At 33.4% G+C, this 131,606-nt stretch overlaps 4 protein-coding genes across 8 annotated transcripts; 3 read left to right on the forward strand and 1 right to left on the reverse strand.

The window, feature by feature from the left end:
• Positions 1-2,960: 2,960 nt before the first annotated feature.
• On the forward strand, positions 2,961-67,107 carry LOC132729113 (phospholipid-transporting ATPase ABCA3-like). 5 transcript variants are annotated; one of them, XM_060714853.1, is made up of 25 exons: positions 2,970-3,072; positions 10,340-10,440; positions 20,074-20,435; positions 23,561-23,806; positions 24,290-24,537; positions 25,376-25,613; positions 26,013-26,186; positions 29,208-29,389; positions 30,117-30,143; positions 35,701-35,835; positions 37,374-37,418; positions 43,217-43,334; positions 44,141-44,295; positions 44,694-44,849; positions 45,651-45,861; positions 46,594-46,843; positions 47,725-48,011; positions 48,224-48,626; positions 48,951-49,552; positions 54,398-54,640; positions 55,506-55,813; positions 59,156-59,356; positions 61,029-61,216; positions 61,467-61,637; positions 62,311-67,107. In XM_060714853.1, the coding sequence occupies exons 3-25, from the start codon at positions 20,132-20,134 to the stop codon at positions 62,747-62,749; spliced, it is 5,331 nt and encodes a 1,776-aa protein (XP_060570836.1). In that variant the 5' UTR covers positions 2,970-3,072; positions 10,340-10,440; positions 20,074-20,131; the 3' UTR covers positions 62,750-67,107. The 5 variants fall into 5 exon arrangements, 4 of the variants coding, with proteins under 4 accessions (XP_060570837.1, XP_060570836.1, XP_060570839.1 ...); XR_009625570.1 differs by lacking the exon at positions 2,970-3,072 and having other exon boundaries at positions 10,223-10,440; positions 62,311-64,910; positions 65,108-67,107; XM_060714854.1 differs by lacking the exon at positions 10,340-10,440 and having other exon boundaries at positions 2,961-3,072.
• Positions 67,108-71,042: 3,935 nt separating this feature from the next.
• LOC132729112 (protein CLN8-like) lies at positions 71,043-75,337 on the forward strand. The gene is made up of 2 exons (XM_060714852.1): positions 71,043-71,205; positions 74,003-75,337. The coding sequence occupies exon 2, from the start codon at positions 74,027-74,029 to the stop codon at positions 74,858-74,860; it is 834 nt and encodes a 277-aa protein (XP_060570835.1). The 5' UTR covers positions 71,043-71,205; positions 74,003-74,026; the 3' UTR covers positions 74,861-75,337.
• Positions 75,338-82,013: 6,676 nt separating this feature from the next.
• LOC132729111 (V-type proton ATPase subunit S1-like) lies at positions 82,014-91,399 on the reverse strand. The gene is made up of 9 exons (XM_060714851.1): positions 91,240-91,399; positions 90,385-90,511; positions 89,919-89,996; positions 88,766-88,985; positions 88,516-88,601; positions 87,430-87,659; positions 85,678-85,722; positions 84,887-85,118; positions 82,014-82,313 (listed from the first exon to the last, which is right to left on the reverse strand). Exons 1-9 carry the CDS (start codon positions 91,323-91,325, stop codon positions 82,089-82,091), a joined length of 1,329 nt encoding a protein of 442 aa, XP_060570834.1. The 5' UTR covers positions 91,326-91,399; the 3' UTR covers positions 82,014-82,088.
• Positions 91,400-96,746: 5,347 nt separating this feature from the next.
• On the forward strand, positions 96,747-113,461 carry LOC132729110 (histone-lysine N-methyltransferase SUV39H2-like). The gene is made up of 7 exons (XM_060714850.1): positions 96,747-96,813; positions 99,324-99,416; positions 104,286-104,365; positions 105,054-105,929; positions 107,838-107,990; positions 112,568-112,706; positions 113,010-113,461. Exons 1-7 carry the CDS (start codon positions 96,747-96,749, stop codon positions 113,321-113,323), a joined length of 1,722 nt encoding a protein of 573 aa, XP_060570833.1. The 3' UTR covers positions 113,324-113,461.
• The last annotated feature ends 18,145 nt before the right edge of the window (positions 113,462-131,606 follow it).

Raw genomic sequence — 131,606 nt, forward strand, 5'->3', positions numbered from 1 at the left:
TTTTGACGGACCTTTACGTCATCGTTTTCTGCGTAAATTTTTCTTGACCATTCAGTGTTTTTTTCAAGAAGAACAGGTGTTATTAAAAATTAGCATAACTAGCCCCAATGTACATAAGAACTCCTGACTGGCTGCTAGTAGTCGCCACCTGCGGATGAAAATCACAATAAATAATGTTTAGATGCAAAGTGAGATAATAACATGATTAGCGAATTGGTACGTGTTTTCCTCTTTAATTACTGTGTAAATGTCGGGATGGTTGTACCATAGACTGTATGATTGCTGTCCCTCAAAGTCCGTGGACAATCGTATAATGTTCATTGCAAAGTTTGTCAGAAAGCTAAGTAACAAAGATATGTTAGGCTACATGGGTTGCTCTTGACTTTGTGCACATTCACAATTAGGGCTATTAAAATTAAATAATAATAAACTTGGCTGTTAAATTTAATATAAAATGTGTTTTCTTTTTTCTCATGACATTTAGTGAACGTAAAGTTATGATTAGCTCGTGTTTTTCAAAACCCCACACAATTTATTGTCATGAACTTCATGTGATGTAATTAATTTATTCGTGATTGTAATTAATTTATTCGTGTTTTTTTTTTAAGTATTATTGTTATTTCTAACGAATTGAATGTGCATACATTATGTATTAAAGTTAAAGGGTCGGATGTAACCCTTTTTTTGCACAGAACAGTATCCCGCATCGGATCAGCAACCTACCCTTTTTAAAGGCACATGTTGACTCGGAAACGAATAAATTTTTACTCCTTTAAAAGGACAAACATCAGTGAAAATAACATTTAAATAATGGTTTAGAGTATGAAAGATGTTCGTTACCCGAAAAAAGAAGCCCTACTTGTGATATTATATTAAAGCGAAAAAAGTATTTTGACTTTCATACAAAATAGTAATTCACAATATATGTACATGTACTAACTGGGAAAAATGATTATTCGGATAATTTGCCAATGAGTAACTTTTAGAAACCTTTAAAACTCATTAAATTAAAAGTACACACAAAATAAACTATTGTGAAAACAAAAGCATTTTGTAGCATAGTGGGCCTTTACAAAAACAAACCAAACAGATTTATTCTCTATATATTTTATATGTATAAGGTCTTCCGTTTTATTTTTAGAAATTCAGATTAAGTTGTATTATTATTTGTTTTAGTATGCTAATATTAAACAACAACAACAAAAACAATTAATGGTTGTCTCCTTAAAGAGTACATAATTTACTTACATTTTAGGTTCCATCCATTTATTTAAAGTTTACTTATCCGAAAGCATAATTAATTTATAAAGCAAGTCAAAAGGACATCTGAATATAACAAAGTAAAACGACTTCGGAAGTTGGACAATTAAATTTCAAGTGTTTTTTTTTTTAAGGCGGAACAATCAGCCATGATTGTTTCTTTCTCTTTGACAAATGAGCATCGTGCAAAAAGTTCACTACTAGCTTGAGTTTTTTCAGTACCTGGCATCTCATGAACATTTGTATTTCTATTTTTTATTTATTTCATAGGCTACTCAGTTATTCAGGTTATTCAGTTATATGAAGAAAGAAGAGATGTATAAATGCGAGGTTCTTGAAAAAAAATCTGTCTTTGAGCTCTGATTTTTAATCAATTATCTCTATTGCAGACATTTAAACTTAAATTAATGGACTTAAATTTTTTCCAGGAAGTATTTTCTTAAAATAAGGAAGGGAAAAAAAGAAATGAAAAAAATCACAGGGTCATAATTATGTCAGCTAAAGGAAGTTCATCTCCGTCACATGTGTAAGAAGAGGCGTTTTCGGAGTGAATAAGGTGGTTATGAATCTAATCATCCTAAATTTGCCCGGAAAATCTCGATTTAAATGTATAAATGTGTACATGTATTTCATTTTCTTCAAATAATGACTGTTTTTGTAGAATTTCCCGATGACTTTATTACCACATTGACAAGCCAATTGAACAAATGAACCACTAGAATTTTATATGCACGCTTGATCCCCTCTAAAACTGTAAGTGTAAGGTAACATGTGATTCCGGTTCTTTTTTTTTTTCGAGAATCCGATTTTACAAAATTTATTAGGTATGGCTTAAAGTTTCATAATGATTAAATCAAATAAAACAACATCAAAAATAACAAAATATTTGCAGAAATATCAAAATCATTAATAACTTTTCAAATAATATTGATATTCGAATTCTGTTAACGCTAATGATGACGACGCAAGTACATCTTTCATGACCATGTTCAATAAAACCTAATCTCGAACACTTTCATTTAAGCTGTATAAAATTCATGAATACGGACATAATTCCGCAAGTAGCGGTTTAATTGTATATTTTTTTATAGTAATTTATTATGTTTATATTGGACTGAAACTGGAACGTTATACCAGTCATGAACAAGGTCTCGCACTTTTATTTCATGTATTTTACTGGGGGCAGCACGAAATACCCAAATATACCCAAATACACCCAATTATACCCAAATATTGCCTAAATATACCCAAATATTGCCCAATTATACTAAAAATAAATGTTTTATCCTAAAAAAGTGCTGTTTTTTTATCATGTATACAATATACACTTTCACTAAGATATAATGAACCATACCCAAATTTCCCTATCATTGTGTTTTGAACCAAAATACAGTCTATATGTACACCATTAAAGCTTTTTTTTAAATAACATAGACACTTGTATATGATATTGCGATCTTTCAATTATGAAAACACATATATGTTTATCAAATGTTATCTTATGTCCCACAAAATATGTGAAAAATGATGGAAGCAAAATATGTACCCAAGACTGTCTGATAAAGATATGGTTCCAAAATCTTCTACGCAGTGCCAGATGTTATTTCGGTATGGGTAGCAAAACAAAATCTGGCACTGCTGGAACTTAAAATTAGTAGTGTTCAACCAAAACTATTCAAAGGACAGATAACTCTGGCTGGGTCGACTATTCGGAATAACTCGACAGTTACGAGCTAGGACAGACGCATTTTGTAAACAAATGCCAGTGCAAAGGATAGTCTTACAGAGAAGTAATAAAAATAAGAGTTTACGGTATGCATTCTTATTCGTTTTAATGAATTATTATGTTTTTTAAAATCTACCATAATCTAGTAGCCATAAGCCTTCCCACCTACATTAAAACTCCATCTAGGCAATTTCCTGCCTATAACACTTGCGAGAGGGGTTGGCAGTACTCAGAGATAGATAGATAGATAGATAGATTAAATTGTGTGTTTTCTTGAAATAACTTTATAATGCAAACTAGTCAAATCGACCCCAAGTCAGATCGGCCCCAAAATTAGTCAATTCGGCCTCAAAATTAGTCAAATCGGCCACAGAACAATTTTAAAAAGTCAAATCGGCCCCAAAACTAGTCAAATCGGCCCCAAAACTAGTCAATTAGGCCTCACAACTAGTCAAATCGGCCCTAAAGTTATTTTTATGAAAAATCCTATTTTTGTTAAAATAATGTTATTCGCCAAAAATTACAAGGTTATTAACTGAGAATTGTACTTTAACATAAATGTACCAATTAAAAATAATTCATTACAAAATTGAGACAGTTTTGATGCTAGTGATAATTGTTATTAATGTAATTATGCAGGTGTGCTATGGTTGTTGATTGATTTCTACATTAAATTGCAATTAAATATCTGAACATTTAAAGGTCGGTCTACGTTTTGAAGATAAATAATTATGTGAAAAACAAACAATTATCACATGTCTTTAATTAATTCAGTTATTGTCTCAAATAATCATGCGTTGAATTCAGCTTTTTTAACAAACAATTTTGCGTGAAGTGAATTTAATCAGTTATGTATAAAAAGGTTGATTTTTTTAGCAACAGTCAAAAATGTATTTTACTAATTTTCTAAATGCATTTTTTTAAAAGAGTAGTTTTTAATTTAAATTATAGTTTATTGATAATAATAAATAGAGATGCAATGCTACTGGATTAACGAATGATTGATGCAATTAAAGATAAGAAAACGAATAATGAATTAAGAAAAAAAATGGGGCCGATCTGACTTGAGGCCGATTTCACTTGGGGCCGATTTGACAATTTTGGGGCCGATCTGACTTTGGGGCCGATTTGACTGTAATTCCTTTATAATAAATGCTGCTAGGTAAGAAAGTGAAATTTGAATCAAATTGGTCAGACACTTGTTTGGAAAATTATGTTTCTACATCGGCGCACTCACACTTGATTATAACAGGACAAAAGAAAGAGATATATACACAAAGTCTGGCCAGCTACATTTCGCTTCTTCAACCCAAACCTCTCCGGTTACCATGCCCGCCGCCGGCACAGCCTTGGATATCACTAGTGGGTATTTGTAGCTGGGCCCCTTATGGCGGATTAGAATGTGAGGGATGATAACCCCTGCTTGAAGGATACCAAGTCAGGGGCCTCTGCAATGGAGGCAGGTAGGCTGTGGCTGAACGATGGAAGAAGGAGTTCTTGTAGTATGATGTGGATGGTAGATAAAACTTCTTGGAGTGGTCACTTCTAGTGCGACTCGGGGCAGGGGTGAGGTAATGGCTGACTGGTATGTCCACAAGGTCATTGGTGATCTTGAACATCATGGCCAGCTGGGCTTTGGTCGGTTGTGACTCTAATGTCTCCCAACCCAAGTGTTAGTTCATGGAGTATACGCTGCTGGTGTTGTGGTAACGATTCGTCACATATCTTGCAGCTCTCCTCTGGACCATCTCGTGCTTGCTTGTAAGGTCCTTGGTATAAGGGTTCCAGACGGTGGAGCAATATTCAAGGCCTGGTCGCACGAGTGACATGTAAGCTGTGCTCTTGACCTGTTCATTGCTGATGTGCAGGTTGCGTCGAAGGAAGCCGAGTGTACTATTGCACAATCTTCACTATCTTGTCAACGTGTTGGTTCCAGGAGAGGTGTTCAGACATATGGACTCCGAGGTACTTGGTTGTTGAGTTTATCTCGAGTGTGTGGCCCTTCAAGGAGTATGGGTATATGATGGGGTTTCTCTTCCTGTGGACCCTGATTATGCTGCACTTCTCTGGGTGGAAAATCATGCCCCAGCATTTCTCCCACAATGCCAGCTTCTTCAGGTCATCCTGTAAAATGTGTTTGCCAGTTCAAAGGTGCTAGTTGTATTGATATCTTAAATTGACAGATTGAAATCGGGATCAACAAGATGAAATTGTAATGCGATTCTCCTAGGCTAATTAATTCAGCATGAACAGTTTGAGAAAGCCATGTTTTGACCCATAATTCCACCGACTGTTTTATGCCCCCTTCCACTCACAGGGCCACAGGTAGAATCTACTTGAAACAAACTATATTTTTAATGTTCTATATGGGCTTTATATTATAATAAAACTTATTTATTATAGTATAGCATAGCCAATAATATAGAACATTAAAAATAGTTTGTTACTTATTATAGTGGCGGCAATCTCAAATTTGGTACAATGTACTTTGCATAGGAACTTGAGAACGGGACGGCAGATTGCGACGCATATTTTCGATCGTGTAACGGTTTTTAAAAACGTTTCTGCTATATCTAAATATTTCTTAGTATTATCTGAGTATATGGCATCAAAAAATATATTATGAATTGAACCCAATCTGTCTCTTTTAAATTTGGTCAAATTTTAAGGTATTATAAAAAAGACAAGGAGTGACATCTGCCATTCTCCGCAACGTTTTCGGCATGAGTTTTCCCCCTTTGGCTACATTTGATTACTATTTTTTCAGAATTTTGTTCCCATTATTTTTGTCAACTATCAGGTATCATCCGGGTATAACGATCACGGTTTATTGTTTACACGTGTTGACATGTATAGGCAGCATTATAATGGGGGTATTCATGTTTTGATTTATTAACATGGAGAAAACAGACACTCTAGTAATATGGTCCAACTGATTTGCCTGACTAAAAAAAAGAGGAATATTAATACATGATCCATAGATAAATATTTTAGGCACTCATCTGGTATTCATTACTAGGAAATGTGAAAGTTTCCCATGTATTGAGTGACATAAAGAGAGTACTAGAAAAATTAAAACAAAAATCAAGCATATCTTACGCCGAACATTGCAGTAAATGGCGGATGTCACTCCTTTTCCTTTCAATATACCATAAATTAGATTGATTTCTAAATATATAAGCAGATTATATTAAGTTGAGATCAGATAATTAAAGACCACCCACTCGCATAATATGAAAAGATATTCAAAGGTTGGACAAACAATATGTAAAGCCAGTACAGATTCTGATTTATGTGCCGCAATATGCGGTCCTGTTCTAGAGTTCCTATGGGTACTTAGGTTTCATGTTTGATAGAGAATGAAAATTTCTAATACCTTTTCTTTTTTGTTTGATTAAACCTTTACTGCTTTACTTGTAGAAACTTTTCAAACACAGATTAGCTCACTTCAATATGTTAGGTTTTTACTGGTACTATTAATTATAAACAAAGCATAATAGTATCATGCAGTATTGAAAATTTTTATTACCCAGATATGCCCAGTATTTCCCAGAAAAACCCGGGTTTTCCCAGTATTACCCGCTGGACAATCCTCATAAAACCTGGGGTTTTGCCAACCTTGCTGAGGGTCTATGATATCATATGGCACTTAACGTTTATTGGAAAATATTCAAATATTAATATCATACATGAATGAGATTTTTCTTCTATTTAATAAGTGATCCTTTTCCCAAACTGTTTGTCAAAAATTTATTTCTGAAGATCCAATTTAAATATCATTTTTTAAACTATTTTTAATGTCTGCCATTTTGGGTAATTTCAGAGATGGTTACTATGGTATCACTGTAATCCCCAAAAATGTAAGTATGGACAGATAAATGGGTCAAAATCTTCAAGTTAAGTTGTTTAACTCTCACAATGTTCAGCTAGCTTGCTATAAAATTCAAACTAAATGAAGAGAGGATATGTCAGTATATGTGATTATGATATATTTTAATTGACTGTGTAAAAACAATTAAGGAAAATAGCAGTCAATTATAACAATTTTATAAAATAGTTTTCTTGCCACAAATACATTCATTAATATTTACATAACTAGTGTACCAGTCTTAAAAATATTAGCACCATTGTGTGTTGCTTTTACTAGCAGTTGCAGAATACCATAATATCATAGATTACCTGTGTTTGCCAAAGTTATTTTCAAATGTTTAACTTAACACATGTTGTCTGTGTCACTTTTTGTTTACACTCTATGATTAAGTCTTCATTTGGCAGGAGGTAGTACTTGTTAAGTCACCACAACCATGTATCATACAAGTACCTAATCTCACGCACAACCTATTTTCAAACCATTCATTCATGAACTGTTTATTTTTTAAAAGGACCCGGTGTTTATTGGCTTGTAAAACTATCACAAAGCAACATTGGCTACCTGGAATAGACCTTCGGGTCTAGATCAGGTATATATATGTATATACTTACTTACCTTCTGATGCTAAGTAATCCTTGCAATGTTAACTTAACGGTTAAAAAACCCCAGTGAATTTGATATTTTACAGTGTTTGTGCTATAAATGAAACAAGGAAAATGATTGCAGCTAACTTAAGGTCTCACTTAACTAGGCTAACAAATTGAGCCTGCCAGCAGTCAAAGAGACATCTGAATAATTATTGGACCTAGGCTAATTAATTGTCTTTACCTAAGTTCAACCACTAACTTCATTTTTATGTACCAAGGATGCCTTGGTTTTTGGGAGCCCTCCTACTTGTTGCCGCATGGCTCCATGATGGCTCCTAGTAGTGAAGTGAGCAAAAATAGATATATGTGTACAAATTCTCAAAATACTATTTGCAAATTGAAGATCAAAAGACACGAATAATTTTATTTTAATCATTTTGCTATGGTAATGACCTTTCAGTTAGCCATGGTTTATTATCATATGTAAGCATAACATGGTATCTCCTCCCTTGCTTTATTTGCCAGTCTCATATGGTCCTTGACTGTCCCAGGAGACTTGAGAATAGTAGCTATGACTATCTTGCTGCTCTGCCGTTCCTGATTTCAAAACAGAAAAACATTTCTGTTGATTTTGTAACAATTCAATTTTGTAGGCTTGAAAGACAGGCACAGATAGGACTTGCAACATTATTTTATTATCAGTTTTCACAGAATTGATTATTTTATAACAGTTCCACCAAATACAAAATGTGGTTGATAGAGGTTGATAAATAAACTGTATAAATTTAGATCAATGATACTCAAAATATGCTGACCCTTGAATATTTTGGTTTGATCCTTAAATTTTTTTTTAATTTTGTGTGGCAGATCATTGACCCTTAAGTTTCAGGGTCTACTGAACATCCTGATTTTTAAGAGTTATTTCCCTTTATAAATTTTGAAATAAGTAAAATATTTTAGCTTTAATGTTATTTCAAGAATTTTCATTTGAAGAATTAGTTAGAATAAGTATCATATTTTAGATTTATTGTTATTCCTTTTAAATTTAAAATTAGAAAATGTAAGTAAAGTATTCTATCTTTATGGTTATTTCAAGAATTATTTCCCTTTTGATTTAAAATAAGTGAAATATTTTAGGTTAATTGTTATGTCAAGAATTATTTCCCTTTTAAATTTAAAATAAGTATCATATTTTATCTTTATTGGTATATTTCAAGAATTATTTACCTTTTAATTTAACCCATTACTTCATGAGCATTTTGTGAAAAATGGCTGTTTTCATTGAAAAGTCTCCCGTTACAAGTTCAAATTGCTATAATACTATAAAAACTGCTTCAACACTTATCAAACTTGGCACAAATGTTGACTGGACCATTGCCCTTGCAACAACATGCTCAGGCTTAAATTTTCTGTTACCATGGCAACGAGGGGACATCTCAAAATTGCCAAAAATCACTATTTTGCGTTGATTTTTTCCATCTAAATTGATTTCAAATTGCTGCAACTTCTCAATGGATTGAGATACAGTCAAATGCTTTTTACCGTTGGTTACACGTTACCTTATGATCAATCTGGGGTCATTTATAGCCTCTCACAAGTCCAAATTTTTCTTGGCGATGAGGGGGACTCCGCCCCCCTTCAAACCCCCAAACAGAAGGGGGCCATCCCCCTTCTGGCAACCCCCTGATGTATCTTTTGGTTGGGGGGCTGCGCCGAAAAAGAGGTCACTTTTTTGAACAACATTTCTCAAACAAAAACAAGTGTTGGGGGCCTAAATAAGGCATTTTTTCACCATTTGAGACAACAAAAAGGGAGGGGGTGAAAAAGGCATTAAAAGGCGTGTATATGACGTAATGGGTTAAAATAAGTGCAGTGTTTTTTCTCACATTATTGTGAAGAGGCCTTAGCCTCTTGGTTTTGGAAAAAATTATTGCTAAAATTGCTGATTTGGGAAGTAAAAAAGCTGGTTTAAGTTCAAATTTTTGGGAAAACTGCATGATTTCAAAGAAAATTTCAATTGGGAAGAGGCCTTTTTTCGGAGTCTGTTATATAAGTAGTAAAGTCACTGAAGTGAAATATTTTAGCTCAATTGTTTGTATTACTTTTCACTCAAACTATAATTATTGTTCTTTATCATCACAGTGATATGCAATATTTGGACATGAAGAATTGTTAAATTACAAAACATTTTTATTGTAATCATACGGGTTTATAAAATTATTGTAGGACACTTTCACCTTTTAGATCCATTAAGTGTATTAAAATTATATAATGGTATGTACAATGTCATATGTATGTAGATGTATGTTATGTAAGTTTGTATTTGAAGCTACATACATGTTCTGTATTTCTATGCCCTATTAAGGTTCAATGAGGCTGTGTCTTTGTACCCCTTTAATTTAGATATTTTTTAACCTCATGTAGACATGTGAGGGCTTATATAAGCTAAAACAACAAGGCTAAACATTTCCTTATTAGGTAACTGGTAATTTCCAACTTGCATTGAATGCAGTCTTATAATGGCTTTAAAAGTAAATGAATACTATTTTAATAAAATTGAACTGATCATATTAAATGGTCTTATAAAATAGTTAAGAAAATAGCATTTTTCTACATTACATGATTAGAAATATTAAATCTGTCTTATTCTTTGCTCCATAATAAATGTTTGGCCTTATGTTTATCTATTTATAGATTGACCTCAATTGAATGGTACCCAGCTCAAGCTATCTACTTACTTAAAGCCATTTATGGGTAGAAAACTTAATAGAACAGGTGATCAGTACAGGTGAACTAATGATAATTCTCGTGATCTGAAACGTGACTAAAACCAATACCGGTGTAGCTATAGATGTATTAAACAGTAAGTTAAAAACTGTGCCGCTGATATTGCAGGGTATTGACAGAATGTTTTATTGAAGATTCCATGTTGTATCTTACTGGGAAATTTTTGAAAAAGGTGTGGCAGTATAAAGTGTTTAGGCACTACAGTTAAGGTAAGTTTCTCATTATTTGGAAACATACAGTGTTTTGTGTTTGTTTAAATAAGGAAGGTTGAAGATTCAGCATCAGATATTGGCAGTAATTAGGAAGTCATATTTTAGCACAGGTGAAGGGTTTTGGGTTGTAGAGGGGGAACAGGGGTATAGTGTAAGTCATGGCCATGCGACGTTCACCAGTGATTTTATCATAATAGGATTCATTGATCAGCTTATTTAAAGCTGAAATCCTCCAGATTAGTCCAAATACATTTCAAGAAAATCAAAGTGAACAAGAGTTTACCTAATTCATTTTACACAAGAACTGCTGTAAAAAAATCTAGGATTAGTGTACACTCGGACTGATCCAGAATAGTGACCCAAGGTCTCAGCTGGTCTTCATATTTAGCATTTCCAGGGGGCAGGGGGGGGGGGGGTGTATGTACAAAGATTTAATCCAGGGTCACTGTACACATAAGAACATTTATTTGGTCAATATACTTCAGAGTTTACAGTTCAGTTACATTTACAAATGTTATACAAAATGAGGATTCCATAGAATGCACCTGTACTGTGTCATATAATAACAAATCAAGATTAATGTCCTAAACCATTGTTTTCTTCTAACGTTCTTTTTATATTATCTCATCAATTTCAAAATTTATACTATAAATGTAATGTGAACATATTATGCCTCCTTTTTAATGATTTTCTGTATGATGTGTATTTGCACAGTTATGTACGATTGTATGATTTAGATTTACTAACAAATGGGGTTCCACATTTGTGGACCTGAAGCTGAAAAAAAAAGAAAAAAAAAGATTAAGGTCCAGTGTTCACTTCAGTTTAAATTAAAAGATTCCAAGAATAGCCATAAATTCTGTTTTAATTAACGTTCTATTATAAATTTTGAAGAGCCAGTTCTTAATATCTTTAAACTGACTTTCTGTTGGCTTATTATTAATAGAGCCACTGTGAAGAATTTAGATTATATTCTGTATTGAGCTACCTTTAATATTCATTTAAAAAAACTACATATAAATGGTACTTGAAATCTACATTATAAAAGGAAAATAAAGTTGAGAATAAATTAACCAATTGTTTCATACAGGTATTTTAAAATTGATTGCAACTGAACTGCACTTTAAAAGTACATAAATATAAAACTAGGACACTAAGTTACGTAAACATTCATTTTTTTTTTTATCAATGTTTTGTAATGTTAAACATGATAGCGTTATCTTTAAGCTTGATACTTATTCTGTTAACTTAAAGCTGCAAATTACTATTTAAAGTTTTTCATTGGCCAAGGAATAAATCAAGATTTATAGCTAGTCAGGGTAGTAAAGTTTATGATATGTTATAAAGATTAAACGTTTCAATGATCACCTTCCTGTAAATGTGACCATTGTTTGACTCACTTCTCCTTCCCTTTCATATGATTAAGGCCAAGTATTATATCTATGTTTCAACAGGTATAAGTGTTGGACAATTGTTCTCCACCACTGGTGTTTGTTGTCCTTTATGGTTAGCCAATAACCGCTGGATTTTCTTAAATGAACTTGTCATCCATTTATGGAACTCAGTGTCATTTAGTCCTTTAGCAATTTACATGTAGAACATGTCAAGATAAATCAAAGTGCTGAATGCACTGAATGCGACGGACAATTGCAAGGCTTTTTCAGAAGAAAAAAACACAAAAGATGTAACAGAGACAATTTGTTCCATACAAGTACGAGATTTGTAGAGCAATCTATTTTAGGTGTCCCAATCTGATATCATTCAAATTTTTAACCAGGTTTTCCGAAGGAAAAAACTGGTTATTAGATTGAGGTATGTCGGCGGGCGGGCGGACGGGCGGGCGGGCAGGCGTAAACAATTTCTTCTGTGCAAAACTCCTCCTACATTTCTCAACGGATTTTGACCAAACTTTCACAGAAGCTTTGTCATCAAGTGCCCTGGAGCATATTGTCGGGGTTTTGCGATTAGATAATATTTGACCTAATTATGGCCCTTTGTTTTTTTTCCTTATATAAAATATATAGTGAACAATTTCTTCTGTGCGCAACTCCTCCTACATTTCTCAACGGATTTTGACCAAACTTTCTCAGAAGCTTTGTCATCAAGTGCCCTGTCACATATTGCCAGGGTTTTGCAATTGGTATATATTTGACCTAATTATGGCCCTTTGTTTTTTTTCCTTATGTAGAATATATAGTGAACAATTTCTTCTGTGCGCAACTCCTCCTACATTTCTCAACGGATTTTGACCAAACTTTCTTAGAAGCTTTGTTATCAAGTGCCTGGCACATATTGTCGGGGTTTTGTGATGGGATAATAATTTGACCGAATTATGGCCCTTTGTATATTTTTTCCTTATACAGAATATATAGAGAACAATTTCTTCTGTGCTCAACTCCTCCTACATTTCTCAACGGATTTTGACCAAACTTTCTTAGAAGCTTTGTTATCAAGTGCCTGGCACATATTGTCGGGGTTTTGTGATTGGATAATATTTGACCGAATTATGGCCCTTTGTATATTTTTTCCTTATACAGAATATATAGTGAACAATTTCTACAGTGCGCAACTTCTCCTACATTTCTCAATGGATTTTGACCAAACTTTCACAGAAGCTTTGTCATCAAGTGCCCTGGCGCTCACTAAATTCCCATGTTTCTTCCAAGACATCATTCAAGTATTTTTTTAAAATTATGAACATACTTTTCTTGATATCGCACAAAACACCACACGCCAATATTGTTGACAAAAGAAAATGACAAGAGACGCAAAAATTAAGCAAAAATGAAGTACTGTTTACCTTTCTAAAATATTTGGGAAAAAAAGGCGAATAGACAACATAAAATTTCTCAATCATTTTTGTTTGAGGAATATTAAAAAAGCCATAATTCCTCCTAAAAGTTCAATTAAAAACAAATGCCCCTTCATGACAAAGCTTCTGTGAAATATTTTGCTGAAAACCTGGTTGCATCGCATTGCGATGTTCCTTGTCTACTTTTAAGCAGAACATGTCCAAATTTTTAAATTCAGAATGAAATTTATGCCTCAAAATTCTAGTCAAACTTGTAAATCAGTGTAAAAAGAAAAAACTGTCAACAAAATATTTCTAAAATAAAACCATGCAAATAAACTTCAAGCATGCGAGAATGTTAATTAGAATTGCTTCGTGTTATATCATAGTTGGCATATAGACAATAAAATATAAGTCATTAGTATTTTAATTTTCATTTCTCTTGGATATGTCTCATTAAAAATATTTTTGGTTAAAAACATCAGCAATTAAAGGTGTATTTTTTAGATGTTTTTTTATTCATTTACAAGGTAAAGATGTAGAGGCCAGAGCACAGTCATCGTTTTAATTTTAATTTAAATGTCACTTTAGCACTACAGTGTTTAGTTGTCCCTTTCAATTTCACACTAAATTCCATTTTCAACTTGTTTGCTTCTTACAATTGTATAAAACTTCTTAAAGTATTGCATGTAAACAAAGTAAGTATCCGCTGATTTATTACATGTATAATGTGTACTACCTAATCGCTTGTCCGAAAGTCAGCACAGGTGATGTAGTGGTGATTGGGTAAAATCTATTTTTAGAATAGTGTTATCTATTATAATCTATCACAAATCACATTAGCTGATAGCAGGTTAACTCATATCGTGACCTAGAAAATTATGTAATTAATGCGTGAGATATTCTAGAATTGCTGAGTCATGAAAAACTTTTGATCTGTTAATAAAAATGGTATGTTTAATGGAGAAATATTTATTTCCTACTTATATTTTCTAGGAATTTTTGAGCTTACTCCTTAATTATAGCATAATTTGCTGTCCTACTTTTTCAACAGCGGTAAGTCGTTTCTGCAGTTATTTGCATATTGCGCAATAATACTACGGGGCCACAGCGTTTTTATCAATCAAATACTTTCATATTTTTACTTTAATAACTTAATTTGAAATTAAAAGGATAGATATGATATCCCGACAAAGTATGGGAGTTTCATAGGATCAAATTCATGAACTATTTCTTAGGCTGTTATTCGGTTGAGGACACTTGCACGATTGAAGCCGACAAAATCCCATGTGTAGATGACATAGCTCTGAACGCGCCTGAAGGCGTGTCCATTGCAAAAATTGGATTTGGTCAACCCTGAATCCAAGGTTATAAATATATCTAGGCTCAAACTCCGATCTCAGGAACATGTATTTGATTGGTCAGAAACTGCCACAGAATGTTCACTGACCAATGAAAATCCTGAGATTTGCGACAAAAAATCAGCAAAAAGTTTTATAACTTTGAGGCTTGGTCAGGCAGTGGCAAAGGCTAATCACTTTCATATCTTGCAGGTTAAGTGTTTAAATTGTTGTATTATTTTGAACTATCCAATAATACGATTAGTAGTTTCAATTTAGTAAGGTCCTACTGCATAAATGTAGCTAGTAGCATCCTTTCGCTAGATTTTAAGCTTAATTTGTTAGTTTAAGTAGCAACAATGTTATCATTATTTATTCTGAGCCATTGATTGACTTGAGTCAATTATGTTGATAGTTAAATTGTTCAGTAATCTACCAGGTAGTTATGTTAAGCATACTTTATTATTAGTAACATGTATTAGTTGACTGCATTGCTATAAAATAATTAAACTAGCTTTTAACCGGACTAACATTTAATCATGTATGACCCGATATTTAAATCTTCCCATACAGTATTTACGGGAGGAGTTACCATATTATTAAGTTACATTATTTTAAAGTATTTAGGCTTTATTATCATGGTATTCTTTAGATTTTGTGAAGTATTTACTCGCTTTTAAACATGATAGTAAGGGTGTTGAAAATTGAAATTTAATGTTAGATATAGTCAAAAGTAAATAGTTAAAATATGTGTACTAGGATGTGGTATGACTAAATGTGTTTATTTTTGGCTTGGTGGTAAAAGATATCATGATAACAAGTATTGTATTGCGAAATAATTCTCCTATGTTAAAAGAATACTTCACCTACAGGAAACACAGTCCCAGCTCTTAACTTAGAGATAAGGCGATATTACATGCTTAAGGTGAATCATCAGATTTCTTATTTTCTGGAAATTTTTCATAAAGTACATTTATAAAGTAAATGGATTGTTTAAATTGAACTACTCTTTCTTGTTTATTTCATGCCTGTTTATTTATGTACATGATGTGAATTACTTTAATTGTGTGGAGGACATAACATCAGGGGCAGATTTTATTTATTTCTAGCTCACCTGTCACAAAGTGACAGGGTGAGCTTTTGTGATCGCTTTTCGTCCGGCGTCCGTCCGTCCTCATAAACCACTAAGCCAATTTCATCCAAACTTCACAGGAATGTTCCTTTGGTGGTCACCTTTAAAAATTGTTCAAAGAATTTAATTCCATGCAGAACTCTGGTTGCCATGGCAACCGAAAGAAAAAACTTTAAATATCTTCTTTTAAAAATCATAAGAGCTAGTGCTTAGATTTTTGGCATGAAACATCTTCTAGTGAGTGTCTACCAAGTTTGTTCAAATAAAAGCCCTGGGGTCAAAATTGGCCCCGCCCCGGGGGGTCATTGATTTTCCCTATATGCATATAGTAAAAACTTAAAAAATCTTCTTTTAAAGAACCCAAAAAGCGAGAGCTAAAATATTTAGCATGAAACATGTTCTAATGGGTGTCTACCAAGTTTGTTCAAATAAAAGCCCTGGGGTCAAAATTGGCCCCGCCCCGGGGGGTCATTGATTTTCCCTATCTGCATATAGTAAAAACTTAAAAAATCTTCTTTTAAAGAACTCAAAGAGCTATGGCTAAGATATTGAGCATCAAACATGTTCTAATAGGTGTCTACCAAGTTTGTTCAAATAAAAGCCCTGGGGTCAAAATTGGCCCCGCCCCGGGGGGTCATTGTTTTTCCCTATATGCATATAGTAAAAACTTAAAAAATCTTCTTTTAAAGAACCAAAAGAGTTAGAGCTAAGATATTTAGCATGAAACATGTTCTAATAAGTGTCTACCAAGTTTATTCAAATAAAAGCCCTGGGGTCAAAATTGGCCCCACCCCGGGGGGTCATTGATTTTCCCTATATGCATATAGTAAAAACTTAAAAAATCTTCTTTTAAAGAACTCAAAGAGCTATGGCTAAGATATTTAGCATCAAACATGTTCTAATAGGTGTCTACCAAGTTAGTTCAAATAAAAGCCCTGGGGTCAAAATTGGCACCGCCCCAGGGGTCATTGATTTTCCTTATATATGTATAGCAAAAACTTAAAAAATCTTCTTTGAAAAAACCCAAATAGCTAGAGTTAAGATTTTAAGCATGAAACATCTTTTAGTGAGTGTCTACAAAGTTTGTTCAAATAAAAGACCTGGGGTCAAAATTGGCCCCGCCCCGGGGGTCATTGATTTTCTTTATATATGTAAAGCAAAAACTTAAAATCTTCTTTGAAAAAACCCAAATATCTAGAGTTTAGATATTAAGCATGAAACATGTTCTAGTAAGTGTCTACAAAGTTTGTTCAAATAAAAGCCCTGGGGTCAAAACTGGCCCGGCCCCAGGGGTGTCATTGTTTTTAACTATATGTGTATAGTAAAAACTTAAAAAAAATCTTCTTTTAAAAAGCCCAATGAGCTAGAGCTTAGATGTTTAGCATGAAACATCTTCTTATGGGTGTCTACCAAGTTTGTGCAAATAAAAGCCCTTGGGTTAAATTGACCCTGCAACGTTGGGGGGGGGGGGGTTGGGGGGGCCTATATACAGGTGAGCGACCTCAGGGCCATCATGGCCCTCTTGTTTACAAAAAATCATCACTGTGTACATGTATTCTGAGTGCAGTTAAGAAGGATATGTGACAGAACCAGATAAATGCTCTTTATGATACTGCATGTTTAATATAACATTACTTTTCATTTGATAATCATGATTATCATGTATTAGTCAAAATATATTGTCGTGCCAAAGCTTGATTCTGAGATATTTTCGTTCTGGGGCAGAATCTCGCTTTAACGTAGAGGCGAGATATTGCCCAGACACGAAAATAGCACAATATCGCATCGCACAGTACAATTAGTTGGACTAATCATGTATATACTGCTGAGGCTGTAAATATATAAAGAATTTTTTGTTTATCCTCAAATAAAATAATTATGCTGTATTATAGATTAGTTATAAATTATTGACAGGTTATATGGCTGTGTATGCCTCTACAGTTGTTTGCGATATAACCCAAGCCCATATAACATGTCAGATATCTTTATAATACCAGTTATTGCAAACATTTACTGTTTATATAAGACCATATAAGACCATATAACCAGACATAAATCTCTATAACAAATTTATGATACAGGTCGAAACTTACTTTAAGAGAAAAAAAATGAGATTTCTTCATTAATTGACAGCAGACATGTAGATACAATGTAAAACTATATAAAACGTTATGGTTATCCAACAAAAACGTGCAGTTTTATTAGTAATGATAAAGCTCTATACTGTTTGCTTTCTATTTAACTGTCAATTTTCATCTTGATATCCCAAAAAATGTTAATTGACTGTTCAAAAAGTAGGAGCATTAAAGAAATTTGGCAGGTAATAGTTAGAAATTAACAAGATTTAGATCATTAGATGCAAGGAATGCATTATATAGCCTGAAGCCCTGAAGCTGCGAATACTTTATAGTGATTATATACATGTAGGGGGTAGTTTGTGACAGATAATATTAGGACACTTAAATAGGACAATATTAAAAGCAATTAGATGTACTTATAGAATAAACATTGTACTTTTCAGTATCCATATGTAAAAAGGTATTCTGATAAATATTTTGTCAGTAAAAAAAGATAACCTGATGAAGGATATATATTACCAGGATCCCGTAGTTTAACTGACCTGGTGTTTTTGATGAGTTGTTCCACCCTTAATAACCTTTTAATTTATAGTAAACAAAGGTAGTGTGAAGAAGTTTTCAATAAATTACCAAATATCAGTGACAGTATCATGTGTATACATTTGATTTGTGGTGATATTTGATCAATATCAAATATTTATGATAGTGTTTCCTCCATGGATTATGATTATTGATGATGAGTTCAATACATGTTGTCACTAGTCTACATTGTAAGATGTGTAGAACAATATTTGCATTAAATTAGCCAGCAATTGTACATTTTTGAATTTTGAAATATTCGTTTGTGAGAAGTTGGGCATTTATATCTGTTGGAGTGATTTAGTATTTATTCTAATTTGAATCATACACTTTTACTGGATTTTATCATTTTTGTGTCGCCTTGAAAAGGTGACATATAGGGGTTACTTTTGTCGGCGGTGTCGGCGGCGGCGTCTGTGTCGGCGTCGTTGTTGGCGTCGTCGTCGGCGTCCCCTAAAGCTTGTCCGGAGCATAACTCAGTCACTATAAGTCTGATTGACTTCAAACTTGGTATGCATGCTTCTTTCAATAACCCAAAGTGCAGTGCACAAGGACTGGTACTCTGCAGTTCTTATTTTTTTAGTTATTGCCCTTTGTTAATTTTCATACTTTAATTTTGTCCGGGCCATTTCTCTTCAACTAAAAAAGCTATGGACTTGAAACTTCATAGGATGATAGATCTCATTATTAAGAAGTGCAGTGCACAAGAATCAGTACTCTGCACTTCCTTATTTTTGAGTTATTGCCCTTTGTTAATTTTCATACTTTATTTTTGTCCAGGCCATTTTTCCTAATGTATATAAGCCATGGAGTTGAAACTTCATAGGATGATAGGTCTCATTTAGAAGAAGTGCAGTGCACAAGAACTGGTACTCTGCATTTCTTATTTTTTGAGTTATTGCCCTTTGTTTATTTTCATACTTTAATTTTGTCCGGGCCATTTCTCCTTAAGTATAAAAGCTATGGACTTGAAACTTCATAGGATGATAGATCTCATTATTAAGAGGTGCAGTGCACAAGAATCGGTACTCAGCATTTCTTAATTTTTGAGTTATGGCCCTTTGTTAATTTTCATACTTAATTTTTGTCCAGGACATTTCTCCGAAAGTATAAAAGTTATGGACTTGAAACTTCATAGGATGATAGATCTCATTAAAAAGAAGTGCAGTGCATATTCTAAGAACTGATACTCTGCATTTCTTATTTTTGAGTTATTGCCCTTTGTTTATTTTCTTACTTTATTTTTGTCCTGGTCATTTCTCCTCAAGTATGAAAGCTATGGACTTGAAACATCATAGAATGATAGATCTTATTGATAAGAAGTGCAGTGTACAGAAACTGCTGCTCTGCACTTATTATTTTTTTTAGTTATTGCCCTTTGTTATTTTCATATTTCATTTTTGTCCTGGCCATTTCCCCTAAACTACATTGTTCACAAGGCGACACATCCGACTCGCGGAGTTCTAGTTTAGGTACATATATGGAATTGAATAATAGCTCATACAAATTTGATAAATTTTTTAGTGGTGATCATATATTTATTAAAAAATAATATTGACATAAGATATTGGAAAAGTAAGGGAAATTGAAAAAATTGTCTCAGTTTGGAAATGATTCATTGAATAAATGAATGAGTGAATGAATGAATGAATAAATGAATAACAACAAAATAATTAAATATAATGTCTGATTCTTTTATTTTACTTTCAGATCAATCTTGCAGACACTAAAATAAACAGACAGGATATAGGAAACACCAGTTTCTAACATGTCGTCTGCTGGAGGGCAGTTTTTGCTGCTGCTATGGAAAAACTTTAAATTACAAGGTCGTAAAAAGGTGGTGACAGTGTTTGAGATTCTAGTACCAGTATTCTTTGCCCTTTTGTTGTTGTTGATTCGAAATTTGGCTGATTCAGAATACATTGACAATGACACTAAATGGGACAGTGCGTATCCGGAGTTGGGAGGAAATATTACGGGTAAAACGGTGATCTTCTACACGCCAAACACAACATTTACTGATGAGGTTATCCAGAGTATAATAGATTCCGGAAAAACGGCAGCCACTAATAGTAAGTTATTCCATATTTTCTATTTATCTTTCTAATTCGTTCAATTTCAGATTGAATAGACTGTGTATCGAGATTTTACCCTGTACTGGACTTGGGTAATTTTGCATTTGGAACAATCGCACTATGCTAATCTTTGGGTAAAATGCTTTTATTGCGATTTTTTTTTTTTAAATCTATAGCTCTGACTAAATAATGTCTAATTTGAATATGAGAATGTACAAACTTTGCTTCGGAAGCTGCATTACTTATTACTGGCCAAGTTAATGTTTTTTTCTTGGTAAAAACTGCCAGGTTTTGTTTGTTTAGTATTCATACTGTTATTACATATACTATATTGTGTAGAGTTTTAAAGAAAATCTTTTTTCTTTCCACTAAAATGTTGTTTATCTCACATTTAAATAGAGACTTTATAGCAATTCAAATATCAAATTTGAGCATAATATATCATTTAGAGATTTTAGTATCAAATTCAACTGTCACTTCTGGTTCCAGCACTATATTATAATATTAGTCCCCTTTGTTACTATTTATATATTTGTTACAATTTTAATAATAAAAAACAGTTGCAGGTTTTATCAGTCATACATTTACTTGTTTAAGAGTGCACAAATAAATGTGTTTTATTGGAAGGTACGCCCTTGTTATATTACAAGATAGCATATACTTAACATTTTGGAGCTACATTGTATACTTACTATAGGAGCATTTAAAAGTTTAAGGATATCTGTAGTTTCATAAAAGCACCCCAGGGTTTTGCCATATGCCAGGTGAATGGTCATTGAACATCTAGATCAAATAGATTATCACTTTAGGTATTTTAGGTATTTAGTCAGATTTATTTCCTTTTTTGGGTGATAAAATCTTATTGTGTTACCATCTTCATTATTCATGTATGGTGAATTGCCATTGATGAAAATTAAGTTTAAATAGATTTTAGGTGTTTGGTCATATTTATTTCCTCTTTGTTTGTGGTTCGATTCAATTGTTATACAAGTAGCCTTAACATTAACAATGGGATATAAGTAATATTTTATAAGGCCAAAAAAGATATATCTGTTTCTGGTAACAGAGAGAAGTTAGGTAATGACTTATTTTGTATATACTCGTAATGCTAATATATAAAAAATATAAAAAGTATACATTACACAATGTAATATATATTTTTAGCTTGACTTTTCGCCGAATAATAGAGCTAATGCAGTCACCCATTTGTCAAAGTCGACGTCCCTGTGGTTAAGTTTTTACGTGTAAGCTGGTATCTCCTTAACTACTGAAGGGAATGGATTGAAACTTCACACACTTGTTCTCTGTGATTATCTTACATGATAATGGCACAAGTTCCATTACTCTGATTTGCTTTTTTGCATATTTTTAAACTTAGAAATTCTGGTTAAATTCTTGGTTGAGTTATTGTGTGTCAACTGGTATCTTCATAACTACTAAAGGGTTTGTGCCTTTTTTTTGTGACAATTTTATGCACTCAAAATAATCAAGTAGTGATTTACTTGATAAAACTCAATATCTTTAATACAAATGGTTTGGAAAAAAAGGGGAAAAAAGCACTTTAAGTTTACATGTACTAAGGTCAGCAGTTATAAAAGAGGGTAGGAAGATAGGAGAGAGATAGGAAACAGAACTTTTATCTGACTTCCTATAATCAAGCTAGTTCATGTTGAAGTGATGTCAAAAGAGCTAGAACCTTGGAAGTTTCTAGAATAAGGCATTAGTACACGTGCCAACTTACAAGAGACATGTACTCTCACTAAGTAAGAGGTTTAAGTGAAGACATACTTAGAATGACCAACATGTGTTTGTAAACTTATAAGTTTAATAATTACCAGGAAATTTTGTTTCAATGATAAATTTCCTATGATACCAGTAATTATGAGTATGTACATGGGGTTTGACACAACGGGTATTTAGAGCTTGGCCAAGAGCCAGCATGCGGTTTGAAAGCATAATGTTCTGTAGGAACAAAAATAATGAAATTGTAAAAATGAACATTTAAAAAAAATAGCTTTAGTCATACAAGTATTTCTGTTCGCTATCAGTTTCTCTACTTGTAATAGGGTTTGTAAGGGAACAGCATGGATCCTGATCAGACTGCGCAGATGAGCAGGCTGGTCTGGATCCATGCTGGTGGCAAACCCATTATGTTGGTTTTGTCGTGACGCGGCTCAATTATATTAATGAAACTTGCAGCTCTTCCTGCTGCATCGTCAATATATGTCTGTAAAATGTTATTTGAAAATCGTGCATGTTTTTATTCACATGATAGAACAGCCTTATTGTACCCAAATCACTTATGAATGATTGGAGAATGGTTCTGATACAGCAATTGTTTGCTTGACTGGTTCCCACTTCCCACATTATCTTTTATGAAATGTAAAGTTTAAGATCTAGCACAGCTTGTTTAAAGTGCAAGAGTAATTATTATATTGATTAACTTATACGCAGTACTTGTAATGTTGATTTTAAGGTTTAAAAGTTGAATATGCAGCACATTACAGTTTGTAAAGTCATGAATTATTTACTTGAAATGATCGAATTCACTGTTGTTTTGTAATTTTCTTGTGTAATATCAATAAACATTAATAAAATATTAATATTTCAAAATTTAGCAAAGTTTTCTATATGCATTATGCTTATTTTGCTGCAGGAGTTTAATGATTGCAAAATAATTGCAAAATAATTGCAAAAGATGTATTTATTTTTCGTTGAAAATTTAACCAAAACTTGATCAAAAAAACATTTCTTATTACCTCTCTATATTTACGGTCCTGAGTATTAAATTAGGTACATGTATACCTTTCATTTGTGCTTCAGATTTGTAACATAACACCATAACATTTTTGAGGTACAGGGACTTAGATTATAGAAAAACAAAGCAATAAAAAAAAATGCACACTTGGAAATGGGGTTGTTGTTCCTTTGAAACTAGAAAGTCGTAAAATGCCATCGCAATGCTTGAATTTTCCAAGATTACCTTGAAATTGTTGCAAGATGCCAATTTAATCAAGACTTTGTGGGTTGATTAATATAAGAAGAAACCCATTTGAAACCCATTCGAAAAGGAAAAAAGAAATGTAAACATAATTATCAGAAAATACAATATTTTATTATAGAGACCGGGTTTGCCTCTGAACAAGCCCTTCTTGATGACTGGAACACAAATGATAATACGGAGCTTTGGGCTGCTGTTGTATTTACGTCCGATGTCACCACAAATCCACCAGATACACTTGATTATAAATTGCGTGTTACTCTGCGTAAAGGCCAAGAAGATGAAGATCGTTGGAGGACCGCCAATACTTACCAATTCTTCTCGACCTTCGGTTACCGTAACAATGAAAGTACAGGCGGAGAACCATGTATGTATTTTGCAGAATTACTTTGACCTAATTTATGTCTTCCTATTTCATATTGTTTGATATTTGAATGTTAGTTTCTCTGTATTATTCATTGTGCTTAAAATTTAGAAACGTTTGATGTATCTTAGAGAAGTAATCACAAATCTATATTGTAATGTGTTCATATTCATAAAATCATATTGACAAATTTAACAAGTATTTGTATTGATGTAAAAAGGAAATAAGAATATAATTATCATCAAGATGTTGATATGACCAAATGACTAATGACTTTACAATGTTCCTTGCATCAAAACAGATAAAATTAGCGTAATATGAATCAAAATATTGTCAGCCATTGGGGAAGAAAAAGGCATTGTTTGAAAGATCTTGTTTTGACGTGTCAAAAAAAGAAGAAATAAAGTGCTTATTATATACATGTATACCATGTGGGGTCTTCATCTAAAGACTGCCTTTAACTAAACTTTCATCTTATTTTTACAGACTATTACGAGACTGGGTTCCTAGCTCTACAATACTTCATAGACAAAGCTTTCATCGAGAAACACAGTGCAAATTCAATGGCTAACATTGAAGTTGGTGTGAAAAAGATGCTGTATCCACCTTTCTTACAAGATGTCCTGGCAACGGTTCTACAAACAAACTTACCACTCTTCCTGGTTCTCGGCTTTATTCTTAACGCTCTTCAAATGTCAATGAATATTGCATATGAAAAGGAAAAGAAACTGAAGGTTTGCATTGAGTTTTTAACCTGTACTTTTATGTGGTAAAACTTTAATATGTGTGTAGCATGTATATTATAAAAGACAGTCATGGAAGAACTGGGGACAGGTTATTATTTATATAATAAGTCTTTATTAACTTATAATAAGACTGATTATGAAAGCTTTTTATTGATCATGAATTGGTAAATTGACCAAATATTGTATATAATGCCACTAGTTTCCTCACCTTTGTATTGTTTGGTCAAGTATTGATGATTGTGTGGTCCCTAAATATATATCAGGTGCTTATATCTTGTTAATGAAGCTAATAGTAACTAATGAGAATGTAATAAACAAAATATATTGATTATATACAATGGAAGGATAGGAGTTGAATATACAACCATATAATATTTACATAAGACAGTTTTTTCCATATTTGCGTATTTGTAGGTGGGGATGGGGCCTCTGTGGCTGAGTGGTTAAGGACTGAAGGGGTCTGGCTTCAGTTCTCTTGCCCCTCATTGTTACAGGTTTGAATCATGTCAGGGACTTTGAATTTTGAATTTCTTCATGTGAGGAAGCTATCCAGCTATCTTAAGATACATTGGAGGTTCTACACAGGTTCATGCCCATGCCTTAGTTTGAGTAGAACCTATGACATTTTGTAAGCTAGCTTGAAAACTTTCTAAAATGAAAGAATTCAAAGTCACAGCCATTACTTAATAGACATGTAAATGCAGTACAAAAATGTATTATGCTCAAACCTTGTTTATTTTAAGTACAGTTCATAAGGCTTAATAGACAGTTTTAACGTTTAATTTTACAAAAATGTTTTAGTTATGCTGTTTTGTTTTTATAACAGGAATCTATGAAGATGATGGGGCTGAAAACATCTATATATTGGTTGTCATGGTTTGTGAAGAATCTCATTTACCTTGTATTAGTCTGCATCTTCTATACTATCATCTTCAATATCAAGTCTGGTGAAAAAGGAAAAATTCTCAACTACACACATCCGACGATATTTTTTGTTTTCCTGCTACTATATGTCATTGCAACCATCGCATTTTGTTTCATGATCAGTACTTTCTTCAGTAAAGGTTTGTTTGCTTCTTGTTGTTTTGTGTTACTGACTTTGACTATAAATGAGATATTGCTGGGGGTTTTTTTTGTAAGAAAAAGGTAACTTTAGACTTTTTGACAAAAAATGCAATTTTCTTAAGTAATAAAAGCTATGAATTATTAGTGTAAGTTAATTTTAGATTTAATTTTACTTTTCTTAAGAAAATATAGCTAGGGATTACTAAACAGTGTGATTTTTTGGGGCTAAAAGTTCAATTTTGTTATAAAAAGGTTTCTAGTATTAAGAAACTGTAAATTTATTATTCTAACAGAAGTAATTGCATTTATATTTATAACAGCTATAAAATATGTATGTAATTTTGCAGTACAAGTGTCTACAATTTGAATATTTTGGTTATTTGTTTCTTTAATTTCAGCATTTTCAGCAGCATTTGCTGGAGGTATTCTGTTTTTCCTGACGTATTTTCCGTACTTCTTTTTACGTGACCAGTATGAGACGATGTCACAATCGGAGAAAATGGCCGCTTGCCTTTTACATAATGTTGGCATGGCATTTGGTATAAACACCATGCTTATATATGAAGGAACAGGTATGAATAGGTTGGAATTTTACCCGTTACCTGCTGAATTTCTAAAATAGACTTGCCCTCTAGATTTTGGAACAGTTCATTATAAGGACAAGGGATTTCATTACAAATAGAGACCTACCTTTAGACATTTTGTTGTTCAGTAGAGCCCCGCTTTAAGACCATCCCGATTTTAAGTTAAAGTGATTTGCCCCATCAATCAGTATAATGTCAGGTCAACCTGCACGGTAGTTTAGCCATCCGGTTAGCTCAATAGGTAGAGCATTGGACTGTGAATTGGGCGACACGGGTTCGATTCCTGGACAGTGCAGGTCATGTTCATGAAATCATTTCTAAAGTCATTTGCATTGTACCTCTGCTCTGGCATGTACCGAAATAATCAGTTCCTTGAGAAAATGAAGGCAACTACTACTGGTAAACTGTTTGACAGCATGCCCAGGAAGGATACGGTGGCTGGACTGAGCTCTGTAAATTGAATGTGGCTCACTGCCTTGATTTGGAGTGAAAACTACCAACACCGCCACCATTCGTGCAATCTGACATTATAGCCGCCCTCCTCCAGTTAATTTTCATGAAAATTTTGGAAATGTATTTAAAAGTAAAATGTTGTAAGATAAACAAATAAAGCAATTTACCTATTGCAATCAGCACTTACAATCCAAGAAAATTACCAAAAAGTGGTCAACATATGCAAAACAGCCCTTACTGCGTTAGTAATGCAGTAGAAATATGGTGATAGAATCTTAAACCGCATATGACATGTAAAATATCACTTGGATCTTGAATGTTTTTTACCTTTCTTAATATTTTAGTATATTTTTCTCAATATTGATTTTCTTGGAATATTTTGGCTCATCTGGAGGCGTGCAGCTTTAAACTGGTGTTAAGTTACTGTAAATTCTCATCTTAATATCCCCAAAATTGATAATTGACAATTCCATAAACGGATGTTCATTTCATCAAGTTAAGAGTTAGGTAGATGACACTTTCTCTCTGGATTGTTGAACATTTTTGCACAAGAAATAGTTATATTATTGATAAAATTACCTGGTAAAATATTTAATTGTCAGGTGATAATATATAATTGTCACATCTCAATAAGGGTGATGGAACAAAATGTTCATTCGAGAGAAGTGAATGACATTTTCTTATCAAGATCCTTATTTCATGTATTTGAAGCCAAACTTTATTATGTTTACAGATTATTACCTCTCTGATGTCACAATAATGCTTTGTAATAAATCATATGAGGTGGAATAATAGTCATATTGATCCCAAAGAAATGTGATGATGTTCAATTTTGTCAGAGACTGAATGGTTGCCTTAGTTAATAATTTACTGTCAGTTTGTTGTCTTTAAGTTACACAGAGTGACTTATTGGATATTGGATACTGGAGTGATGTATTTTCACTATAAAAAGTTACCATGGCAACTTTATATATGCCATTATTTCTGCTTATAATAATTTCTAGGCAGAGTTCTGTATTTTAACCTGTCTGCATGTATAGTATTATATAAAAATAATTCAATATTGATCCATATTAACTTCACAGTTTTATATCTCATTCAGATAGATATGTTCAATTTATTAATGTGATGAGATGATGATATGATGAGATGATGATATACATTATATCACAGGGATCAAAACTGTTAATTGCCTAAGCTGTATATATAATTAATATATTTAGTGTCCATCTGTCATTACAAGTCATATAAATTATAAATATAGGTATATCATAGCCACTTGGTACAGGTTTAAAGGGACTCCACTCGGGTATTTAGAAATGATTTTTCGAGATTAATGTTTCATTTGATAACACGGGTGCAAAGTTTCAGTTCATTCGATTAACCTGTTTATTCCAGAATGATTATTCTTTTTGTAAAAAATGATCCAAAATTGAAAAGCATTGCAATGTTTTTCACTCATATCGGGCAAAGATATAGCACAAAAATAAGATTTTCAACTTATTTCTGAGTATATTTTTAATTATATTTACAGAACGTCGATGGTTCTACTCAGGTGCCCTTCCGTGCCTGAAATATGCACGGAAGGGCACCTGAGGTCTTCCTCCACCAGTAAAGCTGGAACGTCGCGATATGACCTATACTGTGTCAATGTGACGTAAAACCCAAAAACAAACAAACATATCTGTCTTTTTTAAGTGTCCCAGATGATCTATGTAAGAAATTCAAGTTTTATGTTTTTGGACCTCAGTGGAGTTCCTTTAAAGTTATTGGCAGTAATTTTTTGATTGGATGTTTGTACATGAATTCTGCAGAAAATAAGAAAACACTTTGCATTTTTGTGTCGCCTCTAGGGAGTAATGGCGACATATAGGGATCACTTCTCCGTCGTCTGTCTGTCCGTCCGTCCGTCTGTCTGTCCGTCCGTCACAAAACTTGTCCGAACTACTCCTCATAATCTACTGGTGCAATTTCATCCAAACTTTACAGGAATGATCAGTACCAAGTCTAGTTGTGCATATTGTCAGCATTTTCCGGTTCAATGATTTTTGTCAGAGTTATGGCCCTTTAATAATTTTTAATTTTAAAGTTTGTCCGGACTACTTCTCTTATACCACTAATGCAGTTTCAATGAAACTTTACAGGATTGATCTGTAGCTCAAGTCCTTGCGCATATTGCACGGGTTTTCCGGTTGAATGATTTTTGGCCGAGTTATGGCCCTTTGATAAAAAGGTGTTTTTTTCTGTGTGTTGCCAGATACACAAAAGCTTGTCCGGACTACTCCTCATAAACTGCTGGTGCAATTTTATCCAAACTTTACAGGAATGATCAGTACCAAGTCTAGTTGTGCACTGTCCGTCTGTCTGTCCGTCTGTCACAAAATTTGTCCCAACATGAAATTGGCCATCATGAGGCGACACATGTGATAACTGATCGCTCTTGTTTAATTCAACATGAATTTGACAAAAAAAAACAACAACTTCAGTTTTGAAGACTGTAGATAAGTACTTGTAATGTTTTGATATTTTTTACATGATTTATGCTAATAATTTAAGGTGATGGCGCACAGTGGAATAACTTTTACGCCCCTGGTACCATTGATGATAATTTCTCTCTGCTGGATGCCATGGTAATGTTACTGGTAGACACAGTGTTATACATGGTGATTGCCTGGTATGTGGACAACGTCAACCCCGGGGATGCAGGTGTCGCTCAGCCTCTCTGGTTTCCATTCCTGGTAGGTAGAGAGAAAATAACACATTTTAAGCTTTAACTTTGGTTAAATGTTAAGTTATTTGTAAGCCGTTAAAATCTGTGTGACAAGTGTGACTCTGCAGTCAGAAATAACTGCTCTTAAATTTTCTCTCTTGTCAATGGCATAAAAGAAATGATATTTTCTTCCAGGCATCCAACTACTCTTAAATTTACACTTCTTTCAGTTGCCAAATAGATGAGCCGCGCCATGACAAGACCAACATAATGGGTTTGCTACCAGCATGGATCCAGACCAGCCTGCCCATTCGCACAGTCTGATCAGGATCCATGCTATTCGCTATCACTTTCTCTATTTGTTATAGGGTTTGTAAGCGAACAGCATGGATCCTGATCAGACTGCGCGGACGCTCTATGTTGGTTTTGTCATGACGCGGCTCATTAATGATGGTTGTTCCTTACTTCAAACTGCTCTTAAATTTAAAGCTGGGTCACCAATTTATGTATGAAAATTTCCAGATTCCTGTGAAACAACATGATTATTTTTCATAAAATAAGGGCATAGCAATCGTAATTTTTAGTATGTGTGAATTATTGATGTTTGCATTTGAATTGTGGTGATTTCCTTAGCAGAAATGATATGTAGCAATGCAAAAATGTAACAGATGTTAAATTGTAAAGGTACATGTCCTATTGTTCATTCAAAGTTGTAGTTTGAGTTATAAACTTTGTGTACTTTACATACATTGTAGGCAACTTACTGGTGTGGCAAAAACAAGGTTACTATTTTACCTCAGCTTTCCTTGTAGATGTGAGCCTTTTACCATAAATTAGTCTGTAAATTAGCCTGTATGAAATAAAAAGCTCTTTGATTCTTCCCTTTTAACCATTGACCTACTGAATTTTGTGAATGGACTTGTCCAACATTCATTTCGGTAACATTCCATTATAGATTTTAGGGAAATCATCAGGAATATTTGTCTATTTTTAGTATAGGGTCTAGCCATGCAGACTTGTCTGGCTCTATACAGGTGGTCTCAATCCATAAAGGTTTGCAGTGTCAGTGTGTTAAAAAAATACTATGTAGCGAGAGATTACTTACATGCTTTACTATACAGGTGGTCTCAATCCAAAAGGTTTGCAGTGTCAGTGTGTTAAAAAAAATATCTATGTAGCGAGAGATTACTTACATGCTTTATATATTGGCCGAGGCTAGTTTGCTGGGTTTTAATTAAGATGTGATTAAAACATTGTAAGTAAATCTTCACAACTTAAAAGTGTTAAGATTTGGACCAATCATTGCTTTCCTTATTTACACTAACTTGCAAGGTCAAATTAATCTTGCAGATGAGTTTGATTATATGATTTTGTCTGTAATACAGACCATTAAATTTCTTTGAGTTAAGTGCAATGTATGTTTGTCAACACAAGAAAAAAAATGTAGAAAAAAAAAGCAACAGAGTCAAAGAAGGTTTGTGAACAATAGTTAAAAAATGTAAAAATAAAACAACACAATCAATGTAGCAGGAAATAAAATGTAAAATAAAACATACAATAAAAGTAGGTTTGTCAACACAAGTAATAAAATCTAAAAACAAAAAAACAACACAATGAAAATAAATTTGTCAACACAAGTAATGTTTTGTTTTAGAAAATCAGAAAGTAGGTTTGTTAACATAAGTAATAATATGCATAAAAACACCTAAAACATGCACACAATCAAAGAAGATTTGTCAACGCAAGGAATAAAATGTAAAAAAGAAACAATGCAATCAAAGTATAAAGTTTTTCAACAAAAGTATCCTGCAGCCCTGTTACAAAGCCCCCCCCCCCCTCATTATAAGGCGATCCTCAGTATAATGCAAATTGCTCAGGCCTTGGCTTAAAAAAAAAATGTATTCTTTGCAGACCATGAATTTTTTTCATGTTTATTGATAATGCACTTTATAGGGCTTGTTCAATGTGAAGGTCAAGTACAATAAACAATTGTGATAAGGACACTCTTGAGTGTGAAAAGCATGCAGAGGTTAGCGTTTATCCACTTTTTGTTCATTTTACATCCAATCAGTCAGGTATCAAAATGTTATAACAATCTCCCTATTGTAGCTGTGACACACATACATCCATGAATTGAGTAAGTCACACAAACCCAAAATCAATTTTAAAAGCATGAACAATCAATATAAGTTTGTCAACAAACTTAGAATTTTTTTTTTTTAAAAATCAGTATCGCATGATTTTTCTTTTAGCTTATATTTATTGAACATTTTATCTTTGTAGATAATACTTATATAATATATTTCTTTAGGACAGGCTGTTTGAAATAGAAAGGTCTGGAAATGCACTATGCAAACCCTTCTCCCTACAATTAAACATGTCTCGGCCAGTCTCCAGACCATTCTATTTGATAGAGCCTGTTTAGCACCAATATAGATTTTGTATTTGAATATTAATTTACGAGTAACATTGCTTAATGAATATTTTTATATGCCCGAAAGAATTTCGGGCATATTATGTTATACCCCCTGGCATCCTTCCGTCCATCTGTCCGAGCAAACATTTTGGGTTTAGGGGCTAAATAACAGTAAAGAGAACAAAAGAGAACTATAGGTTCATTCCGTGATCAAAGGGTTTAGGGGCTAGCAGCCCTTAAGAAAACAAAGAAAATAGCAAAGAAAATAGCCCCTAAAGCCAAAATGTTGGAACGTCAGTCCGTCCGTTAGCAATTTGGTTTCCGGAGCATAACTTAAGTTCCATTTGGCCCACAATATTCAAACTTCATAGGATGATTGTCCATTTTGGGTAGAAGACCCCTATTGATTTTGGGGTCAAAAGGTCAAAGGTCAAGGTCACTATGACTTTATTACTGAAAACAGTTTCCGGAGCATAACTTAAGTTCAATTTGGCCTACAGTGTTCAAACTTCATAGGATGAATGTCCATATTGGGTAAAAGACCCCTATTGATTTTGAGGTCACAAAGTCAAAGGTCAAGGTCACTATTACCTTAAAACTGAAAACAGTTTGGCCCACAGTGTTCAAACTTCATAGGATGATTGTCCATATTGGGTAGAAGACCCCTACTGATTTTGGGGTCACAAGGTGAAAGGTCAAGGCCACTATTACCTTAAAACTAAAAACAGTTTCTGGAGCATAACTTAAGTTTTATTTGGCCGACAGTGTTCAAACTTCATAGGATGATTGTCCATATTAGGTAGAAGACCCCTCTTGACGTTGGTGTCACAAGGTCAAAGGTCAAGGTCACTATTATATTAAAACTGAAAACAGTTTCCGGAGCATCACTAAAGTTCCATTTGGCCCACAGTGTTCAAACTTCATAGGATGATTGTCCATATTGGGTAGAAGACCCCTACTGATTTTGGGGTCACAAGGTGAAAGGTCAAGGCCACTATTACCTTAAAACTAAAAACAGTTTCTGGAGCATAACTTAAGTTCTATTTGGCCCAGTGTTCAAACTTCATAGGATGATTGTCCATTTTAGGTAGAAGACCGCTATTGACGTTGGTGTCACAAGGTCAAAGGTCAAGGTCACTATTATATTAAAACTGAAAACAGTTTTTGGAACATAACTTAAGTTTCATTTGGCCCACTGTGTTTAAACTTCATAGTATGATTTTCCATATTGGGTAGAAGACCCCTTTTGATTTTGGGGTCACAAGGTCAAAGGTCAAGGTCACTATTACCTTAGAATTGAAAACAGTTTCTGGACCACAATATTGAAACTTCAAAGGAGGATTGTTATTTGAAGGAGGTAATACTTTATTACCTTTATTTAATTCCCATGTCTTACAAATGCTTCATCTTTACTAAAAAAAAAAAAAAAAAAATACTTTCGGGCATATAATGCTCCGCCTAGCGGTGCTCTTGTTTACAACTGTTGTTTAATGTAAAAGTAAAAAGTAAGAAAAAATATTTTATTTATTCATTATTCTTTCTTTCTTTTTTTCTTTCTTTTTTATTTATTTATTTATTTCATTCATTCATTCATTCATTCATTTATTCATTCATTTATTCTATTTATTTTTATTTTTCATGAAAACAAGTTTTAAAAAGGATGTTTTTGCTTTCATAAGAATGATAAAGATACTGGTTATCGACCTTATCTTGTAAATTTTTTAAAGTGTACACTACATGTAGACACAGTTTCTGGATAACCGACCATGAAGAGTGCTATGTAGATACATTATTTTCGTATAGAAAAGAATGGTAGAAAGCTCTCTCTTGGTTTCTTTTCCATAGAGGTAGAACTTCACTCTTCCTTGTAACCTTGTGAAAACTACATGCACACCATAAAAAAAGAGTTTCAGTTTTGACATAAACTCCCCATTATTTCTTAAAAATGGAAATATTTTCATTTTTCAAAAGCTTGATTTTATGATGTCCTATTACTTAGAATGTTACTCATTGGCTAGATAGATGAGCTATTTTTAGCTTTTGTGTTAAAGCAATTACTACAGAAATAGGGATTTAATATTTTGTATGAAAATCAAAATGCCACTTTGTTCACATTTTGGTACCTTTATCAGAAATTATGTTACGCTATTTACCTCAAGAAATAAGCACCTAAAATGTTCTAAATTCATAATTATAACATTTCAAAACACATGTTTTCCCTTTCTGTAGAAAGAAAAAAAGTATTAATTTATTTACAAGGCCTAGTTTGTCTTTAATATACAGTCATGTATTTTAGATCTTTACATAACAAATCAACACAGTTAAAAGACTTTCCTACCTGATCTCAAACTTTTCTAAGCAATAAAACCCAATTTAAATCCTGAAATAAAAATTACAAAGTTTTTGGCATTTGATAGACTGGTAGTTTTGATAGTTAGTAGTTGTTGTTCTGAGGGGGTCACATCATTCAACTGATTTTACTGTAGAATATTTATTTAGGATTGATATTGTTTACATGTCATTTACCCTGTGCATGCTGGGAAAATTGTCGTCTGCTAAAACTGTCAGTTGTGAAAATTTATAAATTTTGTCTGAAGTTTAAAAAAATATAAAAAAATGGGGTGACCATCAAACGGCTTGGTGCCTCCTGACAAGGTACTCATGGCCATTATAAAGACAGGTTTTACTGTAGAGTATTAGGTAAAATTCACAGTCTGATACTGTTATGATCCTCTTACATATCATTAACCTTTGACCTGCTAATTGTCTAAAATGGACTTGTCCATCATTCAATCTAGACATAACCATTCATCATTTTTAGGGGAACTTTTCAAAATAAGTGCATGTATTGACCAAGCAAGCGAACAGTGCAGACTGTGGGTACTTGCTGCTAGCAGGCTAAATGGTTAAATACACTTAACTTTTTTCAAAATATAACCCAAGCTGCTTGGTGAGGATTATATTATAAACTGCCGTTTATATATGGTCATATGACTTGTCAACAATCTCTATATTGAATTATAATACAGCAAACTTCTTTCTTTTTTTAGAGGAAAAAGTGAATTTCAAATTTCTTCATAAATTGACAGTAGCCCTGTATATAAATGTCATGATTAGCCAATGAAAAGCAACATTACAAACATGCAGTATTATAATATTTAAAAGACTGTTCCAAAGTCAAAGCAGGACAACTCCATTACATTTTATTAGCGTGTGAAATGGTATTTACTGGTTAGTTATCCAGGATAGCCAGTTAGGTGTATGATTATCGTCTTCCAAGATATGACCAAAAAAAAAGTGTATTGAATTTGGTGGGGGGAAAAAAGAGAAAGATAATCAAATTTTAAGTATGGTAAAAGAAAAGATGCCATTTATCCTTGCAGTGCATTGTTGCTATGTATTCATAAAAAGTTACATGATGAATTATGTATATGACTGAAATCTGCTCAAATAATGATTATTCTTGTTTTATTTATAGGTTATATGATATCATTTTTTTTTTATTCATAGGGTATATGATATCATATATTTTTGTTTATTCATAGGCTATATGATATCATATATTTTTGTTTATTCTTAGGTAATATGATATCATATATTCTTGTTTTATTCATAGGCTATATGATATCATATATTTTTGTTTATTCTTAGGCTATATGATATCATATATTTTTGTTTATTCATAGGTAATATGATATCATATATTCTTGTTTTATTCATAGGCTATATGATATCATATGTTTTTGTTTATTCTTAGGCTATATGATATCATATATTTTTGTTTATTCATAGTCAATATGATATCATATATTTTGTTTTATTCATAGGTAATATGATATCATATATTCTTGTTTTATTCATAGGTTATAAGGTAACACATATTTTTGTTTTATTCATAGGTTATAATTATGATATATTTTCAGCCATCATACTGGTGTGGATCAAAAGTTGAAGATTCAGGATATGAAAACAACGGAGATGGTTCCGTGAACAGTGAACATTTTGAGCGGGATCCCCAAGGCTCTAAAGTTGGCATCAGCATACGTCATCTAAGAAAGGTAATAGTTAACATTAAGATGGTTTTTATCTTGGTTAAAATTTTGCATGAATATTACTTGGATAATTATTCTCATGAATATTTGAATTTTCCTTCAGAATGCAAATTTGTTTTAAATTTAACTGTGTTATCTATATTGTATATGTAGGCCACACTCGGAAAAGTTTATTTGCCACTTTCAACTCATAGCTTTTGTATAGGTTGTTAGGTAGGGAAATTCTATTTTATCTGTAAGTTATTTGATATAATTACAAAATATTACAACTGTTGGAGGAAAAAATATAATCCAATTCTTTTGCATGGAGACATGGAAAGTTTAAGAAAAAAGCAATGTTTATTAACAAAATATTTTTGCAGTTGAATAGTCAGAAGTGGCAAACAAACAATATTTACTGTAGGCCTAGTAATATTTAGTAGATCTATTTCCCTTTTGAAATACTGGTGTTGATTTGAACTGATTAACTTAAGTTGTATTGAAAATTTGATGTTTTGAAAATAAATGTTGTTATGTTCTTGCTACAATTTTGTTAAGTTGATATTTTACTAACAAATAATTGTAATGGTGTTTGATGTTTTTATTTGTGGGTCCCATATTGTTGCTGTTCATATTGTAACCGGTTAAAAACAAGGTCACCAACACAGTATAGGTCATATGGCAATTTTCAAGTCTATACTTGTAGAGGAAGACCTTAGCTGCCCTTCCATGCATTATTTCAGTCACAAAGAAGCAGAAAGTAGAACCACCAACTTTTCATCCTTTTGTGCATAATAAATTTGATTTCAAGCTCCTGACGCCTGAGTAGATCCACTGATATTCCGTAAGCTAGCTCGATAGCTTCCTCACATGAAATAATCCAAAGTCACTGTCAGTATTCAAAGCCACAGCAGTGAAGGGCAAGTGGACAAGGTCAGAAGATGACCAATATTCAATTACATATATTGACGTGTCATCAAGGTTATAGGTCAACATTACAGTGATGTGAAAACGTTCTTTTTACTAAATTCCTGAAGCAAAAATTCCAAAAACTTAACTCACTATTGGCATGTCATTAGATAATTTAATCTCATTTGAAGCCAGGGAGCTCAAGACTTTTCAAATGATTATAACCAAGGAAGTTAGAAGTTGATCGTATTTTTAATGAGATCACAAAAGATGATCTCATTTTGAATATGGTTAGTAGGTGAAAATAATTTCTGTATCAGGCACGGAATTTTGCCATCTCCGAGTCTACATTTCTATTTAAAGACTGTAAGTTGTTATCAGGAGATCATATTTCAAATTAGGTTAGTAGGTCAAAGGTCAAGTTTTTAATTATGGAAGACCCAGTACTTCAAAGGACTATCTCACAACTTTAAGAGCATGAGTGTAGTTACTAGCATGTTTAAAACTCCTGGAACTTTTATCAATTTTAGCCCCGAATGTACATTTTATATACATTTCTTATTTGTCTTTTTTAAAACAGAATATATAACCAAATTGCAATGATTTTTTTGTATGCAAGATGTGCATGAGTTGTAATATTTATTCTGTGTGTTTAGGTTTTTGGAGGAAATCGTATAAAACAATGTTTTAAGAAAGGAAATGTAAGATTCTTGTTTTGCCACTTCTTGATATTGTCTTCATCACTAGATCTAGCAGTATTTTTTCTCAATGTTTTTTTTCCGTTCATCCTATCCTCATGAAATTTTCACGGTTTGGTTTTTAACTTGCATGATATGCAGTGGATTGCAAATCATTTTACCTTCTTTGCTTGAAATTCTTTCTTAATTCCATTCCTTACTTTTTTTAGTTGTACATTGGAAATTTATGTTTGCATAAGGATTTAGAATATTGATACCCATTTGCTAAAATGGTACCACTCAAAGAATGTTTGCTTTAACTTACATATATGTCTTCTATGTTGAGACTATGCAAATATCGCTTATTTCCTATGTTTACTTAACTTTTATGGGTAAAATTGAGACTTTATTTTCAACTTTGCTGAAAGGTCAAAATTTAGCTTATTATTAACAGGGTAGAATTTCAAAAGAGCATAATATATGCCCCAAATAAGATTGGTACTTGAATTGAAATGGAGGCAACATACTTATTTCAAGAGTGACTTACTTTTTATGCCCCCACAATGTGGGAGCATATAGCGTTGCACTTGTCCGTCCGTCCGTCCGTCAGTCCGTCCGTCAGTCCGTCCGTATGTCCCGAAATCTTGTGAACGCAACTCCTCTTAAACCGGATGGCAGATTTTACTTAAACTTACAGGGATGAACAACCTTAATGTGTAGATGGTAGTAAAGGAAGGAATTTTCGCTGCGACCAAATTTAACAGAATTATGGCCCTTTGTTGATTTTTTCACTAGATACTATATAGAAATTTTGTGAACGCAACTCCTCTTTAACCAGTTGGCAGAGATTTTGCTTAAACTTACAGGGATTAACAACCTTAATGTGTAGATGGTAGTAAAGGAAGGATTTTTTGCTGCGACCAAATTTAACAGAATTATGGCCCTTTATTGATTTTTTCACTATATACTATGTAGAAATTTTGTGAACGCAACTCCTCTTAAACCGGATGGCAGATTTTGCTTCAACTTACAGGATGAACAACCTTAAGGTGTAGATGGTAGTAAAGGAAGGAATTTTCGCTGCGACCAAATTTTACAGAATTATGGCCCTTTGTTGATTTTTTCACTATATACTATGTAGAAATTTTTGTGAACGCAACTCCTCTTAAACCGGATGGCAGATTTTGCTTAAACTTATAGGGATGAACAACTTTAAGGTGTAGATGGTAGTAAAGGAAGGAATTTTCGCTGCGACCAAATTTTACAGAATTATGGCCCTTTGTTGATTTTTTCACTATATACTATGTAGAAATTTTGTGAATGCAACTCTTCTTAAACCAGATGGCAGATTTGCTTAAACTTACAGGGATGAACAACCTTAATGTGTAGATGGCAGTAAAGGAAGGATTTTTGCTGCGACCAAATTTAACAGAATTATGGCCCTTTGTTGATTTTTCACTATATACTATATAGAAATTTTGTGAATGCAACTCCTCTTAAACCGGATGGCAGATTTTGCGTTAACTTCCAGGATGAAGAACCTTAAGGTGTAGGTGGCAGTAAAGGAAGGAATTTTTGCTGCGACCAAATTTACAGAATTATGGCCCTTTGTTGATTTTTTCACTAAATACTATGTAGAAATTTGTGAACGCAACTCCTTTTTAAACCGGATGGCAGATATTGCTTAAACTTTCAGGGATGAACAACCGTAATGTGTAGATGGTAGTAAAGAAGGAATTTTTTGCTGCAACCAAATTTAACATAATTATGGCCCTTTGTTGATTTTTTCATTATATACTGTGTAGAAATTTTGTGAACGCAACTCCTCTTAAACCGGATGGCAGAATTTGCTTAAACTTACAGGGATTAACAACCTTAATGTGTAGATGGTAGTAAAGGAAGGAATTTTTGCTGCGACCAAATTTAACAGAATTATTGCCCTTTGTTGATTTTTAGTTTTCAACTTGTGGCACATGTAGTCCAAAAAATATTTGACCTAGAGTCATAAGATTGACAGAACAGTGGCGTGTGGGGGCATCCGTGTCCTATGGACACATTTCTAGTTTAATCAAATTGATTATACAAATAATTACCTGAAACTCCTTAACTTATTAACTTATAGATGAAATAGTTTTAATGAAGTTTTATTATTTGGAGGTCCTTTCTTTTAGCTCAATAGAGAGAGCATGGAGTTATAATAAAATAATAATTCAGGGGTGACTGGTTCGATCCTTAAGCTGAAAGAAATTTGAGCCGCGTCACGACAAAATCAACATAATGGGTTTGCGACCAGCATGGATCAAGATCAGCCTGCGAACAGCATGGATCCTGATCAGACTGCGCGGATGCGCAGGCTGGTCTGGATCCATGCTGGTCGCATACCCATTACGTTGGTTTTGTCGTGACACGGCTCATTTCTCTGTGACAATTGACGTCGGACATTGAGTGTAATGGTCATTTGTAACTGACAGCTCTTTCAGAAATCTTTGGATTAGAGAAATTGGTTAGTTACTGGTTTAAGTTATATGTGACCAAAATTATATATTAAATCTTCATAAGACTTGAGGAAAAAACTAACTATATATACCCGGTAAATTTTTTTGTCTTTGTTACTTAATATTACCAATGAGTTAAACTTCCCTTGTTAACATTACCTAAATTTGTCCATACTAACAATCTTTAATTTCTGTAAGATTGTGCCTTTCTTTCATAACAGTTTGCTGCAGTAATAATATGTTTGAACCAGTGCAGAGGCCAAGTTGCACATTTTTACGACATCCTTTGAAATCTGAAAAATTTGAATTCAAGGGAGGTCACTCTTCCTACACTTATTTTATTCTGTATAGAATTTTCTTGATTTTCATGTATAAATTTACTAAACAATAGTTTTCTGATACTGCAGTCTATTTCTTTTCTATGTAGAAATTTCCTGAAAATCTTTGATTTAGTTTCCTTTTACTGAATGAATGTGAATAGTTTAAATGTGAAGAATTTTAGTATTATATTCTATTATTGCATTTTAGGAATTTTTCTTTGTAATTTGCTGATAAAAGTTTAAAAGTTATATCAGGTGAGAAACCTACATTACCATTTGCAGTATGCATAATATTGATTGCTTTTATGTAATTATTATTATCATGACCAAAAAAAAGATTTCTGCAGGAAATGGTTGCTTTAAGTGGCAAAAGTTACCTACCTTCTTTGTACAAACTTGGAGAGGTTTGAAATTGCTTCAGATTTGCTTGCTTTGTATGATTTCGATAAAAACAACACAATGACCATTTTGTACCATTACTTCAAAATGTATGTTCTTCTTGTTTATTTTTTGTACTTTTTATTTTCCCCATAATATATTGACTTATTTTGTTTTATGTCTCATTTTGCACATTGCATGATGTTTACAGATAATAAGTATATTCTTGCGCACATTTTTCTTGGTCATGTTGCTAAACAGCAGTGCTCTTTAAATGTGTATAAAGTTCAAATTAGTCATGTATCATAATTGCAGTAGTTTAAAGGCACATAAAGTGAATATATATTTTCTTCTTTCATAGAAAGGACAAAATATGTGTTTTATACTGTTTTAATAATGTATTAAAGGCATGCTAGATGCTTATCACCTGAAGAAAGTAGTAATGTTTCCCATTGTTATTTCATTCCAGCTCATAGTTTAGTTTATGCTTTGATAAGTCTAGAACATATTTTTTTTTTATGCATATCTTTTACATTACACGGTTTAAGCGTGTTTTGTACTCGTGTGTAGGTATATTTTTGGTGTTTTACTATTGTTTCTCACTCAAGACAGTATTTGACAGCCGTAGACGAATATTATGTCATGAGAAAATTTGCCAGCACGTGCAAGCTTTTCTACAGCTCAGAGGGAAGCAGTACGTTGTCTCTGAATTAAAGGAGTATTTTGATGACAAATTTAGTTCGCTTCAACATGATTTGAAACATGATGCTGAGTGTACTTTTTCTTCAGCGACAAAGAAGGTAAAAAAGGATTCTTTAATTTCATTCAAGTCTTATCAGAACAGGAAACAGTTTGAGTTCAATAACACTGTTTTAGACTTATTTGACAATATTGACAAGGCGTCTAAAGCTAAGGACTTTCTTGTTAAAGCTAAGGATGCTATTACTCATAGAATTAAATTGATACGTATTGATGACAGTTCTGATCTTGGGTAGTCTACCATAAATGAGTAGGAGTTACTAGAAGTAGCATCCGACTCAGATGATGATTACACATTTTATAGAGTTATAGTTATTCCATCTTCCTGCCCTCCCAGTGTCTTAGAAAGGATGTTATTACGCGGTTTTCATTTTTGTCAAGAACAAAATATTGTTATAAATAGTTATGTTTTCATATATTATTATTAATATATGTCAGTATTTTTCAGGTTTATTGTTGGACGGATATGCATATGGCTTTCTGTATTCAGCTATACAAGATACTATCTACAGGATCCAATGGAACTGTTGTATACCTGAAGAGATTTTATCGCGATGCCAGCTTTATGCATTTATTTGTTGAAAGTTATCAATTACAATGCCTAAATCCTATTTTGTTGTTTTGCTTTCTTTCTAGCAAGATTATAACATTGGATAAGAGACTAATTGTTTTACTCACAATGTAGTGATTAAAATAAATTGTCAGATAGGTAGTAAAATGTATTTACAAAATTTGAATCACTGTATAATTATGTAATATGAGAAAAAACAAAAGATGGATCATTTACGTGGCCGATTAGGAATTTTTGGAGACTGAAACAGGATACCAAAAATAAAACAGTTTTAATAAATGATTAAGACATTGGGTTTGTCAGACCAGGAAGAATTTTTAAGAATATGTTTCTCCTAAAGTTAACATAGTCAATTCAAATTTTGCAAAAGTTAAGTTTAGACTTTCTGAATAACATTTAGAAAGTACAGGTACACAAAATTATTGATATGAAATACCAACTCTCGTTATATATATCAGTATGGGAAAACACCTATATAACCTATTTTGTGAGATTGTTAGAATATCAAAAATGCAATGTTGAGGCCCTGAACTAACAAAATGCTATGTTGTGGCCCTGAAATAACATGCTATGTGAGGCCCTGTAATAATAAAAATGCAATGTTGAGGCCCTAAAATAACAAGAATGCAATGTTACTCCCTAAAATAACAATAATGCAAGGCCCTGAAATAAGAAGAATGCAATGTTGCTCCCTGAAATAATGATCTCATGCTGGTTATTTTCAAAGTTCTATCTGGGCTCATCCACAGGGATAATAAAATGACATGATAAACAACTGAATCTTTACATGTTTGAAAATAAAAGAGGAAAAAACTTTTGTTTTTCATTTGCAATTGAATATATTATTGATAAAGACATTAAAAAAATAGAATTTTATGAGATTAGAAGTGAACTGTTCTTAAATGTAGTGTTTGATCATAAGGCCGAATGCTAGTGCAGAAAAATTATGTATCCATAAAAATTGCTGTTATTTTTCTTTTATAAGTAAATGAAATTGGAAAACAAGAATGATTATCAATATATGTACTTTACTTATTTACTTACATAGGAGAGAGACAAATTGTTTGTACGATAGTTAACATAGACAGATTTGTAAATCACATATCAGTATGGTTTAGCTATGCGAGTAGTACTTTTTTGTACTCGAATGGCAAAAGAATGTTTAATTCTTGCTCTGTAAAATCACATTTTTTGTTTTGTAAAATACCAAATCTCTCGTCCTGCTTACTCACAGAAAACTGTATGTTTTTTTCTTTCATCATTGTTGAGATGTTAAATGTTAAAAATGTGTTTTTACAGAGCTTTAAAGACAAAGTGGCCGTGAATGACACCAACTTGAACATGTTTGAGGGTCAGATAACATCTTTATTAGGACATAACGGAGCTGGCAAAACAACCACCATATCTATGCTGACAGGTTTGTGTAGAAATCATTACTCTTAACATCTATAGAGAGCCTTGTAGTTGTAGAATAATTTGAGCCGTGTCATGACAAAACCAACATAGTGGGTTTGCGACCAGCATGGACCCAGACCAGCCATGCTGGTCGCAAACGCTCTATGTTGGTTTTGTCATGATGTGGCTCAAATTTTCAATTTTCATTAAGAACAGGACATATAAAACATTTTATTTGTGTTTTGTCATTGGTCAGCTTGAGCTTGAGCTTACGGAATTTCTTTATAACCTCAGATCCAGGACACCATTTAATTGTAATAATGATACATGCTATTTTCTGGCGTTTAAGTTTGGCCTGGAAGTACAGGTGGCCTGGCAAATGCTTTAAATCACATTTCGGTTTAAACATGTTTATGGTTAAAATGTATAAAACTATATATTTGCTGTCTGTTGATTGAGAAATTATTATTTATATTGCAATTAAGATGATGAAAGAAATTTGTCAAAAGCATGAAATTATCGCCAAACCTACTAAAAATTGCAGCGGAATATTCTGTTTATGTACAATATTCATGTTATTAAGTTACACAGACATTCTATGTAAGTAAATCTTTCAGTGAACGAGCATATGGTTATCAAAACAACTTGATTTTTTTCTGTTTTTTAAATTTTTATAAAATGTTTCATCACAATTATACACGTATAGCTTTATACACTAGATTTCTTACACGACAAAATTTATTTAAAAGAGGCATTTTTATATAAAAAATATGCTTTAATATTGATATGGCTTTTACAAATTTTCTTAAAATCTTTATTAATAAATAGGTTTTCTGGAGCCTACAAGTGGAACAGCTTTAATTGATGGGAAGGACATACGGACAGACATTAACAGTGTGAGAAAATACCTTGGGTTGTGTCCACAACACAATATTCTGTTTGACCTGCTGACTGTGGAAGAACATCTTATCTTCTTTGCCAAGGTATGTTAATACATTGCAAGGCTCACAAACTTCATATATCCTTCTTTTTACTGCAAAACTATTTTTTTTTAATAGGGCTCTAATTTTGTGGGTTTTTTTTGTGGATTAACATGAGACTAAAAAAAAAATTATCCTGTAAGATTTTATTGTAATGCATGACATTTAATATTAAGAACGTACAAATTTGTCCTTTTGGACAAAACCTTAAAATTTCATTCCAACAAAATTTGAACTCACAGTATTTGACTTGTGAGTTTATTGTTTGGAGAGTCTTCCGATGTTGTTCTAGTTATGGATATATTCTTGAAGATTCATTTATTTTTATAATTCAGGAATTTCTGGGAAGACCCTGTCTTGAAACATAATAAAAGTGATTGATATTTTTTGTTCTATTACAGTTAAAGGGTTGCCCAAGCAAGGATGTTGATAGTGAAGTAAATGAGATGATACAAGTGCTGGGCCTTGAGCAGAAACGATCTGCCCTGTCTCAGACATTGTCTGGTGGTCAGAAGCGTAAACTGTCAGTTGGAATAGCTCTCATTGCTGGATCAAAGGTATTGTAATGAATCTTTGTCCTAGTAAATTTGTGTATTTTGGAACTGTCCATAGTGAGATGTTATAGAATTCATTTAATGATGGAAAGCAAAATAATTTGTCATCTTAGTGCAATAACTGATTACCTGCTATTGAATTTAGAAGAACTTATTCCGTTTTTGCATGAAGGCCACTAAATGTTGGTTTTCACCATCTAATCGTGAGGTACAAACAAACTTTTACTGTTACAGCTTCCCTCGCACTTCCATCTACAATAGAGTGATCAATGCATTGGGGGATATAATTGATATATTTTTTCCAAGTTGTAACTGTAAAAGTTTGTTTGTGCTCTAGGATTAGATTGGGAAAAACCCCACACTTGCTGAATTTCGGAGAACGAGAAAAACTGAGGCTGAATGCATGGATTTATGGCTTCCTTGTTTAATCAGGACTTTCAAAATTCATGAGTAGTTCACACAAATTCTGTTCAATAAGCCTTCTATTTCATACCACCATATATTTCAACTTTACATGTAAAGATATAATGTATGAAATAAATGATAAGAGTCCAAGCAACTTCCTCAGGGAGTAGATTTCACATGTGTAAAAACTGGATTTTGCTTTTGCCAAGTTGTATTTGTCCTTGATAATGTGATAGTAACTATACAGGTATATGATAAAAGGCAATGTATGCTATTTACTATGTTTATTAAACTGTAATTTAGGTTTGAAGCTACTAGAAATTAGTTAAAGGTATGATATACAATTAAAAGTAATCCATTTTTATGTCTATTTAATGATCATGACGTAATATTTGACAGGTTGTTATCTTGGACGAACCAACATCCGGCATGGACCCAGCAGCTAGACGTCAGACCTGGGATATTCTACAACGGTACCGCCAGGGTCGTACTATTATCCTTACGACACATTTCATGGATGAAGCTGATATTTTAGGCGACAGAATTGCTATCATGGCTGATGGGGTTGTCAAGTGTTCTGGAACTTCTATGTTTTTAAAGAAACTTTACGGTACAGTTCACACATCCCTTTTAATTTTATTGATGCATTAAATGCTAGTAAATGATAATTGCAAGTCTGAAACATGAAATATGATTATTTCTAGATAAGATCGGTTTTCTATGATAAAAGTTTTCTTATTTTGTCACCAGTTTCCTAATAGATATACTCCGGCATACAGCAAATGTGGGTTTTTCCAATCTAATTTTGGGAGTACAAACAAAATTTTACAGTAGAAACCTGGTGAATATATCGATTACAAATGCAACACAATGGCCACTCTATTGTGGGGGGGGGGGGGGGGGGGGGTAGTGCGTCATAAAGCAATAATAGTAAATCTTTGTTAGTACCCCAGAATTAAATGGGAACAGTATACATTTGCCACTTCTGAGTAACATCTAGTATAATGTTATATACCATGTACTGATGGGCTGTAAACTAGAGATATAGTCAGATTCTTTAAGCTGTTCACAACAAAATACATTGATTAATACTTTCACTGCTAGAAGTTTAATTACAAAATTACCATGTACGAGATTTGTCCGGGAAAGTTCTATATAAATTTCAGGAATCCATGTTACATTTGGATTCTTGTTTTTCACATTATTTATTTAGAGTAGAATACTTGTACACTTTTATTACTTTAGTTTCATTGACTTATAGATTAGAAAGAAAGAACTGTACAAAACATCTTATTTGATCATGTACATCTCTCATCATCATGTTTTTCTGTATAACAAATAGGTGCTGGTTATCACATGGTAGTTGTGAAAGGCAAGACATGCGATGTTGACCGTCTTACGAAACTCGTGCAGTCGCACATACCCACAGCATTTGTTGAGAGCCAGATCAGTGCAGAGGTCTCCTACTTGCTACCATTCACTGAATCACCAAAATTTGAGAAACTTTTCACTGAAATAGAGGCCCAGATGAGTAACCTTGGAGTAAATAGCTTTGGTGTGTCTGCCACTACTATGGAAGAAGTTTTTCTAAAGTATGTTACTGTTTAATATATATATTATGTTTGTCAAAAAACAATTGATTTATAATTCTCATAGATAAGCAATACACTTTATTTTCATTCTCATTCCTAAAATATATCTAAAAATTAGGCAGTATACCAGACATGTCCTTGTTTCATATAAAATGAAATGAATTCAAAGATATAATTAAACCAGACTGGTCCCTAATTGTTTCATAAAATCTAACATTAGTTTTAGGATATTATCAAACCAGACTGGACTGCGTTTCATATAAACTTTGACTATTTTAAGGATATTTCCAAACCAGACTATACAAACCAAGATTAGTTTAAGAATGTTTACAGTCTTACCAGACTGGTCCCAATTAAAAATAAAAAGATAATGCCGACTGATCTTGGTCTGGTTTGTTTACATGTGTAAATATTGTAGAAACAAACTGTAATGAGATATGTAAAGTATTGTTAACATATTAAGCTTAAAATAAGAATTTCTGGCCTTACATTGAATGAAGTGTGAACATTAAAGCAGCACGCCTCCAGATTCATGCTAATTTTCACGAAAATTTTGAAAATGTATTTGAATATGTAATATCGTGATGTAACCAAAAGGAAGCAATTTACAGATTATTAATGGCACTTTCAAACCATGTAAATTACCAAAAAGTGATCAAAATAAGCATAAATAGACTACTGCGTTAGTAACGCGGTTGAAATATAGTTGTAAATACTGAAAAATCAGTCATTAATCGCACATTATATGTAAAATATTACTTGAAACTTTTTACTTTTCCTTACATCTTAGTACATTTTTCTCAAGTTTGATTTTATTGAAATATTTTGACTTATCTGGAGGCATGTAGCTTTAAAGGTTATAAAATGTGGGGTATTTTTAGGGTTGGCGAGGGAACTGGTGAAGATGAGGCGGAGGAACCGGAAAATATTCAAAATGGTGGAAATACAAACCCAGCCTATGGCAGTACAACCAAACTACCAAGGATTGCTTTTGAAGCAAATTCGACAAAATCTGAAGCACCTTTTGACTCGAAGAAGCTGCCACCTATAGGCAGTCCGGAGAAGCCCCAGGTTGTCAATGATTTAAAGAATGGAGCTACCAATGGTGCTTACTACAATGACGGGTCTGTTGAAACTATTGTTGCCATGGAGAAAAAGAACTATGCTGGTAAGTTTAGTTGTTAAAAGTAAAATTAAAACACAAGGTAGATATCATTTGTCTGATATGATTAACAACTTAAGGTTAAACATGTCTATTATGTTTGTGTTTTTCGTAAATTTAAAAGTGTTTATATTGATCTTCAGGAATGAGTATATTGGGTTCAGATAGCTTATTCCCTATATAAGCAATGCTCATGATTGTAATTTGTATATCTTTAGGTTATAATCAAGGTGTCCACAAAAATACAGGGTTGTCCTTAGCCATGCAGCAGTTTTATGGTATGTTTGTGAAGAAGTTCATTCAAGCAAGACGTAATTTATCAGTAGCTGTGGCCCAGCTTCTTCTTCCTGTTGTCTTTACTGTAATGGCATTAGCGGTAGAAAAAGCAATTCCAAATGTTGGCGATGAGCCAGCGTTAGCACTTAACTTGGGTCCTTTTTCTGACTACACTGTGGCGTTCAGTAACGGTTCAACAGCGACAGCAACCACGGAGAGTCAAGCATCTTTCTATAGCGGGCAGTTCGGTGGAAATACTGTGAAAGTGGATAGATCGAGATACACGGAAATGGATGATTACTTTAAATATGTTCAGGATGATATTGGCACTTCAACCTTTAATAGGTGAGTTAATTTTGTTTCTTGTAGCTTCTTATTAATTGACCAATTGTTAAAAAGTAAATGTTAATTTTTGTTAAGAATCAGCTAAAGCTGGTCAAGATACGATATCTCTTGTTGCTACATCATTTTACTCCTTAGTAGTCGATATTTTTTTTCATTTGGCACCATGAAATGATTCCTTTTTCAAGCAACAACATATTTTGGACAGTCATATTTTAGTCAAACCCATAAATTATCATTTTTAATGTAAAGTAAGATTATGTAAAGGAATAGTGATTTATATGACAGTGGATTGCTTGCTGAATGGGAAATGATTTTGCATTGTAGACGTTACATTGTTGCTGGTGATTTTGAAGATAGTACACCTGACACTGCCACAGCACATTACAACGGTCAACCATACCATAGCATTGCGATTGCCTTACACTACACCATGAATGGACTCTTGAAACAAATTACAGGGGATTCCACGAAAAACATTAAAGTCATCAATCATCCTTTGCCGAAGAAGATTAACGATAATTCACGACGTTTGTTCTTCTCCACCAACGGAACTGGATTCACAATTGCTATATCTGTTCTGTTTGGAATGGCTTTTATGGCTACAAGTTTTATCATATTTTTGATAAAAGAACGATCCGTCGGAGCGAAACATCTCCAGGTGGTTAGTGGCGTGGGTCCATTTGCTTACTGGTCTTCAACATTTGTATGGGACATTATCAATTATACGATTCCTGTGTTGATTATATTGGTCATCTTTGCTGCGTTCCAGACGGATGCGTACGTTTCCGGTAACCGACTCGGGATAGTTTTCTTGATTTTTATGCTGTATGGTTGGGCAGTGTTACCTTTTGTGTACCTGTTGCACTTCCTGTTCATGATACCGTCACGTGGAATGGTCGTCGTCTCCATGATCAATCTTTGTTCTGGTGAGTTTGTTCAAATTTTTTTATTTTTTTTTTTCTAAAGGGGCGGTGGTGGCCGAGTGGTTAAGGTCCTTTACTTCAAACCGCTTGCCCCTCACCGCTATGGATTCTTTCATGTGAGGAAGCTATTCAGCTAGCATACGGAACGTCGGTGGTTCTACTCAGGTGCCCGTTCATGCCTGAAATAATGCATGGAAGGGCACCTAAGGTCTTCCTCCACCAGTAAAGCTGGAACGTCGCGATATGACCTATACTGTGTCGATGTGACGTAAAACCCAAAACAAACAAACAAAAATTTTTTTCTAGATTACTCACTTATATATTGTAAACTGTACATACATGTATATGTAACTGAAGGGAAATAGTTTGGTTTGATCTTTATCACTTTGAAAGTAATCAGTTAGATGATTTACACTGTCTTCTTTAATTGTCTTACTTAAGGTAGACCATGGGTAATGCATTACCTCCACTTTGAAGAGTATTCAAATAGGCTAGAATCGCTTGTAAACTACATTGAAATTGAGGGGCGTGGGTTCAAACCCCAGAAGGGGCAACTATTTTTTTCTTTCTTTTTTTAGCTCACCTGTCACAAAGTGACAGGGTGAGCTTTTGTGATCGCTTTTCGTCCCGCGTCCGTCCGTCGTCCGTCCGTCCGTAAACTTTTGCTTTAAATTACATCTCCTCATAAACCACTGAGCCAATTTCATCCAAACTTCACAGGATTGTTCCTTTGGTGGTCACCTTTAAAAATTGTTCAAAGAATTTAATTCCATGCAGAACTCTGGTTGCCATGGCAACCGAAAGAAAAATCTTTAAATATCTTCTTTTAAACAACCCTAAGAGCTAGAGCTTAGATATTTGGCATGAAACATCTTCTAGTGAGTGTCTACCAAGTTTGTTCAAATAAAAGCCCTGGGGTCAAAATTGGCCCCGCCCCAGGGGGGTCATTGATTTTCCCGATATGCATATAGTAAAAACTTAAAAAATCTTCTTTTAAAGAACCCAAAGAGCTAGAGCTAAGATATTTGGCATGAAACATCTTCTACTGAGTGTCTACCAAGTTTGTTCAAATAAAAGCCCTGGGGTCAAAATCGGCCCCGCCCGGGGGTCATTGATTTTCCCTATATGCATATAGTAAAAACTTTAAAAATCTTCTTTTACAGAACCGTAAGAGCTAGAGCTTAGATATTTAGCATGAAACATCTTCTAGTGAATGTCTACCAAGTTTGTTCAAATAAAAGCCCTGGGGTCAAAATTGGCCCCCCCCCCCAGGGGGTCATTGATTTTCCCTATATGCATATAGTAAAAACTTAAAAAATCTTCTTTTAAAGAACCCAAAGAGCTAGAGCTAAGATATTAAGCATGAAACATCCTCTAGTGAGTGTCTACCAAGTTTGTTCAAATTAAAGCCCTGGGGTCAAAATTGGCCCCGCCCCGGGGGGTCATTGATTTTCCCTATATGCATATAGTAAAAACTTAAAAAATTGTCTTTTAAAGAACCATAAGAGCTAGAGCTTAGATATTTGGCATGAAACGTCTTCTAGTGAAAGTCTACCAAGTTTGTTCAAATAAAAGCCCTGGGGTCAAAATTGACCCCGCCCCAGGGGGTCATAGATTTTTCCTATATGCATATAGTAAAAACTTAAAAAATCTTCTATTAAAGAACCCAAAGAGCTAGAGCTTAGATATTTAGCATGAAACATCTTCTAATGAGTGTCTACCAAGTTTGTTCAAATAAAAGCCTTGAGGTCAAAATTGGCCCCGCCCCAAAAACTTAAAAAATCTTTTAAAGAACTCAAAGAGCTAGAGCTATGATATTTAGCATGAAACATGTTCTAATGGGTGTCTACCAAGTATGTTCAAATAAAAGCCCTGGGGTCAAAACTGGCCCCGCCCGGGGGGGTCATTGATTTTCCTTATATGTGTATAGCAAAAACTTAAAAATCTTCTTTGAAATAAACCGAAATAGCAAGAGTTTAGATATTAAGCATGAAAAATCTTTAAGTAAATATCTACAAAGTTTGTTCAAATAAAAGCTCGGGGGTCAAAACTGGCCTATATACAGGTGAGCGATCTCAGGGCCATCATGGCCCTCTTGTTCTTTTTAACATTTTTTATGTATCTCTCTGATCCCTTATGGAAGAAAAAAGTTTGATTTTAATTATATAATTATTTTAGGTATTTTTTTAGCTCACCTGTCACAAAGTGACAGGGTGAGCTTTTGTGATCGCTTTTCGTCCGGCGTCCGTCCGTCCGTCCGTAAACTTTTACTTTAAATGACATCTACTCATAAACCACTAAGCCAATTTCATCCAAACTTCACAGGAATGTTCCTTTGGTGGTCACCTTTAAAAATTGTTCAAAGAATTTAATTCCATGCAGAACTCTGGTTGCCATGGCAACCGAAAGAAAAAACTTTAAATATCTTCTTGTAAAAAACAATAAGAGCTAGAGCTTAGATATTTGGCATGAAACATCTTCTAGTGAGTGTCTACCAAGTTTGTTCAAATAAAAGCCCTGAGGTCAAAATTGGCCCCGCCCCGGGGGGTCATTGATTTTCCCTATATGCATATAGTAAAAACTTAAAAAATCTTCTTTTAAAGAACCCAAAGAGCTAGAGCTAAGATATTTAGCATGAAACATGTTCTAATGGGTGTCTACCAAGTTTGTTCAAATAAAAGCCCTGGGGTCAAAATTGGCCCCGCCCCGGGGGGTCATTGATTTTCCCTATATGCATATAGTAAAAACTTAAAAAATCTTCTTTTAAAGAAATCAAAGAGCTATGGCTAAGATATTGAGCATCAAACATGTTCTAATAGGTGTCTACCAAGTTTGTTCAAATAAAAGCCCTGGGGTCAAAATTGGCCCCACCCCAGGGGGTCATTGATTTTCCCTATATGCATATAGTAAAAACTTAAAAAATCTTCTTTTAAAGAACCAAAAGAGTTAGAGCTAAGATATTTAGCATGAAACATGTTCTAATAAGTGTCTACCAAGTTTGTTCAAATAAAAGCCCTGGGGTCAAAATTGGCCCCGCCCCAGGGGGTCATTGATTTTCCCTATATGCATATAGTAAAAACTTACAAAATCTTCTTTTAAAGAACTCAAAGAGCTAGAGCTAAGATATTTAGCATGAAACATGTTCTAATGGGTGTCTACCAAGTTTGTTCAAATAAAAGCCCTGGGGTCAAAATTGGCACCGCCCCGGGGGTCATTGATTTTCCTTATATGTGTATAGCAAAAACTTAAAAAATCTTCTTTGAAAAAACCCAAATAGCTAGAGTTAAGATATTAAGCATGAAACATCTTTTAGTGAGTGTCTACAAAGTTTGTTCAAATAAAAGACCTGGGGTCAAAATTGGCCCCGCCCTGGGGGTCATTGATTTTCTTTATATGTGTATAGCAAAAACTTAAAATCTTCTTTTAAAAAGCCCAATGAGCTAGAGCTTAGATGTTTAGCATGAAACATCTTCTTATGGGTGTCTACCAAGTTTGTGCAAATAAAAGCCCTTGGGTTAAATTGGCCCTGCAACGTTGGGGGGGGGGGGGTGGGGTTGGGGGGGGGGCTTATATACAGGTGAGCGACCTCAGGGCCATCATGGCCCTCTTGTTGGTTAAATAATGCCAAAATTTATAACAAATATGATACCAGATATTTTCAAAGTTCGATAAAATAAAAACTACACGGTAAAAGTATTTTATATTTCGCATGATCAATAATATACCTTTGAAAACATTTAGGCAAAGTTTGAAAACAGACCCTCATTTCGATAAATTTTAGGGATATTTTGAATAAGGCATTTTAGATAGGGAAATGGTAAAATTAGTGTTAAAAGTGGGTGGGGTAGGGTTACATTTTTATACATTTTAAGAATATTTTGTTTAGAACCAAACATTTTGGTTGTGTAATGTGTTACTTGAATGTTATTATTGAATGTTATTATTTGTTTCTTAACAATGAGCAATAGAAAAACATTTTTTATAATGATGATATTACAGATTATTTACAGTTTCCTCATTTCTGAAAATAAGCCCTTCAAATGGCAAGGTCTTAGTTCAGAAATATATCCATAACTCATAAACCACACGGTAAATTTTATTTAAATTTTGCATACAGGTGACCTTGAAGACATACAACTGTCCTATGTTGTCAATTTTACAGTTCTTTGTGGTGCCCATTACCCATGGTCTACCTTAATGAAAAATATCATTTGGTTTAAATATGGATTGCTACTGTTTAGAAAAACGCGAACCTCGTAGAGGAACTTCTTGTTCAAAGTGCCAATGTCAGCGACATGGATTAGGACTGCACACCATCTGCAGCATTTCCTTCCAAAGGACATCATCACTGTAGTGTTATAAATATCCCTTTGGTGGAATAACAACTGGTTATTTCACAGTTTTAAACAATGAAATAACCAATTTGATAATTTCACTGTTTTGAATCTAAGCCCGTTACATTGTTTTAGTGAAATACCAGCATGCACAGTACTGGGAACCAGCTTAATGACGTCATAAATGATGTCACGTTGTATTAGTATTTGGCGCGCTTTTGATTTTAGTACTAGGTTAAAAAGTCTTTTTAAACCTTTCTTTGCATGTTATAAAAAGAAAATTTGTTTAGTTTAGTGTAAGATTGAAATATATTTCACCTCGTGAACACCAAAAGTTCATATTTCAATAGTGGCTGCGCCACTTGTGAATTATACCTTTTTGTGCTCACTCGGTGAAATATATTCCGATCTTACACTGAACTAAACAAATATCCTCTATTTAAATGAAGTGTTTTCTTCACTCAGGTCTGGCGTTGTTTTATTTCCCTGTTAATGAAGTTCTTGTTTCACTCAGGTCTGGTATTTTTGCTGGCAACATACACCCTCAGTATACCACAGTTGGGCACACAGGATATTGGTAAAGCTTTAGAAGTAGTGTTTATTATTTTCCTGCCAAACTACGACCTAGGACTGGCCCTAATGGACATGTATACAAATGCAGGGTACAAGGACACTTGTGAAGGATATAACTATAAAACAGTGTGTGCTTATATCAAGGCTTTTGAACCTTACCGCCAGGATCCATGTTGCTTTCCAGGTATGTGAAACATATTTTTATCATATACCCATGCCGCTTTTGCTGGTATTGCATGTTTGTGCATATATTTTGACGTGACATCATTTTCATTATATAATGTAGTGTTAAGACATGTTAAATATTAGCGTTTACTATAGACGTGCCAATGAAAAATTTATTTTTTTTCACTTCAAAAGATTTCTGTTATATGATAAATAGAATATTAAATTTGTGTAAGTTCATTACTAAATTTATTGAACTTGTTGAATAAAATAATGTTATTCTCACCAGACGCTCGCATAATATAATTTTATTCAACTCGTTCAATATATTCAGTATTAAACTTACACTCGTTCTATATCCTCTGTATAGGCCTATTAAGCCCCTAACAAATGCTATCACTTTTATTTCACAAAATGTGTTTTGTTGTTGTCTTGTAACAATTTGCAAAATGTTAATCATTGGCCATAAAGATTAACCATCTTTTGTCTCCAAGGCTCGATTGCAATAAGTATAGTTATAGTGACTTAGTTTTTAACCTTTAATTTTTAGTTTCTACCTTTAATTGACAAATTTATAAACAAAACCAAAGACACAGTGAATAGGATTTTATGTTAACTAAAGATAAGTAATGATCACAGAAATTTAATGTTATTCACAAAAATAATGATTTCCCCTTTTTAAATTGTCTATTTAGGAGAAGAATTCTATAAGACTCGTCTTTTGTTGCAGCTAGTAGGCATAAGATTGTTTTGACGAATAAATGTTTATAACTCTGATTTTCCCGACAAAAATGTATAATTATCCATCTCCGTAACCGTAATGATGATGCATATCTATCAGAGTTTCAATGACTACATGTCAACTGACTAATTTCTTCTTTCAGATCACTGTCCATCAAATTTCTGCTTTGAATTCTTTGATAATTTCCTGGCCTGGGAGAAACCTGGCATTGGTCGGGAATGCTTGTTTATGTTATTACAAGGCGTGGTATACTTTATTATTGTTCTTCTAATTGAATTTGGCGTTTTCACCCGGCTCTCCAACATGCTTAGAAACCGGCAACCAGTTGCTGTCGGGTCACAGGTTGATATTAGAGGTCAGCAGGAAGATGGTGACGTTGCTGAGGAAAAACGTCGTATTAACGATACGCCTGTTGATCAGCTAATGAAGACAGATTCACTCATTTTGAAAGTAAGTCGGCAAACATAAATGAGCCGTGCCATGACAAAACCAACATAATGGGTTTGCGACCAGCATGGATCCAGACCTGCCTGCACATCTGCGCAGTCTGATCAGGATCCATGCTGTTTGCTATCAGTTTCTCTACTTGTTATGGGGTTTGTAAGCGAACAGCATGGCACCTGATCAGACTGCGCAGATATGCAGGCTGGTCTGGATCCATACTGGTCGCAAACCCATTATGTTGGTTTTGTCATGGCGCGGCTCAAATATAGTATGCTTAAATGTAATCCTTTAAACATTAACAGTATAATATCTCTGTTTGCATAGGTTTTCTTAAACAACAACAAAATGGAAACGTCTTTTAATACTAATGTCACAGTTTTTAGCTCGACTTTTTTTTTTTTAAAAAAAAGGAGAGGTATTGCTATAGTCGCGGCGGTGTTGCCGATGCCATTGCCGTCCGCAAACTTGTACCTGGATCATAACTTTTTAGCTCACCTGACCACGAAGTGGTCATGGTGAGGTATAGTGATGGGGCTATGTCCGTCGTTGTGCGTTGTGCGTCGTTCATCGTCAACAATTGGGTTGTTAACAGTCTAGCAGTCACAGTTTTGATTGGATCATCATCAAACTTTGTCAGAATAATTGTCTCAATGAAATACAGATCGAGTTCGAAGATGGGTTATCTCGGGTCAAAAACTAGGTCACAGGAGCTAAAAATAGAAAAAACTTGTTAACACTCTAGAGGCTGCAGTTTTCATCCAAATATTCTGGAAATTTGTCAGGAAGGTTGTTTTGATGATATCTAGGTCAAGTTTGAAGATGGGTCATCTCCGGTCAAAAACTAGGTCACAGGAGCTAAAAATAGAAAAAGCTTGTTAACACTCTAGTGGCTGCAGTTTTCATCCAAATATTCTGGAAATTTGTCAGGAAGGTTGTTTTGATGATATCTAGGTCAAGTTCGAAGATGGGTCATCTCCGGTCAAAAATTAGGTCACAGGAGCTAAAAATAGAAAAAGCTTGTTAACACTCTAGTGGCTGCAGTTTTCATCCAAATATTCTGTAAATTTGTCAGGAAGATTGTTTTGATGATATCTAGGTCAAGTTCGAAGATGGGTCATCTCCGGTCAAAAACTAGGTCACAGGAGCTAAAAATAGAAAAAGCTTGTTAACACTCTAGTGGCTGCAGTTTTCATCCAAACATTCTGGAAATTTGTCAGGAAGGTTGTTTTGATGATTTACAGGTCAAGTTCGAAGATGGGTTATCTCTGGTCAAAAACTAGGTCACAGGAGTTAAAAATAGAGAAAGCTTGTAAACACTAGTGGCTGCAGTATTTAGTCAAATATTCTGGAAATTTTTCAGGAAGGTTGTTTTGATGATTTCTGGGTCAAGTTCGAAGATGGGTCATCTTAGGTCAAAAAGTAGGTCACAGGAGCTAAAAATAGAAAAAGCTTGTTTATACTCTAGTGGCTGCAGTTTTGATTAAAATATTCTGGAAATTTGTCAGGAAGGTTGTTTTGATGATTTCTGGGTCAAGTGCAAAGATTGGTCATGTCCGGTCAAAAACTAGGTCACAGGATCTAAAAATAGAAAAATCTTTTTAACACGCTAGTGGCTGCAGTTTTGATTCAAATTTCCTGGAAATTGGTCAGGAAGGTTGTTTTGATGATTTCTAGGTCAAGTTTGAATATGGGTTGTGTCCGGTCAAAAATTAGATCACATTGCCCAAATATGGAAAAATCTTTATAACACACTAGAGGTCACATGTTTGACTCAGTTGTCATCAAACTTGGCCATGATGCTTGTTTAAGACATTGCTTGGATGCGGTTGTGTCAGGTGAGCGATCAAGGGCCATCATGGCCCTCTTGTTTATTTCTTGGTGTATTGTCTTCATACTTGGCCACAACAACCCTTGGGACAAGACCTTTCAGTAGACCACACTAACCTTGACCTTCATTCATAAATGACCTTGACCTTCAAGGTTAAAAGTCCAAGTTTTGCTTGTTCATGCTGTTATTGGCTGTAACTTTGTTATTTTTGAATGGATTGTCTTCAAACTTGAACATAATAATCTTCAAGGATATCCCTTAAAAATAACCGACAGACCTTGACCTTCACTCATAAATGACCTTGACTTTGAAGGTCAAATTATTGAAATTTTAATTTTTTTGGCTATTATTTGCTGTAACTTTGTTATTTTTGAATGGATTGTCTTCAAACTTGAACATAATAATCTTCAAGGATAACCCTTATAAATAACCAGACAGACCTTGACCTTCACTCATAAATGACCTTGACTATGAAGGTCAAATTATTGAAATTTTCATTTTTTTAGCTATTATTGGCTGTAACTTTGTTATTTTTGAATGGATTGTCTTCAAACTTGAACATAATAATCTTCAAGGATAAAACTTAAAAATAACCAGACAGACTTTGACCTTCACTCATTAATGACCTTGACCTTTTCATTGTTTTTGCTGTAAATGGCTGTAACTTTGCTATATTGAAGGGATCAACTTCATATTATAACAGAACATACTTAAGGACAAGACCTTGTCACCACCACATGTCACCACCACGTGACACCACCAGCACGTGACACCACCAGCACATGACTTGACCACGTGACTTGACCACGTGACACCACCACGTGACTCCACCACGTGACACCACCACATGACTCAACCACGTGACACCACCACGTGACACCACCACGTGACTCAACCACGTGACTCCACCACGTGACTCCACCACGTGACACCACCACTTGACTCCACCACGTGTCTCCACAACGTCTCACCTCCACGTGACTCCACCAAGTGACACCATGTGTATCTATTTTTAGAATTTTCTATTTATAGAATTGCATTTTTCTATTTATAGAATTGCGTGTTTCTATTTATATATATAATAGTATATTTATTTATACAAAATATATAGACAAAACTTATGTGACAAAATAGACCGATTAATTTTATAAAAAGGAAACGTTAAGATTTTGTTCAAACATTCCTTTGTTTGCTTTTAGAGAAAGTAAAAAGTCGAGCGTTGCCGCCGCCCGGCGGTGGCTCTTGTTAAGTTAAGTAACAAGTATACATAATCAAAGTACCTAGGGTGTTCCTTTATTGAGTGTTAAAGGTTGTTAACTTCTAACTTGCTCCTCACCTATGCAAGTTTGAATCCCGACAGGCATTTTGTATTCTTTCATGTGAGGAAGCTATCCAGTTAGTTGTTCTCGTTTAGCCAAGTTAGAAAGGGCTGAATAAGAAACAATGCACTTACATTGAAATTCATTCATTGAGAAGATATTGGCAAGCATTTAAAGTTCAATTTTTTTTTTCTTTTTCAGAATGTAAATAAAATATATCGATCAGGGTTCCAGGCAGTTAAGGGTGTATCATGTGGTATTCCAGCAAATGAATGTTTTGGTTTGTTAGGACAGAATGGAGCGGGTAAAACAACCACGTTTAAAATGATGACTGGAGATGAATCTCTAACCACTGGCAATGCATACCTCAATAGATTTTCAGTGAAAGGAGACATCAAGCAGGTATTTTGTTGATTTTTAGAATTAATCCTTACCTCGCTTAAGTTCTTAAATGAAGGGGAATCCATGGTTGGGGTTGTTTGACTTCAAACCACTAGCCCTTCACCATTGTGGTTTTGAATCAATCCAGAGACTTTCTATTTTTTGCATGTGAGAAAGCTATCTAGCTGGTTTACGATACACCTGTGGTCTTCCACCACCAGTTAAGCTGGAAAGTTCATAAATGGACTTTAAATCTGGAAAAACTTATTCATCATTTTGGGGAAAAGTTCAATATATATATATGATCATGATCAGACAGCATAGAAGAACTAATAAACAATTTCAAAATGTGACCTTAATACAATTAATTTATGACAGTTTCATGAGGTTTATGGCCACCATAACAGTTTTAGATATCTTTACTCAAAACAACTGTAAAGTTAAATGACAATTGTATTCATATTTATGATTTATGTATGTGAAATTTTACTTTGAAATGTGTATCAGTTAAACATAAGTAAAAGTTACATGCAATTTTAAGCTCACCTGTAACAAAGTGACATGGTGAGCTTTTGTGATCGCTTTTCATCCGGCGTCTGTCAGTACAAACCCAGAGGTACTTGTGTGACTTGGAGAACAATGGGTAACATTAATTCTCTTTGATCCTATTCATTCCGTTTTTACTTGTGTGTCTTTTTTAAGCCTTGTGTGACTAAAAATGGCTAAAAAGATAAAAGGAAAAGTCATATGAGTACCATTTCGAGGTACGTCCGTCTGTAAACTTTTACTTTAAATGACATCTCCTCATAAACCGCTAAGCCAATTTCATCCAAACTCCACAGAAATGTTCCTTTGGTAGTCAATTTTAAAAATTGTTCAAAGAATTTAATTCCAAGCAGAACTCTGGTTGCCATGGCAACCAAAAAAAACCCTTAAAATATCTTCTTTCAGAAAAATGTAAGAGCTAGAGCTTAAATATTTGGCATGAAACATCATCTAGTCAGAGTCTATCAAGTTTGTTCAAATAAATGCTCTGGAGTCAAAATTGGCCCCGCCTGGGAAGTCATTGATTTTCCTTATTTGTATATAGTAAAAACTTTTAAAATCTTCTTTTAAATACCCCAAAGAGCTAGAGCTAAGATATTTAGCATGAAACATCTTCTAATGGGTGTGTACCAAGTTTGTTCAAATAAGGGCCCTTGGGTTAAAATTTGCCCTGCCTCAGGGGTCATTGATTTTCCTTATATGTATATAGTAAAAAAGCTAGAGTTTAGGGACTAAGCATGAAATATCTTGTAGTTAGTGTCTACCAAGTTTGTTTAAATAAAATCCCTGGGGTCAAAATTGGCCCCTCCGAGGGGATGTCATTGTTTTTCCCTATATGTATGTTGTAAAACTTTAAAACTCTTCTTATATAACCCCCAAAGAGCTAGAGCTTTGATAATTTATCATGAAACATCTTCTAATGGGTGTCTACCAAGTTTGTTCAAATAAAAGCCCCTGGTTTAAAATTGGCCTGGGCCCAGGGGCCTATATACAGGTGAGCGCTTTCAGGGCCATCTTGGCCCTCTTGTTTCACTGATACAAACATTTGTGGAAGTGTATTGACTGCAAAAAAGCTAGAAAAAAAACGCGAAATAACTTCTAGGAATACAGGTCATAACTTATATTTGATTTGATTTTTAATATACAGGTACAGCAGAATCTTGGATATTGTCCACAGTTTGATGCATTAATTGATCAGATGACTGGTACAGAGACGTTGTATATGTATGCTCGCCTTAGAGGTATATCCGAGGATCAGATTCAACAAATCGTGGATCAAGTTATAGACATCCTCATGTTGCGGAAACATGCCGACAAGCAAGCAGGCTTCTATAGGTAAGATTAAAATGGAATAATAGCTTATGATGTTGTTAGTCATAGTTTATTAATTGAATAATAACTTATGATGTTCTTAGTAATAGATTATGAATATTTTTACGTGTCAAGGATTGTTTAACACAAGTTAGAAAAACTGTTTATTTTTCTGCGAATTTTATTGATTGATTGATTGATGTATTTGTTCGTAGGTGAAAACTATCAATGTTAATCTTAATATCATAACATGTTTTTTATACTTTAAATTCAGTGGTGGTAATAAGAGAAAATTGAGCACAGCCATCGCTTTGATTGGTGATCCACCATTTATTTTCCTGGACGAGCCAACCACCGGAATGGATCCCGGAGCACGTAGACAGTTGTGGAACGTTCTGTCAGATGTCAGAGCTAGTGGCCGAACACTTGTCCTTACTTCACACAGGTATGTTGTATATTCATTGATTCTTTATAACATAATATAATTCTTGAATGATTGTTCAAAGATAATATTAGGAGGCTAGTATTGAAATGATCTTGTCTGTCTGTCTGTCTGTCTGGGTTTGTTTTTTTTAGATGCTTATCTTACAATGGGTTTGTTCAATTTTCTTAAAACTTCATTTTCTTTACTATAAGAGATATATTTGCCTGGTGTTGCTTAATTTTGTGGGCTTTGTGACAATAAGTCATTATAATTGCATTGTCTTTATTTTCTGATTTACTTTATATACAAAGAAGCTTCAATAGAATGATTTGTATGACATGGCGGGCATACAATTCAACAAATTTACATCTTGTTGATTACTTTCGGTTTCATACAATAAAATACAGGGTTGATAAGTGTATGAAGAAGCATTTAATGCAGTTTTTGAAATATATTCAAGTATTCTCAGAGATGTTCATTTTATAAACTCATACAAAATATTTAATTTGATTTGTTTCGCAAGTAAAATTTTAATGTATTTATTTCACTGTTAAGCCAATCTAAATAAGTTAAAAAAAAATTTAAAAAATCAAACATAAAAAAAAAAATGTATTAAGAATTGTGTAAATATTCCCAGCCAATCTGACGGAAATTTGTGGTGTGGTAATGTTGAGATTCCTACATTTTATTGTAGCATGGAAGAATGTGATGCCTTATGTACCAGGATAGTTATCATGGTCAACGGAAGATTTGTTTGTCTAGGTAGTCCCCAGCACTTAAAAAACAAGTTTGGTCATGGTTACACATTGTTTTGCCGCATGGGTTTGAATGAAGCAGGCTTTGTGTCTGGTAGTCAGGGACTTATAGACTTCTTGAAGCTGACGTTCCCAGACTTGGAGGTCTTTGATGACAACCAAGGGTATATCCATTTCCGTATACCAGATGATAACGCAAAACTTGGTCAAATCTTCGGTGTGATGGAGAGAGCAAAAGATCAATTTTGTGTAGATGATTACTCTGTGCACCAAACAACGCTTGAACAAATTTTCCTCGCGTTTACACAAAACCAGGTTCCACCGGCCGAGTCGAAGAAGGGTTGTTGTTCCGGAGGGTGTCTTTGTTTTGGTCGATAAAAATTAATCTATATGAATAGTAAGATCAAATTATAGACTTTTTTTTTTTAAAACAGAAGTGTGAATGAGATTAATGACAAAGCAAAAAGTCTATTGATAACAGAGGAATAGTAATATTGTTTTGTCTGGTGCATTATTACATATTGTGAATTCACTTAATTTTGTGGGTTTTCTCACAAAGAACATTTTCATGGGTTCTTAAATTTGCAAAAAATAATCTTAACAGCAGACGAAATGAAATTTTGTTGGATCTTAAATTTGTGGATTGATCTATACACAAAAAACCATGAAAATAAGTTCCCCACGAAAAATAATGATTTTGCAGTACTTGAATGTCAATGTAACATTGGCAGTTTCCTGGTAAATATGTGTTTTGTCTCATTGTGTGAAGTTGGTATGCCTATAACTGTAGAGTTCTTGTAATGTTTTGGATATTGTTTTTCAAATACAATCTTTTTCTGTCATACATTTTTTTCCAGATTTTGCCTGTTAAGAATTTCTTTAAAGTGACCTTAATATAGGTGAATTCTGATTGAAGAGAAAAATCTGTACCTTAAAGGGGGAAAAAGAACAACAAATAATCTTAGAAACTGATACAAAACTTTCCTTACTATTTTAAACTGGTATGAAGTATGAATGGTATTAGAAATTAGGATTCATTTCCAGAGCAGTGCAATTTTATTCCCTGAATTTTACAACAAACAGCATAATAAATTTACTGTTGTGTGCACCATGTTAGTATAAATTTTGATACTGAAATTTCTTAAACTATTGATTAAATGTTCTAAATTCTAGAGAAGACCAGGATTTTAGTGTGAAAGTTTAGTCAGATAAGGGTTAAAACTGCAGTGGTGCTTTTAATGCAGGTAATTGACTGATAATTTTTGTCTGTGACCGACTTTGATTTATTTTATTCTATCATGACAATGTTGACCATGTTTCTCATGTACATAAAAATTATAGATTTTTTTGGTATTCTACTTACATTTCATTTTGAATGAGTTATTTTCTGTTTCTTTTGTGTTTACATTCCAAACTTTGCTGTGATTTTAAGTATCACTGTTTGACAATCTTTTAAGTTTACTCTGGTATAAACATACAGTTGTAATCATGTTTTACTTTAAAGTGTGTGAGGCTATATATTTGTTCCTGTAGTTAACAAAATTATCATTTGAGTTTTGAAAGTAATATAATCAAACATGTTAAGAGACAAAAAGTGGCCATTCTTTATTTGGTGTTACTCCATTCTATTCAGTTCTATAAAATCAATAAATGGTTGTTGAAAAATGGTCTTTATTCACATGGTTATCTTAATTCAGAAGCTGAATGACTAAATTTTGGCATTTTGGTTTGAAATTTTTATTTAGAAAGGATCCATGCAATTTGTTAATTATTTTTTAACTGTCACAAACTTACAGGCCATTTGAAACTTGTCTATAAAATTTGACTTGCAAATGTTTGACAAAGATTTCATTTATCAGTATCTCATGTATATATTAAATGTCTTTAATGTATATGCTTACATAGTAATGCTTTATTTCAATTGTATGTATATATGATTACAATATGACTGCCTTTTGTTTTTGTATTTTCATTTGTGCAGATTATACATTTAGCTATTTTTGGAAGTGAACTTTGTACATGTATTTTTATAAATATGATTTTAGATGATAAGCTGAGATATTATTTTTTTAATTGCTTTGCTAACATATGACAGTGTGACAGTGCCGCGCTTGAGACAGGAAGACAAGACGACAGCGTGACAACGTGCCGTTTGGCGCCTTGTCGTGTTGTCACTAGGGACAGAACAAGACAAAAGTCCGACAACGCGCCATTTGGGCTGTGTTGTGTTGTTACTAGTGCCAACTAGACGCACAAAAGCATACCAAATCAGCATCCATAGTTTTGAATGATTGTGATTCTTGAAGCTTTAATGGTAATGTTTGTTTGTATAAGATGGGAAAAACCAACATTTGCAGAGTTCCGAATATATCATCTGTTCAACTATCCACTTGTGATAATCATGTCCCATGCATACCATATTTGTTGTTTTTACCAGGTTTTTTGTTGTTGTTTTTTTTTGTGTTTTTTTTAAAGTTAGTAAGTCATAATATTAGGAAAATATGAATTCCAATTTTAAGGTCCTACATTATCTTGATATGTCCAGCCTAGTATTCAATGTTTACCAAAAGTGATCATATGCATAATAAACTGTTACGAAATCCAAGTATGTCTGAGTACGTCTTTCACAGCATTCTTGAAAAAATATTTAAATGAAGAATTAAAAAATATGCCTGCCTTATTTGGTTCTTGAACTAGACCTTTACCTGTTTATAAAAGTGTGACATGATTTGATAGATTGAAAAGATAAACATTTACATATATTTGCAATATTTAATGCATAATTTTTAATCAAGTTTGCTAATCAGTAATGTGTTTTTGATCCTGATCCCCCTGAATTTCTTTAATGGACTTGTCCAGTTTCTATTTTTGGAACTGTGCATTATCAAATGTAGGGATGTCAAGATTAAATTTGAAGTTAATTTACCTGCAGTATAGTGATTGGTCACCCTGCATGGATTTCCAGAATGACCTGCTGCTATACAGAGGGTGTCTGTGGCGGGGTTGCCTCAAATCACTTGCCCCTCAGCGCTGTGGGTTCGAATCCTGACAGGGATTTTCTCATGTGTGGAAGCTATTTTGCTAGCTTACGGAATGTCAGTGGTTCTACACAGGTGTCCGTTTGTGCGGAAGTGCACCTGATATGGCTTTGAACATGTGCATATTTATATTTTTTTATTTATTTGTTTTTCTAAATGTTTTTACTAATAAACACCTTACTTTTATGAATTTGAGATAAACAGATAGGCCTAGTTATTATATTAGTATATGTTAATTGTACAAAGAATTTAAAGTTAAATTAACATCAGTTATAAGCCGGTGACAATACAATTTATACATGTACATACTAACTTATTATTACACCTTCTACTCATTCTAAGCAGTGAAATATACTCAAGTATAGTTAATAATTATATACATGCACTAAAATGGCAACCGTTTACACTAATTGTAAAGGCTTGGTTACTGTAATGAATATTTTTGATATAAAATGATGGTTTAAGCAATAGAAAATTACTTAACCCCTATTTATGAATTTGCAAGTGAATTTGTGAACCTGGATGATAGATATTGGCATGCAATGATATATTGTAGGTTATTGACCTAGTAACATTACTCTTAAATAGATTATTTACTAAATTATTACCCTCTTAATGACTTTTGTTTTAACCATCAAGAAGTAAGAATGATCGAGGCTACTGTCCTGTTACACAGATATAACTGTTATAACGCCTTTTTTAAAATGAAAATTAATTGAGGTCAAATGTTAAAAGAAAAGTGAAGAATTAAGAACCAGGTAAAATTTTCAATACCTGCTTTTTTATTTAAAGTTAAGACATTTGTCAATATCAGAACTTATTTCAGAAGTATATTTGTAGTGGAAAATTTGTTGCTTTTTTATTTATGAAAATAAAGCAAAAGGGACAAGCCGCGTGCCATACCTGTTAGATACCTATTAATTAGTTAATGGAATATTTTATATCATCATTTTTAATGTACGCCCATAACAAGGAGACACCAGAAAGTACATGTAATATCAGTTTTTTTTATTGCCTTTATTTAAGAATTCTAACATGACTCATATCACAATACATATTAAAGAAGAAAATAATCAGTGTTAAACTGCCAATAAACGCTGGTTGTGAAAAACATGTGTATGTGGCTGTTATGTTCTCCCTCCCTCCAATAAGATTGTTAAACAGCAACAATAATAACACATCTTTATTTATACTTTTTATGTTATAATTATGTTTTCTTTTCATGTAATGCTAAAATAACATCTTACATACTGCAGTAATTTTTTCTTTATGTATAGTGACAAAATCAAGAGTCATGTTAGAATGTGTGTAAGCATTTCAAAAAAAAAAATTCTTTGAAATCCATTGAGTTAAAGTTCTTTTGTTAAATACAGAAGCCTGAAGGCATGTTTTATTATGTAGTTGGTGAGGGTGGGGGCTGGTAGAATTTGGCTAGTTTACTTTCAATTCAATTGTTACTGTTGTTTTGATTTGTGGGACAAAGCTACTGTCTATTGCTCTTGTTAACTATGCCATCAAATTCATATAATGAATCATATAAATGTTTAACATATCTTATAGCTTTGTGATATATGGTTTATAAATTGTTCTACACTTGTTTCATATTTAAAAACTTTTAAATGTTTTATACTCCCACAATTCTTACATTTAATATTTATTGTTAGTTTTATTGTTGAATAAACTGGATAAAAAGTATAACTGTATTGTTCAGTATTATTCTACCCTAAAGTTGTCTGTATAATTTGATGCTGACAAGCTTTTGTTGACAATCATAGTAAAAAATGAAGCAATAGGAACTGTTTTATGACTTTTTGAATAGCGTAATTTGCATCGGGTTAAATACAATGTATGAGGGGCATATTTGAATTAGTGGCAACAACTCAATTTAACCATGATTTGCAGGTGAAAGCAAGCTGGAAAGATTATTGATTTTTTTCTAACCAACAGTCTATTTTCGCACACGTGCAGTAAAATTTGAGTATACCATTTAAATACATAGGGTTTTGTGAACTGGTTGTTAACATGGCTGAGTTGCATATCGGTTTGAGAGAGAGCAAAGAGCTTAGTGCAAAACTCATTGGTTATTGGGTAATGCGCGTCAGAAATAAAAACGAATCTAGAGAAAATGCCATTCCATATCGTACTATTGCCAGGTGGGTGTTAATGTTCAAGGTAGGTAGAACTAATGTTAAAGATGATTCCCGCTCTGGGCTGCCAATTTCCACTACCTCTGAACTATCAAAGCCATAGTTGATGAAAATGAAAGATATACCGTGGATGAGATAAGTGGCATTTCGGGCCTTAGTGCATCATATGTGTTTTCCATCTTGAAAGAAAAGTTAAGCTAAGTAAAGTGTGCACCTGTTGGATCCCGCATTTGCTAACCTCTGACCAGAAAAGGGAGCGGATTGAAAAGACCTCGGCCTTATTGACTAGGTCCAAAGATCGAGACCCTAGACGCCCGAGAGAAGTTGCCACAAGGGAAACGTAGCTTTATTTTTTCTTGGGCCCTACAATAAACTCGGGTAGGTGAAAACAGCGTTCGCCCAGTTGTTGCTCGATAAAAGAGTTATGTACGCTCTATTTTTGACAGTATGGTATAGTGTCCCGTGTCGCTATTCCGGAGAGGGGTAGTGTCACTAGAAAATTTTACCATGATTATGTTCTCACTGCCGTAGTGAATCACTACATTACAAAGAACACAAGCTTATTTAGAGGGGAAAAGAACTGAGGTTTTGTTACATTTCGATTAAAGTCCTGACCTTTTTCCTTGTGACTTTTTGGTAAAATCCGTACATGAAATCTTGCCTTCGCGATCGCCGGTTCGAAACCCGCAGTGACACCCGAAGCGTTCTCTACCAATGTATAAACAGTTTACCCAAAGGACAGATCAAAAATGCTTTTTCGGAATGGTTTCTGTGTCTGGGAAAGTGTGTAGAGGTCCATGGTGAATATTTTTAAGAACTCTACTAAGTAATCATTCTTCACAGGTATGACTTATTTATAGAAACGCGCTGCCGTTGCCGCTAATTAAAATATGTTCATAAATGTACATGTATATACATTTTTAGTAGCATCTTTGATGACAGACAAAAATATTTTGATCAAGCATTTAATGATTTTGTATTGTGGAATTTTGTTGTATATCTTCATGGTCATAATATGATTTACAACCCAAAAACAAAAGTCAACAAAAAAAAACAAAAAAAAACTGAAATAGCCGAAATCAATCAATTAATCAATCAATCAATCTCTGAAGTAAGTGTATTATAGGTATAGTATATCGGTTTGTATTCCAGAGTTCTACCCTGCGAATTACTATAATTGTTATTGTTAAGAAACGATTTACATGCTTTGTAATTACCAGATATTTCTAACTACATTTTCGCTGACTATTCCAAGAATAATGGGACTATGCAACTCACCCGGGCGCCGGCATGACAAAATTTGGTTTATGTTTTTTTTTCAGATACAATTTAATTTATGGTTATATTGTGGTACACATCCACTTGCTGCTTAATTTCATTTCTCGTCATTGCCACCACGAAGCGTTTATTACCACTGTTTACTTATTTAACAGAAGTGCTTTCGTTAGATTTAACAATTTTTCTCATTAGTTCGATAGTGAAACAATTTCATAATATTAATCACTATCGGGCCGGCTTTTTGGAACTAACCCAGTACTGGTGTCTGTAATGAAGAGATATTTTCTTGATTAAAGTACTTATTGAACGAGCACACGGGTTGAGAGGCAGATACCGTAACCACAAGGCCACCGCTCCTCTTCAAGTCGGCCTCGAGACATCGATTTAAGATAATGCGCAATCAATTGTCAATATTAATAACGAACTTCCACATTAACTTAAAATGTACATCTGTTGGATAAATTTGTCAATTGTCTTAAATTATTTGGCGGCAAACGAATCTTGAGGCTGCCTTTATGAACGCTGCATCGTGCAATATTAGCCGATAATGCCACCTACCCAAAATTAAAATCTCTTTAGTTTCATTAATACATCATTCTTTTAAACATTTTAACATATTTAATGAGTTTGTCGACATTTACAAGACAATGTATTTTTATATGCCCGAAAAAATTTCGGGCATATTATGTTATACCCCCTGGCGTCCGTCCGTCCGTCCGTCTGTCTGTCTGTCTATCCGCACTCACAGGAGAGTAATTATGTGGCTAGAGGGACAATAGGTAACTGTTCTTTCTCTTTGATGTCATTCATTCCGTAATGCTTTTATGTGGCTATTTTCTTTTGGGTGGCTAAAAAGAACAATAGAGAGAACAATAGAGTAGCCACATAATTACTGTCCTGTGAGAACGTCCGTCCGTCTGTCCGTCCGTCCGTTAGCAATTTGGTTTCCGGAGCATAACTTAAGTTCCATTTGACCTACAGTGTTCAAACTTCATAGGATGAATGCCCATATTGGGTAGAAGACCCCTATTGATTTTGGGGGCACAAGGTAAAAGGTCAAGGTCACTATCACCTTAAAACTGAAAACAGTTTCCGGAGCATAACTTAAGTTTCATTTGGCTCACAACATTCAAACTTCATAGGATGATTGTCCATATAAGGTAGAAGACCCCTATCGATGTTGGGGTCACAAGGTCAAAGGTCAAGGTCACTACCACCTTAAAACTGAAAACAGTTTCAGGGGCATAACTTAAGTTCCATTTGGCCCACAGTGTTCAAACTTCATAGGATGATTGTCCATATTGGGTAGGAGACCCCTATTGATTTTGGGGTCACAAGGTCAAAGGTCAAGGTCACTATTACCTTAAAACTAAAAACAGTTTTCGGAGCATAACTTAAGTTCCATGTGGCCCACAGTGTTCAAACTTCATAGGATGATTGTCCATACTTGGTAGGAGATCCCTGTTGATTTTGGGGTCACAAGGTCAAAGATCAAGGTCACTATTACCTTAAAACTGAAAACAGTTTCCGGAGCATAACTTAAGTTCCATGTGGCCCACAGTGTTCAAACTTCATTGGATGATTGTCCATATTGGGTAGGAGACCCCTATTGATTTTGTGGTCACACGGTCAAAGGTCAAGGTCACTGTTACTTTAAAACTGAAAACAGTTTCTGGAGCAAAACTTAAGGTCTATTTGGCCTACAATATTCAAACTTCATAGGATGATTGTCCATATTGGGTAGAATACCCCTATTGATTTTGGGGTCACAAGGTCAAATGTCAAAGTCACTATTACTTTAAAACTCAAAACAGTTTCCGGAGCATAACTTAATTTCTATTTGGCCCACAATATTCAAACTTTATAGGAGGATTGCTATTGGAAGGAGGTAATACTTTATTTAATTTATGTAATGTCTTACAAATGCTTCATCCTTGATATAAAAAAAACACTTTCGGGCATATAATGCTCCGCCTAGCGGTGCTCTTGTTTTTTCTTTTTTTTATTGTTCTGACGTGTGTACTTTGATTATAACAAATAAACATGTAAAATTAACCTTTACTTGCATGTTCCAACATGTATAGATAACTAATATAAAATATTATTATATCTAAATACTAAATATAGAATAATCTCATCAACAATTTTATCACTTATTGTATACATGTAACCGACGTATTTTATCTTTAAAATCGGGTGTCATATGCTGCGCACGTGACATGTACGTACAGACACAAAGACGTACATTCAGTTGATGTGTATATAGGCAGTGAAGAGGGAAGTATGATGAAAGTGAAAGCTTTGAAAATAGTTTTTCACTAAGATATTCTAGTTTCCATTTTCTTTCTATTCTAGGATATATCCGAGCATTGTGAGTATGAACTATTAAATAATATCTTCTAGATGCTAATTTGTCATGAGTTGAAGCTATGCATTTTATAATATTTCAAGTAATTTCAATTTTTTGTCAACAACAACAAAAAACAACAACGTCAAACTGTAAGATATTTTAATGCATACATTAAATGCAAGTGTTGTTGGTTTTATTATAATCTTTATATTTCAGATGTAATATACATTTTTCTCATATGTATTATGCAGTTGTTTATAAATGTATTTCATAAATAGAGGATATTAAATGAGTGTAGTTTAATACTAAATTTATTGAACGAGTTGAATATAATCATATCTTCGTAAGATATCAAACTTCAAATATATGTTCCTTATCATTAACCACATCTTATGTGACAAGGTTCATAACTCTAGCACCAATATTTTCAGCATTATTCTCCCATGAACTTAGCTGTTCCCTTGAAAAATGTTATTTTCACTATAACTTCTATATTTCTTAAAGAATTTATGTACTTCAAACTTCATATTTATGTTCCTTATCATCAACCACATGATGTGTGACAAGATTCATAACTCTAGCACACATTTTTGAGAATTATTACCCCTGACAAGATTCATAACTCTAGCATGAATATTTCCAGAATTATTATAATCCCTTGAACTTGGATTTTTTAAAATAAAAATTGTTATTTTTTTGCTCTAAACTAACTTATTTTTCAAAGGATTTAATTTAAACTTAAAATCTGGTTTCATATCAACTCCCATATACTAATTATATGACAATGGTCAGAACCCTAGCGTCAGTATTTTCCGAATTATCTTCCCGTAAAACTTGGACTTTTCATTATTTTTTTTTGTAACTTCTTTATTGATTCAGGATAAATATCATCTTTGTTACTATAAATGATATCTACTCTAGACTTAAGATAATTGTTCTTTGCCATTACTCACATCATGCATGACAAGGTTTATAACTCTACCATCTTTATTCCCTGAGTTATTTCTCTGTGAACTTATAAATTCATTTTAAAAACTTTATATAATTTTTGCTCTTATCATCTTTGTTACTGAAGTGATTGACTTCAGATTTGAAACTGTCGACTTTTCCATTAGAACATAGAAATGTCTGTTTAACTTGTATTGGCATGGTCACATGCATATTATGTGGTATAAAAATATTGAACATTTTATTGCTTTCTTTACACTGATACAAAAATATATTTATATCATAATTGATTTGTTTCTCCCATAGATTTGTCTTCCTTTACTGCGTCCAGTATTTAATTAGTCGAGCGTGGCTGTCTCCTCTGACAGCTCTTTGTAATTAGACCACTCTCTACATGCTTTAAAGTTTTCTTTTACTGCAATTCAAAATATTATTTAAATAAATAAATAAAATAAGATAACAATGTGATAGTAGGAAGGTTTCTTTTACCATGCCATTGTTTGACTCTAATGTGACTCTAATATGTGATAATTGGCCACTTTATCATGGGCGAAGACACGACGACACGAAGACTGGATACATTGGCCAATTATCGTGTCTTCGACTTTCAGAAAAAGATCTCATGTCTTACACCTTTTTTCCATACAGAGATAGGTATAGGTATATTTTAGTATATACGATGTATATAATATATGTTTAGCCTGTAGAGAAACTATGATAGTAAATGTCACCGTGTCACTGTGACATTTAGATTATTTCTGTTCAACTGATGACGTTAAAACTGATCACCCCATGACTTTTTATATAATTTTATCAACAAAGTTATCAGACAAACATATAAACATACATGTACCATGGTTAATACATATATCCACATATCTCTCATATGTAAAGGTCTCAAAACGTTCAGAGTCTTCCTGTCTAGTTGAAAGATCTTGTTCTATCCTAATGTCCTCTTCTGCAATATTTTACCATTTTTTGCTATGGATTACTATATATGCAAAATTCACTTCTTTTGTTACGCGGAAAGCAGTTAATCTGATTCTCCAAAATATGTATACAACTCAATTACATTAACATAAAAACATTTAGGGACAGATTTGTATCAGCAATAATAAATCATATTACAACACGTGATACCGAGATTTCTTGCGATGTTACCCAAAATTTAGTGCAATGGACTTCCCCAGTTGTACATATTAGAACATCTGGTTTTCGAGATTAAAAGTACTAAACTAAAAGGCGATATTTAAGTGGTGTGCTTGAAATGCAAGGCTCCATTTTTGTGGCGAAGTTGCATTTTAGACATAATTTAACCAATATGAATTATTCCCCTTTACGGGGAGCGGCGGCCTATAGCTAATGGTTAAGATGTCTGCCTCTCAACTCAGTCAGTCAAACAAACAAACAAAAACAAAATAAATTATTCTTAGATCAATAACAAGACCACAAACTCCTGTCAAAATCTAAGAGTTTTGTTTATGTGCCGACGTTAACCTATAAAGCAAAATAGTCAAATAATTTGACCCCAATACTTTAACAACACGGTAGCCAGTCTTTTAAATGTCTCTTAGCCAGTCTATGAAAGTCCACTAGACGCGCGTGATCTCGTATCATAGACAAGAGTAGTTAAAGTATGTATACTTGAACTATTTATAAAAGCGTATGCTGACACGGATGATCTTAGCTAGGCTTCTGCAATGGCAGGTTACTTCGGTAACGACAAACAAAGTAGACTAGACGAATAAGAAAATATTGTCTTGCGATCTAAGACTCCCAGCCCTAAAATGGCTTTACTTTCTTTTAGAATTTACGAATGTTTATTTCTAATTGATTTTTGCAGTTTTTAAAATTTGGAACTCTCTTTCAGGTAAGCCAGACAACAGATTCCAAAATGGTTTTAGCGGAATTCATCCATCCTTCCTTAGCGGATTTTGAGTTTGAGAAGACGTCCGTCAAACTGAAGCTCATTTTTTTCTCGTTCGTGTTCTTCTGCTGCGTTTATGTCGTCTCCACAGTATTGTCAGCCGTCCTTAAACCATACAGAATATTGAGAATGAAAGAGAAGATATTTTGGCATCTAGCTATCGTGAGGGCCGTATACGGACTATTTTGCATAGTCATAGGCATCTGGGCGCTTTTCATCGACACGGAGTTAGAGAAAGATGTCGTTTACGCAACTACACCAACGAGTCATTTCGCAATGTCGATAACCGTAGGATTTTTTATATTTGAATGTTCGATGCTAATGTGGTCTGACATATATTACAAGCAATTTAATGTACTCCTTAATCTTCACCACTGGATATCTTTGATTGGATATTCCTTGTTGATATATCTCGGGAGTACGCACTACTTTGGTTGCCGCGGACTCGTTCTCGAAATGAGTACTCCGTTCAGCTGCCTATGTTGGACACTGTTGAAATGCGATTTAGCACAGACATTCCTGTGGAAAGCCAACCAATTCTTCCTCGTTCACACTTTCCACCTCCGTTCCGTGGTAGAATGTTCAATGTGGTACCATACTTACTTGAACTGGGATCGTATTTGGTCCGCCATGCCGACGGCCATGTTTATTTCCTTTTATTTGCAACTATTCCTTGTAACATTCATAATGACGCCATTTTGGACTTACAAGAAAACAGTTCAAATGATTAACCCAGTAGACTGGAATTTTGAAGATGCCAACAAAAATAAATCTGAGAATGGGGGAATTAAGAAGGAATAGATAAACTTTTGTTTATCCAAGGAATGGGACAGGTGCAATACTCGTTAAGAGCAAAACATATTCAAATTAATGTAAATACATGTACATTTACAAACGTTATTTGAGATTATTTTATTTGATATTCATTAAGTAGCTTTTGGCGGATGCCTATATATATTGTAGCTTTTGGCGGATGCCGCAATGAATTCCGTACTGATTTGAATGAAAGAAAATCTGATTAAGACAATAAATTTGGCCCGGTGTCTAAATACCAATATGCTTTCAGAAGAAAGTTTATCGTGAGATTTGACAATGTAATTGTATATGCAATGTATATGTTAATTTGTATTATTTATTTCTTATATATAATATCCACATACGAGTACTGCTTTGGGCACGGTAATGTTTCCTACAAATGACATCAGAACTGGTTAGTCCGGAAAACAGTCCAGGAATTAACCTTAATCAAATGTGTCTAAAAATAAATGTAAATAACAATTTTATCGAAGCTGATTTGTTATCATTGATAGATAAACAATCTATAATTAAATAAATGTATACGGATAAAGTAGAATACAGTGGAACCTCTTTAATCCGAACTCGCCCGGACCAGAAGAAAAGTTCGTATTAGAAAGGTTTCCCGATTAGAAGGTTTTTTGCATGTTTGTACAAGACTATACCCCTGTTGTATCATATTTTCACTATTTATTTCCTTTTTTCCAATTTTGAGTAGTAGTGTAAAAAAAAATGTATTTATACGAGTATTGTTTTGTTATTTATATATCAGTAAAATATGGAAAAAGGCTATATATGCCACGCGTGTTCACTTATTTTGTCTAAAACCTTTATAAGCGGAGTAATTCCACCGTTTTATTCCTGTTCCATCAGTTATGTATTAGGCGACACTAAAAAGTTATAATTTCAAATAGAATTTCAAATAGACTTCCGTACATCATAGCAGCGTTCATTCTTTACGTACAGATGGTTTAGACTTTGAAAAATCGTTTTCAGCACAATACAGTGTTGGAGCAGTACCTCTGGATGCTTGCAGAAATCATGATCACAAAATGAAAAAAATATCGCCTTTTTCGCCGATTCTTACATTTTTCATTCATTATTGTATATAATTTTTTAGTCTCACTCTTCAAAATCGGTAGCATTCTTTAATTTACTTCATGACATTATCGTCTAAAGAAAATTGAAGCTGCATCAATGTCATAAATTCAATTCTATGAAATATTTTTTTAAATACATTTTTGTTCAAGATAAGATCTACCGCCCAAGAATAGAATAAAAGCTCGCACCCATATAGCCAGTAACGATGTAAAAGTGAAATTTACAAAAGCCCCGTGAAGAGAAAAATGATGAAATTAGACCCGAGAATAACCCATCAATGCAAATAACCGATTTATAAACAAAATAATAAGTCAATTTAATCAAATCAGTTATCGGTAATATCTCTGAGTGTAGACATAAAACAATGTATACCTGATCTTGTCAAAGGTTAACATGTGATATGTTGATAAGTTTGTTTATAGAGATAACCCAATTGAAATGAATTACCCAACATTATCTATGGATGTCGATTGTTCAAGATTCCTGTATCGGGTACAACGTCACTTAGTGCACATGACCTCATCAAATGTACAAAATTTGTGACCTATAATCAACAAAATGTGGGAAGAAATCAACAATATTGGCTCAACTTGTGAAAAAATACTAGCATACAGACATAACTGAGTCGTCTCCCCTGATAGATTTTAGTGATAACTGAAACTTTGACACAATAATCAAACTTTCAATAAAACTTTCGTCAAACACGTTTTTCTTTCTTAAATACATGGATCCCCTCTTTCATGTGTATATTCTAACATCCGTACATTCTAACACTCATACATTCTAATAGTCGTACATTCTAACAGTTGTATATTCTAACAGGCATACATTCTAACAGTTGTATATTATAACAGGCGTTAATTCTAACAGTCCTATATTTTAACAGGCATACATTCTAACATTCCTATATTTTAACAGGCATACATTCTAACAGTCCTATATCTTAACAGGCGTACATTCTATCAGTCCTATATTTTAACAGGCGTACATTCTAACACTCCTATATTTTAACAGGCGTACATTCTAACAGTCCTATATTTTAACAGGCATACATTCTAACAGTCCTATATTTTAACAGGCGTCAATTCTAACAGTCCTATATTTTAACAGGCGTACATTCTAACACTCCTATATTTTAACAGGCGTCAATTCTAACAGTCCTATATTTTAACAGGCATACATTCTAACATTCCTATATTTTAACAGGCGTACATTCTAACAGTTCTATATTTTAACAGGTGTACATTCTAACAGTCATATAGGCGTACATTCTAACATTCCGATATTTTAACAGGCGTACATTCTAACAGTCGTATAGGCGTACATTCTAACATTCCTATATTTTAACAGGCGTACATTCTAACAGTCCTATATTTTAACAGGCGTACATTCTAACAGTCGTATATTTTAACAGGCATACATTCTAACAGGCGTATATTCTTCTTCTTTTTTTTTTGACGTTTTACGTCACATCGACACAGTATAGATCATTTGGCAATGTTCCAGCTTTACTGGTGAGGGAAGACCTCAGGGGCCCCTCCGTGCATTTTTTCAGGCACGAACGGGCACCTGAGTAGAACCACCGACGTTCCGTATGCTAGCAGGATAGCTTCCTCACATGAAAGAATCCAAAGTCCCTGTCCGGATTCAAACCCACAGCAGTGAGGGGCAAGTGGTTTGAAGTCAACAACCTTAACTACTCGGCCATAGACGCCCCCGTGCATATATTCTAACAGACATGCATTCTATATTCTAACAGGCATACATTCTAATAGTCGTATATTCTAACACACATACATTCTAACAGGCATACTAGTACATTATAACAGGTGTATAGTATAACAGTCGTAGATTCTAACAGGCGTATAGTATTACAGCCATACATCCAAACAGTCTTACATTCTAACAGCCATACATTCTAACAGCAGTACATTCTAACAGTCATATAGTTCGACAAAGCAAAATATTTTCAGTCATATGAATCTCATTGTTTCTGCCATTGCTTTTCTTTGCATCTAGTCACATGAGCTGTACATTATATACCACCAACTGCAAAGTGAATAAAAACACACACTAAAGTCTGCAAATTTTTTATTGCTTAAATCAAAACATTGGAATGGTAAAGTTCAAAAGGTCCATATGTATGTATACATTAATGATTATACAATATATTTTAGCATATTTCTGGTGATGGTTCTATTATACTTAATTTATTCCACTATATATTTTACAGAAGTACAGTTGTCCTAGCAATACAAAACTGAGTGCAATTGAGCTGCGTCACGACAAAACCAACAAAATGGGTTTGCAACCAGCATGGATCCAGACCAGCCTGCGCATCCGCGCAGTCTGATCAGTATCCATACAGTTTGCTATCAGTTTCTATACTTGTAATAGAGTTGGTAAGCGAACAGCATGGATCCTGATCAGACTGCGCGGATGAGCAGGCTGGTCTGGATCCATGCTGGTTGCAAACCCAATGGTTTTGTCATGACACGGCTCAAATATGTTATTCAAATGTAATTTACTCCATCATCCATGTACATGCATCTGGCCTGAGGTTATAAAACTTTTTTCTAAGTTCTGTCTCAAATCTCAGGATTTCCATTGGTCAATATACAATTTTGTGACAATTTCTGACCAATCAAATACCCGAGATTGAGCTTGGAGAATTTCTTTATAACCTTCGTGCAAGATTTAACATTATACTTCCAATGATGTTACAGAAAATCAAAAAATATTTTCTAAGATCGCACTGAATGGTCCTTTACAGAGTAAGAATATTTCCCTCCAGGTGAGTAAAATAAATCTTGTAAAATCTAACTTGAGAGAAATATACTTCAAGTTTATGAAATTTTTTAATTTTCACAATCCTAAAAACTGTAAACACATTTTGCACAATATTACAGAAATTTATTGTTTTTAATCATCAAAATTCTAACCCATTACATTGTACTAACAGAGTAAAAGAAATGTCTAAATATTTTGTCCAGATATAGGTAGTTTCTGTGAACAGGAAGTAACTTACACAAGCCAAAACAAAAAAAATATCTAAGATATTTGCAGCATTAATTATATTTTTAGTGTAAAATGAGTAAAATAAGGTAGCTTTACAACTTAAAATTTTTTTTTCTGAATTTTGAAGGTAAACTTCCTTAATTTTTTGCATATATGTTCAAGTATTCTATCTAGATACATGTATTGAAGACAAAGCAATGCCCCGATGATGTATGACCAAAATGATTTTTCTAAACCCTCTTTTTATTTCATCAAAAATGAGAAATATGTGTTTCAACTGACCATCATTTGTTTTCTTCCAAATATGCCTATCTTTGCTTTTGTTTGTTATCATTTCAAAACTTTAGTTCTTCCTCAGCACTTCTATGGTAACATAAAGGTGAAATATGTATACTTATTCTTTAGTTGATGAAAACAGGTTTGTTGTTGTTCCATTTAACTGATATAAATTTTTCACTTAATTTATCTCTTTTTTTTTTAAAATAAGATGGTAAACTTATGTTACTTTTTGTAATTTTGTCAGGAATAAGATTAATGTTTTAGATGACTATTAAAGCATTCACATTGTCAACTATATGAGCCGAGTCATGACAAAACTAACATAGTGGGTTTGCGACCAGCATGGATCCAGACCAGCCTGATCAGGATCCATGCTGTTCGCTATCAGTTTCTCTACTTGTAATAGAGTTGGTAAGCGAACAGCATGGATCCTGACCAGACTGCGGCGATGCACAGGCTGGTCTGGATCCATGCTGGTCGCAAACCCACTATGTTGGTTTTGTCATGGCGCGGCTCATATGTTTTATACTCTCTAAACATAATTATCTCCATGATTATATAAACTGTTCAAAATGTTATGTTTTTAAAGCATGAACACCTATAACTAGCAAAATATACCTAAACCTTTTTACAAACTGTACAAACATGCTATTCTTAAATTCTTATGTTCATATCTCATGATTTAGCAAAAAGTGTGAACAGTGTAACTGGCTCAATAAACCTTATTTTTCACAAATTTTACAATCAAGCTTTATTTATAAAAAAATTAATATGAAGAGCTTTGCCTTTAAAGAAAAAGTGCCTGCTATTTCACACGCACACATAAATTATAAATGAAAACAGGTCAGAAAATTGCTTAACAAAGTATTCATGAGCTGTTTTAAGAAGTTCTATCAATGAATTTGCCAAGGTGTCACCTACTATATTATAAAACTGCAAATGAAATATGATTGATAGATCTAAAAGATAAAGAATTTCCTACTTTACATTTTCACTAAATTTCGTGAAAGCATTACTATTATATAAACAAGTTTTCTTTTCATATCACTTTATTTACTCATAATACTTAACTTAGCTTACAGAACTTTTTTTTTGCTTAAATAATGATTTCCATTCTTGATCCAATTCTACCATTAGATAAATGCAAATGTTTATAATATACCCAAAACAGACAGTTTTAACATTGGAAAACTTGATCTCACTTTTATACTTATTTACTACGGTACTTTTAAATTACAAAATTAAGTACAAACAAGATTGCATTTGAGAAAAATGCTATGCCACCGCATTAATACCTAAGCTCTAGGCCTTTTGGGCATTTACAAGAAGGTATTTTAAGTTTTTGAAGCCTTGTACCTTGTACCTACAGACAATAAGATTTTTTTATTTTTTACTATATGTATATATTGAAAATCAATGACCCCCGGGGCGGGGGCAATTTTGACCCCAGTGCTATAATTTGAGCAATCTTGCTAGAGGTTCACTACACAATGTTTCATGCAAAATATCTAACCTCTAGCATTTGTCAATTGCTAGAAGAAATTTTTTTAAAGTTATTACTATATACATATAACGAAAACCAATGACCCCCGGGGCAGGGCCGATTTTGACCCCAGGGCTATAATTTGAACAATCTGGGTAGAGGTCTACAACACAATGCCTTATGCTCTAGGCCTTTTGGGTCTTTACAAGTAGGTATTTAAAGTTTTTACTATATGTACATATAGTGAAAATCAGTGTCCCCCGGGGCGGGGCCGATTTTGACCCTAGGGCTATAATTGAACAATCTTGGTAGAGGTCTTACCAGGCAATGCCTTATGCAAAATATCTAAGCTCTAGGCTATTTGGGTCTTTACAATAAGGTATTTTAAGTTTTTTACTATATGTACATATAGTGAAAAATCAATGACCCGGGGCAGGGCCGATTTTGACCCCAGGGCTATAATTTGAACAATCTTGGTAGAGGTCTACCAGACAATGCCTTATGCAAAATATCTAAGCTCTAGGCCTTTTGGGTCTTTACAAGAAGATTTTTTAAATTTATTCTTATAATTCCTTTTGGTTGCCATGGCAACCAGATTTCTGCATGGAATGAAATTCTTTTGAACAACTTTGGAAGCCCTTCACCCAAGGATCAATCCTGCCAAGTTTGGTTGAAATTGGACTATTGGTTTTTCACAAGAAGATTTTTTACGTTCACTATATAATCTATATAACAATGACCCGGGGCGGGGCCGATTTTGACCCCAGGGCTATAATTTGAACAATGTTGGTAGAGGTCTACCAGACAATGCCTTATGCAAAATATCTAAGCCTTAGGCCTTTTGGGTTTTTACAAGAAGGTTTTTTAAGTTTTTACTATATGAACATAGTGAAAATCAATTGACCCCGGGGCAGGGCCAATTTTGACCCCAGGGCTATATTTGAACAATCTTGTTAGAGGTCTACCAGACAATGCCTTATGCAAAATATCTAAGCTCTAGGCCTTTTGGTCTTTACAAGAAGATTTTTTAAATTTGTTCTTATAATTCCTTTTAGTTGCCATGGCAACCAGATTTCTGCATGGAATGAAATTTCTTTGAACAACTTTGGAAGCCCCTTCACCCAAGGAACAATCCTGCCAAGTTTGGTTGAAATTGGACTAGTGGTTTTTCACAAGAAGATTTTTTAAGTTCACTATATAATCTATATAACACACACACAAACACACACACAAACACACACACACACACACACACAGGTGAATCGCTATATGCCACCGCATCGCAGATGCTGCGGTGGCATAAAAAAGCATCAGTCTATATATAAAGTGTTTATGTATGTTTTGCTTTGGAGACTACTCGTTAACCGTGATGGTGATAGTTTTTCCTTTAGGATCATCAAACCTGTCCATGGTCGTGATGTTGGCAATCATCGTGATACCATAGAAGAGAATCGTGAGTAGTAACAATGTTGTGATTATACCCATCCAGATCGGGATCGTGAAGAATTCAACGCAATCCCATACATCACTAGTGAAATACTCGCTACTTGAACTGTTGTACGGGTTAAATGCTTCAATCTGGAAGTAGAAAAGATACAGTTATTAAGAGATGGATTTAAAAATCAATACACATAAAATGAGATCATCCAATTTGCTATGTTTGGTTATAACTACATGTATTAAAGTGGCTTAAAATGTCTAGCTTCACTGGTGGAGGGAAACAACAGGGGCCTTCCTTTAACTGAGAAGGCATACCCCATCCCCCCTTCCTGGCTGTTCCTTACTGGTGAAGATAGAATCAACATCCTTTCCCCTGACCCCTGGTGATTTCCTTAAAGGAACTCCACTGAGGTCTAAAAGCCTAAATATATAAAACAAGAGGGCCATGATGGCCCTGAAGTCGCTCACCTGTATATAGGCCCGCGGAGCGGGTCAGTTTAAACCCCAGGGCTTTTATTTGAACAAACTTGGTAGACACCCATTAGAAGATGTTTCATGCTAAACATCTAAGGTCTAGCTGGTCAAGTTTTTTCTTTACACATACAGTTAAAAACAATGACACACCTGGGGCAGGGCCAGTTTTGACCCAAGGGCTTTTATTTGAACAATCTTTGTAGACACTTACTAGAAAATGTTTCATGCTTAATATCTTAACTTTAGCTATTCAGGTTTTTTCTAAGAAGATTTTTAAGTTTTTTCTATACACCTATAAGGAAAATTAATGTCCCCCGGGGCGGGGCCAATTTTAACCCCAGGGCTTTTATTTGAACAAACTTTGTAGACACTCACTAGAAGATGCTTCGTGCTTAATATCTAACCTCTAGCTATTTGAGTTTTTTCAAAGAAGATTTTTTAAGTTTTTGTTATACACATATAAGGAAAATGAATGACCCCCGGGGCGGGGCGAATTTTGACCCCAGGGCTTTTATTTGAACAGACTTGGTAGACACTAACTAGAAGATGTTTCATGCTTAGTATCTAAACTCTAGCTATTTGGTTTATTTCAAAGAAGATTTTTTAAGTTTTTGCTATACACATATAAGGAAAATCAATGACCCCCTGGGGCGAGGCCAATTTTGACCCCAGGCCTCTTATTTGAACAAACTTGGTAGACATCCATTAGAACATGTTTCATGCTAAATATCTTAGCTCTAATTTTTTGGGTTCTTTAAAAGAAGATTTTTTAAGTTTTGACTATATGCATATAGGGAAAATCAATGACCCCCTGGGGAGGGGCCAATTTTGACCCCAGGGCTTTTATTTGAACACACTTGGTAGACACTCACCAGAAGATGTTTCATGCCAAATATCTAAGCTCTAGCTCTTTGGGTTTTTTAGAAGAAGATATTTAAAGTTTTTTCTTTTGGTTGCCATGGCAACCAGAGTTCTGCATGGAATTAAATTCTTTGAACAATTTTCAAAGGTGACCACCAAAGGTACATTCCTGTGAAGTTTGGATGAAATTGGATTAGTGGTTTATGAGGAGATGTCATTTAAAGTAAAAGTTTACGTACGCCGGACGGACGCCGGACGAAAAGCGATCACAAAAGCTCACCCTGTCACTTTGTGACAGGTGAGCTAAAAATGAATTTCTTACATAGAGATCAGTTGGGGAACTTAATACAGAAACATATGCATAAGATAATTAAGAAATATATTCAGAAATTAATTTTTGTGCTTTTCTTAGCCTGATTTGAGTAACAAGCATTGCAACACTTTTCAATCTTCAATTTTTTCAGTTACAATAATTATTCTGGAAAACCTAGAGGCACCCTTTTAATATGGTTAGGAAGACCCCTTGTTACCTTCCTTACTTGAGGGAGTAAGATCCCAGGTGACCCTTCCCACTGATAGAGGAAGACCTAGAGTCACCTTTTCACTGGTGATGGAAGACCCCAGGTTCCCCTTTTCATGAATGGGCGAAGACCCCTGGAGCCCTTCTCACAGGTGAAGGAAAACCCAATGTGCTCCTCCTCACAGGTGAAGGAAGACCCCATGTGTAACCCATGCCACTCCTTGCATTTTCAAACCTTAGCTGCCATCAGATTTACAGACTGTAACTTTTCAGATGTGGTTATAATTTACATTTTCAAGTACAACATAATCAAATGATCAATTTTAGATGAACATCTTTTAGATTACAAATGTAGCAATTAATAACTCAATTAGATGTATACATTGGCAGCTGACACCTTCTGTACACTTGGACCACAAGACCATTGTCAAGCACCATTTAACATGAAAGATGAAAGCAGGTGGAGGCAATATTCATAAGTACTTAATTGTGTTACATGATACTTATTCAACATTTATATTAAATCTTAATATGAAACTAACATATTGTATTTAGCAACAAGAATATTTATCACTGTCAAATAAATAAATAAATAAATAGTAAAAGAGCCTGGATAATACAAAATTTTCTAAGTTCAAAAAGGGCCATAACTCTGTCAAAATCCATGTTAGAGTCATGGGCCTTGGTGAGTGACTTTTTATTATGCTCTCAAATAAGTGTGTAAAGTTTAAATCCATTCCCTTATGTAGTTTTGGAGATACCAACTTGCAACCAAACATTTAACCATAGCGTGACCCCAAAAGCTATCCTTATTCTTCTAACAGTCAAGCTAAAAATTGCATGCTAGAAAACAAACCTGGAATCCATTTAGTATAACTTCGACCGCACTAGTGCCATTAAAATCCTTCCTAGTGTAGTCACGGACAGCTCTCAACTTTGTACAATGGAAACAGAAGCCTTTGGTAGCCTGTATCTTATAGTTTATTGGCATATCATCAACATCGTTCTCTGTGCCAGAATTTCCAGTGAACTTGAAAGTACCATTCACTGATATAAACTCAAACAACCTATTCTCCACTATCATCATCCTGTTAAAATAAGGTTAGTAAAAATGAAATGTACATTTTCTTGTGCGAATCATCATCACTTTCATCATCAACATCATCATCACTATCTACATATCTACAATATCATCATTGATAATATCATCACTAATGATAGCATCATTGCCAATATCATCATCAATATCAACATCATTACCAATATCATCATTGCCAATATCAAAATCATCGCCAATACATGTATAATCATCAATATCAACATCATCATCATCGTCAATATCATTTTTGCCAATATCATCACTAATGATAGCATCATTGCAAATATCATCAGCAATATCAACATTGCAATATCATCATCAATATCAACAGCACATCACCAATATCATCATTGCCAATAATTATCATCATCAATATCAACATCATCATTGCAAATATCATCATTGCCAATATCATCATTAATGATATCATCATTGCCATTATCATGAAAAGTTTATTTCCATAGGCAAAAGATATAATTTTACAACTCAAAAAAAGCAAACTTTAGTTCTTATCACACACAAACCAAAGAGAAAAATTAGATACATACTCAAGTATGGCAGATCCATTGTCCCCTTTGAAGCTTAAGGTCAACCTGAAAACATAAAGTGAGATTATTAAAAAGAAACCTGGCAAAACGAAAATTAGCAAAATTAGCAAACGCAAAAGACATTATTAATTAACTCCATTAATATCTACTTAAGTAAGTTAAACATAAAATGTAAGTCCTAATATAAAATTTAACATAATATCTCTTTGGCTATTTAAGTAACATTTAATTACTGGCTATTACACAATTTTAGAGACATTTTCAACCCCTCACTTCAAGTGTTATGAACAATTGTTTTAGAAATTAGTCAATATAACTAATGAAATATATATATGATTACAAGATACATTGAAGGGACTGAAAGTTTTTTACATGATTGTACTGAAAATTATTCTTTGAGATTAATGTTTCAGTTGAGGCAGGTCTAGATCAAAAGCTTGTGTGCAAAATTTCAGATCATTTGGCTAACTCCAATTTTCCAGAATAATTATTCTAATTGGAAACAAGAGGGCCATGACAGCCCACCTGAATGTAAATATTCTCCATGACAAGGAACAAATAATATTGCAAACTTAAGTGAAAGCAGATATAAAATCTAAATCCTAAACTCACATCACAAAGTTCATATTTGTATCTGAATGTAGTTTAAAAATGTTACTGGTTGCTGTTGCTAAGGGAAAACAACAGTTTCATAAGATGTCAATGTTTGCTATACAAAATATATGTTTTCTTTGAAAGTTAGTGTGTGCAATGAAATTCAATGGTAGATTCACTCGTTGTTGTAGAAAGTTAATGTATGCTGCTGGTTGCTATGAAAATTTAAAGTTTGCTATGAAAAGTCAATGGCTGCTATGAAGTCATTAGTTGTTATGGAAATTAAGCTTTAGCTCTTGTAGATTTAGAAATAATTTTTTTATTACTATATACATATAAGGGATATCTACATGTATGTTCCCCCCTGGGTGGGGAAATTTTGACCAGAAAGCTATAATTTGAACAATTTTTGTAGAGGTCCACCAGACAATGTTTCATACCAAATATCTAAGTAAAGCCTCTATAGTATAATAGAAAAAGATTTTTATTTGTTTTTACGATACTACCCAACTTTTGCTAAGCACCATAAAAGTTAATTTCTATATTATCACAAGTATAAAACAGATTTCTTTTGAATTTTTGAAAATCCCTATTCAGCAATGTTTTGAGATATGGGGAGTAGTATATAGGCATATAAGGAAATCAATGACTCCCTGGGAGGAGGCCAATTTTGACTCCATGGCTTTTATTTGAATACACTTCGCAGACACCCAATAGAACATGTTTCATGCTTAATATCTACGCTGCAGCTCTTTTGGGTTTTTTTTACATATAAGGAAAATCAATGATCCCCTGGGGCGATGCCAATTTTGACCCCAGAGATTTTTTTAACAAACTTGGTAGACACCTACTAGAAGATGTTTCATGCTAAATATCTAAGCTCTAGCCCTGCATGGAATTCAAATCTTTGAACAATTTTAAAGGTGACCAACCAAGGAAAATTCATGTATAGTCTGGATGAAATTGGGGTAGCGGTTAATAATGAGATGTTTTTTACATTAAAAAGTTTACAGACAGACGCCAGCCAGTCGGCACTGGACAAATTACAATCACAAAAGCTCACCATGTCAGTTTGTGACAGGTGAGCTAAAAACATGTGCAATATAAGGAATACACTACAGTTAGATTACAATGAAAAGCAATGCCATATGAACTTACTTCACAGTTTCGTTGACTTTAGTAATGTTCAAATTACGTGCATCTTCAAATGGGAATACTGTGTGAAAGGTGACCGGTTTTGTATTAGCATCTTTAGGTTTTGGTGTGATGTATACAGACACAGTCTTGAGGAATACGTTAACCCTCTCGATGCTGACAAATGTACCGTTACTGTCCTTATCTTTTTCTTCCAACAACTGACGACCACCATGTACCTCCATATTCTCAGCCTGAGAATGAAAAAAAAGTGTTCAGCCAAACAATTTCTCTATTTAGCTTATAAATGTTAGTAAATAATATATGAATTAACGCCAAACCTCATTATAAACATATAAAAGGTATGTTCACTTCTTTTTATCTCAAGAGAGACCTACGCCTCGGGTAATATCAAAACATGGAAATAAACCAAAATTCAACATTCTCTTTTTTTAAAATAAAACCATAGATTTAAGCGTCAACAAAATTTCCTTATTTTTGACAAACAATAGACCTATACCTCGATTTAACATGCTCTTCTTTTATCAGACCATAGCCCTATGCTTTGATTCAACATTCTTTTTTTATCAAACCATACGGCATAGCTCCCTATGCCATGATTCAACATTCTTTTCTTTGATCAAACCATAGCTCTATGCTTTGATTCAACATTCTCTTCTTTTATCAGACCAAAGCCCTACATGTATGCCTCAATTCAACATTCTCACTTTTATCAAACCATAACCATGCACTTCAATTCAATATCTTTGTTTTTTAACAGACTTCCATTCAACATTCTCTTCTTCTATCAAAATATCAAAGTCTGCATCAATTCAATTCTCTTCTTTTTGTCAAACCAGAGACTCACGCTTTATGCTTCTCCTATATGTCCTTATTCAACAAAGAAATACCTCACATAATGGACAGTTGGGTAAGAAGATATGTACAGGCTCTTTATAACAATTTTCAAAATATCAGCAAACCCATATTTGTTCAGTCAATGTTATTAGAATCTCCTGATAAACCTTTGTATTTTTTTTCAATCAAAATATTTAAGACCATAATTATGCAAATGATTACACTAAAATCTTCTATAAACCATTACCATACCTTAGATGATGACTCAGCAGTATAGATGGCGCTGTACTTGATGCTACGCTTGTTCATGTGATGTAGACATTTCCCAATAGCCTCGTCTAAAAATAGAATTGTAATATTTCATTGGTAATGGAATACAAAATCATTTTTTCTAGTTTTCTAGAATTACTAACTTGAATATACACCATTGAAAAAGATAATTACCAACTGTTTGACTTCATCCTGTCATTAAAAATACAATGGGACAAGTTTTAACACCTACCATTTCTTTTGAAAGAACCAAATTCTTCCTCACTTCTGATTGGCTGCAGAGAAACAATGATGAGATAACCCTCATTATCCTTAATTTTCAAGTTGGCAAATTCGTCTGGGTTGTCTACCTTGATAACCTTTCCTGAGAAAACTTTTGACAAACTTTCAATTGTTTCCTTAGGACTTACAACAGCTGGAAGATGTACAGAGAACTGGTCATCCATGGCCGACTGAAAAACAATAAATGTATGCACAAATAAGCATATGTGTTGGAAAATGTATCAAAAACTGTATTGTCAGTATTTTATTTATTGTAAAAAAATTAACAACACTTCCTCCACATTGTCAGTTTTCCAAAAGTCTCCTATACATTTTGTATACAACTAGAAATGAGTCATGGATATTCCCACCATAGGTCAATATTAGCTCCGCATACAACCTTGACCTGGATGTAGCATATGACACATGCTCTGACCATTGTGAAGATATCTTGGGATTTATATCTAAATTTTTGTTACAAGAATGTTTAGTTTATCCATCAAGAAATAAGAAAGTTATAAGATGGAGTCAAAGCAGACAAACACAATTTAATCTTTGACCTCAAAAGTGCGACCATGACCTTGAAGGTGCATAAATGGGTCTTGTGTGCCACACATTGTCTGACTGTGGTGAAAGTATATAAATTATATTATGTATATTACAAACATTTATCAAGTAATATCAAAGTTATAAGCTGAACACAATTTTGTGTACACACATACATGTACATACTACCACACAGACAAGGTAAGCACTATTTGACCTTTCGTCATTTTATTGCTTTTGATAGAGGTAAGGTTATTTTTATCAACTGGAAATATGTGTCATCTTAAACCCAACATAAATATATGACTTAAAATATATAAATTCTCAATAAAAAAAAGTCAGTTGAAGTCTGTTGGAGGTTAGCCATGGACAAGACAGACTTCTGTTACAAGTCATATCTAGAATTCAATCTTTAATCACACAGATGCCCAACAGCATTCAATCTCAATTTGTCCTGATAATGAAGTGAAATCATAATTCTTCCTTTTTTATGACATCTATTTACTTAATTAAAAAAAAATCATTGTTTGAATGTTCAAAACACGTCTTAAAAAATTAAAATCCAAATTTTCACTAACCTTAACATTTTTAAAGGCTCCACCATCACTGCTAGGGTTGTAGACATCGGCATGGTTAGTGAAATCTTCTACACTCAACTGAAACAGAAGAAAAAGTAATATTAACTTCGTAAATCATGTAATGTAAAGATTTCTTCAACCTGAATTGTGTTGGTGCACCATAAAACCAAGTAAATCATATCAAAATATGCTTATTAAATGTGTTGAGTTTCACCCACCTCACACATCCCTTTGTCTCCTGGAACCAAAAGTGATTAGCCTTTGCCACCAGTATAGAAAGCCTTCCCAACCTGCACTTCCCTACCCTGCAGGCTTACCAGGCTCTCTATAGTTAGCTGCTCAATTTATGTATTTTGAAATCCCTATAACCTAAAATGGGTTGTTCCAAATGTAAAACAGGGCAAATCCATTACACAAATTTAGCAGGTTAAGGGTTAAAATCTAATCTGCATACATTTATTATTACCTTATCTTGTAGAAATACAACAACTGATTGACTTGGATCTGAGGTCAATGGTTTAAGGTATTTATCTGTGAAGACATCATCTTTGATCGTTTCTCCTGCATAACTCTGCGGTAAATCACTTAGTGGTCTGAAAAGAAAATGAACTGTGATACAAAAGAATTGATACAAACAATGTGATAGCAGGAACCAGACAACTAAAAGTATGCCATAACAGTAACACTTCAATGTTGTACACTGGTGAAAGGCTTTTTAAGCAAGCAAAATAGCTACAAAGAATAAAAGTTTGATCTTCCCTGTAAGTGCTAGAACACTGGGAAAATTACCACTAAATATGGGGTTATGTAGTCTACAGGAAGTGGCGAAAGTTTTTAAAAGCTATTTTTATGAAACGCAGATCTATGACAGATTTCTATACCTATCAGTGAATTGTTTATGTCAGAGTTAATGACAAGGGTATTCTGTTAATGTTAACAATTGCCAACTGTTCAGCTTGTTAGAAAAGTCAAGGTGATCCAAGTGAAAACAGAAGCGGTGCATGAATTTCTGAATGACACTTTTAAAACGAAAACTGTAAAAAAAAAGAATTTTTTTTTTATCCGACTCCCCACGGGCTTCCATATGTGATGTGTCAATGGAAAAAAGGGTAATGCAAAGATATAATAATTTGGAAATGGTATAAAATATAAGGTGATTTTGAGAGTAGATGTCAATTGTGTAATGTATCACTGACAAATAAATATTTTATTTGGAGTTTAAGGCGTTTGGTTTGGTTCTCCACACAAGTGTCTGTGAAAGATTCGGGGAGCAATTTAAGTATTGAAATGAAAATAATAATGTTGCTTTCCAATAACCTACCTAGTTGGTGACCAAATAAGAACAGGCGTTTTAGAGGCTTGAGAAACGCCAAAAGCGATAAATAGTGCAAAAATTATGTTTGACATTATTGTAACTTGTTACTTCCGGTTGAAAGTCATATGAGAAGGAAATGAATAGTTTTTTTCCACGGAAGTTTCACTTTAATACCAGTTATCAAATTCATTGTCTTGCTAATATCTTGATGTTGGTGATAATTAAGGTTAAATTCTTAAAAATAAATAGATTAATAAGAACACAGCTACTAAGCTCTTTGGAACTTATGCACAGAACTGAAATTCTAATTAAAATATTTCAAACTATACTTTACTATCTATAGCCGTTTTTTCCGGACTGGAGATTTTAGGTTATATGCCACTAAATATATTCCTGCACTATTCTTAAATTAAAAGGAGGTCCCTCGAAGCATTAGAAATCGAAAGACCTGTTGCAAAGGAGATTCCCCGAAAGCATTAGATGGTAAGACCACTTACTGTCACTCCTGAGGTCCCGAGTTCAATTCTGAGTAACGCCCTAGGGATTTTTTCAGAGATACTTTCAGTGCTTCCTTCCAAAAGGTGTACTGGTAAGAAATCCAGGTAATCCTCGCATATTTGATAGTGCTATACACTGGGCAGGTAAAAGAACCAAAGGGTCTATTCAATAAGAGCTAGGGGCTGGTTTTTCCGGATTCCGTTGTATCTCGTAGCTGTCTCTGAAGTCTAGAGTCATGTTTACGTCCCCGCGAGGGGTTTGACATCAATGGAATATAGATAGATAGATAGAGGAATAACAATCTCCAAAAACGGTTTAAAAAAAGCTAAGCTTAGCATCATTGGTGATGTTCCGGCTTGGAATACTTTATGAACAACATGAACATGAATCAGCAATGAACCTTAGTGTCACAATATCAGAAAATCTAACCTTGAACACTCAAATTGAAAACAATGTTTAAAAAACAAACCAAACACTAGGCTATCTTCAATGAAACATAAAGGTCCAGACCACAAGACATTTATCCGACCCCAGTTCCAATGTATTGTCACCATACACTGGAGCTCTCATCGGTCAGACTAAGTAAACAAGGAAATAACTCAGCCATGCTTGATTCTTTAGAGAGGAGGAGTATATATCAAAGACGAATATATCCATATAGATCCATGTTCAATAAGCCTGCAAGCCAGATTGAGCATGTATCAACTTAAATAACACCTGCCTTTCTTTTATTTGTTTTAAACTTTTATTTAACTTTTAAACCTCTTTTTATGATTCTTACTAGTGATGCGTAACGGCTAGATCCTCATCAGTGGTTTGACTAAATGGAAGATAATTATATAGATAGCTAGAAAAGTATAGAAACAATAAAATTACAAGAAAACTGCAGACTTGGTAGATTTAGCCTGTACATGAGGGATAGTGAAAATGTTCAACAACCCTCATGTCCCAACCCAAGCACTTCAAAACTTGGTGTTCTGGAATAAATGATCCTCACGGATCAGAAAAATGTTACAACAAAGCCTTCAAAATAATACAAAAAAAACGTAATCTATATATGCACACCATTCAAAATTGTATCAGGTATCGAAAAGCATTTGTTCTCACTATAACAGCACTTTAGAAGAATGGGGAAGGAATTGTTACTTAGTAATGGTATATCTAAAATGTTATGGCTAAAATTAAGATTAATTGTTTGCACAGATGTTTCACTTTTCACTGTAATGAATAGCTTTGTTCCGCTTTAATCCAGTGTCATTATGACTAATCTTGCTCTTCATAAAATGAAAGTTTGAATAAACCCATGAACAAAAAAAAAAAAAAAAAAAAACTGGTAGCTCAAACCAGACTTGTTAGTTTCATTAAGGATTACCATTCAAGTGCAAGTTAAAGTTCTTCAGATTTGAGATTTGAAACGAACATGACAAATATTGAAAAATAAAAATGTAGAACAACTAAGACTAAGACATATGCATTATAATTTTAACGATAATTGTTCAGCATATGCTAAAACGAACATTACTTGTGTATGTGACAATTATAACAAATCTTGTTGTACAGCATAAAGATAATGTAGTTTATATATTTGATTAGCATGATGACGTAATCATGCTATGATGTTGATGTTTGTAAACAAGACGCCTTTTGAAACTATTGTGCATAATTATCAAGCTACATATAATTATTTATATACATAATTGGACAATATTGTCTGACTCATTAATTCAGGCTTTTAATTTGAAGGGTTGCATTATTCTATTTTTTTCTCTATTTATTCTCGTTCTAATTTTGATATTTTCATCTTAAAGATTTTGACACATAAATTTTGCTCTTAAATAAACAGCTTGAACTTGTAATGAGCCCAATTATGTTCTAAAATATCTGTGTTCCTCTTGGTTTAATTTTGGTTTCCGTGGGCTTAATTTTATCGGCTATTTTTTTTTGTATGTCTGTATTCAAACAACTCCAATCTACATGTGTATTTATACAGGACTTACCGTGTGGGGCTTTCTTTAGGGATTCCGTTTTTCTATATTTTATGGTCACATCAGTGTTATTTGTGCCGTGTGGTGGCCGTAAAATGTCTCCCCGTACATTTAATCAAAGATGTTATATTTTCGATCCTTGAAGATCGTTCAGCACGACATAATTGTTGTGTATACATGTTATGTGGTATTTGCACTTTCCAGTACCGTACATGAACAGGCTCAATCAAACCGAGTCTGCAACATTTTTCAATTTTGCCGTGTTGGGTTTTCTTTAGGGATTCTGTTTTTCTCTATTTTATAGTTTCTTCTATTTGGCCTTTTTTCAACTTGGGTGGCTCCAATATTCCTACTTGAATACTGTCTAATCACCCTTAGGTTATGTTGCCTGCTTTTTAAATTGTCTTTTGACGTCTTATCTGTGATATACAGGCCTCATAACCTCGGATCCCCTTTCAAAATTCCATTTTATTTAGTTCCGCCCAATGTTTTCTCGTTTAGGGCACACTCATTTTTTTAATTGGGGACCATACGCCGCTTTTCATGGAATGGCACTACTGTGTCACATTGAAGGTTCCATGATAACCGCCGTATGAACACATCTGCGGATGTTTTTAAATTCAAAATGTCACCATTTTGTGTATAAATGTTGAATTCTGCTTAAGCCGGTGCTAGGAGGCGTGGACGGTAACTTGCACTTTCCAGTACCGTCCCCATGAACAGGCTCAATCAAACCGAGCCTGCAACATTTTCAAAATTGTCGTGTTGGGCTTTCTTTAGGGATTCTGTTTTTCTCTATTTTAAGAAAAACTATTCTTATTTTACTCTGTTAGAAGTTTACGTATTTTATATTCATCATTATTTATTTATCGTGATCAGTGTTGTTGCTGATAAATTATAAATATTAAGTAGATACTTATGGTACAGTAATTTGTTATTTTACATGTGACAGGGTAAATTTTTATGCAGAATATTAGTCGTCTTTGAAACATTCACGCATGCTATACTTCTTGATATATTTGTAAAAAATAATAATGCCAATGAAGCAGTTTGAAGAAGTTAATACACGGAGACAGATATCCCTGGATAAATCTACCGTAAAATTTACAATATACATACATGTATTTGTAATTCTGTATATTATGACTCTGATTCTTTTTGTGTTATAGTTCAGCTGTCTTTTTGTTAGTGTTTACGGATGAAAGAAAGACTTTACCTCATTTTTATTTTGTGACACAAGTGTTAAGTGAGATTCATTACCTTAGGGTGATACTTAACAAACATGTAGTGTTTTTATATCTAATTTTCACTACCATATTTTAAATTATTATTAAATACTGCACAAAAAATAGTAATTACAGAAATAGCAAAATGATCGAGCACAACAGCAGAAAAAGATATTGAGGTGAATTTTGTCAACTTTTTGTAAAAATAAATCTTCCTGATTTTATAACAATACAAAATTTAATTAGTAATTATCTTATAACCTAATTTAAGGTCTATAACAATTCAATTAGCCATAAACATGGTCTTTCAAATTCAATTCTACATGTATTTGAAAAACCTTGTCACAATGCTTTATTCTTATATATGAGGGTACAGAAAACTTTTTTCATAATCTTCAAAGGTTGAAAAATTGTGGAAATTATTTTGAATAATTTTAACATTTTCTTTTATTTTTTTTAAGATTGGGTTACCACACACCAACTTATTTTATGTTATATGGTGAGTTTCAAGCTTTACTGGTGGAAATTTACTAACAGACTTTAACTTGAAGTGGTTTCACACCCTTTCTTGACCTATATTGTAAAGGTATTTCTATTTTAAAAACCCTAACATATATAAAGAACAACTGTTGCATATGCTCATCAATTTGATAAGACATTTAAAAATATGGGCGCATTGATTTTTAGCTGATTTGCTTCAACATACCGTACTAGAACGGCATTTAAATCAAACCGGAAGTACTGCGGCTCCCGCCAAAATATGATATTGTAGAGAGAAAAAAAGTACTAAAATAAAAGATAAACATGAGTGTTATACCTATATACGAGTCAGAAGTCAGCTGTTTATCTAGCATTTTAGATTTGCAACAGAAATGTATAAATCAAAAAGTTGGATTCTCCTCAGAGACAAAATAAATTTTTACTGTATTTGACTTTAAAGAAAGTTGGCCCCTCGGTAGCACAAAAAAGTTGTGAGTAAATGTAAGTAACAAATTCTATCAAAAATGATAATTCACAGATGTATCGATTTGTCAAACTATCGTTTATTAGCAATTACTATAGTAACAATAACTTTAAGAAGTGTCACGTGATTCGTCTTTGTGTTATTTCTTACTGTTGGCAAAACTCGTTTGAAACCTTTTAATGAGCCTCAACATATCTACTTGCCTGCACGCATTTGCGAATAAATATTTTGCTTGGGTGAGAAAAAATAGATAACCGGCACTTTGATTCAAATGTTGCTTTAAACATTTATTAGAATTATTGTTGTTTGGTAAAACAAACTGCAGACATTATTTCAATTGTTAAATACCTGTCGAACAAAAACTGGAAATGGACCAAATGGCTAGGTATCTTAAACTATACTGATTGCAGATGATGAAGCCATCCGGTTAGCTCAATAGTAGAGCTCTTTCTTTGGTCACAAGTCTGCCCCCTTGCCCCCCACACACATGACGTGGTCAGGTGTTTGTTAGGCCATCCTTAAAAAATTGTTTGTTTGTAGTGCCGACCCTAATGTTCAAGAGGTGGGTAGGTAGGTAGGGGGATTTTTTTTTTTTTTTTTTTGAAAATTGTTACAAAAATTGGAGCATACTGAGTATAGCAATACACAGTTTAATAGTCTCCCATGATATACTGTGCATTGTATTTAGACAAATTAAAATATGTAGGCAAATGTATTTCTGTTGATACTGGAACATACGATACGGGGACGGGAAACACAGAGATTATCGCTCCTTATGTTTTCGTTCCAATTCAGGAATCAGCGCGCCATTTTACCAATTTTAGTTTCAAAGCGGAGGAAATGTCGACCTTCAGGGAAAACTTCGATCGGTATGTTAGTTTACTTAATGGGTTGAAGTCCCCAGAAAGTAAATTGAAAAATTCTGTAAGTATCATGAAATTGATCCCGATGTATTTTTAACATGGTGTAAAAAAAGTATCTAATGTGAAAAAAACTGTCCTGTCTGCTTGAAAGAATAAAAATTTCAATCGAACTGGATGTTTTTGTGTTGATCCCCCCGTGAAAGGGTAATTTTTGTCTGCAAAACTTCGTTTTAAATAATAAATTAACAAGAAAACTGACAGAATATTTTGAATAGATCCCTTTAAATATCTTTGGTTTAACGTTAAAGATTTATGGAATTTTAGTGAGATAAAATGAAATTTTACGGGGTTCCAATTTTATAGAACTGTGACAAAAATCCGAAAAAAATAACATGGCGGAATGCAAACGTGATGTACATTTTTTGCCCGTAAATGAACGTTATATGTTAATTAAATTTGTCCCATGTTAGTATTTTTTAGTAAAACATAAACATATCTATAGCAAGAAAATAAAATTTGGATCAATTATCTTGTAGGATTTTTCATTACGCTGTGTCAAATTTCAACAATTTTTTGGTGAAATCTGAGAGCCAAAACCATAAAAATTGACGAATTTGCAGTGAAGTCTTTTTGATATTTAAAAAGTAGAAAAAATAATGTCTTTTAGAAATAGGTATAGGGTTTCTTTTAATTTTTGAAAAACCATAATTTGTTATCTGAATGAGAAAAAAAAAACATCTTTATTAAAAAAATTATAGATTCCTTAGCTGTGTCATTGGATATCAATCATGAATGATATCCTGATATGGTGTCAATTGTTATTTGCACTTTTAACCTTTTCCCTTATAGAAGCGAGAATCGCCGTCTTTTACCATTCCCTGATAGAAGCGAGAATCGACGGCTTTATCGATTACCGCATGTAAGCGAGAATCGCCGACATGCATGATCTCAATGGAAGCGACTTTCGCCGACTTCAATATTTACCTGTCCAAAAATCACAATTTTCCCGGAAAATAGACCTTGTAAATTGTGTTATCGTAAAGATCAACATTTCATGAGGGGATTCCGTGCATAAAATTATGGTGTTACTATTTAAAGTTTTTTGTAATAATTAGCGACCAACCAGGTGAGGGTTTTTCCTTACGTCACGCAGTTAATGAGTGCGCGGGTCAATGAAATAAATATAGAACGTATCGTAAGACAGGAACAAAAGTGTCTAAAAATAGCATCTAATGAATAAATAGTATTTATATGATCACGGGGTCGTTCACATGCCAGGCATACGGTATAATGGATTTGATGTTTGTTTTGGTTTATGATAGCTGACATGTGTATATATACACGGATTAATTAACGTCCTGACAAAGGGTATCTCTCTGGCCCCTGCAATAAAATATTTCCGGTAGCAGCGGCGATTTTTTTTAAGAAAATGACCGACAAAGAAATGTTTAATAGTTTAAATTCTTTCATGTGCGCTATTGTTTTCATAACAGACACAGCATGGGGCCGTGTATTATACGACATGATATAAATCATATCCCATATATCATCTTTGATGTCGGGCAACATGAAAATGCCGAAAAGGCCGTGGAACTCGAGGATGTCTTTCCATTATCATCATTTGATCTAAATTAGATCTATAAATGATAAAATTTAATTAAATTCATAATTCATGAAGAAAATATATGACCATGACAGCAGAAATTCTGAAATATTTCATTCAACAGTTATATACATGTATTACAGAAATGACAGTTACTATTATGAAATAAATTATAAAAAAAAACTGATAAAATAAATAAAAAAAAAACAAAGTGAGATTTCTTTTTACTGGTATAAAAAAAGGTAAAAAAAGAACTTGTTGTTATTTATTTCACTAAAAATGAATGCTGCATAAACCAAAAAAAAATAATAATAAATTAGCCATATTTCCCTTAATCCCTGTAAAAGAGAGAGAAAAATTTATACATCATTTTATTGTTTATAACTACTGTAATTATACTGTTATAAAGCCCACAAATATAAAATTTATACCACTGGAAAGATAATTCAAATCTCTACAAATCTTACATTGACATACATATTGTCAAACTTGTAATTAAACCATTTCACATTAGTTAAAACACATAAGTAGCCTAATTTATCTGAAACAATGGAGAAAAAAACACCATCAAGTATATAGTTTATTACTTTATAACTCATGTAGACATATTTGTATAAATCCAACAAATATGATATTTATACCATTGGAAAGGTATTTCAATTCTCTACAAACTTTTTATTGATACAAAAATTGTCAAAACACAACTTAATACTTTATTTTCCAGTTAAAGTATATAGGTATCTAATTTGACCAATTTTACCTATAATTTATCATACCCTATATGGAGATAGTGTGTGACTCCTTATCAGTAGGATATTGATTATTGATTATCTATCTGGCTACTGTATTATGGGGTGTAAAGCAGTAAATTAAGGGGGCTGTATCAGGGAAAAGGTTAAAGTCTTTTATTTCCTTATTTTTTGTATAATCTTATTTCAATCTCAATTGCAGGTTTATCGAAGATTGAAAACTTTCCATCAGATGCTTTCTTCACAAATTTCTTTTTGCTTGAGAATACCAGTAATGATGAACAAGATACTGAGTGTAAGGTCACAAAAGATACCATGAATTTGTCGATTCAGATTGAAGGATTAAAATATGTATTCGTGTCACAGAGAAAATGAAGTTGGACCTACTTGTGCATTCATATATCTGATGAAACATTTTTTCAAAGCCGCATGCCTCCAGATTACCCAAAATATTTCAAAGAAATTAAACTTGGAAAAAAACTTTAAGAAAAAGTAAACAGATCAAAGATTCAAGTGATAATTTATATCTTATGTGCAATTAATGACTGTATATTGCAGTATTTATATATCACCATATTTATACTGCGTTACTAACGCAGTAGGGGCCATTCATGCACATTTTGACTTCTTTTTGGTAATTTATGTAGATTATAAGTGCCGATTTCAATGTGTCAAGTATTTCTTTGTTCATTTCACAATATTTTTTGTATTTGTATTCCAATTATGTTTACATTTGTACAGCTAATATTCATAAGATGAAATAAATATTTAAAAAAAAATTGTAATGTGTAATATATTGATAAAGTGTTTTTTTTATCAACTAGGTAGTCCTTCATGCTGCCTAGCCTTTAAATAAACGAGTAAAAGAATTTTTTATAAGTCAGTGGTTCAGTATAAAAAATCACAGATATATTGTCCACTGGTCTGGTGCATATACATACATACAGAAATGTCACATGACAAATGGGTCGAAGCTGGAACTCTAACAATGGGTATGCAGGTTGATGACCAGTATGACGTGGCCATTGCAAATATGAATCTTAGTTGTTATACTATATACAATTGAAAAAGACCACAGTAAGAAACATTGCATAAAAAAAGTTTTTCTAACCTTTAACATTCTTAACTCCATGTTTATTCCTTAAATGTCCTCTTATACCCGATACAGAATTGTATGACTTATCACACTGATCACATACATAAGTTTTTCTTTTATTATCGTTAGATTTTACACTTATCTTATCCTCATCATCAGAATTTTCATATTCACTAACTGTAAATTCACCAAGAAAAAAATCTAAATCAATATCCTCAAAGAGAACAAAGTCCGATTTTCCATATGCCATATTGCAGTGTATCAGTATGTATAAATTTCATATATGAACATTGCATCTTAAATGTTATCTTTTTATGAAAAATTTATAATTAAAACTGTCATTCAATAGCATATATTAAAAGGGCATTATTGTATGAAGTAAGAAAACAATCTATTCAAAAATGAAGATTAAAGCTAAATAAGAACATAATTACAAATATATGTGAAAAATATGTTTAAACATCAAAGATTATCAAAGGCCATGTTGAAAACAAACATGAATAAAACAAAGGTCAGACATTTTATTAAACCAAAAATTATTACATGTTTATAGCAGCTGTACACTTTAATTACATAAATAATAAGTCCCAATACAAAATAATTTCTATGTTTATTGACATATTTGACATAATTATATTCAATAATTAATATAAACCATGTAATTAAAGCTATAATTGAAATTTAATGATTAAGTTATTTCTGAACGTATTTTAATTACAAAACGTAAATTTTCATATCATAATTAAATATGGTAAATTACTTTTCTGTATCTGTTTCATATTTAGTAATATTATTATTTTTAAAATTGATCCAATGAAAAAAGTATTTAAGAAACCAACAACCTTTTTTTCCTACTATTTTGATTGCCCACCTCCCAAAATCACCGGAAAATTTATGCACGGAATATATCCGATCAACCCGGCATGTACCGTGATTACGGCGTTTAAACACGGCGCTTATCGATCGATCGATTCCAATTGGACACCAACATTGGCACAGATAAGAAAGCGCGAGTGACATATCCCGTTGTAGTACATCCCAGGTTGATATTTAAAATCTTTGTTTAATATTTCAAATGATAACAGACATACAATGTAACACTTTTGTTGTTGTTTATTTTACATTTATTTCATCTTTAAACAAAATAATTGAACTTGTTCCTTATTTACTGACATTAACAATGTCTGGAAAAAGGTGACAATACCTTTAATAAAACAAGTGGTCTGAGAAAAATATATACAATATGATTACTTGACAGATCTAGCCCTTTGAGAAAATAGAACAGAATTAGTCTCAATACCAGTATTTCAGTGTTATTTGAAAATGCAATTTACACCGCAAGTATAGGTGTTTTGTTTGTAAAATCAATGATTACCACCTCTTTTGATGACCACCTAAGATTTCATTTACTGGTCCTGACTTGTCAGATTCTAAATGCACAAAGAAGGGAGGGGTGTAGCAATTCCATTTTTCATTACTATTGAATAAAAGGAATTATCCTGCAAATAATATTAATCTGGTTAGAATATAAATATTTGAAATTAAATGACTAACAGCAGAATTTTTTAGCTTTGATTTTTTGTAATTGTTTGTTTTTGTTTGTTTGTTTTTTTCTTTTTTGTTTGTTTGTTTTTTGTTAAATTTTAGGGGTACACTTGAATATTTAGATTACCTTTCCACTTAACCAACAAACCATACTGTATTAACCCAGTTAATTAACTCCATTCACTAGCCAGCATAATAATAGATCATTATGTATGTTACACCTGTCACACAGTCGTGTGTACTTACCATATATGGCAGTGTAGTATGTAGAAAAATCTACGTCACCTGCTGTATACATGTATAGTGTGTAATCAACAGGTCCTGGAGCATGGAGTTTGTTTAGAAAGTTGGATTAAAGAGAGCAACAATTAATAAACCCATTTGGGTGTTTAAAAGGGAATATAGTACGGACAATTACAAAGGAGAAAAAAGGAACAAAAACAAAAGAAAAAATAAACAGTGCATGATTTGTAAAATTGTTTGCCTCAAAGATTAAAAAATATGGCTATTAAATTACAATTTAGCCTTAGGAAAAGGTAAAATTAATGAATAATTATCATTCTTATAAAGAAAACACAGGTATAACTTATTTAAAAGTATCGGGAATAGACCCATTAATTTCCAGCGATTTTCCCGCGAAAATTTTATCAATTAACTTGTTTTTTCAACAAGTTTTAGTGTACTGTAACCTCATTTTCTGACATTCATGAATGGCAAAATGATTAAAATTAATTTATGTAAACAATAAAGTTTTTCTGGTATTATTTTGTGTAAAAATATATGTATACAGTGGTGGTCTATGGTTACGGAGGGTAATCCATCAGGGTTTCTACTAGGCATTTTTATTTAAGAGTCCCAGGGACTCGTGCTCATAAAATATGAGGGTCCCAGAGAAAAATATGAGGGTCCTAATCATTTATTACTTTAAAAGTAAGGTGTTACTTATATATATTGTCTAGGTTTAATTCTTTACATTTATATACATTGTTCAACTACATATGCATTTTTATTGACTTTGTTAAATAAAATAAAAAATATAAACCATTTATTATTATTGTTACTTTTTAATTTTTCATTTCTTTCATTTGACTGAATGTTTGTGTAACTTGCATAAAGTCAAGATCTTTCACATCTGGTCCGACTAATTTTATCAATTGTTTAACTGCATATACGTCTTGATGACGGACAAATGTATCTACTATTTTGGAAGTTCAAACATCCATTTTCTGAGGCAAATGGATTACATTTTATGGTTAAGTGGTCGTCTCGTTTTGGACGAGCCACGGGTAAGTTAACTTAGTCACTTTTCATTAAAATTGGGAGAGCAGCCGACATGTTTTACGAATTATTTTATAACAAAAAACGCATAGACTGGGACGCTTTTTTAAGGTCGACTAAATTCTAGTGTGCGCCGTTTTTTTTCCGTATTAAACTGTAATTAATTGAAAGAAAGATAACTCTGCTTTATTCAATATTAGAACCCGTCTACCAAATTACGTCATTTCCTTTAAAGAAGCGGAAGGAATTTCCAAATGATATTTACGGAGGAAAATTTAATTTGCGTCCCCATGGACGCACACTTAGAGTAACTGAGGGTCCTAGGTTACTATTTTTGCGTCAAGGACGCAGGAAATGTGCGTCAATAGAAACCCTGATCCATTTTAACATTCATTGATGTATGTATATTATCTTTGAAGCAAGGTTGCAATCTTTTTTTCTTCCAAAAAAAAAATCAAATTGTATACAAGTTAGATATGTCAACTCATGTAAAAAAAAATTTAATGAGGATACCATTTCTGTCCATTTTCACATAACAAAGTTGCAATCGTTTTTTTTTTTTTCACTTTTTATATAAAAAATAAATTGAATTTTAGTCTGGTTTAATATGTCCAGACGAAAACTTTATATTTGTAAAAATACCTTGAAGAGGGCATCATTTCCATAAACTGTACCGTGTACGTATATATATATGCAGCATTTGGTGGAATGAATAGGAAAATCGAGTACAGCTTCACACAGTGTGTAAGAGATTCATCCGATCGGCAATTATTTTAGCTAATATCTTCAAAAGGGGATGGACTTTTATAAGATTTAATGTTAAATAATTAACAAAAGAACAATTCATTCACATGTTTGGCTTGGAAACTGAGAATTTTTATGCCCTTTGCGAAATTTTAAGGTTTCTGGCGAATGTGAAATCGCCGATGTTCGGCAAAATATCGATGATAAGCGTGCGTTTATTTTGGAATAAAATTCTTTTACTCTTCTACTTCTCAGTTCAAAATTTGTCTGAAAAGTTATTGGAGAAAAATCTTTTTAACAGAATGGGTACATAATGATCTCAAAAAAAAAAAAATCCTCGAAGGTGTAAAAAATTTTTTAGAGTCGGGGCCATTTTCATGGGTCGGTCGGAGCACTACAAACAAACAATTTTTTATGGATGGCCTTAGATAATGCATCAAGATGACATTCAGTTAAGTTATGTTTGAATAAAGTTCTATAGATGCATATTATATATTTCAGTGGTGGAGAAGGGTGAAATAACTTGGGAGAATGATGAAGACTTTGAAGTGGAACAAATTGTAGATTATGTAGAAGAAGATGTAATTATGAATTTTGTTACCAATATCTATAAATATACGATTTATGTAATGCATTGCTTGTATATTGGTCAACATACAGAAATTCTATATGAAAGGCACATTCAGAGCAATGATAGGTAGCAAATTGTAAACTAAGTGGTATTTTGACTTCCATATAAAATGTTTAATCACTATAACTGCACTAATTGCCAAAACGCATTTATAAGTAGCAAAAGATGCCACTACTATAATACCAGTGAGTAACTTTTTGGAAACTAACCCCAAAAAAGCTTTTTAAAGATAAAATATTTGCTTCCTTATGGTTTAAATAGTGTAATGTTGCATTGATATGTAGGTATTAACTATAATTTGTTTAAAAGAATATTTGGTTTAAACATTTATTTAAGCTCGATTGCGAAACAAGTTCTTGCAACTTATATTAATCACTTTCGAGAAACATGTTGAAGGAAGATGACCCGAGTAGGGCTCGAACACATGATCTTTGGGTTGAGAGGCAGACACCTTAACCACTAGGCCACCGCTCCCCTTTATAAATGCAGTTGAAGCATTTTGAATATTAAAAAGCACTGTTTTGCCACACTGCTTTTAATTTAATAAAAAAAAAAAGGTTAAGCAAACATATAGTCCTTTTAATCAAATTGACATTTACATTGATTGAGAAATTATATTGAATATTTATTCTTTATAGGGTGTGGAGTTTTATTTGATCAAGTGGAAAGGTTGGAGCCATGCACACAATAGCTGGGAACCAAAAGATAATCTTGACTGTCCTTTATTAATGGAGGAGTTTCATACAAAGAATAATAATGGTAATGTTTTGCATCGGGCTTCTTCGAAAAGAAAATATGATGAAATAAAGGAATCGAAGGAAGATGAGAGGGAAATGAAAAGAACAAGAGTAGATGAACTGTTCCATAAGTTGGTTTCATGCAAAGAAGTGTTAACCCCTCTCCAACTTATTTCATTGACAAGTCCTGATAAAGGAAAACCTAAATCTTACAGAGGTCTGGTATCGTGTGAAGGTCTTAAAGTTCCAAAGTTTAATAATGCAAGTAAGTACCTGTTAAATCCAAGGACAAAAGCTTATAAACGGAAGAAAGTGCAAATTCTAGAAGCGCTGAAAGACTGGGAGAAACATCTAAATGCGGTCAGCACAGACCCGGCACCCATCAGTGTTGAGAATGAGGTAGATCTTGAAGGACCACCAGAGAACTTTGAATATATCAATGATTATAAGGCAGGTAGAGGTATTGTGATTCCAAATGATCCAGTGATCGGATGCGAGTGCTCGGATTGTTTCGGTGAAAAGTCGCAGTGCTGTGCTGTTCAATTTGGTGTCGAGTTTGCCTATTTCAAATGGAAACGACTGAGAATTCATGCTGGCAGGCCTATTTATGAGTGTAACAAGAAATGCAAGTGTGGTCCAGAGTGTTCAAACAGGGTAGTTCAACATGGTAGGAAGCATAAAGTGTGCATCTTTAGGACAAAAAATTGTCGTGGATGGGGGGTGAAGGCAATGCAGAAAATAAAGGCTGGGACGTTTGTTATGGAATATGTAGGAGAGGTAGATATCCACTATTTTGTCATTTTAATGTTTTGTATATGTAAGGAAAATTCGTGTATATATATATATATATATATATATATATATATATATATATATATATATATATACAGAGCTCCAGATAATTTTTTTGGCCAAGGGGTTTTTACCCCTCAAAAATTTAGAGTGAGGGGTAAAATGCAAATTCTGAAAAAACTTAAGGGGTAAAATCTGTCAAAAAAGCATCTTGCATTTTTTTATAAACAAATTAAACTTATTGTTGTGTTTGTTTGTTTGTTTATTTTCTTTTTTTAGAAAAACCTTTACAAATTAAATACTGATTTAATGTGAAACAATACAAAACATGCCATGTAAAGTCAGACTTCCAGAGTATACTGGAACTCAAGTTTAGGATACACAGCAAAATTATCAGGGCTTCCATTTTCAAAATTTGGAAGACAAAGACTTCAAAATCTCTGATATTGGAAGTCACATTATATAGGTAAAGAAAGAAAGTATTGACTTTTGGAAGTCACAGGCCAATTGATGGAGTAAAAGACTCCCAAACTTCCACTAGTGGAAGCCCTCAAGTTATTTTATATTCTAGGAGTCAATATTTTTCTTTCTTTATTTTTGTTGGCATGTACCTAATTATGTACTCCAGTTTGAACAATTATAGTTGAAATTAGAATTAAAGAAACATAAACAAGATTTTTTTTATCTTTCCTTAAAAAAAATTATTTGTCTGAGAGAAAATTGTCCGTAACTGTAGACTGGGTACGAAAATATTGAGTACAAAACTGCAGGTGAATAACATGTTATTTTGTTCCAACAACTAAAGTTAAAGGAATTAAAATATATTTTTGTTTATATTGAGTATGTCAATAGATGCCTAAACAAACTTAATACTGTGTTAACTCCTACGATGATTATCTGGCACAAATTTCATCAATAATTTCACAGGTTGATAGATCTACGGGAGTTACCTCCCTTCTATATTTCCTGCTACTTTCGTTTTTAACATGCATTGTTGACAACAGAATTTTTAGTTTTCAATGCAATTAAATGGAAATATATTGTATTTTATGCTCAAAACATTTTCTTTCTACATATCAAATGTTTACACTTCTATTCTTTTACGCATAAATTTTGACATACGAGCGTATTTTCATTTTGTTGTGCGTAACTGTGACGCACGAATTTTGAAAGTGATGCGTATTTTAGATTTTCTATGCGTATTTTACGCTTATACGCACGCTATCTGGAGCTCTGTATATATATACAGAGAGAGAGAGAGAGAGAGAGAGGGAGAGAGAGACAGAGAGAGAGAGAGAGAGATAAAAGTTTACTTACAAAATTGTTTTTATTGTGATACACTCACATTGATAATGTTGTGCATAAAGTTGTATTATTCTACAGGGCCCTCAATCCAATTTGGTGGAAGTTGGTCACTTCCCTCAGCAGGGGAAATTTTAGTGTATTGGGGAATTTTTTCATTTCCTTTTTGGTCAAATATCAATAAACTACCACTTAGATATCATCGTGTTTTTTTCTTGATACAAGTTACAACTTGCTAATTATTATTAATGTGAGATATTTTGAGGATGAAAGTTTTCCTGATGCATCCATACAAGTATCAAACCAGGTGGAACAGAAAACGGTGCAGACATACAATAATCCCGTGAACAAGTTGATTTTACTTGTCAAAACATCCTAACTTTTCTTTATTCCATTAGATTTTCTATGTTGTGAGGGGGAATTTTTACCTCTGAGAGGGAAAAAAACACTTTTGATGGGGGATTGCGGCCAATATTCCGCTGCAGATTTGGTAGATTGAGGGCCCTTTTCTAATAGATCTAAAAAGGAATTTATTCAGGTCTGCTAGTCACTAAAAGGCAATATTCATTGATATATGTTGAAATTTTACAGGTGATAAGCAGTGAGGAGGCCGAAGTACGAGGAAAGACGTACGATTCTGTTGGCAGGACTTACCTTTTTGATTTGGATTTCAATGGAGATGACTGTCCTTTTACAGTAGATGCAGCTGTTTATGGAAATGTGTCACACTTTGTCAATCACTCGGTAAAGTTCATTTGCTTTTGAGTTATAACCTGCAAAACTCATGTAGTCTTTATGTTGGATGGGAAAGTGAAATATTACATGACAAAAAATTGCATCTTTTTAAAGCATTTTACTGGTGGTAGGGGGTTGAGCCACCTTTATATTGCTTCTTCTTTAGATGTAAGATGCGAAATCAGATTTTCCTTTGCATCATAACTTGTTAATCCATCAAGGGATTTTGAAATAACTTTGCACAAATGTTCACCATAAAAAGAAGACAAAGATGTTACATGTATATGCATAACACCCAGATTTCTACCTCCAAGGTTAAGGTCACACTTGATAATTATATTTTATCTCCTGTCCATAATTTTATTCATCCATCGGGGGATTTTGTATTAACTTGGCACAAATGTTTACCATAAAGAAAACGGTGGTGTCCATGGCTGAGTGGTTAAGGTTGTTGACTTCAAACCACTTGCCCCTCACCGCTGTGGGTTCGAATCCTTACAGGGACTTTGGATTCTTTCATGTGAGGAAGCTATCCAGCGAGCTTACGGAACATCTGTGGTTCTACTCGGGTGCCAGTTCGTGCCTGAAATAATGCAGGAAAGAGCACCTGAGGTCTTCCTCTACCAATAAAGCTGGAACGTCGCCAACACTGTTATTGCTATAATTATGCCCCCACAATGTGGGAGCATATAGCGTTGCACTTGTCCGTCCGTCCGTCCGTACGTCCCGAAATCTTGTGAACGCAACTCCTCTTAAACCTGATGGCAGATTTTGCTTAAACTTACAGGGATGAACAACCTTAATGTGTAGATGGTAGTAAAGGAAGGAATTTTCGCTGCGACCAAATTTAACAGAATTATGGCCCTTTGTTGATTTTTTCACTAGATACTATGTAGAAATTTTGTGAACGCAACTCCTCTTAAACTGGATGGCAGATTTTGCTTAAACTTACAGGGATGAACAACCTTAATGTGTAGATGGTAGTAAAGGAAGGATTTTTTGCTGCGACCAAATTTAACAGAATTATGGCCCTTTGTTGATTTTTGGCCGGGTTGCACTGGTGCAAACCCGGGTTATAGTATGGTGAATGTTGGGCGGCGGGTGGGGAAAAACTTTCGTAACAGTTTTCTCAGCAACTACTTATCACAGCCTTTTCATATTTGGTATACAGCATCAACACATGAACTCATATCGTGGGATTTGATTTCAGGTCTGTCGCTCATCCACTTCCTGTTTGCTGACTAAGTTAAATTTTCTACATTTATGGTCAATGGTAGGAAATTTTCGTAACACTTTTCTTGGCAACTACTTATCACAGCCTTTTGATATTTTGTATACAGCCAGAGATCTGCCAAGAATTTGAAAGTACTGGGCCCTGGGCCCACTTGGTTTGAAAATGATGGGCCATTTTTACCAAAGTATGGGCCTTGGGAAAATAAGTAAACATTGACCAAAATAACTGTTAAAAAGTTTGTAGATACATGTAATTGAATTTCCCCGGTAATAAAACTTAAATCATATTTTATGACAAGTGGTTCACTTATAATTCAGTACTTTACCAATAATTAAAAATTATGCCTACATGGTAACTTTCTAACTAATATTAATTGCAGGCAAAAATGAAAATATTTTTTTAATGGCTGCTCAAAAATTTGATATGCAAATTTATTCACATAATTGCTGGTTCTTACTTGTAATGTTGTTTTCATATAATTTTCCAGTTTATATAAATAACGAAGTTTTTCTCATCTACAATGTGTGATGTAATTTTCAATTTTATATTGTGCATTATCCATTTAATTGTTCCTACTTTGCACAAAATGTCCCTTACCAATGTATATTGACGAATTTTATTGCCCCTTGTATGCCTCTGTGTAGACAGCATACATCAAAGACATTTGCCGACAGACCTTTTGATCATGAAAAAAGTCATGCACAATGTTTCTCTGATTGGTTAATCACCCTGTCAAACATTCTGATGACGAAATATACATCTTTTTTTACACTTCATCAGCCAAAACTTGCGTGAACTTGAGTGACCTTACTGTTGATCAAGTTGAACACCTGTCAGATTATACTGTAACTTACAGCATTTCTTAAAATACAGTCAAACGTGTATTAAGCGACCGGGCAAGGGAAACACCAAAAACGGTCGCTTAATGAAACGGTCTCTTAAGACAGTCAGCATGATATATAAGTCAAAATTTATAAATGACATCTTTTTTATTCGTTGGGATTGTTTTTCAACTTCATTTTTATATAAATGTTGAATAATAAGTACGCTCCGATAATCTAAACGGATGCAAATGTAAAAATAACGTTCTGATATTTATTGACAAAACAGATTTGATCCATTACGTACATGTTTGACATTTTTTCCAGAATTTTTTAACTTCTCCTTTGTTTTTCCTTGTCTCCAACACGAAAACCCTATTAGTGAGGATGTTTTCGTTTGTGCATTTTTTCATTTGAAATAAACAAACTACATCTATTTGTTACGATTAATTTAATGGCTGATCAAGTTCAAGGTCAATTCAATCCAGTCTAAATGTCAACAAGCGAAGCGTATACACCATCTCAGTATGGGCGGAGCGTTGCATTGTTTATCCGATATTATTGGATAATACACGTCACGCGTATACTTAACTTCATTTGCATACGCTAAAACGGTATGGGAAATAGAGTTTTTCACACGTTTATTGTTGTGTTTTGATTGCTGACACTTGTGACATAACGAGGTGGCGTTCTCTAAAAACACAATTACTTGACAGATAAAAATGGTCGTTTAATGAAAAGATTGATGTCAATTAGGTGACTAATTAGCGGTCGCTGGTCGCGTTGAGCAAAAGTCGCTTAATACATTAAAGATATAGAGAGAAAATGATCGGGGGGAATTTAAAGTGGTCGTTTAAGACAAAAGTCGCTTAATACACGTGGTCGCATGGGCAAGTTAGACTGTAGCAACACTTTTTATTCAGTTACCGATAATCATTTTAAATATTAAGTAGTTGTATAATTTGTTTGTTTGTTTTATTGGATTAAATTTACGGTAGTTGAAATGAGTATCTGTGTGGGAAAGGGATTATGAGAAGAAATGCGGTAAGTTAGATAACATGGACAAAAGCTATAGGGGAATGGATAAACTAAAGAATATGCGTAATTACAGGAGCATGGGTAACATGTTGCTGTTGGTACCAGTTTTGACTGGATGACTAAATAACCCAGCAGACAGTTTTGTTTTCTTATAAGTCTGGCACAGATTTTAGATGCGCCCATGGCCCTTTGCTGCCGATTTTCCTGCGCCATTCTCATTTTTTTAGCGCCAATGGCGCAAAATCGCGTCCTCGGCAGATCTCTGATACAGCATTATCACATGGTCCCATACTGTGGGATTTGATTTCAGGTCTGTTGCTCATCCACTTCCTGTTTGCCGACTTAGTTAAATTTTGACATAATTAATGATTTATAGATAGTAGGAAATTTTCGTAACAGTTTTCTCAGCAACTACTTACCACAGCTTCTTGATATGTGGTTCACATCATTGAGATGTGGTCCCATATTGTGGGATTCCATTTCAGGTCTGATGCTCATTACCAACTAAGTTAAATTTTCAACATCAATGGTCAAGACAGTGGTAGAAAATTTAAGTAACATCACAGCCTCATGATATTTTGTATACATATGCAACCCGGCCTTTTCTGTCTTTGACCCATTTTTTCACTATATACTATGTAGAAATTTTGTGAACGCAACTCCTCTTAAACCGGATGGCAGATTTTGCTTAAACTTCCAGGGATGAACAACCTTAATGTGTAGATGGTAGTAAAGGAAGGAATTTTCGCTGCGACCAAATTTTACAGAATTATGGCCCTTTGTTGATTTTTTCAATATATACTATGTAGAAATTTTGTGAATGCAACTCCGTTTAAACCGGATGGCAGATTTTGCTTAAACTTCCAGGGATGAACAACCTTAATGTGTAGATGGCAGTAAAGGAAGGAATTTTTGCTGCAACCAAATTTAACAGAATTATGGCCCTTTGTTGATTTTTTCATTATATACTATGCCCTTTGTTGATTTTTAGTTTTCAACTTGTGGCACATGTAGTCCAAAAAATATTTGACCTAGAGTCATAAGATTGACAGAACAGTGGCGTGTGGGGGCATCCGTGTCCTATGGACACATTTCTAGTTAACTTATTGTTGCATGTTCAGACCTGGCATTTCTCAAGATTTTGCACGTAAAGTCCAGATCTATACCTCAAACTTTTGAAATAAAACTTAAGTTTGCTTCATAGAAAACTTCCCCGAGGCAGGGGACACTGATAATACAGTTACAAATTCTTGTTTGCATTATTTCAGCCTTAACCATTCTGATTTTCTAAATTTCAATTCTCTTATATTTCCAATTCAATAATTATTTTGGGATATCAAAAATTAGTCAGCAGTATAGAGCCTGGTCAAACTGCACTTATGTGCAGGCTAGGTTTTTCGAACTCTTAACTGATGGCAAAGACTAATTACTTCTGGCTTCAGCAGGTTAAAAGCCACTGTTGTTATGGCAATCAACTTCTTGTCCCATTTCAGTGTGATCCTAACTTGGAGGTATACAGCGTATGGATCAATACATTGGATCCACGACTGCCGAGAATAGCATTGTTCTCAAGACGTGACATTGAAAAGGGCGAGGAGCTAACGTTTGACTACATGTCCAGTAAAGTGCACTGTAAGTATGCTTGAAATAAACCTTTTAATTAGCATATTATTTTAGATTTTTTTCTGTTTATCAAAAGTATCAGTACTTACGCATGTAGTTGCGCTATGATTTGATAAGTAAATTTTCAAAACTGATTGTATCTGAAATGGATTTTCCATAGATAAATTGATTGAAGTCTAAAAATTCAATAAGCAGATTCTTTTTCGATGTATGATTCTTCACTGTATATCATCATGCATTCTGTAACAAATGTTTTACAGAATAATCTGGAGGTGACCAAAATCATGTTAATGTTTTCCTGTGTATTTATAGCTCCTTTAGAGGAGAGTCTAGAAGGGGAAAGCATAGCTGTTGATCTCAATGCTGATGACAGATCCGAGGCACACTTGGAAATGAAAGAGGTACAAAATGGAGACATTGGAGGAGATTTACAGAACAATAAGTTATTGATTGGTGACATAAATGGAGATGGTGCAGTTGAATCTTTGCCTACTGAAAAGGGAGATTCTAAAAATACACCGAAATCTAGTCCTCAGAAATCACAGGGTCAACAGGGTCAGCAAACTGACCCCTATCGAATGGTTTGTCAGTGTGGTGCAAAGAATTGTAGGAAATTTGTATTTTAATTTATTTTTAGATACTGTTAACTGAAGCAAATGTGTTTGCTTGATGGTATCTGGAAGTTATTTATTTATGAATTACGAGTCATGTATCAGGATTAGTACTAGGCTGAATATTTTAAATTGTTTTTATATCTAGGTATATAGTTTGGTGTCGGTTACAGTGACTTGGAAAGTACTTGCCATGCTTGGTTAGAGAGAAACAGTTTCGTTTTTAAGGTTTTAGCAAAATAGGCTTATATAATATAAAGCCTTACATTAAAGTGAATTGGTCTTCAGTGGGCACTTTGTGTCATATGATGAACTTTATTCTCATGTAGTGAATTTGTAATACAATTAATAAGCAGAGGCGGTAAAATCAATTGTCCATATTACTTAGGTTATCCCACAGCCTGTAAGGACAAATGGAAATTTTCAAGAATTTACCACATTAGTATCAGACAGACAAGCTTAGAAATGCCTAGGATAAAACAGAAGAGCAAGTCAAAAATCAGATTATGCTGGCCTTAATAAGCAACTCCAAGTTTTCATTTTACTGTACTTAATGGGCAAATCTGTAATGTTTTATGTATATTTTTTAATGTATACCCACTTGCATAAATGTAAATTGAGGTGAAGATATTTTGCAAGGTTCTTTTACCAGCACAAACAATTTTATTCTATATTATATGATGAAACAGTACTTAAATGAATCACAGAGAATAGTTTCATCTGTATTTGAAAAAAAGAAGCCAAACTATGTTCTGACCTTAACTTCTAGGCATAATGAATTTTGTCCTGTTTTTAGCTCACCTGTCACAAAGTGACAGGGTGAGTTTTGTGATCGCTTTACGTCCTCATATGTCCGTCCGTTGTCCGTCCGTCCGTAAACTTCCATAAATGACATCTCCTCATAAACCACTAAGCCAATTTCATCCAAACTTCACAGGAATGTTCCTTTGGTGGTCACCTTTAAAAAGTGTTCAAGGAATTTAATTCCATGCAGAACTCTGGTTGCCATGGCAACCGAAAGAAAAAACTTTAAATATCTTCTTGTAAAAAACCCTAATAGCTAGAGCTTAGATATTTGGCATGAAACATCTTCTAGTGAGTGTCTACTAAGTTTGTTCAAATAAAATACCTGGGGTCAAAATTGGCCCCGCCCCAGGGGTCATTGGTTTTCCCCATACATGTGTATGCATATAGTAAAAACTTAAATAATCTTCTTTTAAAGAACCCAAAAAGATAAAGCTATGATATTTAGCATGAAACATCTTCTAATGAGTGTCTACCAAGTTTGTTCAAATAAAAGCCCTGGGGTCAAAATTGGCCCCGCCCAGGGGGTCATTGATTTTCCCTATATGCATATAGTAAAAACTTAAAAAATCTTCTTTTAAAGAACTCAAAGAGCTAGAGCTAAGATATTTAGCATGAAACATGTTCTAATGGGTGTCTACCAAGTTTGTTCAAATAAAAGCCCTGGGGTCAAAATTGGCCCCGCCCCGGGGTCATTGATTTTCCGTATGTGTGTATAGCAAAAACTTAAAAAATCTACTTTGAAAAAAAACAAATAGCTAGAGTTTAGATATTAAGCATGATACATGTTCTTATGAGTGTCTACCAAGTTTGTTCAAATAAAAGCCCTGGGGTCAAAATTGGCCCCATCCCGGGGGTCATTGATTTTCCTGATATGTGTATAGTAAAAACTTAAAAATCTTCTTTGAAAAAACCCAAATAGCTAGAGTTTAGATATTAAGCATGAAACATCTTCTAGTAAGTGTCTACAAAGTTTGTTCAAATAAAAGCCCTGGGGTCCAAACTGGCCCCGCCCCAGGGGTGTCTTTGTTTTTAACTATATGTGTATAGTTAAAAAGATTCTCTTTCAAAAATCCCAATGAGCTAGAGCTTAGATGTTTAAAATGAAATATCTGCTTATGGGTGTCTACCAAGTTTGTTCAAATAAAAGCCCTTGGGTTAAATTTGGCCCCTGCCGGGGGGGGGGGGGGAGTGGGGAGGGGTGAAAAGGAGATCATTGTTTTTCATTAGTAAAAACGTAACATCATGAAACATCTTCTAAAGGGTGTCTTCCAAGTTTGGTCAAATAAAAGCCCTGGGGTTTAAACTGGTCCCGCTCTGGGAGCCTATATACAGGTGAGCGACCTCAGGGCCATCATGGCCCTCTTGTTAAGTGTTTTATTGGTATTTCTATATTTTATGTACATGCATGCTAGAGGTTCATTATATATAGTATTATATATATATTCTAAAGTATCTATGTTTCTGTAAAACGTACTCTTTACTGGGAAGATATGAATTTAAATGTACAGAAAGAAACGTTTTAAAGTTGACCAGTTGAACAGATTATTTATACATGAAAATCTCGAGTCAAAAATTGGCCAAGTGCTAGAAATCAGGGTTTTTAATTTACTTGTTTGTCTTCAAAGAAAGTCTTTGCTTGAAATTAATTGATGTATTTTAGATTAGATATGTGTTGAAAAGTTGGAAAAGAAACTTATTATACCTAGCTTCTAAGATTTCTTTTTATATCAAAACAATAAATTAATGTAATGATGTTTTTGTGAGATGTTCTTGATTGACTTTGGTTTGAACTGTTTGAACATGTGCACAACTGAACCTGATATGATCTTGAGTGAAGTTACTGAAAAAAATCTGTCCTCTTATTCTTTTTATTTTTATCCTGCAAACTAAGTGAAATAGTTTTATCCGAGAAAGTCAGTATAATTATAAACTATTGAATGTTTTACTTCAAACTTTCAAATATGAAAAAAGGGAGCACATTATATCTTAAATGCCATATCATTGAAATAAATATTCAGTACAGATTACAAGACCTGTGTCTGCTCTGCCACAAGAAATGAAAGATATTTTTTTATATAGAATTATGTATATTAGAAATGTGTGGACATAAAATTAATTACTTGTGGTGTTTGTTGTTTGTTTTTTTTTTATTCTCCAATTGAAACTTCGCTTGGATTGAAAAAATGACCCAACTATTTCTCTTCAGTTTGAAACTTGATTGTAATGTAGGGACACTTGTTGATTAAAGAGATGATTTAGGAAATACTAAACCTAACAATGAATATTTTGAGATATCTTGTTACACATGTTTGTTAAAATAATGTTTGTATACTTGTTTGAAATAGTGTTTTATTATGTTTTTTCATTGTATTATAAAATATGTATGATCAAGTGAATGTATAGTGTCTGTGTATAATTTATTCATGAATATTTCTAGTAAGTTAAGTTTTGAGTGTTCTGATACACCAAAAAATGCCAAATTTAAGAATACCTCATTTTTCAAAGCTAAGTTATTTAAAAATGGAAACTGACAAAAAAAGTGTATGGGGTTCTTTGTCAAACAAAATATAAGAAAGGGTTTATTAAGGTAAAATTTGTTTAAAAATATTGTAGAATTACAACAACTTAAACTTGAGTTTATTGTGGTATGTCTTATTAACTAAAGGGGGTATCAAATTTATCACGATGTTAACAGCAGACAAAGGTGATTAGCATGTAAATTTTAGAATTATTTGAATTATTAAAGTAAAAATTCTACCCAAAACATGAAAATAATTATGTTTGATATTTAAATTATACCTGGAATTAATTCCCCACAGGCTTACTGTGTGCCTATCATGATGTGTAAAAAAAGTGATGTAAGATTTTATGTATGTTTGTCTATATATGTCGGGTAAAATTGAAAAAACTTGAGAATCTTGTTGACTGCCTTTTCCATAAAAATATTTTCATTTTTTTTTCTAAATATAGGACCTTATACATGTATCAGTAATGTTTCAAAGGTCATTACATGTAGCTTACCATTAGATAGTTCAAGGTCAGTGTTACTATTATAAACACATTTGAGCCACGTCATGACAAAACCAACATAATGGGTTTGTGACCAGCATGGATCCAGACCAGCCTGAGCATCCGCTCAGTCTGATCAGGATCCATGCTGTTTGCTTACCAACTCTATTACAAGTAGAGAAACTGAAAGCGAACAGCATGGATCCTGATCAGACTGCGCAGGCTGGTCTGGATCCATGCTGGTCGCAAACGCACTATGTTGGTTTTGTCGTGACGTGGCTCATTTTTAGCTCGACTATTCGATAAGAATAAGTAGAGCTATTGCAGTCACCCGGCGTCGGCGTAACCACTTATGTTAAAGTTTTTGTAATAGTTCAAATATTTTCAAAGTCCATAGACATATGGCTTTGAAACTTTGCACACTTGTTCACCATCATGACCCCAACCTGTAGACAGGAGGAGGTAACTCTATCAAGCATTTTGACAGAATTATGCCCCTTTTTCGACTTAGAATTTACGTTAAAGTTTTTGTAATAGTTCAAATATTTTCAAAGTCCATTGACATATGGCTTTGAAAATTTGCACACTTGTTCACCATCATGACCCCAACCTGTAGACAAGAGGAGGTAACTCTATCAAGCATTTTGACAGAATTATGCCCCTTTTTCGACTTAGAATTTACGTTAAAGTTTTTGTAATAGTTCAAATATTTTCAAAGTCCATTGACATATGGCTTTGAAACTTTGCACACTTGTTCACCATCATGACCCCAACCTGTAAACAGGAGGAGGTAACTGTATCAAGCATTTTTTTTACTATCAAGCACTAAGAATAGTCGAGCGTTGCTGTCCTACCGACAGCTCTTGTTAATGATGTTAATTGTTTTTCAATGTTTAAGTTAAAGAGAGTTTCATGGAAGGAAACAAGATTTTGAATAAGGGAAATACACTTGAAGAAGGGAAACACAATTTTAGGGTGGGGAAACAATTTTCTTTGAGATGAACACAGTTTCAAAGAGGAAAGCTTGATTTTAGGGAGGGAAATGTAGTTTTAAGAAGGGAAACATGGTTTTAGGGAGGGAAACATGGTTTTAAGGAGGGAAACATAGTTTCAAGAAGGGAAACAATGTATTAGGGAGGGAAACAAAGTTCTAAGGCAGGAAACATGGTTTTAGTGAGTGTAAACAAGTTTTAGTGAGGGAAACACATTTTTAGTGAGGTGAACGAGATTCATTGAGGGAAACACAGTTTTAGTGAGTGAAACATAGTTTTAAGGAGTGGAACATAATTTAAAGGAGGGAAGCACAATCAGTTTCTTGGAGGTTAACATATTTAATAAAAGGAAGCATAGTTAAAAGGATGGGAGATAGGTTCAGGGAGGGAAAGCACAGTTTCATAGAAGGAAACATCGTATTATAGTACCATTTCTGTAGAATGATTGTAAATAGAATTGAATGAAATGTTTGAGATTAAATAACATTTTTGAACGTAATTTTGTTAAACAATTTGTATTTTTTGTTAACCAGAGAAAAAAATATTTGAAAGAGGTAAACTGTTTTAATGTGGTTTGTTTAATATGAATTTTATATGATGACATGAATTATTAAGTAAATTTCTCATTATTTGGTGCTTTTGTTAGTTGAACACTGGTTGGAGGGATAACACCAACCCATAGATTCAAAAATCCAACACTAATTGATTCATTTAATGGTTTTAATATTTATTCCAATATTCAGTTGAATGGTTAACCAATGAGGGCTGGACAGACACTGATATTATATATTAAACTACCATAAAATGAGCATTATTTTATGCACCACTAAAAATTGATGCAATGTTGTGTAAAATATAACTAAAGTTTGTTAAAGAGGGTCATAATTGTAAATAAACATAAAGATGATAAATATATTCAAAATAAACTTTGATTTATTGTAGAGGTTATCTCGCCAACCAGTATAGGATATGAGATTAAGTTTAAACTAGAGTATATATCATACTGAAGATTTTGATCTTTAGATTAACTGATGACTCATTTTCATATAAAATAGTCTAATTTAGACATATTTGTTATTCTGAATGTATAATTAATGTTATTTTTAATTCTGTGTATATGCATGTAGTTGTAGTTATAGGACTTCAGAACTATATATTGGCGTTATAAGGGACTGCTGAACATTGAATTAGCTTTATAGGACTTCAAAACATTGAATTAGCGTAAGAATTCTGAACATTGAATAAGTGTTACAGGACTTCTGAAGATTGAATAGGCTTTATAGGACTTCTGAACACTGAATAAGAATTTTGAATTAGCTTTATAAGAATTCTGAACATTGAGTTAGCATAATAAAAATTCTGAACATTGAATTAGCGTTTTAGGACTTCTGAACATTGAATTGGCATTATAAGAATTCTGAAAACATTGAACTAGCATTATAGGACTTTTGAACATTGAATTAGCGTTAAAGAACTTCTGAACATTGAATTTGTGATTTAGGACTTTTGAGCGTTGAATTGGCATTTATTAAATCTGTAGAGGGTATAAATACAACATGTTAAGATTTGTAGGTAGTTTTAGGCATAAAAAAGGATTATGATTATTTTAATGGATTTTTACAGTTACAAATGATCTTGATTCAAATCATGTATTTAGGTAAACAATATTAATCAACTTTTGGCATCTGAATGTTGGAGATTTTTATATCTATATTTAATCATGATGAATTTTCAGCACCATATGTACCTGTTAATTAAATTGTTTTACATTTTATTCAGTTCTTACAAGTTTTAAAAGTTATGTTAAAACTTGTTTTAATCATGTGTGTTTTATCACATTTCTCAATAAATTCTTTTTAAGATTTCACGGTTTTAATTTTTGTATATTAACTTTTATTAACTTTTTATATGCCTAACTTTTTATAGAGCTGTAAAAAAAGTTGGGCGTATAATATTATGCAATTGTCTTTCATCCGTTTGCAATTTTGTGTCCGCTCTGTCTCTTTTGACCCGATGGAAAGAAATTAAAACTACTAGGCAGAAATGTTATAACCATGATGAATCAATGTGCAAATCAATGGAGACTAACATATATTGGAAAACATATCCTGGTCTTGTATGAAACTACAATGCCCAGAGCATACTAGTTGATGAAATGGCATGAAGCATTGTTTAATGGACTTCTACTAAAGTTAAATCAATCATTACCCTAGAGTAAAAAATGGCCCAACCCTGCTCTCTACCACCGTAAGAGTGGGTGGGTGTGGACCTTGGAACAAAAATCCCTCCACCATTCTTTGGGTGAGTGGGGGTGTTTAACATGAATCGGTCTGATCTTCTAATGAAAGATTCTTTTTAATTACGTAAAAAAAATCATTGTAGCATATCATGCCCTGCCTTGGTACTACTGTTCTATTTGCTTTGGAATTGTTACACCAACTTGCATACAGGAGTGAAATCTGTTTTTTCCCAGGGCCACCTGTGGCAGAGTGATAAAAGTAATTAACTTGGGAGACCGCCTCCGTGGTCGAGGGGTTAGAGTCGATGACTTCTAATCTAGTTACCTCTGGCGTGGGTTCGATCCCCAGGAGATGCTTTGGTAGTTTAGCGTGGAGGAAGGTAGTCTAGTACTGGTGGAACTCTCCAGGAACGATGATTAAGAAACTACCCTCCTATATGACTGAAATACTGTTGGAAAAAGGCGTAAAATGAAACAAACGAACAAAATTGACTTGGAATTATTTGCCCCTTGCAGTTGTTGGGAATTACTTGTCCACTAGGAATTTTAAATTCTGTCATGGTGATTGCTCTACTGGGATTCCCACTTGTGCCTGAAACAACACATAGGCGCACCCGATGTCTTCCTACACCACGAAAACTGAAAAGCCTCTATAATATCGGCTATTTATACTTTGCGGAACGGAACGGAACAAACATTGAGGCACCACACGGGGCACAGCATTTTTTTACCAATATGTAAATATATTAAATAATAATTATGAAATATTGAAATTGCCTAGCGAACAGTCGATCAAGGGCTTTTTCGAACTGAACCATCTGAAAACCCACTTCTAAATGGATATTATTTATATAAAATCTTCGGGACTGCAAACAGTTGTTCCGTTTCGTTCCGCAAAGTATAAATAACCCATAGAATAATGATATTCTACGGAACGGAACGGAACAAGATTTATTTTTTCTTGTCAATGGAATTTTTCATCCTGGTATATTCAAGTACACGAATTTATTACATGCAACCTGTTTTAAAAACTATGTTCTTGACTTAGTCAAAATAGGAAATCCTATCGCCATAAAATTTATATATTTAAATGTTTTGCACTTGTTGCAGTAATTTAATATTTATTATTCATATAAACTGACGAATGAAAAAAAAATGAGTAGACAATCTAAATATTTTTGGCGATATCAGGACCTCTTTGATATGTATCGAATGGCCGTCATATCCAGTACACTCATTTTGTATTATATAAAAATCTAAAAAATATTAATAATCATCGTAAACAAATTAAATTTGAAAACATGCTTGCCATATATAAATTGATATTACATGCACTAATAAAGGTTCTTGTTATACATAATCATATACATGTATGCTGGAGTGGTTGTCATTCATTAAAGCTAAATGTGAGGTCATAATTATACTTTGTATATTTAGTGGCTGATGATTCCGAAGAGAATGAAGGTATGGATTCAACAAGCACTTCTAGCGGCCCCCAAACAAAAAAAAGATAGGAATGAATCAGTATAATAAATGATAAACAAATTTACCATTTATTCCCAATTTATTATAGATGGAAATGACATGCAAATGAGCCAGTGCATTATGAATAAATTGTTAATAAATCAGTGAAATGAATTGGTAATGAATTGGGTCCATTTACCAACTTATTATAAATTGTTAATAAATCAGGTTAACAAATGAATTTGGTCCTTTTCTTGACTTAGTCAATGAATTATCAACAAATCAGGTTAATCAATTGGCAATAAATTAGGTTCGCTGACCAACTGATTCATTAATGAATTGCAAATAAATTGTTAATGAATCACTAATAAATTGTATTTTTTCTTCTTCCATAAACCGAAATTCAATGTATTAATGAATCATTAACAAATCAGGCTTGCCTGCTTATATTCATCTAATGGATTTTGAATAAATGCAGGTTCCAATGATGGTGTCAATTCCGGAGAAAAATATGAAAATAATAATAATAATAACATATCTTGATAAATTTTATTTATTTTTCTTTTATTTTTTACAAACAAAAGCTGACTAGATTAATCAAGAACATACAACAAGATTAAAATTTGTGAAAAAATCTGTGCCACCACATCAAACATTGAAAACTCATAATGTACGTGCATAGCTCATTTCATAAATATCCCTGCAAATAAAACAGGTAATGTCAGGTAAACACGTAAAGGGGAATAATTCTGGAAATATTCGTGCTTGCTGTTAGGAATATATTTCTAGTTTTAGAAACCAGCAGGGCTTTATGTCAGTCTGAAAACATCTTTGCCTTCCTTTTCAGTGTCTGTCTGGAGCTACACCTTTTTATTCCTATAATCATTGAATGTTGAATCTCTATATGAGGCAATGAATGGCATACTCTGAAATAGAAAATAAAATTCTCATAAAAAGTATCATATTTATAAATAAAATATCAAAATTAAACTTAGACTTCTGACATATCGCTCTGAAAAAAGTATAATATATTTTTGTTCTATTTGCAATACAATCTGAATTTGAATTTCAACTCGAGCCAAATACACTAAAGGACTCAACCACTTTGGACTGTACATGTTATATTGAATAAAAACCAGCAGTTTAAATTATTTCACAAAGTCTGGTGATAGATAAATATTTGTTGATAAAACAAACAGGTGAATGTTCGATTTCATTTTCAAGAGGAATGAAGAAATATTTTGTAGCAAGTTCAGTTTTTTACCATTTGCTTCAATTAAATTTAAAACGAAATTGAAAGGCTATGACATTGAATTACTATATGTACATGAAAAAATTCAGATTGAAAAGTATTATTTTTTATCATTTACTAGTACTTAATATTTAAAAAGCACATTGTCGTTTTTAAAATGATTAATATATATGTAGCCCTATACGTACGCTTCAAAGACTCATATATGTCATTTCCTTGGAATGCCCTCGTCCCATAACTAATAGCAAACTCTTCACGATCAAAGAAGCCGTCCATCTGCATTTTATTATCTCCCGTTCATCTGCTTTTTACCATCTCATCAGAGTTGCTGATTTTTACGCTCTGTCCTTTCTTTGCTGCTCCTTTCAGTTTTCTGCGAGATAACTAAGTAAAAGAAAAATAGTCTTCTGAAGTCACTTAAAATAAAAAAGAACATCATTTTTCATCGCATTCAAATGTGCAGATGAGCTCAGTGTGAATTAAACAATGCAGATTTATGTTTTTAAAATGGGCTGTACATAGATATCCTCATTAACAATGCATGTACATGCGTGCATATTTTAAAACTTGTATCTTGTATCATCAATATTTTTCAATCCAAATCAAATGAATAAAAAAAAATGTTTAATTTAAGGTGGTGCCATTAGGGGGGGGGGGGGGGGGGGGGAGACGAATCGTCATTTTATGGGGCGAGTCGTTATGGGGCGAATCGATGGTTATCCTAATCTGCACATTACTCCAGTAAATTTTATTTTTTGCCAACTTACATATGATCTTGATCTATAGAAGGTATGACTAGAACGAAAAGAAAATGTTGAACTTACCGTCTATCAGTATACCATCTATCAGTAGTCTAGATGCCTTGATATTGTTTTTTATCCATATTTTTGTGTAACACCACAAGTTTTCATCTTCCAAAATAACCGCCTTTTTCCTATGCATAGAATTAATGCAAACGAAATGTTATTCCTAGCTACTATAGTATTGTATAAAGTTCCTAATTTTGCAGCTGCAATGACAAAATCTGTTGTAAGTTAGTTTGTTTCTGACATTAGTTATATCCAAAAGAAAGAAAACTGTTTGTATGGTAAGATATCTTTTTTCTGAAATGGCAAAAAAATTTCGTTTCCTATTAATCTTGTTCTGTTGTCGGCTGATAGGGGGCGCTCGGTAGGCTGCAGTTCCCTGCAAGATCTTATCGTTTAATCGCGCGGCTGGGAGCCATGCTGTTCAAAACAATAAACTAACAACAGATGTTAAGTCCGAGAGAATTAAGTCGCTTTTTTACGACATTTTACCTTTTTACGCATATACGTTAATCTATTCGACAGTTTTTTTTACTGATAATGATAGATCTAATCATAAAAAGCCGTGGGTATGGATCAGATTGCGTATTAACAATAAGAAAGACAAAAACTGATCTTGATCACTCAAAAATAAAATCTACATGCAAATTAGTTAAACATATTTAATAGATTTTATGCCCACATAAAATAATTTATGTCATTGTTCTGTCCCTATACTCATTACTGTACAGAATATTACGGGTCAGGTTTTAGCCGTTACGGGTCAGGTTTTAGCCAAGTACGTCTTAGCCAATCGATATCAAGACTTAAATCATGTGATGTTAATTAACCAATGATTACATTAGATCTATCACAAAGAAATAATTTTGGCGAGGAATGATTCTCGCCTTTCTGTTTACTAAAATTTATCTATTTTTGAAGTCATAAGCTTTATTTAAAGTGAACTAATTACGTATTACTATGAACAGTTATCTTATTAATCTGCTGGGAGCGAATTTTAGGGACGGTGTCCCCCGTTTCATATTCAATTTCGTGACGAAAATGGCAATTCATTTCACGGCAACACGGGCAGGATATCGTAACAGGATACAATTTATTATCAAATGAACATTTCTACATTCGTTATTAAATTTCACCTCATTTGAGACTCGGGAATTTAGACAGAACGATTGTAATCTACGATATGGATTTAATTTTCACAGACATATTTTTGTAGAAATGCAACTTTTTTGGGAGCTTTGAAAGTTTGAGACATCATCAGTCGGGAAACAGTTGTGCCGGCCTTTGGACACTGTTGGAACTAATGACATTTACAAATCAGAATTTATCCACAAAACGTTGCTCGTCATATTACAGATTTCGTAGATACCATACTATTTACGAGTCCTGAAAGTTACCATTGTTCAACAGTTCAAGTTTTGTACAAATGCCAAAACAAACATAAACGATCATACTTATGGCGAATAAATGGTTCATGGTTGACATGTCTAAACAACATTTACCTGTTTACACCAGATGGATGCCACCTGTTTACTCTGATCAGCTACGTCTCCTCAATGAGATAAGAACAGCAGCTTGGTCGCCGCCCCGAAGCATTTCATTTGTCAGACAATTTCAAAAGATAAGTATTTTGTTTACTATGTCTTTAAGTTATATTGTACTAAAGTCAGTATTTTACTGCATTGTCTGCCTGCCCTGTTATACAAACTATGAACAGATGACGTCTAGGTTTGTTGCTTTGTCTTAACAAATTAATATAATAAGCTTTGATTATGACTCAAAGTAGATCTACTTAATTTTATCAGTGAGTAAATTTCTTTATATTTATAATATATAAGGTTATTCATTGCCGGGTTTGTTGTTGGTCATCAATTATTCTCCTAATGATAATGTACAAGAATGCAGTATTAATCAGACATAATTTTTCCTGGACACATAATTGAAATTCTATATTAGTCATGTTAGTTATCACTTATTTCCAATTCATTTACAGTTCACACAAACTTCTAATTAGAGTAGATAATAGTACATGTTGATTTTCTGCTAGTCTACTATACATTTGTACACACATCATCATAGCAGTATTAGTTAGCAACATGTTAAGTAACAGTCCAGATTGGAGCGATTTAGCCTTATTTCTTTTTAATTTTACATTTTTTTTTTTGTTGACTCCAACTAAATACAGTAAGTGTGAGTTAGTTTATAATTTCCATACATTCATGTTTCACTGTTTTGTTCTTTTTCAGTCATTGAATTTAAGATTCAAAATTACTGTTCTGAATTCTAATTTTGAATTTATTCTACTATACACTTAATCAAATTTTCTTTAAATTTACACTGACCTGAACTAATTTTCACTGGCCTAGGACCAGTGTTAAATTCTATGACTGGTTTTACAACAGTTTAAACACGATTACAACACAAGGTTAGTTTACAGTCCGTGTTAGTTGCATTTATACATATTCTAGTATACATGGCTTAATATATAGTTTTATGTCTGCGGGACTTAGTTAACATTTAGTACACATTTTCAACACAATATAGTTGACGATCCATGTGAGTGTGATTTCGTTTATAATTATACGCATCGTATGATAAATGACTTGGTTTATAATCCATGTCTGCTTGATAAAGTTTACAGTTCACACATAGTTTTATAATACATGTACATGTAAGTGTGATTTTGTTTACAATTCGCACACATCCCATGATACATGGCTCCGGTTATAGACCATGTCTTAGTGATTTAGTTTACCGAGGATACACATGGTTTAGTTTACACGCATATTTTCTACACATGGTTTAGTTTACACTCCTGGTGAGTGTGATTGAGTTTAGAGTTCTCGCATATCCAATTATACATTGCTTAAGTTTATAGACAATGTCTGCGTGATTTAGTTTACAGTTCACGCCTAATTTCTACACATGGTTAGTTTACAGTCCATGTGAGTGTGATTTAGTTTACAGTTCACACTTATCATATTATACATGGCTTAGTTTAAAGTCCATGTCTGCGTGTTTTAGTTTACAGTTCACGCCTATTTACACATGGTTTAGTTTACAGTCCATGTGAGTGTGCTTTAGTTTACAGTTCACACATATCCTATTGTACATGGTTTAGTTTAAAGCCCATGTCTGCGTGATTTAATTTACAGTTCACACTTATTTATTCACACATGGTTTAGTTTACAGTCAGTGCGAGTGTGATTTAGTTTATAGTTCACTCATAATTATCCTATCAGAATTAATTTAATAATCAATTACATTTCATACATTTAGTCTACCTTAATGACAAAATAATTCATATTTTTCAGATGAAACGGCCACAAATTCTCCTTACACCTGTTATTCAGGTCCACAACAAGGAAAAGCCAAATACCAAGAATGTCCAGTAAATCCTGCAAAAACCAAGACTAGTCAAGGGAGCAATCATTATCGTTGAATTAATAGTGCAAGCGGACCTGGGACCTAAGACAATGCTTTTATCAGTACATTAGCAGCCTTTCATTACATGTTTCATAGTTTTCAAGGTTGAGTCAGATAATGAATAAACTGATGTTGGCATACATGTTTTACACAGCTTCAAGGAAATTCATATTTATTGCCCAAGGCAGTTGAAATGACATAAGAAGTAATGGTATTCAGATTGCTGAGCTAATAATTACACCTTTTATAAACCAGAAAAAGATTCTGTACTTGTCTTGTCATCTTGGTTTAGTTACACGCCTTGCTATTCTTTCAGCATACCATTATTGTACTATGCATTGCTTAGTTTACACGCTTTGCCATTTGTTTGTCTGTACTTGTCAGCTTGGTCTAGTTTACACGCCTTGCTATTATTTCAGCATATCATTGCTGTATTAGGCATTGCTTAGTTGACACGCTTTGCCATTTGTTTGTCTGTACTGGTCAGCTTGGCTTAGTTTACACGCCTTGCTATTATTTCAGCATACCATTGCTGTATTAGGCATTGCTTAGTTTACACGCTTTGCCATTTGTTTGTCTGTACTTGTCAGCTTGGCTTAGTTTACACGCCTTGCTATTATTTCAGCATATCATTGCTGTATTAGGCATTGCTTAGTTGACACGCTTTGCCATTTGTTTGTCTGTACTGGTCAGCTTGGCTTAGTTTACACGCCTTGCTTTTATTTCAGCATACCATTGCTGTATTAGGCTTTGCTTAGTTGACACGCTTTGCCATTTGTTTGTCTGTACTGGTCGGCTTGGCTTAGTTTACACGCCTTGCTATTATTTCAGCATACCCTTGCTGTATTAGGCATTGCTTAGTTGACACGCTTTGCCATTTGTTTGTCTGTACTGGTCAGCTTGGCTTAGTTTACACGCCTTGCTATTATTTCAGCATATCATTGCTGTATTAGGCATTGCTTAGTTGACGCGATTTGCCTTCATTCATAAATTTTAATAGTGTGCATTGCTTAGTTTAAATGCTTTGCAATTTGTTTTCAAGTCTCAAATTATGTACTGTCTTGTCAGCTTGGCTTAGTTTATTTTATCTCAGCACGGCTGATGCTTTAATTTGATATGAAATTGGATTTTAATTGTACATAGATACATTGTTACATCATGCCAGAAGTTCTTTTTCAAATTAATCATGTATGGGAACCCTACTAGCCCGCGCAAGAAAATGTCCAATATCTAGTCAGGAACGACAGCCTTTATAAAAGGCCGCGGGAGATTTCCACATCATGTCTTAAATACATAAGTTTTTAATTAATCTAGGTTACAGTTTTACACTTTAATTTTTCGTAATTTAAGATCTGTCGGTATAAGGCAGCAGATCTTTATATATAGAAAAAGCAGTGAATTTCAGCAAACTGAGTGCCATTACAATCTTTTAAATTACTGACAGTTAAAGGCTGCAGTACGTTATACATACTGTAGGTTACAGTTTTCCACTTTTATTTTGGTAATTTATGATCTGTCGGTATAAGGCAGCAGTTCTTTAGATATTATAAAAAAGACAGTGAATTACTGCAAACTGAGTGTCATTCCAATCTTTCAAATAACTGACAGTTCAAGGCTGCAGTTTTCTCCTTGCTGACGGTGCAAGGCCTAAGTTTATTTCTTTCGTGCCATAATAATGTGTATGACGGTATTCCTATTCATGTATATCTTGTGGCAGATATGCACAATTTGGCTTCATAAAGGTTTTATAAATCTGACAGTACAAGGCTGCAGGTTTCTTAATTAATCATACATGTAATTTCAGATTGAGTTCATGCTACTGCATGATATTAATATCACTAGTTGAATGGATTTATGTAAATGTTATAAGTACATTTGTACTGAAGGTTTTTATGTATTATTGTAGAAATGTTTACATTCACATCTTGTTCAAAGGTCTTGTTACTTAATAATTTTTTGGAAGAGTCTAGTCTTGTATGGAAACTTTTTCTATTTATCCTTACTTAATACATTAATTTATATTTTTCATGCAACAATCATATAATGAACATTTAACATTAGACACGTCAGACTCACATGTATTTAGGTCAAATGCATAAATAAGGTTTAATTAGATATTTTACAATTTTGATTTCAATTCTACATTAGGTCTTAACTGATAATTGGAAAAACGTATAGCGAACAAATTGACATTTACATCTATTTTGGTTTAATGCATTTTAAAGGTTTAACGAATAAATGATTCGAAAGAATTGGCATATCCGCTAGGACTTAAGCAAATTGAAGATACTAACTGAAATTCAATGTCACATACCTTACATAGGAGATGTGTATGTTTAAATGTCTAAGGTGCCACGCACTGTTGACATACTCCAGTCTATGCATTTAAAATTTTAATTTACAATCTACTAGCCCAAATTCAGTTTTGAATTCATACTACTATATATTTAACTAAATTTTTGTATATTTTTCACTTCATGAACTAGTTTCACAGGCTAGGGGCCTGTGCTAAGTTTGATGACTGCAACTTGGAAGCCATGGCCATGCAATTTTGGCTGTTCACCATTGAAGGATATCTGGTTGCTGATACAATAATAATCCATTCCTAATTTCTAATTTAAAAAAGAATTTTTTCTAGTTTCATTGTCATTGATGACTAGTATATCTTGTAACAATTTTCCATTACACATAGTTTGAAACTATAAATTTGATTCATATCTCTATTTGTTACAATCAGTTTGGACGTTGAAACAGTCCGAATAATGCATACTGTCAGATGTCTCAATAATACATATATAATGTAATTGTTATAAGTATTTTCACAGCTAATTATTTGGTCTATTAACTCAGTTGCTGGTTTACAATAGCATATCCTGTAATGTGCCTGACAGTTACCTCCCAGTTTGGTTATTTCGATACAAAAAGAAGGTTCCCTTTGTGGCGGTTTTTACCTCCCAGTTTGGTTATTTCGATACAAATATGTACATGCCATGTTTGTTATTATGTAACATTTGTCATGTTTGTTATTATGTAACATTTGTCATTTATGGCATTTAATAAATGCCCTATTTCATTCAACCTAAGTGTTGTGTTTTATCTCATACCAAACAAGTTCGTCTTGCCAGTTATATTTGCTTGACCTGGACAATACATAAAACAGTAAACGAGTTTGTATAATTGACTCTTTTTTTACGTTTTGCGCTGAGCATGGAATTAATAATATGGTGATGCTTAAACTAAGAGACTTGAAAAACCCATATATATTTTCCAGTGACTGATTAAAAACAAGTACGGTAATGAGTAAAGGGAAATTAAAAAAAAATATTTGTATAGTTGAGAGGGGTTTAGTTGTTATGAACAGTAAAATAAAAGGACATACATCAATGAAAATTCTGTCATAAGCAAATTATGAAACATCTGAAGTACAATGAATATCTTATGAATTGTATTTTGAATAAATCCTGGAAAATCTCTGATTTTAATGAATCATGAACAACTTGTGAATATCTCAGAACTTTAAAGTGTAATGAATTGTAATAAATGGTATTAAATGCAGTCGGGAAAAGTTCTATTTCCAATAAATCATGAATAAATTGTATACATTCCAGTTCAAGTGTAATGAATTTGCAATAAATTGTATTGAATATATCTTATGTTTGTAATCAATGGTTAATAAATCTGTCTTTTGTAATGAATCTATAATAAATGGGGTTCTTTTCTTTCCAGTAAAAGCACAATTTATTTATGATTCATTTAATGTATCATGAACAAATTGTATTAACAAATCAGGAAAACATGATTTATTCCAGATTTATTCACAATTTTGATATAATTTGTTGAAGTATTTTTTTTGTTTGGGGGCAGTTCAGCATTTTCTGAATCAGATTCCAGTGTGCACATGATTGAATCAAGTGTTGAAAATTCAAACTGCAAAGGTATGGCCCTTAACCTTGCTATACAGAAACCTAACCATTGTTTGTAGAACCAGTGTATATATAATCAACTTTCTGTATAATCAGGGTCTACATACTTAAAGGACGTTTGTTTTTGATGATCTCTTGGCCTAGGCCAATTTTTAATCAAGGTCAACTGTATTTAAAAAATCAGGTCACCAACTTGAATCAAAGAAAAATCTTGCTTATACTCTGAAGGGCCATTTTGAATCCACTCTCAATGAAAGTTGGTCTTAATCTTTATACATGTATATATATTTTTGGATCAAGTTTGATTCTGGGTCATATTGGGTAAAACACTAGGTCACCAGGTGAAACATAAGAAAAACTTTGTTAGTCCCCTACCGGTT

The sequence above is a fragment of the Ruditapes philippinarum genome, unplaced genomic scaffold (assembly GCF_026571515.1).
Source record: "Ruditapes philippinarum isolate M1 unplaced genomic scaffold, ASM2657151v2 ctg1365_1_1_1_1, whole genome shotgun sequence".
Classification (NCBI taxonomy): Eukaryota; Metazoa; Mollusca; class Bivalvia; order Venerida; family Veneridae; genus Ruditapes; species Ruditapes philippinarum.

What these genes read in the sequence shown, in the direction of transcription:
- LOC132729110 (XM_060714850.1), top strand. Translation starts at nt 96,747, where the DNA reads ATGTCGACCTTCAGGGAAAACTTCGATCGGTATGTTAGTTTACTTAAT. An exon ending in TGATGAACAAGATACTGAGT is followed by an intron (nt 99,417 to 104,285) that starts GTAAGGTCACAA and finishes TATATATTTCAG; the next exon opens with TGGTGGAGAAGGGTGAAATA. An exon ending in TTATGGAATATGTAGGAGAG is followed by an intron (nt 105,930 to 107,837) that starts GTAGATATCCAC and finishes GAAATTTTACAG; the next exon opens with GTGATAAGCAGTGAGGAGGC.
- LOC132729113 (XM_060714854.1), top strand. Translation starts at nt 20,132, where the DNA reads ATGTCGTCTGCTGGAGGGCAGTTTTTGCTGCTGCTATGGAAAAACTTT. An exon ending in GGAGAAAAAGAACTATGCTG is followed by an intron (nt 48,012 to 48,223) that starts GTAAGTTTAGTT and finishes GTATATCTTTAG; the next exon opens with GTTATAATCAAGGTGTCCAC. An exon ending in GGCACTTCAACCTTTAATAG is followed by an intron (nt 48,627 to 48,950) that starts GTGAGTTAATTT and finishes TTTGCATTGTAG; the next exon opens with ACGTTACATTGTTGCTGGTG.
- LOC132729112 (XM_060714852.1), top strand. Translation starts at nt 74,027, where the DNA reads ATGGTTTTAGCGGAATTCATCCATCCTTCCTTAGCGGATTTTGAGTTT.
- LOC132729111 (XM_060714851.1), bottom strand. Translation starts at nt 91,325, where the DNA reads ATGTCAAACATAATTTTTGCACTATTTATCGCTTTTGGCGTTTCTCAA. An exon ending in AAAGTCAACGAAACTGTGAA is followed by an intron (nt 85,723 to 87,429) that starts GTAAGTTCATAT and finishes TTATGTTTTCAG; the next exon opens with GTTGACCTTAAGCTTCAAAG. An exon ending in AATGGATCTGCCATACTTGA is followed by an intron (nt 85,119 to 85,677) that starts GTATGTATCTAA and finishes TTATTTTAACAG; the next exon opens with GATGATGATAGTGGAGAATA.